The sequence below is a fragment of the Hippocampus guttulatus genome, chromosome 6 (genome assembly GCF_054856545.1).
Source record: "Hippocampus guttulatus isolate MCC_2025c chromosome 6, RoL_Hgut_1.0, whole genome shotgun sequence".
In the NCBI taxonomy this organism is placed as follows: domain Eukaryota; kingdom Metazoa; phylum Chordata; class Actinopteri; order Syngnathiformes; family Syngnathidae; genus Hippocampus; species Hippocampus guttulatus.
Window position 1 is genome coordinate 9,479,455 of NC_141266.1, and position 121,896 is coordinate 9,601,350.

At 41.7% G+C, this 121,896-nt stretch overlaps 7 protein-coding genes and 2 long non-coding RNA genes across 17 annotated transcripts in view; 5 read left to right on the forward strand and 4 right to left on the reverse strand.

The window, feature by feature from the left end:
* The window catches only part of LOC147203459 (low-density lipoprotein receptor class A domain-containing protein 4-like), a 173,778-nt gene extending 148,517 nt beyond the window's left edge, over positions 1 to 25,261 (forward strand). For 4 of the 5 annotated variants that reach the window (XM_086112890.1, XM_086112893.1, XM_086112891.1 and 1 more), the window contains 3 exons: positions 13,878 to 14,026; positions 15,912 to 15,962; positions 18,590 to 25,261. In XM_086112890.1, coding sequence (XP_085969016.1) covers positions 13,878 to 14,026; positions 15,912 to 15,962; positions 18,590 to 19,135 — 746 coding nt within the window. In that variant the 3' untranslated portion in view covers positions 19,136 to 25,261. The remainder of the gene's footprint in view (positions 1 to 13,877; positions 14,027 to 15,911; positions 15,963 to 18,589) is intronic. The other variant, XR_015101125.1, reaches the window with a different exon arrangement.
* Positions 25,262 to 43,323: 18,062 nt separating this feature from the next.
* On the reverse strand, positions 43,324 to 49,343 carry mims1b (mitochondrial inner membrane scaffold 1b). Its single transcript, XM_086114436.1, has 4 exons — positions 49,214 to 49,343; positions 46,780 to 47,239; positions 44,580 to 44,691; positions 43,324 to 43,994 (listed from the first exon to the last, which is right to left on the reverse strand). Exons 2-4 carry the CDS (start codon positions 47,199 to 47,201, stop codon positions 43,680 to 43,682), a joined length of 849 nt encoding a protein of 282 aa, XP_085970562.1. The 5' UTR covers positions 47,202 to 47,239; positions 49,214 to 49,343; the 3' UTR covers positions 43,324 to 43,679.
* A 10,495-nt stretch (positions 49,344 to 59,838) lies between these two features.
* Positions 59,839 to 82,467, forward strand: mc5ra (melanocortin 5a receptor). Its single transcript, XM_086113225.1, has 4 exons — positions 59,839 to 60,035; positions 60,405 to 60,511; positions 80,782 to 80,970; positions 81,756 to 82,467. The coding sequence occupies exons 1-4, from the start codon at positions 59,859 to 59,861 to the stop codon at positions 82,324 to 82,326; spliced, it is 1,044 nt and encodes a 347-aa protein (XP_085969351.1). The 5' UTR covers positions 59,839 to 59,858; the 3' UTR covers positions 82,327 to 82,467.
* LOC147203465 (uncharacterized) lies at positions 64,408 to 69,742 on the reverse strand. The gene is made up of 2 exons (XR_015101155.1): positions 67,164 to 69,742; positions 64,408 to 65,807 (listed from the first exon to the last, which is right to left on the reverse strand). It is a non-coding gene; the product is annotated as an uncharacterized LOC147203465 (long non-coding RNA).
* LOC147203466 (uncharacterized) lies at positions 70,356 to 72,243 on the forward strand. Its single transcript, XR_015101156.1, has 3 exons — positions 70,356 to 70,653; positions 70,887 to 70,917; positions 71,686 to 72,243. It is a non-coding gene; the product is annotated as an uncharacterized LOC147203466 (long non-coding RNA).
* Positions 82,468 to 86,387: 3,920 nt separating the features above from the next.
* mc2r (melanocortin 2 receptor) lies at positions 86,388 to 88,292 on the reverse strand. Its single transcript, XM_086113953.1, has 2 exons — positions 87,943 to 88,292; positions 86,388 to 86,925 (listed from the first exon to the last, which is right to left on the reverse strand). Exons 1-2 carry the CDS (start codon positions 88,290 to 88,292, stop codon positions 86,388 to 86,390), a joined length of 888 nt encoding a protein of 295 aa, XP_085970079.1.
* A 4,930-nt stretch (positions 88,293 to 93,222) lies between these two features.
* Positions 93,223 to 115,298, forward strand: zdhhc3a (zDHHC palmitoyltransferase 3a). Of its 5 annotated transcripts, XR_015101073.1 has the most exons (9): positions 93,223 to 93,413; positions 93,864 to 93,987; positions 94,371 to 94,776; positions 96,203 to 96,327; positions 97,011 to 97,107; positions 97,825 to 97,906; positions 100,284 to 100,414; positions 102,419 to 102,528; positions 105,933 to 106,066. XR_015101073.1 is itself a non-coding variant. In XM_086112613.1 (8 exons), the coding sequence occupies exons 3-8, from the start codon at positions 94,441 to 94,443 to the stop codon at positions 115,274 to 115,276; spliced, it is 885 nt and encodes a 294-aa protein (XP_085968739.1). In that variant the 5' UTR covers positions 93,223 to 93,413; positions 93,864 to 93,987; positions 94,371 to 94,440; the 3' UTR covers positions 115,277 to 115,298. The 5 variants fall into 5 exon arrangements, 4 of the variants coding, with proteins under 4 accessions (XP_085968739.1, XP_085968737.1, XP_085968738.1 ...); XM_086112613.1 differs by lacking the exons at positions 102,419 to 102,528; positions 105,933 to 106,066 and adding an exon at positions 115,163 to 115,298; XM_086112611.1 differs by lacking the exons at positions 102,419 to 102,528; positions 105,933 to 106,066 and adding an exon at positions 111,926 to 115,107.
* On the reverse strand, positions 113,081 to 117,353 carry LOC147203469 (transmembrane protein 42-like). Its single transcript, XM_086112616.1, has 3 exons — positions 117,116 to 117,353; positions 116,762 to 116,908; positions 113,081 to 116,084 (listed from the first exon to the last, which is right to left on the reverse strand). The coding sequence occupies exons 1-3, from the start codon at positions 117,284 to 117,286 to the stop codon at positions 115,944 to 115,946; spliced, it is 459 nt and encodes a 152-aa protein (XP_085968742.1). The 5' UTR covers positions 117,287 to 117,353; the 3' UTR covers positions 113,081 to 115,943.
* A 292-nt stretch (positions 117,354 to 117,645) lies between these two features.
* kiaa1143 (KIAA1143 ortholog) lies at positions 117,646 to 120,817 on the forward strand. The gene is made up of 3 exons (XM_086112615.1): positions 117,646 to 117,870; positions 118,719 to 118,869; positions 119,940 to 120,817. Exons 1-3 carry the CDS (start codon positions 117,757 to 117,759, stop codon positions 120,146 to 120,148), a joined length of 474 nt encoding a protein of 157 aa, XP_085968741.1. The 5' UTR covers positions 117,646 to 117,756; the 3' UTR covers positions 120,149 to 120,817.
* The last annotated feature ends 1,079 nt before the right edge of the window (positions 120,818 to 121,896 follow it).

Here is a 121,896-nt window from a genome sequence, read left to right on the forward strand (position 1 = left end):
ACAAGATCAGCCTGCGGTCATGACCTAGTATTCTAAGCGGAGGGGGGGAAACATACATTTGTTCAACTCAAGCATGTCTTTGCCATATTTACTTTCTTATTTTGCCATTTTCATGTTGCCTTCCTGTTTCTCAGTCACACTGTTTAACCATGTCTATTTTTCCTTCTCCATTTTTGTTTTTGCTCTTCCTCTATTTTCCCACCGACCCTCTTGCTTTAGCTTAATCCTGCCTGCGAGGCATTGCTTCATGGTTTTTAAGCATCTCAACTAGATGGGTGGAATACAGAGCAGAAGTGGTGCGAGTTATTTGGTGAAGTCTGTTGAGCAAACTTAAGCATGGTGGGTTTTGCTCTGTTAGCTCAGCGCAATTAGACTGCATGTCAAAGACACATACATGTACAGCCCTGCAGTTATACCTGTACACACACACACACACACACACACACACTAGGTAAACAAAATTTGCCTCTGGCTATTGTTAAATCGTCTGTCGAAATGTGTCGCTCTGCGATTTGTGTTAAAATAGCCATTGCTTAAAACATAACACCGCCAAAAACCTTTTCATCAACAAAAAATGGTGCATTGAATTCACTCAATTTCATTGTGTACAGTGGCTGCACAAAGATCATCTGGATCCAGATACATTTTATCAGTACACTACCATTTTTGTATTTTCATCTGGCAATAGACGGCAGTATTCATTGCGTTCTCAAGGCCTCTTTTTGCTCTCTGTCCCACACGCTCGGACAGAAAGTGGGCGAAAGTATTTCTGCCTCTCTGCACCCGCAACCTGGAATCACTTCACAGAATGACTTGAAACTCGGGGAACTTGTTTTTAAATGGAAAGTGAAAGGCATGGAAACAGCATCCACAGACTGTCATTTAGTTTTGAGTAATTTATCGATGGCATAGTCCAAAATGTTGTCTTTGGAACAGTACGTTGTCTCTGCTGTTAGGCTATTGAATAGACAGACCTGAAAACCTGGACACACCCCCACTCACTCATTTTTAATATGCTTACTGGTATATTTATATTTTATAATTTATATTTATTTATGTACTTTTGTTCTTCTACTTCTCCCTTTCATAATTTTGCTGCTATAAATTGGGAATTTCTCCATTGTGAGACAAATAAAGGTCATCTTATCTTATCTTATTGTAAAATGGTTTTGGTTTGTGTTTTTTTTTTTTTTTTTTTGGTCTGTACCTGTGTGTATTTTGCCTGTCTTGGCCTGGTCTCTCTTGGAAAATACCTGGCTAAATAAAGGTTAAACTACAGCCTAGATCGCAACCAGTGTGAGAAATGAACAGAGAGAGTGTGAGGGTTGGTAGATAAAAACTGGCGCTAAAAAAAAAAAAAAAAAGAGAAAAAAGAAAAAGCGGGCTCCTGGACATTCTGATTGGCCCGTAACTCAGACAGTCATCAGCCACACTGGCTGGTGTTAAAATAAGTTACCGTATTTTCACGACCATTCGACGCACCGTATGGTTGGGCGCAGTCTCATTAATGGGTGCTATTTCTGTATTTTACACATAGACAAAACGCACTGTATTATTGGGCGCAATTTTAAAGTGGTAAAACATACGCCAGCTTAAACATACGGCATGCATGCGCGCACGCTAAAAACACGTTAGCTTGTAGCATACGGTAGCATGCCAAGACATACAGATACAAGCTAAAAACACGTTTTTAAAAAGGCAACGAAGCAAAACGGAGTTCCGTTGTATTTTATTTAGCCATCGTACAATGTACTCACGTTTTTCGATCAATCATCACCCAGAAATCCATCAAAGTCCTCATCCTCTGCATCCGAATTGAACAATTGTGCAAGTACCGGTAATCCATCAAAAACGCCGTGTTCCCTCTCGTTGTCAGTCACTCTCATTGCCATGTGGCTCCACAGAAATGATGCCGGCTTTGCCAAAAACTCGAACAACAGTGCAAGCAGACACGTTCGTCCAAGCAGACACAATCCATTCGCAAATTGTGGCGTAACTCGCCCGGCGCTGCCTCTCACTCTTTGTAAAGTTGTGTTTGCCATCGATCATTTATTGTTCCCATGCCGCTCGCAACTTTACTTTGAACGCCCGGTTGATGCCGATGTCCAGCGGTTGGAGTTCTTTAGTCAAGCCTCCGGGAATAACGGCAAGCTCAGAGTTCATTTGCTTGACTTGGTTTTTCACCGCTGCTGTGAGATGGGCACGTATGCCAAAAGCATAACCGATGGCTTGAAGTTTGAACTGAGCTTCGTTGGCGTGTCTCTTTGTAGAATTTATTTTCGGGGGTTCTTAGAAACCAAAACCGAAGTTGTTTTGCAACAATGCACATAGCCACACTCTATACAGGTGTTGGTACCTGCTTGTAGCGTCCCTTTAGCGTCCACTTACACGCCCACCCTTCACTGATTGGCGGACTGCTTCCCCGCATGCCTGTCACTCACGTCTGCCTTTTCTCTCTCTTTCTCTCCATATATGTATATATACACGCCCACCCTTCACTGATTGGCCGACTTCTTTGCCGCATGCCTGTCCACAGTCACTTCCGCCTTTCTTTATATAAACAGCGTGTCGGCTGTCAGTCAGGTTTTGGAACTCAGCGCATAGACAAGACGCTCCGCATCATAAGGCGTCCTGTCCATTTTGAAGAAAATTTTAGACTTTTAATGGCGCCTTATAGTCGTGAAAATACGGTAATTTAGCAACCTGGCTACAGTTTACAGTTTAATGCATATAGTCTGCATTTTAAGCGGTAGCCTCAATTGTACGTATGTTTCCAGTTCATCTACTGAAGCTTTGCTGCATGTGCCTTGAGTCCTGTACAATATTCAATATTGTACTCTCAAGCAACATTGTTATTTTCCAGACGTTGGTGTTTGCCAAATTTTCTTCCCATCGTCATACACAAAATATGAAGAACACATCTCCCAGACCTCACCCTATTCCATAGTATCCTATGCTTTTTTCCTTTTTTTTAAACGAAGAACAAAACAGCCAACATCTGGGAGGCGTCTGCTATCCCGACTGATGTAGAAAGCCGAGACCCCCAGACTTTCATGTCTCCCCTGTGGGGATGGGAGCTAGGGTGCTGTACTGTAACAAAGCTCACAGACAAAAGCCCACTTGTTTCTGTTTCCTCTTCTTTTTTTTCTGTTTTCCCCCCAGTGTTCCACTGTTCTGTTGTTCAAAGAGACGACACAAGATGCCCCACTTTGTCGCTTGTCTGCCGCCAACATCTGTCTTCCTTAACCACCGGTCTCTGCAAATATGTATTGTAATTCTCTTTTAGTTAGCGACTTCCAACACAAGATCTCCATTGCAGCTCTCATATTTTTTTCCTCTTAGCACTCAACTCAGCGTTCAGTTTGTGACAGCTACCGGAATTTACTCGCAGTTCATTTTCTCAAAGCTAGTTAGTCTAATTATTTTCGTTTACAGAGTAGCTAGTGACTGAGAGCAGTGTTTTTCAATCTTTTTCGAGCCACGGTACTGTACATTTCTTTAATTGAAAAGAATCCCACAGCACACCACTACCTGAAAATGTGAAAAAAGCTTATTTTAACAATTGAGTGTTATATTGTCACTAATTATAGTGACAATATATATCACTGCCGTTTTTTTAACATTGAAAATTAACACAATATTATAACACGTTGAATAGGAATCAAATCAACATCAATTCAATTTTGGTGCATTCGTTTTAATGGCAAGTAAAATATAGTCAATTAGAACTTTAACTTGCTCAGGGTCAGATTTTTTTCTGTGTGACAGCCGGTTCTTTTTCTCCCGGTCGTTTGCGCTCTCCCATAATATTGTACCAATCCCTTTTCCCATCTTGAGTCTTATAATATACTATAATTCCACATCATTCAAATGACTTTTCTGCTGAATGTGTCGCTTGAGGTAGTCCAGCTTCCATTTAGTCTATATTTTTCGCTCACAACTTTAGCTTTGCAAAACCTTTTGCAGAGCATACCTTTCTCACTCGAAAATGAAAATATCTCACCCAGTTTCACTGCTTGTTCAATTTACACATACTCCGACAGCCATTCCAACTGAAAAGAACCGTCAGTTCATTCTTATTTTGGTTAGGGGAGTCGACGTATCACGTTCACTGCCCGGTCGTTTCGCCATGATAAAGATAAGCATTCGCGTCACCTATCGCCACCGCACTGTTATTGTTATGGAGCGGAGAACATGCGCAAGTACTGTCAATGCCGTGATTGGCTGCACAGCGTCATTGCATCGTATCGTGTGATTGGCTGGACATCTGTCACTCACTGAATTACACAGCAAATTGAGACAGAAAAAAAAGTTATACATCTAATTCACTTGCAGTGTGCTCACTGCGCTGCATTGGTTTTCTTGTGTGCTGAGAGTGTGCGGCCAGTGCTCAGTTGCGCAGCTTAGAGGGAATATTGCCGCCGTTGCATCTCCAGTAAACGTAAATGTGAATGAAATGAATGAATAAATATGAATGAAAAAGATACCTTTCGTTGTATTGCCTCGCGTCGGAAACTTCGCTTGTCTCGAAGCATAAGGCAATTTCCTAGCTGCTGCTGCTCTCTACCGGTATGGAAGGGTACTACATGATTACTCTTCCAGGCGATCGACCGCACAGACATACAAATTGTATAAACAGGGTTTGAAAAACACGGACTGAGAGCACAAGTGAGTAACATTTCCTGACACTTACCCGGTACTGAATGTGGGAAATTAGTATTCCGCAGTACTGATCTAAAAAGCAATTAGAGTACCAACACGTCATTTTTCAATACCTGCACATGACCCACCAGTTGAGAATCACTGCCTTATGCATTTATTGTCATGCTGTGTTATTTGCAATTCAACGTTCAACTACACTTACATTTCATTGTTTCGAACTCAATAATATATGAAAAGCTAATTTGACATTGACTGACGGGGAACAGCATGCCGAGATTGGGCTACAGTGCCAATACTGGGCCAAGCCTTTTTAGTGCCTTAGAATTGTTTGACATTTGCAGCTGTTTTCAATATACAGTGAAAAAAATTACCGTATTGGCCCGAATATAAGACAGTGTTTTTTGCATTGAAATAAGACTGAAAAAGTGGGCCGTCTTATATTCAGGGTCTAGACATTATACCCATTCACGACGCTAGATGGCGCCAGATATCATTGAAGCAAATGCTGAACTTGACTCCCCAGCCCAAAGCGAACCCCTGTCACGAAGAAGAAAAATAAAAAATGTTGTATATCAAATGCCCTGGACGGCAGTGAGGATGACGTGCTATGGGAGGAACCAGCGGAGCCAGAGGATGGGAGTGAGGACAGTGACACTGAGCACAGCGAGGCAGAGGTTGTTTGTTCGGAGTAATGTTCTGTCATGACAGATCTAAGCTACTCTCCAGTTTAACCAGTTTGCATTATTTTATTGCAATGCTTTTCCTTACTCAGATTTGTTTCAAGACTACAGTTACAGTAAGACTTCACGTTGATGGTTAATGCAGTTATTGCAATTTTGTTGTTTTATCACAATAGATTGGTTTATTTACATTTCAAAAACCAGAAGCCATTCATTTACGAATGTGATTGCACTTTAGTTTACATATTTAAATGTTCAGATATTAAGATTTGAATAAGATAAGATAAGAAAACCTTTATTAGTCTCGCAATGGAGAAATTCCCAATTCACAGCAGCAAAGTTATGATAGGAGCTGCTGGAAAGGCAGCCACTCTCGCGGCGCCATTTTGAAGTCAAAATAACAAAAAAAAAGCAAGGCTCATGAGAGCACTTGCTGACGGCTGCCTACTCGGGCGCTATCTATGAGGCAAAATAACATGACTTTCTCTCAAATATATTGTTATCATCATTTGTTTCAGATGTACTGTAATTATTTTCTGTATAAAAATTAATTTGGTGTTCAAAAAGTATTTTTTTCAAACTTGAGTCTTGAAAAAGAGGGGGTCGTCTTATAATCAGGGTCGTCTTATATTCAGGCCAATACGGTATGCTAGATTTCTCGTCTTTTTTTGCTACCTGTCCAAGCTTGTTCGAAAAGTGTTGCTGCCATAAAATTCAAAGTTAATGATTATTTGCTAAAAACGATAAAGTTCGAACATTAACTATCTTGTCTTTGTCGGGTATTCAATTACAGTAAATGTAGCTGAAACTTGAATTTTCAAATCATTGTCTTCTGTTTTTATTTATGTTTAACATAACGTCCCAACTTCATTGGAATTGGGTTTGTATTTTGTATGCAGAAATGGACTACGATCTCACCATAACAAGGAACAGAAATCAGATTGAGTGACCAAGTCAGATGATGTTGCTCCATCAGCCCTCTGAGTGGTGGTTTTCATAGGGACACATTTTTTAAAGCCCTCTTTGTACACATAGATCCTTTTGACACCGATGTCAAAAGATATTCAGTACACTTGTTAAATGATCCATGTGTATGCGGAGTTAGCCTAGTTTGCCCCTGCAGTCAGATTGTTGAACGGAAGTTGTAAGCAGCATGCTACAAGTTGGCCCTTGTACGGACAAAATGTATGAACCTCTCCCCACCGACACCCACTCACACGCTGCCCCTGGTCAACACGTATACACACTCTTTCTAACCCTGACATTCGTCTGACCCTTCTAGTCTGGTTCAATCACTCAGTGAAGGTGGGAGAGAGGAGGAGGGTGTGGGGTGTCTAGACACTATCCTGTCTGTCTCGTTCTGATAAATGTACACATGCATGCGCACAGGCATGCAGACACACACACCTGGGAGACAGGCTTCGGCTTTGCAGGAGTGTGCATATGTTGGCACATGTTGAGCCAGCCAAGCACCAGTCACCTCATTGACAAAATGCATTTTGTTCATGACACGATCAACGCACCCCTCTGTTTTACTGCAGTTCATGAATATTGCATGATTGAATATTGATAATATTAGATAATAGTGTAATATTCATGATATGTTAGCCCTGCATTTTTAACATTCTTTGCTCATGTTCTATTCATGCAAATCGCACTGGTGCAGATCTGTATGTCATTTTCTGGAGCCAAGGCAAGTGTATTGCCGGCTCAGCATTGGATCTCATCATCTCAGCTTACTTCAGCAAAAAGGAAACGTAATCGGTACTCAGACAAAATATGGAAAATTGAGTGGTGATTCGGAAGTACTGTGACAATTTTTTTTAAAAATGTGAAACACAGTTTATTTCACACAACTTAAACTCTTCCAACAGAACACTGTTCTTTTTGTCTCTGGAATGAGGCCCCAATGCCGGTACGCCAGGCAACAAGTCGACTAGCCCGCAAGTCGGCACAAGCTTGCCGGACCGGAAGGGCCATCTGATTCCGCACTGGCGAGCTCTGTGCCCTAAGTGTGGGTTCACACAACAGAGACACTGCAGCCCAAATAACACAAAACACATAACACTGAAGGAAAAGTGCATTCTTTAGCATATTGTAGCTTTTGGGCTAAATGTGCATTGTAGTTGTGGGTTAAGTTGTTGTTACAAAGTACTTTGGAATTGCAGGTGACAGTCACTGATGGAAGGTAGGCACTCAGTACTTGCACGTCGTGGGGAGGGCCGACTCATGCTAAGAAGCCCAAGTTTATACTTGATTTTTTTTTTTTTTTACTCCTGCCCAAAGATATCTGGACAACTGAAATGGTGAAAAAGACTGCTATATAAAATGCTAAATACAGAATTGCATACTATATTCTTCATAGTCTTTGCACGTTTTCAGCACTGATTGTATCATGAGCATATTTAATGTATTTAGAAAGCAATCACTGTAATGCTTTCGGTATGCACATTACATGGCTTTCAAGGAAAAGGTTATGCTGCCACCTGTTACTTGAGCATGAGCTTGGCTGCTTGCAAATGTGCATTTAATATTCTTGTGGGCAGAGAGATTTTGACTCGTGTGTGGAGTTTCACTACTCCAGCTGGAGAAGTGAAAACAGCAAAATAAAATATAGTTGGCCCGAATCAAGCTTTAGTCCAGGGGTGGCCAACCAATCTGAGACTAAGAGCAAATTTTTTTGTGTGTGTTACTGCAAAGAGCCGCACACAAACATGCGCGCACACACACACACACTTTTTGCCAAAAGATCTACTTTTGGAGCAGCAAACTCCCACAACCGACCCGATCGCACACATGCAACCATATGAACACACACACACACACACAACCATGCACTCGCGCACGTATGCATGCACGAGCAACAGCCTGAGCGCCTGAACATAAATGAAACCTAAAGACACAAACACACAATTCCCCCCCCAGTTTTCTCCCCTCGCCACTTGCGGTCGACATGGGACCAGTCTGCTGGCTCTTGGTCAATTGCGATCGACGTATTGGGCACCCCTGCCTTAAAAGCAGAGGTAATTCGCTGACTAGCTTAGCACTTAGCGCCGTTGTCTGAGCATGAGCGGTGATTCAGTCATCTGATTGGTTGCCCTCTATGTCAATCAGGTAACGGGATTGGTGATAGGCTGACGTAGTACGTTCTATGTATTAAGCACCGTTGTTTTAATGGCAGCAGCGTCGCCGAGGCGTTTTCGACAATTGTCGTGTGAAAGCCCGGGAGCCGCATTGAACCAGCCAAAGAGCTGCATGTGGCTCGCGAGTCGCGGGTTGGCCACCCCTGCTTTAGTCCATTGGTGGTGGTATATACCTCTCATGGGCCAACCCTATTTCAGTAAATGCAGTGTAGCGTTAAAGGTGTGTCTGATTGTGCTGATATGAGTCGGAAAGAAAGAAGAGAAAGACCGGAAAGAAGATGATCTATAATTATTTGTTCTGACGCCCTGAGTCGCTTTTTTCAGGTCTAGCACCTTCTGTTTCACTCTTTCTGCTTTTGTTCCCCACCCCCTCCTCTTTTTTTTTAATGTCCCCCTGCCTCACCGTCTATCTTTCCTGGCCCAATGATACTTGTGGAGTGATTTTATGTTTTTGTCAGCTCACACACACTGCACACTTTACATGATCAAGCCCTTTCTACTCTGGATTGAACTGCCCTACACTAGGTTGGGAGGCTTCAGTGACTTTACTGTAGTATGGGAGGCTATCAAACTCGGCTGATTTCTCCTGTATGCTTTGTCGCACACTTCTCACACTGGCTAAGAGAAACGGTTTCATCCAGACTGACGGCAGACATCAGAAAGAGGTGTGTGCGTGCGTCCCTGCGTGCCTGTGTGCGCACACCCAGTTGTACCTTTGCTGTCATGCCTGTCATCACTTTCCTTCCATTCCGACTCATCCAATCTTTTTAAGTGTGGATGCGCTTCATTTCCACTGTCTTCCCATCTTCTCTCTCTCAGTGCCGCTGCGAGAGTGTGCATGCCAGCTAGGTTGCTGCCATGGTGGCCCAGCAGCTCCGGGCCTTGTTGATCACAGCACCATGCTCAAGTGTTACCATAGGAACAGCAGTGGCAGCAGACAGGGCTGTGTGTGTGTGTGTGTGTGTGTGTGTGTGTGTGTGTGTGTGTGCGTGTGTGTGTGTGTGTGTGTGTGTGTGTGTGTGTGTGTGTGTGCGTGTGTGCGTGTGTGTGTGTGCGTGTGTGTGTGCGTGTGCGCGCGTGTGTGTGTGTGTGCGCGCGCGCGCGTGTGTGTGTATGCGTGTGCGTGCGTGTGTGTGTGTTTGTGGTGGGCAGCAGGCTGTGAACTCAGCAGGCCTCTAGCTTAGCCGGATCTCTCAGGAGAACCAAGTTTAAGCAAAGAAAGCGCCCTTTATTTTTGGTGTCGGCCTCAGTTAACTTTCTGCATGTTTTATAGAGCAGGTTGGTTGAGGAGTGAATATAGGTCACGCGCCCGGGACTTGCGGACCAATGTAGCGATACTGCACTGGCAATATGTCTCTCCAACATGGAAACACAGTGATACATTCTATAGTGTCGTATCATGTTGGTTGTTTGCTGTATAACTTTAAAAATGGCTATTTTCTAACTCGGAGATGTACCAGGAAACAGAAAATTGTTTGAAAACAAATGATCAACATTTAGAGAAACACCGTTAATGACTTATCTTTTGACTTGTTTACCAGAGGCAATCACCAGTCGGCGCAACAAGGTTTCTATTTCTGAATGGTCAAGCATTGTGGTTTACTGATGGGCTACATTTTCCCCATTTGCCATCTGTTATTGTGATTCCTTAGACTGCTTTATTGGGTTTTTGGGCTGCGTATTCTTTGGCTCCAGTGGTGGGATTCAGTCTGTCTGATTATCTGAAATTAGCAGGTGGCTAATGGTCCAATCTGTGCACGCTCAAGCTCGACACTCAGCATACATCCACTGATTCGGAGACAAAACAGTGTTATGATTCAGGGGAAAATTGAAAAACCAAACCAGCCTGACTGGTTTTGACAGTAACTAAGGTCAGGTGCAAGGTGCAAGCTCAGATGCTAAATTGCTTGTTAAGAGGTTTTGAATGGGCTTTTTGTGTACAGCTCTTCGGACAGCTGTTATCCTAATTTTCTATTCAGGCCCAAATTGGGTGAGGCTGCCATTGTTAGTCCGAAGTGAGTGAGAACAAAATATTTCCTCACCATTCCTTTTATTAGCAATCCATTTGCTGTCACACTGTGTAGTTTGTTATTTTGGCCAGCACTATGCAGAGCAATCACATTCAATATGCAGTGACTCACACAATCTGCAAACTATCTACAAATTACAAAATATACACAATAATTCCTCCCCATGGGGTAGGGGTGGAAATCATTTCTACCGGTAATTTATGAGATGATATAACACTTTCTTGCCATCAGTAACGGCAGTCTCAAATTTCAGTGGTGCGTAATAATTCGCGTATTCAAAGAACACCTAAAACTTGATACTTGACTTAAAGAGGCCCCATAATGCTGAATAGAGCCGTGTGCGAGTGAACCATTTAATTTAATTTATCTGTTGCAAAATAATAGTGTACAGAAGAAAATCATTTTGGGGGTATTTGTATTACTGTCTTTTGTTTAGATTTTTCTACAGATAATTTGCAAACCATAATCGTGAGTCCTCAGCTCAGCCTTCCTCCAATAAAGTAGCACACGGGTCAGATTTTGTCCAGTCTGTGGCTGCTCTTTATTGACCACCTCTTTGCACTGACTGCTCTATTGAACTGTTTGACCTCTTGTTGGCCCTCTACGCACACACACACACACACACACACTGGAGCTCTCGCTGTCTCCCTCTCTCCTCTCTTGCTCTCTCGCTGTTTTTCTCTTTCTCTCTCTCTCACTCACTCACTTACAGACAAAATTAATACACGAGGTCACTGTATTTTTGCTATCGCAGTTTACTCTTCCTAGTTCCTCCATGGAAGATGGGTTCTTCTGTGTCTGGTATCCAGTAATTGAACTCCAAATTTGGATTATTGTTGCAAATTGATTTGTTATGCTCTCCCTCACATTAATAACTGCCTATTATTGGCTCGTTGACTCGGAGTGAGCAGCCAATTGATGGATTGATTGGGGCTTTGAGAATGTTGCCAATTGTGTGGAATTGATTGTGGATTATCGCATCATCAAGAAATTCATGCCAAACTGATATTCTTCTTTTTTTTTAATACCCTGTGATTGGCTGGTGTGTATACGCTAGGGCGGGGGTCGGCAACACGCGGCTCCGGAGCCGCATGCGGCTCTTGAGTGCCGCCTAGTGGCTCCTTAGAACTTTTTAAAATGTCTGAAAATGGAAAAATATGGGGGAGGGAAAATATATTTTTTGTTTGAATATGGTTTCTGTAGGAGGACAAACATTCTTAACATTTTCCAATGCTGTAAAAATATAACTAATGATTATTTTAATAATTGATTAATCGTCTATTATTGTGTTGGTTAATCATCCATTTTCTGTACCGCCATCACAGCTGTCTTTGAAAGAAATCAAGGTGTCTTAACAATTACCAAAATAATCATCGATTAATTGAATTTGTTTTTGATGAATCAATCAATCATTGCACCTCTATTTCAAACATTCAGAGATTCCTCCATCCGTCGACCACAACTCTCGACCCCGAAAATAAGCCGAGTTCACCCTCACTAGCCAATTTAGCAAGCAGGCTTGTGAAGTTTAGGCCAACAGTATCTCTGCTTTACTTCTTTGTTTACATTTGCTGATCTATCTTTAGACGGTGTGCATTGACAGGCTCATGTTTCTCAGTGAGAACCATTAATTTGTAACTGCTTTTGTTTGTAATGGCATGAATAGTAACTGTAGCAATGTTTACGTGGCCCTTTGGATATTGCTGTTGCATTTCAATCAATTCAGCGATCATTTGTTGACGTTTGTTTGTTTGATATTGGTCAGCACTCACTGCAAAAGGATACTTTCACATTTGACTTTGACTCGGTTGTCTTTCTAGTCCCAGCAGGAGGAAAGAAATCACCAAGGCTCCCTTTGCAATGCAAAATGTTGACACCGCTAAAGGAATAAGGACACTACAGACGCCAGACTGATATTGTTTTGACAAGTGGATTACTGTTGTAATAACATTTAACTGGTGCTGGTAATGCAGACTGCCAGCACACAGCGTTCTCTTGGCCGCTGTCAGAATAAGTACTCGTGCTCTGTTGTGGAGCCTCTGGACCGGGTGTATGGGTTGGTTTTAGGCACAATAGGTTTTCCCCTTTTCTGCCTCTTTTCTTTGAATCTCATACTCTCATCCTTCCTTCCTCTCTTCTTGAGTCCTCCTCTAGCTTCCTTCCTGCTAAATGGTTTGAGATGAGACTTTCAACTGCGGTCACGTTAGGTTTTTTTTTTCCTTTCTTTCCAGTTGGCTTTTCTAGTTTTGAAACATTTTCAACATCAGATGAAAAGACGAAGTGATATTCATACCAGGTTTACAGAAAGGCCTGTTGGACTTCTGTGCAAGAGACACACCCTCACGCTGGTACCACCTCATTAAGTCTATGATGGCACATCACAGACTGCGCGCCTCAGTTTTCTGCGATGGGTGCGCGGACGCATGACACCAAGCTATTGATAAGATATGTTGAAGTCGATTCATCCAGTATATGTTTGAATACACAATTCCTTCACTCATTACAGAATTACGCCACTGTTGGCTTTTTGCTCTGATGACAAAGCTTTGCTGCCACTGTCAAATTCTTCAGAAAATAATTTTCAATTAAGCATGTTTTTCTTTTGATTCACTCTTTGGAACAAGCTGACAATACTGCAGAAAAAACAACCAAATATGATTGGTGAAAGACAGACAGTGACTGTAGATCATTCTTTTCCCTCGCGGCTTGTTTGGTAAATTTGACTGTTCATGCTTGATTTGATTTTGCGGCACTACAAACACATAATTCCGTTTCCTATTCCAGCTGTCTTTGAGCGAGAGGCGGGGTTACATGAACTGGACAGGTTAGCAGCCAAGTGCACACTTAATCATTATTAATGTGGGCATTTCCAGTCTATTCACTCAAGTTAATTCATAAATAGAAGCATTGTGTATTTATAAATGAAATTCACATGACATATTCATACCGGTCCAGTACATTCAGTATATTTTTGCTTTCCATTTTGGGTCTCCTACCGTGGTAGGGGGTGATTGGTTGTTCATATTCAAAGTCTGACCTTAAGTGGGAAGAATTTGGAGTGCCTCTCCAAGTTGCCCAGCACTGCTATACAGTACTTTCAAGGACGTAGAATTTGACTCATGCTTCCCCCTGCTGGTAAGGAAGCGTTATAACAGGCAGCCGGAATTCTATTAGCCCACTAGTGTTGATGTATATCTTTGCATGCCTACTTTTGAGAATTGTATTGAGATCCACAATACACCGTCTGTAATGCTGCTATCGTTTTTCTCCTTGTGTGTGTGTGTGTGTGTGTGTGTGTGTGTGTGTGCGCGTGTGCGTGTGCGTGTGTGTGTGTGTGTGCGTGTGCGTGTGCGTGCGCGCAGCTGAACTGGAGTTTGTTCAGATCATCATCATCATTGTGGTGATGACAGTCATGGTGGTGGTGATCATCTGCCTTCTGAACCATTACAAGCTCTCCACCTTCATAACAAGGCAGAGCCAGGCCCGTAGGCATGAGCATTCCCTGCAGCAGGTCAGTATCACAGGAGTTGACTGTAAGCCGTTATGTGCTCAACGAAATACTGCACCGAGTTGTTCTGATTCTCATCTTCTTCCGTGTGCCTGCTTTGACATGCTTGGCTGGCTGTGAGCTGGAGGATTTCTTTCTGCTCATTCAGCGGTCTCGTAACAAGTTCTTCAAACGTGTTCCTTTCCAGCATGACAAACGAAGCTTACCAGTTTGTTGCCTGTAATGCGGTCCCGCGACAAATGAATCTTTCTCTGCAGAAACCGCTTTGCTCCTAACTGTGAGGTGAAACTGCTGAATTGGTTTCTATAAAGCCTTGATGTTTAATTCACCACAGCACCGTCTAGACTGTGGCGCCTCCCCTCCTTTCATAAAATGTCAACACAGTGGGACAGGCGTGTGCAAACAAAAGTGACAAAAGACAATCAACATTTCTGTGACAAGTATTTTTCACTATTTTTGTAATAATAGTAATGAAATGAACTACTGTATATCACTGATGTTATGGGACAGTGGGAAGAACATTGAGAAATTACAAAAATGTCCGCCATTTGAAAGGTTCCTGGAACCATCTGTGGAAAAAAAAAAAATCTTGATTCCCTTAGTGTTGTCATATGTCGTGTGGATTTTGATGATGGCCATTCGGAGTCATCCTTTGCAAATGACCTGTTCTTTTGGTGTGTTTCTCATCGCCAAATAATAGCCCTGCTCGCAGATTTTTATTCACCGCTCCTGTCACTTTTTCTCCGTTGTATCAAAACACTTCCACAAATGACAAAAATGCTCTAAAAGCAACATCAGAAATCGAAACCATCGACACCCGTAGCTTAGAAACAAGCAGCATTGAAGCACTTGTTTATAATAATGACCATGTAACCCTGCATTGCTGGTTCAGTTTCACGAAAAACATCCTCAGTCGGAGGAAAGAATTTGAGATCAGTGACGCTTCTTCCATGCTGCCTCTCCTTAATGTGGCACCTCTGTATGGTTCTTGCTGCTGAAAAGGGCAGATATTCATTTTCTTCATTCATCTTGTGTCTGCTCCCTAATTTGTTCCAGTTAGCATTTAGTTCATTTCACAGTCTTGTGATTTCTCAAATTAAAAATTTGAGATGCCCCGCCCCCAACATTTAAATGTGTAACATGACATGTACCGTATTGGCCCGAATATAAGACGGTGTTTTTTGCATTGAAATAAGACTGACAAAGTGGGGGTCGTCTTATATTCGGGGTCTAGACATTATACCCATTCCCGACGCTAGATGGCGCCAGATACCATTGAAGCGAATGCTAAACTTGACTCTCCAGGCCAAAGTGAACCCCTGTCAAGAATATAAATAAAAATAGCGGTAGCACGAAGAAGAAAAATAAAAAATAGCGGTGAGAAGAAAATAATAGAAGAGGTAACAGAAAAGGAGAAACGTAGTGACAATCTGGAGAAAAGTGGGTCGAAGATTGGCCAGGTTAACCGGCAGCTGAGGAGAAGTTATGATGTCATTTACATTTCAAAAACCAGAAGCCATTCATTTACGAATGTGATTGCACTTTAGTTTACGTATTCAAATGTTCAGATATTAAGATTTGAATAAGGCAAAATAACATGCTTTTTCTCTCAAATATATTGTTATAATCATTTGTTTCAGATGTACTGTAATTATTTTCTGTATAAAAATTCATTTGGTGTTCAAAAAGTATTTTTTTAAACTTGAGTTTTGAAAAAGAGGGGTCGTCTTATAATCAGGGCCGTCTTATATTTGGGCCAATACGGTAATAAAACATTTGAACACCTTGCCGGCATCAGGCAAAGAAAGGTCAAAGTGTAGGTCCCATTTGTGATAGCATTACAATTGATGCATTGTCGTTGTCAATGTTTTTGATTCTGTTTGCATAGGATGGGTGCCTGTGGCCTTCAGACAGCAACTCGCGACAAGGAGCCTCAGAGGTAACACATTGCCACACTGAACTCAACTGCACCTAGACTACCAGACTGTGTGTGCGGGCAGACAGAGCCCTGAACAAAGACCCAAACAATCTACAAGAGAACTAATTGACCGAATTGGTATTTTCCAGCCAGAGCATATTCACACAAACGCCAGCATGCCAAGATGTTTGTCAACACTTGGCATCGGTATCATGCTAAATGTGTGGATTTGTGTTCAAGCATGAATAATTGTAAAGTCTTTATTTTGACATCTTTATGCTGTGCCGTTGGACTTCACATTTCAAAACAGCAACCACAGCAAAAAAAAAAAAAAAGGCAGGGATGGGGGGGTGCGTCAGATTTGGCTATCCTTAAAAATGGGTTTTAACTGTTAGAATGCAACTTATTTTTTAACATTTGCTTGAACGCCACCACCGAAAATTGTTCACTTAAGTCACGACACAAATATATTGGCCTCACTACTGTCGTTACACGTCAATGTTTAATCAACAAGGAATGCTTTGTAAGTGGCGCCAGATACAACTATGGCACCGGTTTGTCTGGCATCTTCTCAAAGACAAACAAATGCCAGTGGAGTCTCTGTGACGGTTGATCCGCTTGCCTGAAGTGGGCCGTGCCAGACGGAGCTACTTGCAAATGGCAATGGGAGGAGACATACTGGGTGTATCGTAAACACCTCCAGAGGGATTCCAGCACACAATTATGACGATGACAATTGACTTGTTGCATAGAGAAGTGACACTGTCGGGAAGTTCCACCGGGTGAACTTTGCCTGGGTTTTGTCTCCACCAATACATTTGTCTTGGTTGCCATTACCAGCACCCAAAAGCCTTCCGTGTCAACAAACATTAAACAATGGGAGCGTCGTAATAGTTTTGGCGAGAAACGCTCAAGGCTATGGAGCGTGCGTGTGTATGGACGCGTGTGTGTTTGGTGCGTCATTAATCAGCAGCGCCTCCCCTGACACTGTCTAGACAGCCGTCTGAGAGCTGCCCTGCTCTGCTGCGCTCTGCTCCCTTGATCAGCTCCACACCTTTCTCCCCTCCACCCCCCCCCCCCCCCCCCCCTGTCTTGTCTGCTTCTATGGTTCCTGCTATTTTTCCCTATTCCATCTCTTATTTCCTTCTTTGTCTCTCACCTTTGTTTCTGCTTGCTCTCCGTTTTGCGGCTTCCATGTCTCATTAGCTTTCACTGCCTCCTTTTTATTGTTTTACTTCCACTGTACTGTCTTTCTCATATTTCAAATAGCCCCATCCTTTACGATGCTCCCCCCCATCCCCCGCCGCCTTTTATAATTTTCCAATCAGCCACCCTCTATCCAGACTACCTGTCTGCGGGGGTGTATTAGACAAAATGCCTCATTGAAAGGTTTTCCCTCAAAAAGCAGCTGAGCAAAGTAGATGTTTTAAATATGTGAGAAAAAATAAGAGAGCCTAGATGAGGTGAAACAAATGCTTTTGTATTTGCTCAGATCTCTCCAGCAATGTTGCCTGTTGCCAAGTGGTACTGTACGCTACTCATAACATGGTATGATCAGTCAATCGAATGAAATGTTACCGAGATGTTGTGCGTCATTATTCAACTTGCTGGCAGTGTAGCTAATTGTAGGGCAAGGCGATTCATCAATTTTAGTCATTCGTTTGAGTTTGTCAGAATTTTTTTTAGGGGCTTTCAATGTTCAAAACATATCCCCATTGATTCGCACTTCTTGCATTAATGACATGGCTGCACAGTGAAATGACTTCACAAAAGCAAAGTCAATGTTGGGCAAATTACTGATTTTTCTAAACCCTCCAGCAACTATTAAAATACACTACTCACAAAAAAAGATAGGGATATTTAGCTTTCAGGTGAAATTTATAGAAAATCTTAAAAGGTTCACTCTACAGGGATACAGCATGAAAGTAGAATATTGAAGTCGAAAGAATCACTGGTGATTTCCTCATCTCAAGCATTTCATTGAAACAAAAGTTAACAATGGTGGGTACACCAGAACAACAACAAAAAATCAGAGTCTCAATAGCTCGTCATGTGCCCATGAGCACCACAACTTGGCGACAATGTCTCATGCTATTCAGAAGTCGACTTATTGTCTGCTGAGGCATGGCATCGCACTCTTCTTGAAGGGCAGCCCTCAGGTCTTTGATGTTGAGGTTGTCGTGAATTCATTCTTCACGTAAGCAACATCTTGCACAAAGCTTTTGAGTTGCGTCTTATTTCCTCTGCCAAGAGCAAAAGCGAGCGGTGCACGACCGAGTTCCATGAAACTTTGGCACATGTGCTCATGAAATCCTTCCGCAAATTGTTCTACAAATGCAGATGGAGAATGACTGCAGTGCATTGTGGGATGCTTCCCTTGGCAAGAGAAATCCTATTTGGTTTTATTTCAGCCTATTTTATTTGAGATCCAGGCCTTTCTTTAGATAGGGGACAAGCTGAAAAATATTTCTTTCCAAAGGGAAAAAAAAAAGCATTTCTTTCATTGGACTTGCCTCTTCAATTCTAAGATGAACCGCAATGCTCCCGCACAAGTCGGACCGCAGAGCCAATGTGCGGCTCTTCGTTGCAGCAAGGACACTTTCACCTAAAAGGCGCACTTCCTCAGCTAACCATTCTGTGTCTCTTAGGTGTTGTACGCTCCCCAGGCCAGGGATCGCTTCAGCGCTCCCGCCTTCATGCACAGAGAGCGCTTCAGCCGCTTCCAGCCCACCTATCCATACCTGCAACACCAGATTGACCTGCCACCCACCATCTCGCTGTCAGACGGCGAGGAGCCTCCGCCGTACCAGGGACCCTGCACCCTGCAGCTTCGCGACCCCGAGCAGCAGATGGAGCTCAATCGGGAATCAGTGAGGGCGCCGCCTAACCGGACCATCTACGACAGCGACTTGATCGACATGGGGGGCGGCGGAGGGCCGAGCGGTCCCAGGCCACCGAGCAGTAACTCCGGCATCAGTGTGGCCAAATCTAATATCCATGGGCGCACGGAAGCCCCCCCGCCCGCCTACAGCGAAGTGATTGGCTCGACGTTCTTTCTTCACCAGCTAAGCAATAACCAAAGGGTGGTGGAGTGCGGGGGCCCCGGAAGCGGAATGATCCAGCAGCAGAGCCAATCGGAAAGCACAATTGAACCTTCCAAGACGAAGGACGGCCAACCGGAGGACCTGGCGTGAGCGGGACCACCCAAAGACCTCTCTCTCGGTCCTCTGTTCACACTCCCGTGCACAACATACAGCAAGGAAAGAGAGGACATCAGTTTTGATTTTGATTCTGTCTCTTTCTGCTGTTACAAACTGCTCAGCAAGCACTGCTGGGGCAGGATTGTGATGTGCAAGGAGTTAGATATATATTTTTTTGGGTGTTTGTCTTCAGCAGAAAAAGCTAGGACACAGATTGAAACTTTTTTTTTTTTTAATCCTCCCTCAACCCCGTTGGTGGCAACCTTATCTGGAGGGATGGAGGATGACGTTTTTCCCTCGGTTTTTTTTTTTCCACTTTTTTTGGACCGGGATCTGTGCACAAAGCCAGGACTGAGAATCAAAGGACCTAAACAAAACAAGTGACTCACACACACAGACACACACACTGAAATCTTAGTGCCAAGGTTCACGAGGAAACAAAACACAGGGAGAGGATTAAAGACAGACTTTGAAAAATAGAAGTTATCTAAAAGTTGCACTATCTTTTTGTTGTTAAAGAGGGAAATTATGTGTTTAATTTCAGTTTCTGTCTCACAAATGGATCGAGTGACTGAACTTCAGCTCCAAAAGTGTTTGGGAGCAAAAACCAAGTATTATAAGCTTATGTCCTTCCTTTTTTGAAGCGTCAACAAATACTTACTACCCAGCCTACCACATCTCGTTCTGCTTTCCCCACAGGCACAATGAGACTGGATTGCAACAACTCCGCCATGCTTTATTTGGGTGAAATACGCTTCAGCCAGTGAGGGCAGAAGACTTGAATTGTTGATGGGCAGCTGGGTGGACAAACTCTCCAAGACTGAAAATCACCTCGTGACAAACCTGTGAGACGTTCTCTTCCTGGATTCCAAGTGAAAAATCAAACCATCCAAATTTGACACCTAACACCTTAAAGGTCAAGTGTGAAGTAATTCCACAAGATCCCAAATGAAATATTTTTGTGTCACAAGTAATGTCATTAAACTTTTTTTTTTTAAAGCATGAAAAATTATTTCTGTTTCGTAAACTCGGCAAAGTAATCGACGTGCGACCCCGGAAGTGTGACGTCACTTCAAGGAACACAAAAGCAGGGCTCAATATGGAAAATGTACAAAGCTACTTCGAAATGGATTCGGGAATGATGTTTCAGAATCAACTGAGGTGATCCGGGTGTTTGAAGAGTTGGAGGAAGAGGAGGTTGTTGACAAGATGTGTGTTCGGCCGTACATGGACGAGCCAGTTGCTCAGGATGCGGAAAATGTTGTGCCCGAATGGCCGGACATGGACTGGAAACGAGATCCATCGGGATTGGAAGAACGAATAGTTTACATATAGAGGCTGCAGTTATTAGCCTAGCGTTATTGTTTGAAAAATGATGCTGTGCCGTGCTGTAAATTGCGCACGGTGGGATGACAGTACCTGCTTGGTCCGTGTATTCCCGCTCGGACTGAGAGCGCACATCATAGTGGGTTAGCGTCCTCTATGTTGTCATGGCTAAGGTAGTCCTGTTGCGATGTAGGCCACTCTGCACATTATATCGGCAGCATTGTTACCTGCTTGATGAATGACAGATGCGGGAGAAGGCAGGTTTAGGAGACGGAAGACAGAGTTGTTGTTTTTTTTGGCAAAGAATTCTGCAAACTTCACAAACTTAAAGCTAATGACCTTTTACGTGCACAAAACCACTCCACGAACCCGCACCCTCTTCCCGACTCCTGAACTGCTCATGCGCAGGGAACGCAGCGTCAATGCAATTTCGCACTTGCACAACAACATCGTAACACAAGGCAAGGCACGGTCAATGCAAAGTACAATCCTGATCATACTCCCAACAATATCAGTGACTCTGAGCCTTTATTACGTCGTCACTCGCCGGAGGTTGTCGAATAGAAGCGCTTTCCTTGTTCAGCGCATTTCTTATGGGTCTACCTATGATCCTGAGTGGGTTTTGTAACCCCCCCAAAAAAAAGTATGCTCGAGTATGAGCCCCAAGTATCACTCAAAAGATGGTTGGCCAAATTTACTTCATACTTGACCTTTAAATGCTTGAATTGTATAGATGATGACATCAATCCCTGAAAAAGGATTTTTGTTAATGTTGACAACAGAGACCGTTATGTGGATCTGCACCAAAATGACAGTGGTACATTTTTTTTGCATAGCCGTGCTCACCATCAAACATGCAAATACGTGGTCATGAAAAGCCAACCGTCCACCCGGCTGTCTGCTCCCGGCAGCGTCCCGCCTCCTCTTCCCTGTCTCATGAGCCCCCCCACCCACTCAAACTGGGCATTCTAAATGAACTGTGCCATGACACTGGTTGGAACGAAAAGCTCCACGCTCCGTCATATCTCTTCATTGGCCAATCAAAGCAAGACGACACGTAGCCAAGATTCCTGTGGACGTCAAGAGTTCGTGCAAACAGTCCAAGGGCTATGGGAGGGCTCCTTATTTTGGAAAGGGAGAACAAACTTTTTGAAAATGTCGCCTTTTTCTCTGCTCATTGTTGCCTTCTCTCCTCGTGTGCTTTCTCTTTTCTCAAGCTTGTTTTCACTGGAAACATTCAGTGTCCCCTGCCGACTGCTTCCTCACCTCCACTGCCTTTTTTTTCTTTCTTTTTTTCCTTTGGCCAACACTCATCTTCATATTCCTTTGATCCATGTGGAGAAAATAATGCTGAGTCTGCCAAGCCCCTTTAAAGTGGAGACCGGACCTGCTTGAGCACCGCGCACATCCAGGCGTCTCCTTCCTTCTAGCTGCAGTGTGCGTGCGTGCGTGTTTGTCGGGGAGACCTTTTAACAACACAGAAAAGCACTTGATGCGTTTGCTCAAGCAAAGTGTGTGTATGCGTGTGCACATGCTTCTTGTGTGTTTGGGTTGCTTTGTCAACGTTGTGACATTCAAGGACATTTGGCCCTTGTCCGCATTAGCGGCGAATTAATGAAGCCTTCATTAGAATTCAGAGTGTCACTTTACAAAGCCAGAGGTGCATGATGGGAGCGATTATAGCAAAATTGAAGGAAAAAAAAAAGCATGCCGTAGTCGATGAGGTTGCACTTGTCCTCACTGAAGTATCCTGCACCACATGCTAGTTGGAAGCTTGTTCTCGTTTGTTTCATTTCTCTATTTTCAACATCCACATTTTTGCACATATTCGCCTCCCCTCAGAACATAGAAAATAATATTGACCCAATAGATTCTTTCTCCGTTTGATGTCACCTCGTGTAGCACGTCTATTGCAAAAATATCAGCATGGCGGCCTTAATGAATGGAGAGTTCAAGTTATGCTGAAGTGCTAAATGCTCATGCATCTCATCAGTTTGAATGAAGGCCTTCTCATTTTGCGCGTGCGTGCGTGCCACATTGCTGCTGCTATTGCTGCTGCTGCTTTTTTTTTTTTTTTTTGCTACTGCTGCTTGTTGAACCTTTCACCCCACCCCGCCCCCTCCCTCAAGCCATCAAAACATAAGAGGTGTCAGACTCTGCAGTCAAAGGTTTCCATATTGGGACCAAAATTGGACTCATGTGAAGAGAAGGAAATCCCATCACTCGTTTTCTTCACTGGTGACACAGTTTTCCCGACGTATTTGGGCCTTTGACTGGTGGGAGGGGGGGGGCTGCTTCAAAGTTGATTTGTTTTTGCTCTTTTTTTCTTCCGTCGTCTTCTTCGCTTCTTCTGTCTTACTCTGCCGTGGCTTGTAAATAGGGGATGCAAAGATGAACTTGGTTTTCTACAAGGAGGTTTGCATGTTACAATGGTGTAAGTTTAAAAAAAAAAAAAAAAAAAGGTGCCTAATGTTCATGTTTGAGCAGACCACCAGGGTCCAACTGCTGCCCTGGAGTCTTTACAGCTGCTTTACTAAGGGTGCTCCAGCTCTCTGAAAGCAGACAGAAAGAATGCTAACGTGCACCAGAACGCATGCTGATCCCCATCCAAATATGGCCTCCATCTACAGCAAGGCACCTTTTTTGTGCTTTCTTGGAATCTTCCGCCTGAACGCGAGCCATACGCAGATCACCGCATTTCACCTCTGCGCAGCGCGACCTGACCCGAGCACGTCGACCTCCCGAGTTCATAATGCGAGCATCGCTCACGAGACGAGTTGAGCCCCTTCCCAGTAAAGCAGCTGGAACCATTTCAACCAGTAGGCGGACGTGCGTCTGCGTGCGTGTGCGGAGCAGACATAGGAAACCACTTGCACTCAAAAAGCTCCCACCTTCGTTGTGCCTCACTTCCAACGGTGCTTTTTCAGTAGTCTTTCTTTTGTTTGTAAGGTGCTGTATATAACTTGAATATATATTATGCACATATCCTACCCAATGGGTAGACACCACAAAAATGTTGTGAATAATGTAAAATAATGTATAGAAAATATAAAACTTTAAGAAGGCAGCATCACATTTGTAAAGGCCTACTAGTGAAAACAAAAACAACAACAAAAAAGCTTTGTCTTTATTAAAAGTGTATTTTGAGTATGCTGACAGCGCAAAACTTCCTCCCTTTGAATGATATTCAGTGGAGTGGAGGGAGAGTAAGGGTGAGATGGATGAAGACTTGTTGCCATTCTTTGGTTACGAGCTGGCAGTTTTCTTCAAGCCACGAATGATGACTACCAAAGGTGTAGTCAACACATCTTTGCAAAAAGCATTTATGACATACACGCTCTTGAGTTGTGTGTGTGTGTATATGTGTGTGTGTGCGCCGCAACCTCAGCCGGGCCATGTTGAGGTCAACTTGCATCATTCAACGTCCATCTATATGGGACATGTCTACAAGACTGACGTCCACTGCAGTTGGAGGAATAAAGTATACGTTTGTATCTAGCTGTCTTTTAATATGTTGTAGTCAGTGTTAGGGATGGGCATCATAATCGATTCCAGTAAACGATTACAACTAAGGCCAAACGGAGCGCACCGCTCACATCCGCTGTCGAAAGAACACAACCTCAGATTATGGAAAAGTCAAGCTACAGCCACACGGACCTCTGCTATTACAAGCAACAGCATTTTGCTCAATACAACACCGACATTGAAGGAGGAGTTCAGAACATTCAGAGAAAGACTTCCCCACCGTTGATCAAGGAAATGTAGTCAGATGCCCGTCCTCGGCTTACTCGAAGGTTTGTATAGTTGCCAAAGTATAAACTGACGAGATGCGAACCTCTTGTTGAAGCATTCGATGTCCATAACAACACGACGCCAAGTTGTCGACCAAGGACATTATGTAAGAAAAAGGGTCAGTCTCTTGTACTCGCGTGCGGGTACTCGAGCAGTTGTGAAAGAAAACAGGAAATCGTTTATTGTACTTTGTGTTCAGTTGTTTTGTTTTTTTGTGCACGTTAAGATGGCACAGTATATTTGAGCAAACTCTTGTGTTGTTGAATCTGCAGTCATTTATTTACAGATGTACTAAAACTACTCCACTGTACAATAACAGCAGAGCATGTTCATTCTTCTTTCTAGACAATGTACATAGCAATGCGCCATGTTCTCTTCAAAGCACCAAATAAGTGGCAGTTTTCTCTTGTTTAACTCTGGATGAAGTTCTGTTAGCTCTTCTTGTTCTGTCCCCCCCCCCCCCCCCCCCCATTTGTTTCCTGCACTAGCTCGAAGAATTAACTCCGATTCAGACTGATTTTTCTTTTGGAATTCCCTGTGCGACAACGCTCCTTATTTCCTTTTTAATTAGAAGCCTGGCCTCATGTGCTAAGATGTTTCATAGAGAATAACGTCAAAAATGTCTTATTTTCATTATCCTGTGTCATGACAGTCACTATAGGACTGCTTCCGTCATGAGTTTAGCATCATTGCTTTGTGCTTTATTTACAAATATAACTTCTTGTTTCCACACCTTGCTTCCCTATCTGCGTGTGTGAAAGTATGTGCACACACAGAGAGGGGTAAAATTGTTGTTTATCTTTTGTTTGTTTTTTTAATTTAAGCAATTGTGATGTACTAGGTTATAGGCCTATGGTCTGTTATTTCAATACTTATACAAAAAAGACGGGGGGGGGGGGGGCATGTTGCTCCAAGTGCTGTTGTAGTCAAATCTTTTGTTTGTCATCATGCTGTAGTCAAACTACGGTGTAAAATGAATAAAACTTTAAAAGTGGCTCATTATTAGTGTGTGTTGTGATTTGTGTTCTTGTTGTTAGACTTGTTAGGCTGCAGCTTTTATTTGCTTGTACGCTTACGCCAACATGAGCCAAGAGCTAATTGGTTGGCTTTCAAGGCACTGCCTTTTCCAGTAGAACTCATAAGTGCAAATGAAATCACACATTACAAAATACAATTGCCTGTGAGTGCCTACCATGAAGAGTAAGGTGTTTTTAGCCGAAAAAAACGACCATGTATAGAAAGGCGTTTTTAGACGAAAAAAAAACCCGACCATGTATAGTAAGGCGTTTTTTAGCCGAAAAAACAACAACCATGTATCTAGTAAGGCGTTCTTCGCCGAAAAAACCCCAACCATGTCTAGTAATCCGTTTTTAGACAAAAAAAACTACCATGGATAGAAAGGCGTTTTTAGACGAAAAAAACGGCCATGGATAGTCAGGCGTTTTTTGACGAAAAAAACGACCATGTATAGAAAGGTGTTTTGAGCCGAAAAAAACAACCATGAATAGGAAGGCGTTAAAAAAAAACAAAAACGACCATGTATAGTAAGGTGTTTTTAGCCGAAAAAAACGACCATGTAAAGTAAGGCGTTTTTGGCCGAAAAAAAAAACGACCATGTATAGCACGGTGTTTTTAGCCGAAAAAAACCCGACCATTTATAGTAAGGCATTTTTAGCCCAAAAAAACGACCATGTATATAGTAAGGCATTTTTAGCCCCAAAAAAAACGACCATGTATAGTAAGGAATTTTTAACATCAAAAACGACCATGTATAGTCAGGCGATTTTAGCCGAAAAAAACGACCATGTATATTCAGGCGTTTTTAGCCGAAAAAAAATTACCATATATAGTAAGGCGTTTCTAGCCGAAAAAAACGTCATGTATAGGAAGGCGTTTTTAGCCGAAAAAAAAGACCATGTATAGGGAGGCGTTTTTAGCCTGAAAAAAAGGACCATGTATAGTAAGGCGTTTTTAGCCGAAAAAAAAAACGACCATGTATAGAAAGGTGTTTTGAGCCGAAAAAAACAACCATGAATAGGAAGGCGTTAAAAAAAAAAAAAAAACGACCATGTATAGTAAGGTATTTTTAGCCGAAAAAAACGACCATGTAAAGTAAGGCGTTTATGGCCGAAAAAAAAAACGACCATGTATAGCATGGTGTTTTTAGCCGAAAAAAACCCGACCATGAATAGGAAGGCGTTAAAAAAAAAAAAAAAAAAAACGACCATGTATAGTAAGGTGTTTTTAGCCGAAAAAAACGACCATGTATAGTCAGGCGATTTTAGCCGAAAAAAACGACCATGTATATTCAGGCGTTTTTAGCCGAAAAAAATTACCATATATAGTAAGGCGTTTTTAGCCGAAAAAAACGTCATGTATAGGAAGGCGTTTTTAGCCGAAAAAAAAGACCATGTATAGGGAGGCGTTTTTAGCCTGAAAAAAAGGACCATGTATAGTAAGGCGTTTTTAGCCGAAAAAAAACGACCATGTATAGTAAGGCGTTTTTAGCCGAAAAAAACGACCATGTATAGTCAGGTGATTTTAGCCGAAAAAAACGACCATGTATATTCAGGCGTTTTTAGCCGAAAAAAAATTACCATATATAGTAAGGCGTTTTTAGCCGAAAAAAACGTCATGTATAGGAAGGCGTTTTTAGCCGAAAAAAAAGACCATGTATAGGGAGGCGTTTTTAGCCTGAAAAAAAGGACCATGTATAGTAAGGCGTTTTTAGCCGAAAAAAAACGACCATGTATAGTAAGGCGTTTTTGTCATGTTCCTGTTCTGGGCCTGGCCAGCAGGTGGCAGACTGAGCGGACTTGCTGGCTCCACACCTGCTGCCAATCTGTCAGTTACGGAACTGTGTATTTAAGTCTTCTGGTTGTCGGAGTATTGTTTATGCCTTGCTGTTTCCATGCCCATAGACTATTCTTGCTATAGATCTCGTCGTGTTTCGCTTTTGAACTCTCGGTACCAATGGTTTTGTAAGTATTGGATTTTATTTTGTGATTTGGCTTTCGCTTGCGTGTAGTTTGATACATTGTTTTTGTTTGTCTTTGCGGTCCTTATTTTCCTCCCTTGCCTTTTGTGCCCTCTGGTCCTTGTTTTGACCAGCGCTTTATGTTATCTCTTAGTCGTGGCGATTTTTGTATTAAAAACATATTTTTGCAACGGAGACCTTGTTGACGTCTACACTTTGGGGTCCAAACTTCATTCGGCTTGTCCGAAACGTAACAGTTTTTAGCCGAAAAAAAACGACCACGTATAGTAAGGCGTTTTTAGCCCCCAAAAAATTGACCATGTATATAGTAAGGCGTTTTTAGCCGAAAAAAAGGATCATGTATAGTAAGGCATTTTTGGCCGAAAAAAAAATGACTATGTATAGTGAGGCAATTTTGGCCGAAAAAATGACCATGTATAGTAAGGCGTTTTTGTCATGTTCCTGTTCTGGGCCTGGCCAGCAGGTGGCAGACTGAGCGGACTTGCTGGCTCCACACCTGCTGCCAATCTGTCAATTACGGAACTGTGTATTTAAGCACCCGCAATCTGTCTTCTGGTTGTCGGAGTATTGTTTATGCCTTGCTGTTTCCATGCCCATAGACTATTCTTGCTATAGATCTCGTCGTGTTTCGCTTTTGAACTCTCGGTACCAATGGTTTTGTAAGTATTGGATTTTATTTTGTGATTTGGCTTTCGCTTGCGTGTAGTTTGATACATTGTTTTTGTTTGTCTTCGCGGTCCTTATTTTCCTCCCTTGCCTTTTGTGCCCTCTGGTCCTTGTTTTGACCAGCGCTTTGTTATCTCTTAGTCGTGGCGATTTTTGTATTAAAAACATATTTTTGCAACGGAGACCTTGTTGACGTCTACACTTTGGGGTCCAAACTTCATTCGGCTTGTCCGAAACGTAACAGTTTTTAGCCGAAACAAAACGACCATGTATAGTAAGGAATTTTTAGCGTCAAAAAAGTCCATGTATAGTAAGGAATTTTTGGCCGAAAAAAAACGACCATGTATAGTAAGGCATTTTTAGCCCCCAAAAAACGACCATGTATAGTAAGGCATTTTTGGCCGAAAAAAACCGACCATGTTTAGTCAGGCATTTTCAGCCCAAAAAAACGACCATTTATTGTAAGGCGTTTTTAGCCGGAAAGAAACGACCATGTATAGTAAGGAATTTTTGGCCGAAAAAAAACGACCATGTATAGTAAGGCATTTTTGGCCCAAAAAAACGACCATGTATATAGTAAGGCATTTTTAGCCCCCAAAAAACGACCATTATAATAAGGCATTTTTGGCCGAAAAAAAACGACCATGTATAGGAAGGCATTTTTGGCCAAAAAAACCCGACCATGTATAGTAAGGCGTTTTTAGCCCAAAAAAACGACCATGTATATATAGTAAGGCGTTTTCAGCCCAAAAAAACGACCATGTATAGTAAGGCAATTTTGGCCGAAAAAATGACCATGTATAGTAAGGCGTTTTTAGCTGAAAAAAAACGACCATGTATAGTAAGGCATTTTTGGCCGAAAAAAAACAACCATGTATAGGAAGGCATTTTTGGCCGAAAAAACCGACCATGTATAGTAAGGCGTTTTTGCCGAAAAAAAGACCATGTATATGAAGGCGTGTTTAGCCCAAAAAAACAACCATGTATTGTAAGGCGTTTTTAGCCGGAAAAAAGACCATGTATATGAAGGCGTGTTTAGCCCAAAAAAACAACCATGTATTGTAAGGCGTTTTTAGCCGGAAAAAACGACCATGTATAGTAAGGCGTTTTTAGCCGGAAAAAACGACCATCTATAGTAAGGCATTTTTGGCCGAAAAAAACGACCATGTATAGTAAGGCGTTTTTAGCCGAAAAAAAGACCATGTATATGAAGGCATTTTTGGCTGAAAAAAAACGACCATGTATAGTAAGGAATTTTTAGCGTCAAAAAAGTCCATGTATAGTAAGGCATTTTGGCCGAAATAAAACGACCATGTATAGTAAGGCATTTTAGCCCCAAAAAAAACGACCATGTATATAGTAAGGCATTTTTAGCCCCCAAAAAACGACCATTATAATAAGGCATTTTTGGCCGAAAAAAAACGACCATGTATAGGAAGGCATTTTTGGCCAAAAAAAAACGACCATGTATAGTAAGGCGTTTTTAGCCCAAAAAAACGACCATGTATATATAGTAAGGCGTTTTCAGCCCAAAAAAACGACCATGTATAGTAAGGCATTTTTGGCCGGAAAAAAAACGACCATGTATAGTAAGGCGTTTTTAGCCGAAAAAAACGACCATGTATAGTAAGGAATTTTTAGCGTCAAAAACGACCATGTATAGTCAGGCATTTTTGGCCGAAATAAAACGACCATATATAGTAAGGCATTTTTAGCCCCAAAAAAAAATGACCATGTATAGTAAGGAATTTTTAGCGTCAAAAACGACCATGTATAGTCAGGCATTTTTGGCCGAAATAAAACGACCATATATAGTAAGGCATTTTTAGCCCCAAAAAAACGACCATGTATAGTAAGGCATCTTTGGCCGAAAAAAAACGACCATGTATAGTAAGGCATTTTTAGCCCCAAAAAAACGACCATGTATAGTAAGGCGTTTTTTTCGGCTAAAAACGCCTTAATATACTGTACATGGTTGTTTTTTTTCGGCTAAAAATGCCTTACGATACATGGTCGTTTTTTGGGGCTAAAAATGCCTTGCAATACATGGTCGTCTTTTTGGGCTAACAACGCCTTAATGTTCGTTTTTTTCGACCAAAAATGCCTTACAATACATGGTCGTTTTTTTGGGCTAAAAACGCCTTACTATACATGGTCGGTTTTTTTCGGCCAAAAATGCCTTACTATACATGGTCGTTTTTGACGCTAAAAATTCCTTAGTATACATGTTCGTTTTTAGGGGCTAAAAATGCCTTACGATACATGGTCTTTTTTTTCGGCTAAAACGCCTTACTCTTCACGGTCATTTTGTTGGGCTAAAAACGCCTTACTATACATGGTCGTTTTTTTTCGGCCAAAAATGCCATGGTCGTTTTTGACGCTAAAAATTCCTTAGTATACATGTTCGTTTTTAGGGGCTAAAAATGCCTTACGATACATGGTCTTTTTTTTCGGCTAAAACGCCTTACTCTTCACGGTCATTTTGTTGGGCTAAAAACGCCTTACTATACATCCATCCATTTTCCGAACCGCTTGATCCTCACTAGGGTCGCGGGGGGTGCTGGAGCCTATCCCAGCCGTCTTCGGGCAGTAGGCGGGGACACCCTGAATCAGTTGCCAGCCAATCGCAGGGCACACAGAGACGAACAACCATTCACGCCCACACTCACACCTAGGGACAATTTAGAGCGTCCAATCAGCCTGCCATGCATGTTTTTTCGGAATGTGGGAGGAAACCGGAGCACCCGGAGAAAACCCACGCAGGCCCGGGGAGAACATGCAAACTCCACACAGGGAGGCCGGAGCTGGAATTGAACCCGGTACCTCTGCACTGTGAAGCCGACGTGCTAACCACTGGGCTACCGGGCCGCCCTTACTATACATGGTCGTTTTATTCGTCCAAAAATGCCTTAAAATACATGGTTGTTTTTTCAGCTCAAAACGCGTGACTATACATGGTCGTTTTTTGGGGGCTAAAAATGCCTTACTATACATGGTCGGTTTTTTTCGCCCTAAAATGCCTGACTTTACATGGTTGTTTTTGACGCTAAAAATTCCTTACTATACATGGTCGTTTTTTTCCGGCTAAAAACGCCGTGATATACATGGTCGTTTTTTTCCAGCTGAAAATGCCTTCTATATATGGTCTTTTTTTTTTCCGGCCAAAAACGCCTTACTATATACATGGTCGGGTTTTTTTCGGCCAAAAACGCCTTACTATACATGGTTGTTTTTTGGGGCTAAAAATGCCTTACTATACATGGTCGGGGGTTTTTTCGGCCAAAAACGCCTTACTACATGGTTGTTTTTTGGGGCTAAAAATGCCTTACTATACATGGTCGTTTTTTTTTCGGCCAAAAATGCCTTCCTATACATGGTCGTTTTTTTGGGGCTAAAAACGCATTACTATACATGGTCATTTTTTTGGGCTAAAAACGCCTTACCTTACTATACATGGTCGTTTTTTTCAGCTAAAAACGCCTGACTATACATTGTCGTTTTCTTCGGCTAAAAACGCCTGACTATACATGGTCGTTTTTTTCGGCTAAAAACGACTTACTATACATGGTCGTTTTTTTTGGGCCAAAAACGCAAATATCCTGTTGTGACTTAGATGGCTGATGACATTTCAGTCACAAAAGGACATTTCTACGAATTCAAGTGGAAGGGTTGTTGTAATTGGGTGCCAAAGTTTGCCAAAGTTCGGCACCCAATGACAACAACCCTTCCACTTGAATTGGTAGAAATGTCCTGTTGTGATTGAGATGGTCAGATAACATATCCCCTTTCTCCGACAGGAACTGGTGGAGAAGATCGAAGCCAAGAAAGCTACACAAGAGCAAGAAATGACAACACAGAGAGAATTAAGAGTATCATGACTTTTAATGTGTTGTGTTGATCTTTTTTTTAATAAAAAAAAAAAAATAGGTGTTTTATGCTGTCATTTATACATTTGAGTGTGATGCTGGGCTGGCTCCGTGGTCCACTGGTTAGTGCGTTGGATTGCGAACGCAGAGGTCGAGGGTTCAAATCCAGCTCTGGCCTGTCGCGCTTGCATGTTCTCTTCTTGCTGGCATGGGTGTTGTCCGTCCACCCTCCCATCCTTTTTCTCATCCCCTTGTCCTCACAAGGGTCGGGGTCGAGGGGGTGTGCTGGAGCCTCCCCCGGCTGTCTTCGGGCCATCGGCAGAGGGGAGGGGGCACCCTCACCCGGCTGACAGCCAATCAAGAAAACCATTTGCACCGTTTTTTTTTTCCGGCTAAAAACGCCTTCCTATACATGGTCGTTTTTCTTCGGCCAAAAATGCCTTACTATATACATGGTGGGGTTTTTTTTGGCTAAAAACGCCTTACTATACATGGTCGTTTTTTTCGGCTAAAAACGCCTGACTCTCCATGGTCATTTTTTTTCGGCCAAAAACGCCTTACTATACATGGTCATTTTTTTTCGGCTAAAAACGCCTTAATATACATGGTCGTTTTTTTCGGCCAAAAACGCCTTACTATACATGGTCGTTTTTTGTCAGCTAAAAACGCCTTAATATACATGATCGTTTTTATCGGCTAAAAACGCCTTACTATACATGGTTGTTTTTTTGGGGCTAAACTGCCTTGCAATACATAATCGTTTTTTGGGTTTAAAAACGCTGTACTATACATGGTCGTTTTTTTTGGGGCTAAAAATGCCTCACTATACATAGTCGTTTTTTTGGGCTCACAACGCCTTACTATACATGGTCGTTTTTTTTTCGGCCAAAAATGCCTTACTATACATGGTCGTTTTTCTTGGGCTAAAAACGCCTTACTATATATACATGGTCGTTTTTTTCGGCCAAAAATGCCTTACTATATATACATGGTCCTTTTTTTTTTCGGCCAAAAATGCCTTACTATACATGGTCCTTTTTTTGGGGCTAAAAATGCCTTACTATACATGGTCCTTTTTTTCGGCTAAAAATGCCTTACTGTACATGGTCGTTTTTTTGGGGATAAAAATGCCTTACTATACATGGTCCTTTTTTTGGGGCTAAAAATGCCTGACTATACGTGGTCCTTTTTTTTTCGGCCAAAAATGCCCTACTATACATGGTCCTTTTTGACGCAAAAAAATCCTTACTATACATGGTCGTTTTTTTTGGGGCTAAAAAAGCCTTACGATACATGGTCGTTTTTTCGCCTAAAAACACCTTACTATACGTGGTCCTTTTTTTTCGGCTCAAACGCCTTACTGTACATGGTCTTCTTTTTTTTTTTTTCAATTAAAAACGCCTTATTATACATGGTCGAGATTTTTTTCGCCTAAAAATGCCTTACTATACATGGTCGTTTTTTCCGGCTAAAAACACCTTACTATACTGTACATGGTCGTTTTTGTTTTTTTTGTTAAAACGCCTTATTGTTCATGGTCGTTTTTTTCATTTAAAAACGCCTTACTACACATGGTCATGATTTTTGGCTAAAAACTGCTGACTATATACATGGTCGTTTTTTTCGTCGAAAAACGCCTTCCTATACATGGTCGTTTTTTTTCGGACAAAAATGCCTTACTATACATGGTCGTTTTTTTTCGGCCAAAAATGCCTTACTTTACATGGTCGTTTTTTTTTTCGGCCAAAAATGCCTGACTATACATGGTCGGTTTTTTTCGGCTAAAAATGGCTGACTATAAATGGTTGTTTTTCTTCGGCCAAAAATGCCTTACTATACATGGTCGTTTTTTGAGGGCTAAAAATGCCTTACTATACATGGTCATTTTTTTTCGGCCAAAAATGCCTTACTATACATGGTCGTTTTTGACGCTAAAAATTCCTTACTATACATGGTCGTTTTTTTCGCCTAAAAACACCTTACTATACGTGGTCCTTTTTTTTCGGCTCAAAACGCCTTACCGTACATGGTCGTTTTTTTTTTTCAATTAAAAACGCCTTATTATACATGGTCGAGATTTTTTTCGCCTAAAAATGCCTTACTATACATGGTCGTTTTTTCCGGCTAAAAACACCTTACTATACTGTACATGGTCGTTTTTTTTTTTTGTTAAAACGCCTTATTGTTCTTGGTCGTTTTTTTTCGTTTAAAAACGCCTTACTACACATGGTCATGATTTTTGGCTAAAAACTGCTGACTATATACATGGGCGTTTTTTTCGTCGAAAAACGCCTTACTATATACTTTACATGGTCATCTTTTTCGGCTAAAAACGCCTTACCGTATTGTTTTGTGTTTTTTGTTATTGTAAAGTGTCCTTGGGTGTCTTGAAAGGCGCTTATAAATAAAATGTATTATTATTATCATTATTACTATACATGGTTGTTTTTTCGGCTAAAAACGACTTACTCTACATGGTTGTTTTTTTTTTCGTTGAAAAACGCCTTCCTATCCATGGTAGTTTTTTTGGGCTAAAAACGCCTTACTATACATGGTCGTTTTTTTCGGCTCAAAACACCTTACTATTCATGGTCGTTTTTTTCGTCGAAAAACGCCTTGCTGTACATGGTCGTTTTTTTTTTCGGCCAAAAATGCCTTACTATACATGGTCGGTTTTTTTCGGCTAAAAATGCCTGACTATAAATGGTCGTTTTTCTTCGGCCAAAAATGCCTTACTATACATGGTCGTTTTTTGGGGGCTAAAAATGCCTTACTATACATGGTCATTTTTTTTCGGCCAAAAATGCCTTACTATACATGGTTGTTTTTGACGCTAAAAATTCCTTACTATACATGGTCGTTTTTTTCGCCTAAAAACACCTTACTATACGTGGTCCTTTTTTTTCGGCTCAAAACGCCTTACTGTACATGGTCGTTTTTTTTTCTCAATTAAAAACGCCTTATTATACATGGTCGAGATTTTTTTCGCCTAAAAATACCTTACTATACATGGTCGTTTTTTCCGGCTAAAAACACCTTACTATACTGTACATGGTCGTTTTTTTTTTTTTTTTTTGTTAAAACGCCTTATTGTTCATGGTCGTTTTTTTCCGTTTAAAAACGCCTTACTACACATGGTCATGATTTTTGGCTAAAAACTGCTGACTATATACATGGTCGTTTTTTTCGTCGAAAAACGCCTTACTATATACTTTACATGGTCATCTTTTTCGGCTAAAAACGCCTTACCGTATTGTTTTGTGTTTTTTGTTATTGTAAAGTGTCCTTGGGTGTCTTGAAAGGCGCTTATAAATAAAATGTATTATTATTATCATTATTACTATACATGGTTGTTTTTTTCGGCTAAAAACGACTTACTCTACATGGTTGTTTTTTTTTCGTTGAAAAACGCCTTCCTATCCATGGTAGTTTTTTTGGGCTAAAAACGCCTTACTATACATGGTCGTTTTTTTTTCGGCTCAAAACACCTTACTATTCATGGTCGTTTTTTTCGTCGAAAAACGCCTTACTACATATGGTCGTTTTTTTCGTCGAAAAACGCCTTGCTGTACATGGTCGTTTTTTTTTTTTTTTTTGTTAAAACGCCTTACTATTCATGGTCGTTTTTTTCGGCTCAAAACACCTTACTATTCATGGTCGTTTTTTTCGTCGAAAAACGCCTTACTATACATGGTCGTTTTTTTCTTCTAAACACGCCTTACTATACATGGTCGGTTTTTTTGGGGCTAAAAACACCTTACTCTACATGGTCGTTTTTTTTTCGTCTAAAATGGCTCATCGTTCACTTCAAAGAGGCTCTTTGTTCCGGCTCGTTTGCGACCGACACATCACTTGTGAAAATGTAGGTACCGGTAATTGAACAGTCAGAGGTGCTGCCAAAAAGAACCCTTTCTGCACAGAAATACAATGATATTAATTTTGATTCCGTTTGCTGCTATACAAACCGGATACTTCATACTTGACCATAAAGTTAATTTAAAACTTAGTACCTCAATTCAAAAACAAAATCTGACGTTGAAAAAAAATGTTGTTTTGTATTTGTAAGACTGAATATGAAAATAAACAGAATTTAATTTTCAGTGAGGATCAAATACAGTTTAAAAGTCTATCGTTTCAAATTCAGATTGTACAATTCAGATTCAGTTATTCAATAGGATTCAGAGTAAAATATACAAATCCATCCATTATCCGAGGCACTGACCTTCAATTCACGTAATTCAAATTCAGTATCAACTGTTTAAAAGTTATTCACGTTTAGTTTTTGGTGGCAAATGTTCCGCCCCACAGCGTCACACCTCGTTTAGTTTTGGTTGTAAAGTGTCCTAGAGTGTCTTGAAAGACGCTTATAAATGAAATGTATTATTATTATTATTATAAGAAATTTCAGGGGTTATTTTTACTGACTATTCATTGTTTATGACATGTACATATGTTTGTTTTCCTAACACACTGTCCATTCTTGTTTTCTTACAGTTCTTACAGCCGCTGTGAGACCTAACAGCCTAACATCTATTATTATTATTATTATTATTATCTTGGGCCTCAGACCAGGAAATTGATGTCACAATCAAAAGATGGCTACCTCTGGCTCCTGATCGGGATGGTGACAGGAAGGAGAGCATGAGAAGAAAAGAGGACATGGAGAGCGCAACAATTTGATGGACAGAAAAATACCGTTCAAGAGTAAGCTGCATTCCAATTTGGACTTTGTGTTCACTGTTAAAGAAAGAAAAGTGCATTTTTCCAGTGTATGTGGAGTTATATGTGAGGTTCACAAATTATGACAATAAACATATTTTTATAACAGTCGTTTTTGAGACTTTTTTTTAATGTGGGTCAAATATGGCTCATGAAAGATGTGGCTTAGTTGAGGTTGAATTCAGGCTGATATCAGGAACCTGTTCTGGCCCAGCATCGGGTCGGAGTAGGGCCAGATATGGTTTTACAATGGATGCCAGACGTGGGCCACTGCAGGACCGTCATTCATTGAGGTATGTGGGCCGAGTGTACGTGCCGTGTCTGCCCCAGAGATGGGCCAGACCAATTTTGCTGACTGGGTATTTTAGTCCGCAAACTGAGGAATTGCGCGGATGAAAGTTTGAGATGGCGGCGAAAAAAAACTCACAAAGGTCTACTAATTACGACATTTAAGAAATGGGAATGCCAGTCAGATTTTCCGTATGAATCGTCCAAAGGGCGTACCACTAAACTCACCTGAAATGTATGCACAGAACACGAGAACAAGATACGATGAGAGGCACGATTACGAGACAAGTTGGTCATTAGATTTGTAGAGGCTAATCGTTATGAAAAATATTATGATACAGTATTGGTTATTCTATAATTTACTGGTTGTAGCATGGTAACTTTATGAATAAAACCTTCGTCACAAGGTGTTGTAATGCTAATGTTAACTGTTGGTAGAACTCATGATGACGTGTGTTAAATTCTTTCGTCAAATTGATGATGTATTAATGATTACCAGTAAATTAATCTTTGCAGTGTGAGATTGGAAAAAATACTCTGATGATGCCACATGAGTACACCAGTTTTTGATCCATTTATTTTTTGGAATAAACCTGGAGTACACAGCTACTGATGTAATGTTCATTGTTAATGCATCGTTTTCAAACATTTACCCTTGAAACATTATACTTTTGAGTGTCAGAATTCTTGATTATGAATATCAGTCAAAATAGAAAAATGGGTTCCCATGATGAACATTTACGGAACCCAACATTAGTTACCATGGTTTCCCATTGGGTAATCCAACGGAACCGAAAAACGGTTACCATGAATTTCCGAAATCCTCAGGCCTGCGACTGAATTATTTAAATTTTTGCAGCATTTGTTTATAATTGTATGTATATGTTGTTGTTTGTGTTATTATCATATGCAATTGAATAAGTAGACCATTTCAGAATTCAAAATTTGGGACTCTCTCAATGCATAATGGGACTCATACTTTTTTGATCAGCGAGTCCCTGGGACTCGCTGCCGGTAAACTGTAAAATTATCACTGCAGAGATTACCGCTTTTTCTGCACTCAGTGATTGACTTCTATGCAAAGTAATTTCTCAACTTGTCTTCCGTGCCATGTCATGCCTGTTGAGTGTTGATTTACTTCATATTAAGAAACTACTGCACTAAAACATTAATTCATAAATGTATATCATATGCTTTTTTGTTTTTCTCAGTATAAATAACACGTACCCTGACTGTTCGACTCTTTGAATAAAAACATTTCATTCAAGCGTTAGGGAGTGCAAGGGGTTATGATGGAGGGGTGTTGTTGCAAATCATGAAGACCTGCCAAGTGGTATGATAGCATTGTTTTATACATGTCCTCGGCTAGGCCTCAGTTTCAAAATCAGTCCTTGGTCCTTGGCCTTGGAGGCAAGTCCTTGGTCCTTGGCTTTGGCCTCGGAAAATTTCTCAAGTCCTTGGCCTTGGCCTTGCCTCTGCAAATTTTCCAAGGCCATGGCCTTGGCCTCGGGTTGCCAGTCCTTGGACACAACACTGCCATTCGGGCTGAGCAGTGGGTCAACAAAAGTTGTGGTCAAAAGATACACATAAAAAAGGTATCTTGTCAAAAAGGTCCACATAAAAATGAGTGAGATGGGTGCAGTACCACATGACACTAGCAGAGGGCGCACTCCCTGTATGCTTGAAGTTAGTATTTGGTTTTTGGTCAGTCGATATTATGTAATTTTCAATGTTAAACAAAGTGTTAATTGGGGGGGAAACGTAAAGACAAGGGACGTAAAGGTTGAGAATGCAATGTTTAGGTCCACCCCACAGTGAGCCACGCTTTGAACTGCGCTCTGCAGTCAGGGTTTCACTAGAAAAAAAGGGCTTCGAAATTTTCGCCTACTTTCTCCACCCACAAGATTTTTCTTCGTAAATATTGAGCAATTTTAAGATTCTCGTCCCTGACCCATCTCATACTCTAATATTGGTAGAACTCCACTCTGATCACAACTCAGACAAAAGGATAATCTTATAGAGAATCTCATAAGGCATAAACTAGTCGGGCGTTTCACGTCCTTGGTCAGGAACTCAACTCAACGCATTTTAACCCTGGAGAGCCCACGGGGTCAAATTTGGCCCCTATAAATTCTGCTACTCAAATGCAACCCTTTAATCCCAAAGGGTCAAATTTGGCCATAATCGTAAATTAGGATTAAAGCATTAAATTTTTGAAAAAACATAATTTGGTGTTCAGTGAACATATAGGAGTCATTTAATGTATAATTCATAATTTTCCAAAGAAGAAAAGGGTTCTTGGGTTCTCCAGGGTTAAAAACAACCACCGCAACTGACGTGCTGCAAAAACAAAAGTCTGACCAAAAAAAGAGTTAAAACTATATATTAATAACAAATAACAGTAAAAAGTGGAAGACAAAAACAATGCCAAATTTCATGATGCATCAAAAGACAAAAAAATTAAATCTTTTTAAAATGAAATAATTTTGTAAAGTCGTCCCGAGCCTCTAAAAACACCACTTAAATGTTTCCAATTATAAGACAAAAATAACACTGAATTGTAACCATGAGTGGGATGGACATCGTGAATTGCAGGATAATATGTGAATTTTCCCGGATGGACTGTGTATTTCCAAAGCAGGCCTGGGCGTTCCTGTCGACGATCATTTTCCACCACGTAACTGCCGCACCCTCTCGCCAACAACATTTCGGCCCAAAGCGGTCCGTCTACAATTTTTCAACACACGACGGCTCCGTTGAGAGTGACAGAGTTAAGCTGAAGTCTGGTAGGCCCAACGTGGCCAGTTTTCTGCATGTGGCTTTTGACTCACTGCAGCTCCTTGTGAGTGTTCTCATTTTGAATCGGTGTGTTTGACTGTCCCATTCGATAAATGCTGAAATTATGTATGGTAGCATCAGAGATAGGGGACTTGTATCATATGACTTGAATCGGGTCAGACTCGAGTTGCTATTTTTAGGACTTGAAATGTTTAAAACCCAATTTAAGACTCATTGGTATATTCTTGTTGTGAGTTGAATTGCATGTTGGCCTGTTTGACTGCTGCTTCCTCTGTTTGTCTCGCCCCCTGCCCTCTCCTGATCTGGAGAGGGGGCTAGGCGATGATGGCCCAACCAGATGTCACTGGATTCTGGTTGGGCCGGATTCTGCTGCAATCAATGTAGACATGATTTGCACCGATTGAGTTGGACGAGAGTTGAGTCAACCACTCGGAGGCGCTGCTATGAAGATTTCTTCATCGACCAACCCCCCTCTCCAAAGGCATCTCCCTGCAGCATTTCCATCATGTTTAATGGACTTTTATGTGATCCTAACTAGCATTGTATAGTACAATATTGTGTCAAATGTTGCCCACTCGGCATCGATTGCAGCCTGGTCATTCTGGAAGTTGGTTTCTCCCATCTGCAGCCCTTTCTCAAGGTTTGCCATTTTTCCCCAGATGTTTTTTTTTTTAAAGTTTTTCCTTGCTCTCCTGGGAGTTCAGGTCAGGGGAGTCATTTGTAATTGTCAACTCTGGGCACGTGAAGCCCTTTGAGACTGTTTGTGATTGAAGGGCTACATAAATAAATGTGACTTGACTTGACTTGACTTGCGACATGCTTGCCAAAAACTTGGGAAGGACTTGACTTGACCTGGGACTTGGTAATGTAGTGACTCAATTTTGACTTGAACTACATTGTTTGACAAGTCATCTTGTCGAGTCATAGTTGAAATCTGCATTTCAATACCCACGTGTCCCTTTAATGACGGACTCTAGAATGGAGTTTCATTAGAACCCCCCCCCCTCCCCCCTCTCTATCCAAAGTTTCTAGTACTGCTGTCTTTTCAGTCAATGTGCTGAGTTAGATAAAGAAGCTTTTCTTTTTCTTCTCCAAAACACACCAAATATGCTGATTTGTTCTCTGTAATATGCAGCCTTGTGAAGGTCAGATCCAGGCTACATGAAAAATCAAGCTTTTTCTTAGTCAGAGTTTTGTTAAACAGACTCAGGCATAGATCCTCTTGCGCCAGAAGCAAATGACTCGCTCTGCCCTCTAAAGTAATGATATGCATACAGCATATGTCTCGGTATATAATTCAACAGCAAGACAGACTTATTTATAGACAAGACCCCATCCGGCAACTTGTCAAAACATTCACAGGAGTGAAACAAAGTTTATGTTCAAAGTATTTGCACTCACTTGTCTGCAGAGAGAAGGTGGGCTGGGCCCCGCCTTCTGTCCGCTCTGTAACCTTCTGCAGCAAATAAATAAATAAATGACTAAATAAAATGCTGCGAGGAGCACAACTCAGATGTTGTTCACATTCATCCCTCGCTTGGCCTTTTTAAAATGTGACACAAACAAATCCTTTGAGTTGCATATTGGCTGCAGTACCTGTAGCTTGAGGGAAATTCATGCTTTGTTCGTCATGTCCAAAGGAAAAAAAAAAAACTCTTTGTTGAAATATTCTCCAAGGAAATGAAAGGGAATAATCAGTTATAATCAAACCATCGCCCTTATAAAACCTTATGGGACCGTTTTGTGAACATTTCACCATTTTTACATTGATACAAGCAATGTAGAGAATGCAAATTTTGAGAAAGTATTGGTAAGTAAAACGAAGGCGTGGTCTCCTGGCCTGGGTTTCACCCCAGTCGTCACAGTGCCATCCTGACACTTGAGTCATGTTCGGACAAGGGACTCAGACCCGAGGGACACGGACTGTCCTGACTCCGCATTCCCTCATGGCACTCCAGCAGCGCCTTGTCCTATTTGTCATTCCCCCAGTGGGGCGACAGGTGCTTGTGTTGGGAGTGGCGGGGGGCACTGGACTGTATAAACAGATCAACATTAGTTTGGACGACGAAGGTCATTGTAACGCTTGCTCTCTTCCACACGAGTGCAGAGCCACATGAAGGAACTCTCACGCTTTCAACCTGGACAGGACAAGGATGCCGTGAAGAGGACGAGGAGATAAAAGGGTCAGTCTCAGATCCCTGTTCATGGACACAGAGAAAGACTATTTGAGGTAGCGAGACATAATGAACAAAACCTTTGAGTATTGCAGCAGAAACTGGAAAAAAAGAGATTTGAGGAATAGACTGGAGGATATATGGAGGAAGCCACAAACAAAGGATGTGTCCAGCATCAGGCAAGCAGTGTCAGAACCACTTCTTCAAACACTGTAAAGCAGACATTTTTCCAAAAAATAAGGTTTAGGATGCCTCCTGGTAGCCTCCCTGGTCAGGTGTTGTGTGCATGTCCCACCGGCAGGAGGCCCCGGGGACAACCCGGGACGGTCTCTCCCAGCCGGCCTGGGAACGCCTCGGGATCCCCCGGGAAAAGCTGGAAGAAGTAACTGGAGAGTGGGAAGTCGGGGCTTCGCTGCTACAGCTGTTGCCCCCGCAACCTAACAGTAGAAAATGGATGGATAGATGAAATAAGGGGCGGCCCGGTGATTCAGCGGTTAGAGCGTCGACCACACAGTGCAGAGGTCGTGGTTCGATCCCGGCTCCGGCTTTCCTGTGTGGAGCTTGCATGTTCTCCACATGCCTGTGTGGGTTTTCTCCGGGTACTCCGGTTTCCTCCCACATTCCAAAATCATGCATGGCAGGCAGATTGAACACTCGAAATTGTCCCAAAGTGTGACCGCGGATGGTTTTCCGTCTGTGTGTGCGCTGCGATTGGCTGGCAACCGGTTCAGGGTGTCCCCCGCCTACTGCTCGAAGACGTTTGGGATAGGCTCCAGCACCCTCCGCGACCCTTGTGAGGATAAAGCAGTTCAGAAAATGGATGGATGAAGTTGATGAGGGGTCCGTGATGGGTGACTTGCATTATGATGAGGATAAAAATGAAGAGGAATGGAAAGTGCAACGATTTCATTTTATTTGCCGTGGAATAGCCCAAAAGAAAACCGAGAGCCTGTTTGGAAAAGTACGAATTAGCAGAGAAAAATGTTGCCACCTCTCTAGCAAATGCAATGGATTCTGGCAAATGAAACTTGAGGAGTTTGATGGACGTCATCTGACTTTTCTTGTTGAATTTTACTTGGTGGCAAAACCCGAGCTAGCAAGCATAGCAGTTAGATGTTTGTTGTAGTAGTCCCTTAATGAAATGCACATTCATTTTCATTTTTAATGTCATGCAATTTCCTTTTTTTTCCTGTTTAAATAAAGCTGCAGTCAAAATCAGACACTGTTCATTTATGTTTTTGTACGAACCCTTTCCAAATGAGCGAGACCAAATACTATCCGCCCCCTCCCCACATGTATATTTGCTACTTAAAAATACAATGAATCACCTGATTTTCATTCATCTTTAGTCTCACTAGTTGTACAGTACAGAAGAGGTGGTCATTCTCATAAATTAGCTTTAAAAAATAATATAAAAAAAAAAAAAAGGGTTTTCTCGCCTCATGACCAAAGACACAGGGTGATGCTGAGCCTTTACAAAGGCTTCGAGGGTCTTGTACATGCTGCAGATACGAGTTTAAGCTTGGCAACAACCAGAAGGATTTTCACGCGTCATTTTCAGGGTGCCATATCTTTATTTCATCCTTATACATTACAAAAAGTTAAAGCTCCCATCGCTTGAGCCGCTGTAAACACAGACGGAGGGGCTGCAGCCAGAAGGAAGCCGTGCCGGGAGTTTACCAAGCCGCTGCCTGGTGTCCACTAGGGACCGGACTGTCGCACGTGTGGCACACGCAGCACAGGAATCTGACTAATCCGTAGACAACGTAGAGAGAGCAGGCTGTGAGAGGTGACATTTTCAGGACAAATGCATCTCGCTCATTTCCCCCCAGTCTCAGAGGTGGCCCCAAATCACTGATTATTTCAGACCTTAATTGGATCATTTATTGAGGCACCACCTGCCAAGCTTCCTAATCATTTTTCTTCCGAAAAAATGCTTTCCCCTCAGATACTCGGTCTTTGGTTTCCTGTAGCTTCTCTGACAGCTTGTCCTTAGTCTCTTCCACTTTCTCTGAGAAGCGTTCTTTTGTTTCCTCCATTTTCTCAGAAAACCTCTCCTTTGTCTCCTCCATTTTTTCAGAAAATTTCTCTTTCGTCTCCTCCATCTTGTCTTGGAAGTACTCTTTGACTGGCGGTGGTGTGGATAAGTAGCCGTGCTTTCGAAGGTATTGAACAGACAGAGAAGTGCCGCCCAGAGTCACCGCGTATCTGGCGGGAGTGGCGATCTGGAAAAGGGGAAGACGCAGACTTTTCAGCAGATAAACACGATGCTGCCCATTCGTGCGGCATTCCGTTCGGTTTGAAAGCTGGAGGACAAATTCGGCAATGTTCACTTTTTTAATGGCTTGTATCCAAAGAGTTTGGTATCTGGAGTGCCCGCCCAGGCATCAAGTGTGAAATGAATCGACCAAGTCATTGTTAGCTGAAGGCATAGCTTACTGCACGCATAACTGCTGATGTGAACGAATGTCTTCTGCTCTTCTGCCTCGCCACTCCATGTCGAAGTGAAGTACCGTAGTACAATGCAAGCAACAGAGAGTGTGAGGGAGCTAGATTTTTCTTTGGCTAGTGAAAATTCTGATTGGCTGGTAACTTTAGAGAGCTACTAGCAACATTGGCCGGTGATCAAAAAAGTTAATTTTGAACTCACGTTAACCACTTGAGGTCTTAGCAATGAGACTCGAATGACAGTGTTCAAAACTCGCCGCGCATTCTATGGACAGCAAAACCTCCAGGACTGATTGTCATGAAAAATGACAAACTAACCCCTTAGGCCTAACCCCAGAGAATGAATTAATGAACGACTTTACCTTGTACATGGCGTAAGCAGTCAGAGCGTAACCACTCGAAGATTCTCTCAATAGTCCAACAAGTGATTCTGGCACATTGATCATCTCCAGGAATTGGACAACATTTACACCTCTGGGGAAAAATAATTCAAGATTGAAAGTTAGTTGTGAGTGCCATTTCAAAAAGTTTCTACACTGTTGTTTTCATAATTATGGCACACACACGTGCAGCAATGATACTCCTTTTGGCAAAATTATTCCTTTGCCAAGCATCAGCCCAAAACATACAGTGGTGAGAACAAGTCTACACATCCCTGTTCAATTTCCAGGATTTTGTGATCTGGACAACTAAGTAGCTAAATAAATAACACAACATAACATAACATAACATAAATAATGATCAAACACCAAAATCCTTTGAGTGGAAAAATAAGTATGAGTGCTTTTCCTGTGTACAGCCCTCATCAGATTACCCGGCAGATATCCGATTTGATTCAGGTCTGGACTTTGGCTGGGTCACGACAAAACCATCATCTTCTTCTGGAAAATCCATTCTTTTATTGAATTGGATGTGTGCTTTGGGGCATTGTCATGCAAAAATATATCCTGAAGGTTCCTCTTCATCATCAGCTTGCTAGCAGAAGGCTGAAGGTTTTTATGCCAACACTGACTGATATTAGGAACCGTTCATTTATCCCATTACCTTGACTAAAGCGCCAGTTCCGGCTGAGGAAAAAGAGCCCCAACACACGAGGCTGTCAGCAGGGAGACTTCAAGAGGTTTTTATTTTCTTTTCCCAAAGTAGCCAGGTTTAAATGTTTTTTTGGAAGACAAGGCTTTCAGCATCCTTACCCCGTAGCCCAGACTTACGGCGAAGACGGGCGATTGTTGTCGCGTGGACTAAAAAGCCAGTACTTGCCAGAAATTTCTGCAGCTGCTTCATTGTTGCTGTCAGCCTCTTGGCAGAATCCCAGACCAGTTTTAATCTCATCTTTTCATCGGGGCAGGGCATCCAGTTCTTGATAATGTTGTGTCAGAGAGAAGCTTTCTGCCTGTGTGTCTGAACTTTATGTGGGGTTAATTGGAGTCATTTTAAATGGTGGGAGGTGTGTACCAATTCCCATTTACACGATTTTGGATGTCGCCGGTTAATTCTGAACACAGCCACAAACCCAGTTATAAAAGGCTGCGCAAAATTGTTATTTTTACCTCTGTCAATGTTTTTTTTTAATTAATTGACGTGCACAGGTTATAGCCTGTGCAAGGCTGATGGGCTCATTTTTTGATATCACATAACCCTGGCATCTGAATAGGGGTGTGTGTATCTTTTATCTCCACTGTAAGTATCCAAGGCTTTCGGCACTTTGTTAATTAAGTAACTGGCTCATCTTTTCAGTATTTCTCAGTCAGTGAGGAGTTTATTTCTTCACTCTTTCAAACTGAATAAGCGTGAGGCCGTCTTCTCAAGTGAAAGTAAGTTTGATAGACATTTCTGGTGGACAAAGGAGGTTTACAAAAATGTAACAGAATAAAATCTGTTTCCATCGGTTGGTTGTTTAGCTTGTCTAGCAGAATACCAAAAGTATTTCAGAAAAAAGTTGAAATAAAATGTAAAAAATGTAGATTTTCTCCAATTTGCCCGTCACAAATTGGAAAGAGCAGACAAATACGTGATTTACTTCAAAGAACAAGAACAACTGTGCCATATGTAACCACAACAAACTGCCATGAGGTGGGCTTTCTGTCTGAGTGACGGAAGGTCCGTTTTGCTAAAAAAATGAAGACAAACGTCAAAAGAATGACAGATTAAGCACTGACGGAAGTCCGTTTTGCTGACAAACAACGGAAGCATGGCCAGGCTGCTGAAGAATGACGCAACTGCAAAATTTATTGAGGCACCCACCTTTAAAACTGCCGTCTAGTTTTGGGTGAGGATCAAAGGGCGGAGCAAAAAACAAACAAATAAATAAAAAATAACCTGACGTTGGTCGACAACAAAAATTGGTTGAAACCACAATGCATGCCTCAAAACCGGGGGTGATTACTCGAGTAATCATTGGAATAATAAAATAATAGGATAACGGATTTGAAAATGATTGTGACCGCCATACTCTGACGTGTTACCCCACCCTGCCATTGATTAAAATTGAGTGAAACCTCTTGGAACATGCTTGATTTTTTTTTTTTAAACCGTAAACTGTTCCATATACGTTCTACTTACTTCATAGCAGCATAGTAGAAGGTTCCAAACCAAAATGAGGACGTGACCAGATGCACAGGGATCATCACCTTCCCATACTGTTTGAAGGTCTTCTTGAATCTCTGAACAAGACCAATGGACTTGTCCTGCAAAGGGTCCACCTCTTCAACACCGGGCCCATCATTGTCTCGCTGATCTGATGGTGTCTGAGGTGAAGAAATGGACGTTTCTCCCCCTGGCGGCTGATGTTTGGGCTGATGGGCTGCCATGCTGGACGATGACGTTGAGAACCAGTGCCAGCCTGCGGGGTGCGGAGGGGAAAGGCGGAGGGCGCACCTGCATAACGACTGTGGTGGGTCGCGGGCAGCAACAGCCGGCAGTAATTGACGCACCACTTCCACCTTTCGCAGGGTGCCACGAGTGATGTACTGCATTATCATCATCTTCCGCCTTTTCTGTGGCTGTCACCTTCACCCACACACTGTGAGCAAAGAAGGTGGAGAGAACACGAAACATTTTGAAGTGATGAAGGAAAACTTCATTGTGTTTTGGCTTATCACCTTTTAAAAAATGTTGCGATGATGCCTTGGTATCACATTTTTAAACGGCTATGTGTTTTAACAGCAGAATGTGTCTTTAATTACTTTAATTTGCCTAATGTGAGCCAATTTTGTTTTAAGCAATAAAAAAAAACACTTGTAGCTGGCAACGAGCCAAGGTCAGCTGTGATACATGCCTGATCAGTATCAGATAAAAAAAGATTGGAATTTTATATTTTCTTAATTTCTCAAGTCAAGAATAACATTTTACTTCTTTATTTGAGTTGAGCCAGTGCTGATTTACAGCCATATGAACATTTTAGCATACCTTGATTCAAAAAATAAATAAATGAGATAATTGCAATCGTTTGCATATAGTCTTCCTTTTCTTCTTTCTTGCATTGCAGCGGTATTTAATTGGGACTTGGTTTTGGCAGATACTCAAAACTAAGTGATGGACTCGAATGCAAAAAAGGGTTGGTATATCCCAGTGATCGGTTATCATTTTTATTATTATTATTTTTTTTTTTTACTTGCTGATCGTCCCCGAAAATCCTGACTGTGTAAAGCCAATTAGAAAGTACCGATAATAATTTAGATATCATGACAACATTACTCTATGCCCAACATCCTGATGACAGTCTGGAATGTTTTTAATTTGGGTCTCTGCAGTCCGTGAGGACTTAAGCTATCAAGGAAATTGTTTATTAGCTAGCTGTCTTTTTCTGAAAATCTGTGAGCAAGGTGTTCTTAATTTCCTACTTTACATAATACAGTGCAAACACCACGCCTCTCTGCCCATGTCTTGGCAGATAGGCTTGGCAGCCCACATTTTCAACCTAAAGCTAGACTACAGTTTGGAACAGTCAAAGCCAAACAGTAAGCAGAGATGCAATTTAATGAAAGCATGTTATTAACTCATTCACATGGTATATATATCTGTCAATGGCAGCGAATAAATTAATAATCCTAGCAATCATTAAGTGTGCTGGTAAAATATTCATCCTGTTGCACAGCGCAAGTACTGGTACATACGTATAGGTTATATTTGTGTTCCTCTCATGTAGCTTTATGTGGCAACCTCTGACAGTGCCATAAAATACAGTATTTGGGAAAGTTTGATAGTTTGTATTATATATAACAATAACTGTTTATTTTAAATGACAAATGTTTCTGTTGGACATTTTGAGATTAACTACAGGTAAAAAAGTTGTATATATGGCAGACTAAAGATCAAAACAAAACAGTCTGATGTTAAAAACTTTGCCAAAAGTTGACTTTTTGTCTCATTGGTTATACAACTAAGAGATTATTATGAAGTCACACTCTCATTATGCACGCACAGCCAGAAACAAAACAAACCACCATTGGGTGAACTTCCAACTTTGACAGTGATTAGAAGAGTTGGTGAAGACTGTTCGTTTCGGTTTTATGAAGCAGCATGCGTCTGTTGTATTCCGTTTTCTTTCAGCTAACCAAACACATGCAGGCCACTAAAGTCATGCAATTGCAATCATATCCAGCTCAGTCTACGCAGTGTGACTTAGCATTTTAGTTCCAGCTTCCAACCGGAAATGACATTACTAGTGTCTGCTCCCTTTACATACCAATAGGAGTTGACATTGGTCAGCTTGTGTTTGGAGGACAAGTGAAGGCGTCCTTTAACTTCTCAAATGAATAAAAGGCAGTTCAAAACTGAAGTGTTTAGGCGCTGTTTGTTATTAGTCCAGACACTCTCGCGTGGGGAGGATTATTCTCAAGGCCAAATCTCAAAAGTAGTGCTGCCAACTTCGGGTTTTGGCTCTTGGTTAGCGCTTAGCTAGCCACTACAGTATTTGGCGATGGAACGGAAGAGATGTCAACATGTATATTTCCTGCCCAAAATGCAATTTAGAAAAAGAGCAGAGCTCACTTACGATTTAAGTTACGTGTTGAGGGATGCGAATAGCGCTAATCTTGAAACCTGAAAGCCATGCCAGTCTGCCCAGGCACTGTGGCGGTCAAGGACCACATTTCTGGAGCAAAGGAGAGTGCACGGCGCACATATGTACGTAGCACAACCCGATGTGTATCATGGGTAACGTAGTTCTCACAGGCCGCAAGCGCATATGTTTTTAAACGCGTGCGAACAGACTCAAAACTCACGCGAAACAAACTATTTGCCCTATTAATTAGATTACTCTTGACGGACATATTGTGCTATCCAGGAGCTCGCTGAGCGTTTACTTATTGTCGTTCCCCCAAATTCCTGATTTTAAAATGGCCTCTAGGTGACAGTATAACCTAATGTATGCGCATAGCCGCGTACTGTACAGTAGTGTTTTTGGCTGCTTTACGAGAATCTTATTTTGTTTTGGATGTACATTTATTTTAAATTTCTTGAGTGTTGGATTACATGCTATTAATATGATACTATTAATATATTATTTTTAATATAGTATGATTATTATTATTGTTGTTACGTTTGTGTTTATTATAAATACTTAAAAGTAATAAATAGTAATCGGTCACGTATAATAATTATATATTGTAAATATGTTTGCACTATTTATCATATTTTAATGTGTTTATTTTTACTCACAGTATTAATGGTAAATATTTCATTAACAGTTTAGTTTTGTATAACGATTTATGCTTGTGTTTTTTATGCATGAATAAAGACTATTTTACTTAGAATTTTTTTATTCACTCGCATAACAGTCGGAGTGAATAATTATATTATGCTCAATGTATATTCTTTCCATAAAGATAAAAATGAAAAGAAATGGTCAAACACTTTTGTCCTGATGTACGTGCACTCTTTCCTATTTTTTTTGTTTTGTTTTGTGTTTTTTTATGATACCATCAAAGACAGTTGTCTCTGTGTGAAGTCTACCTACCTTTTATTTCACTCGAGGGGCAAAATGGGAAATTGGCATCCACAAAACTGGCATGGACTGTGGATATCTACAGAAGTGAGTTTGACTCACACCTTGGTGTAACTGCGTGCCTGCACCCACTGACCACCACGCTCTTAGGGCAGAGTGAGGTTTATACAGGCTAGCTGGCATCAGTTAAGAATAAGAATAAGAAAACCTTTATTAGTCTCGCAATGGAGAAATTCCCAATTCACAGCAGCAAAGTTATGAAAGGAAGGAGTAGAACAACAAAATATAGGAGCTGCTGGAAAGGCAGCCACTCTCGCGGCGCCATTTTGAAGTCAAAATAACAAAAATAACACAACACAACACATAGGACACAGACAGTCGTGCAATCTTCACCACTTTTCTGCATACACTTTGTTGTCTGAAGCAGTTATAGATGAAAGAGGAGAGGATCAAAGTGTCCTTTCACCAGTGGATCAGAGACGTCATGCTGAAAATGTGCACACGTCTGCTACAAGCTAAGTTTTGAAAGCAAACACGAAGCTGTAGCGTCCATTGACGAAAAGAGATTCGTTCACTTCTCCTGTCCCACGTAATCCGCTTCAAACTCCAAGCCGCGACTCCCAGTTCCAAATCCGCATCGGCGCTCCGCGCTAACGCTCCTTTCTTCTCATCATCGGCTCCTCAAGCCTTACATCCGTCCAGCCGCAGACCGTTCAACAGCTCCGATCTCTCCGCTGACAAAGCGGGGCTGTGAAAAATGCTGCCCATTACAGGCGCAAGACACAAGCGCCCCGGGACTGTCCAGCAACGACAGTGAAATGGCGCCGACATTCCTCCCATGCGTACCAATGTTAAATGTCTCCAAAAATAACTGTTTATTCTTTGTTAGCTGTTTGTGAAATGTTTTGCTCGCTCACTATGTTTACCCACATTCACACACATTCAATTCAATTCAAATTCAATCCTCCCCTGTCCATATAACATAGGAATGCCATTGTAACCAAATTTACAATGATACAGCGTGTTTACTTTAGATTCAAATGATCCTGAAACAAAATGTAGCCATAGCTGTATGAAAATGGATTCCTGATTTTTAAAACTCCACATAGCGCCAACTGTAGTTACCACATCTGTGTGACAGTACTGCGGATGAGGTTTTGAATCTGCGCTCCGGCCTACGTGTATTCAGTGTGCATCTTCTCTCCATGTTTGCGGAGTTTTTTTCTGGGTCCTTCCGTATCTAAAAAACATGAATATGTTCAACAAAGAGGTGATATTATCCATACGTATAAATATGAGTGTCTCCAGCTCACCCGCCACCATGCTCATAAAAAAAGAATAGAAAATGGATGAATGGATATCAAATTTCTGTTGCTCTTTTTATCTTGTTCCTCCCTCTTGGTGACCAACTTATAAATCAAATGTATCCATCCATCCATCCATTTTCCGAACCGCTTGATCCTCACTAGGGTCGCGGGGGGTGCTGGAGCCTATCCCAGCCATCTCCGGGCAGTAGGCGGGGGACACCCTGAATCAGTTGCCAGCCAATCGCAGGGCACACAGAGACGAACAACCATCCACGCCCACACTCACACCTAGGGACAATTTAGAGCGTCCAATCAGCCTGACATGCATGTTTTTTGGAATGTGGTAGGAAACCGGAGCACCCGGAGAAAACTCACGCAGGCCCGGGGAGAACATGCAAACTCCACACAGGGAGGCCGGAGCTGGAATCGAACCCGGTACCTCTGCACTGTGAAGCCGACGTGCTAACCACTGGACTACCGGGCCGCCATAAATCAAATGTAGGAGATAAAATTGGTTTTTGATATCTTGTTGTTCATTTTTTTTCTGTCACAGACCTTTCTTAAAATGAGAGTCATTATGATCTGAAGTTATCTCAAAGAGGAAAAAACCCCACCCTGTTACAAAAAACATTTTTGGCCATCTTGAGGAAAAGAAAAAAAAAATGAACTACATCACTTAGCAGAAATAGCATCATCACGCTAATGATAAGCGGTTCGGAAAAAGGATGCATGGATAAAATTGTTAGGTACTTTTGTCCATATCTACAGTATTGCATTATTAATAATTGTTGTTTCTCACCATCAGAAAATGATCAATGCTACATGACCTGACTTTGTGATTTACGTGGTCGTTTTTACAGACACTTTCCAGCAGCTGATGTTACCAGAAAAAAAATCTGAAAAAAACCACACTTGCACAGTGAAGTAATTTCCTGAATAAAAATACATAAATGAATTTACCATGCCACATACCATACCATTTTCTACCGGGATCGGGTCGCGGAGTCAGCAGGTTTAGCAGGGAAGTCCACACTTCCCTCTCACCAGCCCCATCTTTCAACTGTTCTGGAGGGGTCCCAAGGCTTTCCCATGCCAGTCGGGAGACATAGTCTCTCCAGCGTTTCCTAGGTCGTCCTGCCGGTGGGAGATGCCCGATACACCTCACGAGAGAGACGTCCAGGAGGCATCCTAATCAGATGCCCGAGCCACCTCATCTGGCTTCTTTCAATGTGGAGAAGCAGCGACTTGACTCTGAGTCCCTCTCGGATGACCGATCTTCTCACCAATATCTCTAAGGGAGAGTCCAGACGCCCTGCGGAGGAAACCCATTTTGCCCGCTTGTATCCGAAATCTTGTTCTTTTGGTCACAACCCACAGCCCGGAACCATAAGATATCCTTTATCCTTTATTTGTCCCACACTGGGGAAATGTACAATCTCACCATAGGTGAGAGCAGGAACGGAGATGAATTTACAGTATTGGAAATCATGATTTAATCACAATTTACAATCTGTCACCCCACAAAACATATTCATAATTTAACAAAATTGGCATTTCAAATAACCTTTTTTTTCTATGCACATTCAATATATTTAATATTTATTGTGCGTAAAAATATATGGAAGTTACTAAATATCTTCCAAGAAAAAATCTAATTTGGACTGTAACACCCGCAGTAACACTTTAAAAGAAATGATTCTATTTAAAATATGTAAACACGATTGATAACAGTGTCCATTTATGTTTTTTCTGATTGAGATTCACTGTGAACGCAAAACTTTAAACTTGCAATTTAATTTGCATTACTGAATATTATAATTTTTGCATACAATGCCCACTGTCTAACTTGACTGTCTCAATAATGTTTACATGTTTTACAAAATTCAAAAACAAACAAACTGAAATTACGATATCTTTGAGCATTTTATTGAACTGCTGACTCACATATATATAGATAGGTAGATACAGGTAGGTGTGTGTGTGTGTGTCAATGGTACCCTCATACTGTCCATACAGCATATTATTAATATATTCCATATTTGTGTGTGCATGTACAGTCATCTGCCCATGTGAACCGTCAAGGCAAACATCGAATGTGGAAAAAAATAATTAAAACAGTCCTCCATGAGTTGATTTTCACTGAGTGCATGTAAACTAGGACTTCACAGTAGAAGTGAAAAAATAAAATGGGTGGGTAAATGGATGAATTAATTTGTGCACAACTCTGAAGAGTTTTCTTGTGATTCTCATGGATCAAGCCGTTAACTTAGTAATCATGGCCAGTGGGGAACAAGAAATCTGTACAATGCGTGACCATTGAATGGGCCCCTTTCAGCAGAAGATTTTCATAACCGAAAATATTTGTTGACATAGCTCAACATACAAACAGGACTTAAACTGATCAACAGCCGTACAACACAAATTTCTGCATGCACACAATGTGTATAGATCTAAAGTGACATAAAGTTCAATTGAGGCTGGAATTGGTTGTTATTTGTCAGTTGTTTTTTTCACTTTAACTATACAGTTATGTATGGTTGAAAGCATACCTTAAAAAGCAAAACATGAAAGCAAGAACTTTGTGCTAGAATGTTGACGATGAGTCCAGGCAGATGCATGCAAATGGCCTGGACCACACGGCATAGGAGTGTTGCTTCCACTGTAGATCTCAAATCAGCTGGAGACAAAGGATTTTCCACGGTGACACAACGTTCCTTGAGCACAAGGCTTCCTTTTAATTCCAAGTGCTCACAAGACACATAGTGAGCAGTTGGACACAATAGTGTTTTAGATAATACCTTAGCGCTCATACAAGTGTAAAATAAGATGGCCATGGTTCATTTCGAGAAGGATAAAAATAAACACAAATGAAACTGGCAAGATGAAATGTGCCACAGAAACACCACATGCATCTCATTTGTTTTTGTTCTGTTTATATGTCACATATGTAAAAATAATTAAGATTAAGACACCAATATATGAAGATAGAAGTGAAATGAATGAGGAAAACTGGAGATTCAGAAAATGGATCGAAAAATGGATTATTACAGGACAATTATAAAATATTTATTGAGTAAAAGTATACGACACCAACTCTGCAGCCAGGCTCGACAGGGGACCGTCATTCAAGTCTGGCGGTTCCACAAAGGTGCTTAAAAGTGTCCAGCTTTCATCTGTCATGTAATCCTCCATTAGGAAATGGTGGCCCGAGAGGGAACATACAGGCATCCGTGGAAGTGCGCAGACTGAAACGTAGTGCACCTTTGAACCTCCGGGACTCAGCAGCACCCCCCGCCCTCTCACAGATTCTGTGTTAGACAGTCAGCAAGCGTAAAAAGACTTGAATATAAAGAAAAAAAATCTCTAAAACCCAATGCGAATGGCTGCCACGGCTGCCGGCAGCATACTGTAATTGCCAGGCATCAGTGGCAATCACGGCCTGTCAAGTTTAACCCTCTCCTTCGCGTGCATTGTCCACGACTGTCCAATTTTATCCATGGTGGCTTTAAATGGGACGAGAGTGTAACCAAAGCTTTAGCCCTCAGAAGGACAGTGCTATGAGTAAAATATTTGAGTGCCAGCTCACGCACTACATTACCGGTACTCTATATCAGTGGTTCTTAACCTGGGTTCGATCAAGCCCTCGGGGTTCGGTGAATCTGTCTCAGGGGTTCGACGGAGCCTTTGCAATGGAGGTTAAGGCATACCCGACTCAACTTGTCAATTAGTTATGACACGCACGGTTGGCCATCACTGGCTGGTTCATTTTGGGCACAATTTTTAAAAAAAAGTATACTTATGTCTTGTAATTTTATTTAGGTTTTATTTTCTGTTTTTAATAAATGCGTTTTTACATGTCTTCAATTTGTTTTAAAAAGAATCATATTTTTATTTTTCACTAATGAAGGGTTCGGTGAATGTGCATATGAACTGGCAAATCACATAAGATCGCTCCTACTTAATAAGTCAACTCTCTCTCTCTCTCCCTCTCTCTCTCTCTCTCTCTCTCTCTCTCTCTCTCTCTCTCTCTCTCTCATAGCCTCATCACTGCATAGCATCCTCACTGTCATGGTTCTTGAATCTTTTCCTCTGGTGTTCCGCAAAGGAACATTCCAGTCAGTCCGTTAAACCATCAAAGAGGGGAGTTGATTCACTGCTGCCACAAGAGGTGAGTCCTTGCTCAGCTGCATATTCAGACTAGCTATTCAAAATAGTGTCCACCCGTTTGTCAAAACTGACCTGAATTGTGTGTGCTTTCAACTCGATATTGTGAGTATTTGAACCTAGAGCCAGTAGAAGCTTGCTGGATTCAGTTTAATTTTACAACGTAGGAAGTTAGGAGGGAAATTAATTCAGATTAAATTGAACATCACAAATGATGCGTTTTTGGTGTTCGTGAGCAGAAGCTCAAACACTGTTCTAATGTATGTTTGATTAAAAAAAATGTCCATATCGACCTGCTCTCGATTGACTAATTGACTTTTTTTCAATCACTACAAACTGTTTGACTAGTTTTATTTAGCCAGAAATGGAATATTCCTTTGCCTTTGCTCATGGACATTTAAATACCTTTTTTTGGACACCTTAATATTGCAGAATATGTTTTTTTTATTTTGTTACATGGCCAGTTAAAGTTAAAACTGTATGCACCGCCGATACTGTACTAGAAGTCCCAGAAAGCTCCTCTTTTGCTAGTGTCAATCTGAAACATTCATGTATATCTTCTGTATCCTGTCTAAGTCGTATTGTTATGGCCCATAATATGGAACATCATTCACAAAATATAATGGTATCATATGCATTTGCGCTCTAAATTGTGGATATCAAAAAAGCCGGTTAGTTAAATGGATTTGGTTGAATGTCCCCAAACTGGGGTGATTCTAAGCCATTTAGGCGGCAATTTGGAGGTGCGACAGAGAGATCTATGGGTGCATTTACCACTCCCAAAAAAGAAAAAAAGAAAACGTCTATGGTTAAGTCTGCAAGTAAACCAAATTGGATAAATGTTATTTAAATTATGAGCCAAAGCACAGGAGAAAATGATCCTTATCATAAAATACAAACACATGGTAACCTTAATTTCTGGGGCTGGACAATTTAGTTTGATACAAGACCTCCTCAAAATACATGTTGACAGTATGCATGTACAAAGTTTTGTACCACTTTCCTAGAGAGGCAATTTCCTCCTGCTCCTCTCCTCCTCATCATGGAATTAAACAATTTTAAATCCTGTAGTGAAATAATAGTGATGAAGAACTCAATCTAAACCTCTGGGGTCACCAACCTTTTTGAGAGTGAGAGCTACTTCATGTGTACTGATTGTGTGAAGGGCTACCAAATTGATACACGTGTGAAATAGCATTTGTACAAATTACACACACACACACACACACACACACACACACACACACACACACACACACACACACACACACACACACACACACACACACACGCACGCACGCACACACAAATACAGTAACTCTAAAAATGAGTTAGTTATTTCACCACCTCCCAAAAGGCTCCTTTATGAGTATTTTTCCGGGTTTTGAAAATGTTTTGGCACGGTATTCCATTATAAAGGTTATACTTAATTATGTGAGCTACCAGTAAAAAAAAAAAGCTGCACGACTGTCACATTAGCATGACCAGCAGGGCCAAATCAATGAATCAATGGTGTCAATTTTGAGGAAAAAAGTCCTTTTGAATACCCTGTTTGGTTTTCCATCCTAAAACAGATGGAAAACCAAAAAGAGTCCATCCTAAAACAGATTATGTAATTCACTGAGTCGTTACACAACAATGATTTAATGAATTCATTTTGAAGGTCAAATTGTTTTGTGCCTAATTCCATTAAAGTATTTCAAACAACACATTCCCCATTTTTAACCATTTTACTTAATATTCTTATTTTGCAAACGTATTTCATGATCAAAGATGATCCTTCCACGAACATATTTACTAATTGTAAGGGATTGCTGAAAACCAAAAACCTGTCATTGTATTGCATATTTTTATGTTATATACATATATATCTTAGATCAATTGTGTTCCTCAAGACATCTGGATCGACATTCGGCAATCAATGTGCTGTGAAGTGAGAACTCATCTGCAATGAAGAAGTCTCTCAGTGCGATGTTCTTCAACCATCACACAGACAGGACATGTAAACTACACATTGGATGGCCTGAGTGGGGATTAAAATGTCACACCTCATTTGGTGAAACTGACACGTTAACCCTTTCATGCACAAATAACACTACATTGGGACTTTTTTCTCAAGTGTTTTTAGTCTTAGTTTTTTAGTCTTCAGGCATGGAAAAAAATAATGGCAGTGAATAACAACACACATAATACATCCATTGTAGTGGTTGATGCACAACTGTGACATTAACATTAATTAATATAAGAGAAAACAACATTTGAATAGCTGTCCACTCTAGTAACCGCTGTCCCCGAAAGGGTTAATGACGGGACAGTATATTCACTGGATGAGCAATATTTATATTTATGTGTACTTTTCAAGCAAATTTAGGAAACATATTTTTCTCATGAATGCCCTGAATAATTTGGGATCACGACAAATAAGATGTCCAAAACAGCAAGTTATGAGCACCGTCATGACTTAAAATAGCATTATGTGAGGTTTCTATTTGTTATTGTTTCGCAAAAAAAGAAAAAAATACTTTGAATATGCTTTTAATTGGTACATTACAATTTATTATTGGTACATTACAATTTGTTGACGTTGCAAGTGGAACCTCGCGTGTTTGATGGAGAATTTGCCCAGCTGTTCATTTCGAATACAGAAGATGAGGACTTTGATGGATTTGAAGATGAGGATTGATCAAAAAATTTAAAAAACTCAGTTTTGGAAAACATAGGCTTGCGTGCATGCATGCTACCGCATTTTTTAAGCTTGGGTACATTTTACCATGCCAGCGTCAAATACTGTAATACAATGAGTCTTGTCTATGTGTAAAATACAGAAATAGCACCCGTAACTGACACTACGCCTTTTAATCCGATGCGCCGTATGGTTGTGAAAATATGTCTTCCCCATCATACCGAAAAAAATGCCAGGTCTAAATGTTTTGGGATATTGACAGAGTTTTTTTATTTATCCATTTATTTTTGATGACTTTCTTCTAGTCTTCATATATCATCCCAGTAAGTTACAACTCAAATAAAACAACCAAGATGAGCCAACTGTACATGGGCATCTTTCACTTTTTTGGTCCAAAAAATGATATTTCTTTTTTGAGAATAACCATTGTACCGAGAAACTCTATTTTTCCTGCACTCACTGATGATGAAGAGAAAATTAAGCTCTTTTGCAGGGGTGTCCAATTTGATTTCAAGCCAGGCTCACCGTAGTTATGGTTGCCCTCAGGGGGCAGCTTAGAACATTGAAACAACATAAACGTAGAGTCACAAGAGTCACAACAGTTTGAGTTCAGTATGTACCGTGGTTTCAACTTCACGGTTTGGTTTACATTTGTTTCTAAGAAACAAAATTCTAAATAAACTGCAAATGTTTTGTGTAAATAGGAGCAGATTTAATGACATTCGGAAATGAAGGATGCAGACAAGGACAGCAGTAACAGTTTGAATACTGTGTATTATGGTCCTATAAATAATATTAATACTGTAATGGCAGTTGTTAATGATTTCACTCCACCGGAATAGCCAAGGGCAGGCTCTTTAAATGCAGCTGGAAGTTGCATTTGCACCACACCAGTTTTTTTTTCCCGACACTGATTCAAATGTTTCAAATGAATGAACGAGTTTTAACATTCTGTCCAAAGCACATCAAAAGCGACGGCATCAGGTAGCCTGAGGCTGAGCTGCATCAAATTACATTCATTACATTTGATTGTTATCACTTTATTGCTGAATAACAAGTTTGGAGTCAATCTCAAAGGCCACATAAAATGTGAATGAACAGATCCTGCCTGCAGACCTGGCGTTTGTGCTCTAATGGGTTGAGATCTGGGCACTGTCTTGGTCCATGAAGAATCTCCGAGTCTTTCGCCTTAAAAATGTTATGATGATTTGCTTCCGATGAATCTGTCACTGAAGTGGATGATGGCATATTTTTTCTTTGACAAGGAAGGAAAAAAGCTAACACGAGTCAGGAATATTCTGAAGAACGTTTTCTGCTAGTTTGGCTAGAGTGCAAATCAGCATGAACGATGTGCATATACATCCTGAAAATTTTAAGTCTTGTTTCGTCTCAGCTCAGCAAATGTGTTAGTAGTTTAAAATCAGGCAGCTGACACTTCAGTCTACAGCAGAAAAAGTGTACAAATTCTAATTGTGCCTGAAATGACACCTTTGCCATGTACTGTCTCTGTCAGCCTACAGAAAAGGCCATCTTGACTTGAATGACAGTGATTTGGATCAGAGCTCCGACAGGGATGAACGTGTCTCTCGGGCCCTCCTACAAAGAGGAGATGTTCATGGGTAACTCGACTTTGCCATCCCTCTCCAACTCCAGCCTGCTAGACAATGGCGGAACCAGCCAACCTGCAGCATGTGAGCAAGTCCACATTGCTGTGGAGGTAAGTCCCTGTTTGTAATGTTACCGTTCAATCTAACCACCTCAGATATTTTTTACACATTTCCACAAGAATTTGGGAAGCAAACCAGTCTCTTAGGCACCACTTACTGTAATTGTTAACCTTAACAATGAAAATAAAACTTCAATGACTGGTTTCTCTGCCAGCAGCATGCGACAAGTTATTGAAAGTAATAGCATGTCGTAGACACAGCAACAAAACTACACGGGTTCTTTTTCCAGGTCATGTTTGCAAGGCCAATAAAAAGTGGCATATCGATGTCACATATCAGGGGTCAACATCTTATCTGTATTCACAAATCATAAATCCACTTGGTGCTATTTTTTTTTCAACCAACATGCTCTCTCTTAGGTCTTTCTGACGCTTGGGATCATCTCCCTTTTAGAGAACATCCTGGTTATTACAGCCATAGTAAAGAACAAGAACCTTCATTCACCCATGTACTTTTTCGTCTGCAGGTAAGGGTTCAACTTCTAAGCACAAAACCAAAATATACACAGACCAGCCGTATCATTAAGGCTACTTGCACCAACATCCAATACATTTCTATTATAAATCGATCATTACTTTGTTTGGGACTGGCACTGTTTTGCACACTTACAGTGCCTGTGTGTGTATTCATTAATTTAACAATATATATTATTATTATTGTTATTATTATTATTATTATGGGCGTGGTGAGAATTTCACACACACATGAAAGATCTTTAAGGTCTCATGCATTAGATAGGTCAAAATGAGTCTGTGACATCGTTTAAGTTTGACATCTATGAAGGATTGGAAAATGATAGGATCACAATTAGGAGTTGTTGTGACATAGTTACGCTACTCTTTATTCAAGTAACCATGCATCCTTCCATACATCCATACATCTATTTTCCGATCCACTTATTCTCACAAGGGTCGCGCTTGAGCCTACCCCAGCCGTCTTCGGGCAGTAGGCGGAGGATACCCTGAACCAGTTGCCAGCCAATCGCAGGGCACACAGAGAGGAACAATCATCCGTGCTCACACTCACACCTAGGGACAATTTAGAGCGTCCAATCAGCCTGACATGCATTTTTTTTGGAATGTGGGAGGAAACCGGAGTACCAGGAGGTACACACACAGGGAGGCCATAGCTGGAATTGAACCCGGCACCTCTGCACTGTGAGATCGATGCGCTAACCACTGGCCCACCAGGCCACAGTATCCATGCACTCAACTCAAATTCACATGAATTTCGATTGGTCACCATTTCAAACACTAGGTGACAACAGAATGTGTCAAACCAAGCCGGGAAACAAAACGTATTTCAGTGCTTGCGTCTTCGCTGCTATGTAGACAGGCTAAGATGGAAAAAAGGAGTAAGTCAGACACCAAAAGAGGGTGAGACAATTGGTGGCAAAATGTTTTAGGGGGTTGAATTTTCATGCTGACATCATTATTACATACTGACCTATTATATAAATGCCAATATTTAGCTCACCAAACTGTCCCTCTAAGCCGACACCCTCGTGTGTTGCTGGAGGCAAAGCACACTCTGTTTGCATTAATTTTTGAACACAGCCAATCAGAAGCTTGTGCTTCAACTGTTTACTTTCCCTGTACTGCCTGACGCTCTGGACGTTAGTACTTTTACTAGTACATTTTCAAAACGTTCCGAGTTTCCAAATAGTCTGAGTGAAGCCTTGCGCTCAGAGCAGATTTACGAACGCACACAAAATGAGGGAACAGGGATTTTGGGGGCCACAAGCTCCAATGTTCATGGAATTTTTGTAAAACGAATTTTCCCTCAAAGAAAATCAACATTTTCTGACTGGTCCAACTTAGAAGGAAGAAAATAGCAAGAAGAAACACAAAATAAAATGGCAAACCCACAAGTTATGGTCACAAATGAAAACCCCGTGATAGACTGAGTGCTGCAATAACCAAACTTTGAGTAACAAGGGAACACTGTATGCATCACAGTTTAAAATATTTGTCGTTATTTCTGGACAACTGCAACTTTTTGACAACTCCTGCTACAAATACTGGCACCAAATGAAAAAAGAGCAGGCCTGGCGAATGCTGAGCGATATCGCTGGCATATCTGCTAAATACAGGACTCATTTACAGTTTTCTATTGTACTCTACTATGAATCAAGCTAGCAATAGCATTAGCCATATGTAATACACACTTATTCACTTTTTCTCTCTCGCTCTCTCTCTCTTTTCAGAAATTTAATTAATGAAAGAGATATAGCACACTATCAATCTGACCAAAGTTGTTTTCAATATTTAAATTAAGCAATGTTTATTTACTACACTACTCTTCCTTTAAAAAGATAATAATGAGGACATTTTCATAGACTATCAGAGGTATTAATTTAAGGGGCCGTGCTAGACCTGTTTTTATTATCCATGTATGCATCCATCCATGTATCCATTTTATCTTTAGTAATATTTGCTGTCCTTTTATTGGATTTTCAAGATAATTTGCATTGGAAATGTCGAGAGTGCTCTTTTTCAAGCTATTAAAGTTGGTCAAAAACATCATCTTGAACGGGCAGATTTCTCATTACCAGTTTACCGGTAATCTTTATTATGTACAGTATGTGTCTCTCAAGTTACTTTGAATAAGCTATTTTTACATAGTATTGTACATTTTGTTGTTTTGTAATTGTTGTTTATAAATTCTATGAAGCTCAGTGACACAAAAGCACACTTACACCGTGCGAACCACAGATGTGCAGAAATGAATGACTGTATTGATCCATCCATCCATCCATCCATCCATCATCTACCGCTTATCCGGGGCCGGGTCGCGGGGGCAACAGCTTTAGCAGGGAAGCCCAGACTTCCCTCTCCCTAGCTACTTCTTCCAGCTCTCCCCGGGGGATCCCGAGACGTTCCCAGGCCAGCTGGGTGACATAGTCTCTCCAGCGTGTCCTGGGTCTTCCTCAGGGTCTCCTCCCGGTGGGACATGCCCGGAACACCTCACCAGGGAGGCGCTCAGGAGGCATCCGAATCAGATGCCCAAGCCACCTCATCTGGCTCCTCTCGATGTGGAGGAGAAGCGGCTCGACTCTGAGCCCCTCCCGGATGACCGAGCTTCTCACCTTATCTCTAAGGGAGAGCCCGGACACCCTGCGGAGAAAACTCATTTCGCCCGCTTGTAACCGGGATCTCGTTCTTTCGGTCACGACCCATAGCTCGTCAAGTCAACAGTATTTATAGAGCACTTTCAAACAGCCATCGCTGCATACAAAGTGCTTTACATGGAGCAATTTAACATGCACAATAAACAGTAAGACAAATCGGTAATAAAGGCGGTAGAAAGCACCAAACAGTAAAACCAAGAACAAATCTAAGTCATGCTGAGTCGAATGCCAAAGAATACAAGTGAGTTTTGAGGAGGGTTTTGAAGATGGGCAGCGAGGAGGCTTGCCGAATGTTCAGTGGGAGGTCATTCCAGAGAGAGGGACCAGCAACAGAAAAGGCTCGATCCCCTCTGAGCCTCAGTTTAGTTCTTGGTACTTCTAATAAGGTCTGGTCCACAGACCTGAGGCGCCGGGCAGGTGTGTAGGGGCGGATGAGCTCAGAGAGGTAAGGTGGCGCGAGATTATTCAGAGATTTGAAAACAAATAAGAGGATCTTGAAAATAACTCTAAAATGAATGGGGAGCCAGTGAAGGGATGCCAGAGTAGGAGTTATGTGCTCCCTCTTACGAGTACCAGTCAAGAGGCGAGCAGCGGCATTCTGGACCAGCTGAAGGCGCTTAATGGAGGACTGGCTGACTCCAAAGTAAAGGGCATTGCAGTAATCGAGCCAGGATGTGACAAAGGCATGAATTACTGTCTCAAAGTGTTCATGTGAGAGGAGAGGTTTTATTTTGGCCAGCTGTCTAAGGTGAAAGAAGCTGGATTTAACAACGGCACCAATTTGCTCATCGAGTTTGAAATCACTGTCCAGTTTAAGGCCCAAGTTTGAGACTGTTGACTTAAGATAAGGAGACAGGGGGCCCAAGTCTACAGGATGGAATGTACAAGGGCCACTGGGACCAAACAATATCACCTCTGTCTTCTTTTCATTGAATCTCAAGAAATTTTGTGCCATCCAGGTTTTGATTTCTTCCACACAGGATAGGAGTGGTCTTAATGAGAAGGCGTCTTTCTTGCTCAGTGGGACATAGATCTGGCAGTCATCTGCATAGCAGTGGAAGGGAATACCATGTTTCCTTAAGATGTGTTGGAGGATGATCAAACAGGGGGAAGTGTGTTGTTGTCGACACGGCGGGATCCCTTGACCGTTCTCCACTTCCCCAGGTCCTCCGCGTGTTCGTTTGATTCGGGCTGAGTTGATGTGCAAAAGTCAGAGGCTGGAAATGGAGAAGTTCTTGCAAGATGTTTTACTGAACGTTCAGGGCACAACACGAATCGATTCGGGCTCCTGTGAGTCTCAGATTTCATCAGGAAGCCCCGAGCAACTACAGTCACAAGTACATATAGGCATAGTATGTTAATTATATTAATTAGGGGCGGGCAGTCCTTCCCCTCATGTAAAAATCTGAAACAAAGAAAGTCAAGCAAAGTTCGATTTTGGCATTTTGACAAAGTACAGACCATATCTGTTGGTCCACAAATCTTGAGATTAGGGTTCCTCTTCGAAGGCACTTGACAGCCTTCAGGGACTTTCCCAAGGTGGGAGACGCAAAAGAAAACACTTGGGGGGCTGTTAATCACTCAAGGGGAAATAGGAGCCCAGCTTCACACTACATTCTTTGTTTTAAGTAGCGGATGTTCAGGACAGAGACCTAATAGTCAAAGTCGACCTGTCTATGATACAAAGTTTTAAGATAAACATATAACATAGGTGATATCTTCAATCCCTCTCTCGGACTCGAAAGAGTCCGAAAACTTGTTTGAAAAAGCTTTCCCTCTCTCGGACTCGTAAGAGTCCGAAACCCTTAAATGCATCTGAAAACATTATGTAAAGGTGATGTTTCAACAGCAAATACATTGGTGAGATAAATTCAAAACGATATGAAATGTGACAATAATAACGTAAACGTCAAAAACACTAATGTGTAATTCCAGCATGCAAAAATGGCAGTGATCATGAAAACATTGTGCATGCGTCAAATTCAAAAGTCATTTGGGTGTTTCCTATCATATGCAAGCAGATGCCCTCTCTGGTGGAGGCTGAGGAGGAGAGTATTCCTCCGTATCCCACGGTGGTATAAGTGATAGCTTTGGGAGTGGGGCAGCGTTCGTTCGACGAGAGGGGAGTTTCTCGCCTGGTGGATGCGAGTTGCACAAGCAACAAACCGATCAAATACTTGGCGATCATCGTCGGTGGATACTTTGAGTGTGATGACAATTTTAGGGCAGACCACTTGAATTCAGGGTGAGTCGCTGGGAATGCTGTGTGTGTGTTTTTTTTTTTTTTTTTTCTTTCTCAAGATGTGAGCTCAGCTGCTGTTGGATTGCAGTTTTCCTGGGTGGAAGTTGCTCCTGCGTTGTCTGTTGCCGGGTTCAATTTGGAGTCGTCTGGCTCTGTTCGGGATTCGTCGAGCGTTGTTTCGAAGTCGTCAGGCGTTGTAGTCGTCCCAGGCTGGTCTCCCTGGCTGTTGATGTGATGGAAGCTGATCCCTGTGGGGCCTCAAGCTGGTCTGGTAGACGTCAAGTGGAACCACGTGTCTCCCTTTCCTTGCAGGCGAACCGCAGATGAAGTCCTCTCCGTCACCTTGTATGGACCCGTCCACCTGGGTTCCGACCACTTCCTTTTCAGAACCTTTAACCACACAAGTTCACAAACATTCATTAGCGGTGGAGCATCGGCCTGTTTTTCGGTCAGGCTGGAGAACGTAAAGGTCAGCTGTCGCAGCCCAGGCGGTCCCTCCACCTGCGATTCCTCCAGTGGAGCTGTTGGTGCCGGAAACGGTCTGTTGGTATGACATTCAAATGGTGTCCACCCTTTGGCTGAATTTAGTGACATCCTTACATTCATTAAGGCAATTGGGAGAGCCTGTACCCAATTTAGCTTAGACGATGCTAATGCTTTTGCTAATTTTTCTTTGATGTTCCTGTTCATTCTTTCAACTTGACCTTGGGACTGTGGGTGGTACACTGAACCAAAAGAGTGTTTTAAACCCAGGGCCCTCTCTACTTCTTGTAGATGTTTGTTTTTGAAATGAGTTCCGTTATCGGACCTGATTTTCTTTGGGAACCCATGAGTCGGAATGTAATGATTGATCAAGTGTTTAGCCACAACGTTCGCTGTTTCCGTTTTGCATGGATAGGCTTCTGGCCATCCTGAAAAAGAATCCACAATTACCAACAAATACCTGTATCCTGACACTGGTTTGATCATGTCAGTGAAATCCATCGAAACCACTTGACCAGGAGCAGTCACGTCCGGATCGTGAGTGCCCTGTGGTGGCTTCGTCGTAGGCATGCTGTTGTACCTGCTACAAACACTACCGTCCTGTAGTTCACTTTTTACAATCGTTCTCATGAAAGGGTGCCACCAGGTGTGGAGTCGTCTCAGTGTTTCATCCACGCCTACATGGCACACTCCATGGGCTTCACTTATCAACTGTTTCAACTGTTTTTGTGGTGGGATGCATCTCCCATCCTTCTTCCATATTCCATTATCACTCTTTGCACCCCCTTTCGACTTCCACACACTCTTTTCTTCTGGACTGGCTTGCTCTTGCCACAACTTGACCGTATCCTCATTCACCTCTTCCCTATCGGTTAATTCATTCTCACTGATCATTAGTTGCAATGTGGGAAGATGATAGCCTGCTGCCTCTTTCGCCGCCTTATCAGCCGAATCATTTCCTTTTGCTACAAAGTCTGAGCGTTTGGAATGTCCTTTGCATTTAATGATGGCCACTGCTTTGGGCAGCATTAAGGCATCTCGCAATGCTAGGATGTCTTGATGATGCTTAATTGGCGTTCCTACAGCAGTCACAAAATCATTTCGTTGCCACTCAGCCAGAGCCGTGTGTATTACCACGTGCACATATGCTGAGTCAGTGTAAATGTTGGCAGTTTTTCCCTGGGCTAGCATTAAAGCTGTTTGAACCGCAATCAGTTCAGCTCTCTGTGCTGATTGGGGACCTGTTAGTCTTTTTGCTACTACCGTCGTGAAGTCGTCATCCGTCATTCGTGTCACAGCGAATCCCGACTGGAGTCCTTTTTCTCCTTTGAAGCAACAGCCATCTGTAAACAGTATCATGTCTGGATTATTCAATGGTGTCTCATACAGTTCTTCTCTGAGCGTGTTTTCGTCCACTATCCGCTGTGTGCAGCAGTGTGGTTTTCCTTCCATCATTCCTTCCGCCATGTTGACGCCTTCGTGCGTAAACAAGATGTGGGGTTGGGTTAGTATTGTCTCGATTTTTCTTTGTCTCCCTCCTGTCATGGTGAATGCCTGGCTTGTGACGTATTGTACAGTGCTGTGTGATGTGCGGATAGTGAGTGGATGATGTAAAACTATGTGCGATGTTTTCTGAACGAGCCGAGCAAGAGCTGAGGCAAAAGCCGCACATAAAGGATGTCGTTGTTCATATACGTCAAGTGGAGTGGATGCATACAAGCAAGTGTATCGTTCACCAACTCCCCCTTTCTGAAAAAGCACAGCAGACACACTGCTTGATTTTTCAGACACATCAAGAAAGAACATTTTGGTGTAGTCTGGAATGGCCAACGAGGCCGCAGAGGAAAGAAACTGTTTCAAGCTGATAAACGATTGGTCTGCATCAGAAGTCCAGGTAAGAGAGTGAGTCAAGTTTCGCATGCCTTGGTCATTAACCATGGCGCGCAAAGGACGTGTGAGTTCAACGAAGTCTGGAACATGGTGTCGAGAATAATTACAAAGTCCCAGGAAGGCAAGCATTTGCTTGACATTGGTGGGTTTGGGATGGTGCAAGATGTCATCCTTGTGTGAAGGTGACATGCCTGTCCCGTGTCTCGAAATGAGCCGCCCAAGGAATGAAACTTGAGGGCGTGCGATTTGAAGTTTGCTCTTCGAGCATTTCAAGCCAATCGTTGCCAAGTGAGCAAGCAGGGATCGTGTGGCTTCAACACACACAGTTTCAGAAGGAGCAGCCAGCAGAATGTCATCAACATATTGGATCAATAGTACTCCGGCTGGGAGAATTAGTGGCGCCAAAAGTTGCTTCAAATAGGCATTGAACAGGCCTGGAGAGAGAACAAAGCCTTGTGGCAGTCGGTTGTACGAATAGCACTCACTATTCCATGTGAATGCGAAATACTCCATCATGGAGTCATCAAGCGGGATGCAAAAGAAAGCATTCGCCAAGTCTATACAAGCGAAATGAGTGTGGGATGGTGCAAGTTGAGATAAGGTAGAATGCGGGTTGGGAACAGGCAAGGTAGGTGTCAAGACAGCAGCATTGATGGCGCGTAGATCGTGAACCATGCGGTATTTTCCGGTATTCTTTTTCTCTACGGGTAGGATGGGAGTGTTATATCGCGAACGCGGAATTTTGCATAGAACACCCGCTTCCAGCAACCCATTTATTGTGTCTGTTATACCGAGACGCCCTGATTCTTTAGTTGGATACTGTGGAATATAAATCGGCTCGGGTTTTATTTGAAAAATGACTGGAGTGACGTTGCATCGTCCCACGTCTGTTGAGTCGGTGGCCCACAAGTGCTGTGGAAGTTGTTCGAGCATGGATGCAGCGAGATCACTATCGGTCATTTCTCTGCCATGATGCCTGTCCAAAAGATTATGTTCAAGAACAATCAGTCGCCGTTGTACACTCCCTCACGAATGGACCAAGATCCTTGGCTGTGTGTTGTGGAGAAACCATCAGCGAGACATGTGGATGGCAGGGTGGCATATACGGGTCGGACGGATCTGCCATCATGTACCATTTTTGTTGTTCGTCTGTTAGAGAAACCGAAAAGGCTACTCCTGGCTTTCCTACAAACAAATCGCCCATGTTCAATTGCCACGTGTTTCCCTCAACTTCCTTAAATGCTTCACTGTACACTTCATCACTTTTTCTGTCATAGTAGAGTGTGCAATGCATGCAGTCCGACACCATGTCATAAGTGCGAAGGCTGCGAACCCAAGGCGACCATTTCGTCCAGAAACTCTCCGCCTTCCTCCAATCAGTTGAATCTGTGTCCACTCTCGCCCAGTAGATGTCAGCTGTGGCACAGGCAATTGCAGGTGAGGTAACTTGTCCCTCGAATAGCTGTAATAGTTGAGCGTCCGTGTAGACAGATTGAGTAGAGCAGTGGCAGGAGTTCCCATCAGGGAACTCCAAAGTGAGTCCATCAGGGCTGCATTTTATGATCGGGGCCATCTTGATGAGGAGATCACGACCCAACAGGTTCACTGGACAATTTGGTGCAAAGACAAAAGAGTGCATCAACGTTTGTGAGTAACATTGAGTGCGGACAGGGGTAGTCATGTGCAGGGTGGTTTCCTCTCCCTTGAATCCAACTAATGAGATGCCGCCGGTAGTAAGGGAACTTTCTGGTGGTAAGGTCATGACGGTGGAATGTCGCGCTCCAGTGTCGACCATGAAAGGTAGAGAAGTTCCTCCTACCGTCAAGTTGATCATCGGTTCCTGCAGACCGCGGCTAGTGGATCCAGGGCCCCATCATTGCGAATATTGACCGGCAGTCGGTGGCAGGTATTGTTGGTTTGGTGGTTGAGGAGGGCCAGGTTGTAGAGGTGGCATGACAGTCTGTTGTGGTGGCTCGTTATAGGATTGTTGGTTGTAGTCTCCCCTGCCACGTGACTGTGCGTAGCCTCCTCTGTCGTAGCTCCTTTGTTGTCCTCTGCCTCTGCCCCCCCATCTTTGTCCTTGTGGTCTGGCTCGGCAGTCACGTGCCCAGTGGCCCATTTTGCCACAGTTAAAACATTGTCCTTGGTCACCAGGGGGCGCTCTCCGACCCCTGAATGGTCCCGACTGATACATCATGCACTCAGAAAAGACAGAAGGTGATGAGGTGTTAGCAGCTGGTGGAGTCACGGGCTCCTCCTTTTTCTGCAAGCTTTGGAGCTGCATAATAGTCAATTGGGATTCAACGTTCTTTCGCTTTTCATTTTTTGTTTCGTTATCTTTACTATGTCTCCGTAGATGGTGCTTCAGGTGAGACAGCCAGCGAGCGTGGTCAGCGCCAGGGAGATCAGGGTTTGATTCCATGGACTGGACTACGGATTTGGGAACCCCTTTTAGCACAGCCGCCCGAAATACTTGGGAATAAAGAGAGGAGTCAGTGGGTTGATGACCTGTTTTTAGCGCAAAATCGACTTGAGCGCGATCAATAAATACTGCTGCATCCTCATCTGACTTTGGAGCAAACATCAAGTCAGAGATAACGACCTCGGGTATGGGGAACAAAGCATCTAATGCTGTCAGTATTTTCATAAACTGTGTGCTAGTAAGTGCGATGTTGTCCATAATGTCTGTAAGTCCCGATTGTTTCAAAAGAGTCTCTAACTGAGACAGCGGGCACGATTGCGTCATCAATGCTCTTACGTCACCTGCTGTGAGAATTTGACCTGTCGTGGCGCGCTGGACGGCTTTCAGCCAGCTCTCTCCACCATTCTGCATGGGAGGAAGTTTCTGCAACATCAGACTGAGGTCAGAGGGGGTGAATGGTTTATAATACATTGCTTGACATCCCTACACAGGGTCCACCTTGGATATCATGGGAGCTTGGAAAGCAATCCCTCCCATAGAACGAGTGTACATGCCTCGCGGGCTCTGTGAAGCATCTGCATGTACTGAGGTGTCGATTTCAGTGTGTCGCGATGTACTCAGTGGTGAGTCTGGATGTGTATCTTTAAGGCTCTGTAACTCGCTTTTCATGTCAGTCATCTCCTTCTGCAGCTGGGACATGTATAGGTGTGTATTCACAGTCGCCATATCCTTCCGTCGTTCCCCCTCCTCTATCTCCTTCTGTCTCTCTTCAAAAATAACATCTCTAGCCTCACGGCTGCGTCTCACCTCTTCCTCTTCTTGTCTGTGTGCTTTCTCCTCTGCGTCTTTTAAGAGTGCGAGTAGCTCGTCACTAACATTCCTCGGCACTACCTGATGTCTTGTCAACAAACTTTTAAATTTTATAGCTCCGTCTAGCAATTGCCGCGGCTCACGCCTGTATTTCATTAGTTCGTCAAAGTCTTTTTGTATCATGTCGATTGAAGCAGTGACTCCTGCAGCCAGCGAGTCCGCAGCTGTCTGTCTGGTCGGATCAGAAGGTGGTCGACCCGCAGCGCCAACTCCATCCCAGTCCACTTGTAGGCTGCCTCCATAAACTGACAAGATAGGACAAACTGGTACAGATGTATCTTTAAGCATTTGTTTTACGTTTGCGTAAGGTGAGTCGGTGAAAGGGTTAATAGGCACACTTTGTCGCCCCACGGCAGACTCACAATAGGATGGCGGCGCAGAGGGCAGCTGCTTGACTCTCACACTTTCTGTCTGAGATTCTTTTCTTGACTGTTTTACAGCATAGCCCATTGCCAACAGTCTGGCATTTTTTGTCCATTTTTCAACTTTCTTTAGACTTCCTCTCACCTTCCTGCCTCTCGGAGACAACTTGTTTGTTCTTTTCACATCTTCCTCCAATTTTTCCTTTTTATTCAAACATGCTTTTTCTACTTCTTTCATCAGAGTCACCAAGCACGCAGCCGAAGACATCGGCGGGAACCAGCCCTTGTCACAACATTCTCTCACCCACTCTCTCAGTTCATCCCTTTTTTCTTCCCTACTTTTCTCTGGCAAAGCGCCCACACACACACTACATGCACTTCTCACTTGATCACTCAGCAGCACACTACGGCCATGGTTTGGAATAACACGGGTATCGAACCACTCCAACTCCCTATCGAATTCCCCATCCATCTTTATACTTTAACAACACAAAACAAATTACAAACAAGGACACGACACACAGATTACAAATAAAGACACGACACACAGATTACAAACAAAGACACGACGCACAGATTACAAACTCCTCCTCTCCCCTCCTCTTTTTATTTTCTTAGCGGCCTTATTTATTTAATTAACGTCACACAAATGGAGGTCAATTCTTTCCCTATCAATCTCGCCCTACCTTATGCTGTAAATTGAAATGTGTGACTCCCTTTATTCTTTTTCCCGGGAACCCATTTTATTCGCGAACTGCAGTATTTAATATCCGTGAACTTCGTTGTCCACAAACTTCTGACTCACGAACCTCTTTATTCGCGAACCTCTGTATTCGCGAACCTCTTTATTCGCAAACCTCTTTATTCGCAAACCTCTTTATTCGCAAACCTCTTTATTCGCGAACCTCTTTATTCGCGAATCTCTGTACAAGTGAATTCTCCTGTATTCTCTTTATGATCTTATTAAATTTGAGGAATTCCTGTTTCTAAAATTCTTGACAGAACGAAACAACCCCGCCTAAAATAAGATCAGTCTTAAAATCAACTCGTCTTCCTCGAGGAATTCTAGTCTCTAGGATTCTTAACAGAACGAGACAACCTCCCTGAAGACGAGTTTTTCCTTTCCCTTTTTCCTTATTCTCTTGTACTTCACTTGTATTTGTCTTAAAATCAACTCGTCTTCCTCGAGGAATTCTAGTCTCTAGGATTCTTAACAGAACGAGACAACCTCCCTGAAGACGAGTTTTTTTTTCTTTCCCTTTTTCCTTATTCACTTGTATTTCTCTTATTCTCTTGTACTTCTCTTCTTTACCGGTTATTTTAGGCCTTTGGTTTAAGCCGCAAAACGAGGAATTATTACTCCTATAACTCGATAATTCAAGCGGAGTACACCCAGTAATACGTTTAAACCGGTTTAAAACGTAAAACGAGGAATTATTATTTCTAGAACTCAGAATTAGAGCGAAATACACCTAGTAATACGTTTAAACTGGGTTTCTCAATTACCAGCCCCAAACTAATTTGGTCTCAAATCAAACGTGAATCATCACATCATATCAGTCAACAGGGCAGAAAATCAATCGAGAGGATAAATGTCCTCTTACCTTATCAATTATGGCGCGCCGAAATTCTGCCTGTTGACCGACAATCAGCTCGAATCACGTCGGGGTCACCAATTGTTGGAGGATGATCAAACAGGGGGAAGTGTGTTGTTGTCGACACGGCGGGATCCCTTGACCGTTCTCCACTTCCCCAGGTCCTCCGCGTGTTCGTTTGATTCGGGCTGAGTTGATGTGCAAAAGTCAGAGGCTGGAAATGGAGAAGTTCTTGCAAGATGTTTTACTGAACGTTCAGGGCACAACACGAATCGATTCGGGCTCCTGTGAGTCTCAGATTTCATCAGGAAGCCCCGAGCAACTACAGTCACACGTACATATAGGCATAGTATGTTAATTATATTAATTAGGGGCGGGCAGTCCTTCCCCTCATGTAAAAATCTGAAACAAAGAAAGTCAAGCAAAGTTCGATTTTGGCATTTTGACAAAGTACAGACCATATCTGTTGGTCCACAAATCTTGAGATTAGGGTTCCTCTTCGAAGGCACTTGACAGCCTTCAGGGACTTTCCCAAGGTGGGAGACGCAAAAGAAAACACTTGGGGGGCTGTTAATCACTCAAGGGGAAATAGGAGCCCAGCTTCACACTACATTCTTTGTTTTAAGTAGCGGATGTTCAGGACAGAGACCTAATAGTCAAAGTCGACCTGTCTATGATACAAAGTTTTAAGATAAACATATAACATAGGTGATATCTTCAGATGGAACCCAATGGGAGCAGATACAGCGAGAACAGCAGAGGCCCCAGAATTGAGCCCTGTGGAACACCACATGACAGGGGAGCAGTGCGTGACTCAGAACAGCCAAGGCTGACACAGAAGGTTCTGTCAGCTAAATAGGACCTAAACCACTCAAGAGCACTGCCACCAATGCCCACCAAGTGCTGCAAACGAGTCAGCAGAATACTGTGATCCACTGTATCAAATGCTGCAGTTAAGTCCAATAAAACTAGACACACGTGGTCTCCAGAGTCATTTGCCAGGAGGATGTCATTAGAAACGCGTAACAGGGCTGACTCCGTGCTATGCATCGTCTTGAAACCTGACTGGAAGACCTCCAAGATGTTATGTTCATCCAAGAAAAATTTCAACTGCATGTGCACCACTTTTTCCAGAATTTTGGAAATGAAAGGCAGTTTGGAAATGGGCCTGAAACTTGACAGCACATCTGGATCAAGACCAGGTTTCTTGATCAAGGGTTGCACCATAGCATGTTTAAACTGTTGGGGAACTACACCAGAAGAGAGGCTGCTGTTGATGATATCCAAGACTGATGCGCCAACATTCGGGAGAACCTCCTGCATGGCACGGCATGATGAGTTGAACCAAGAGGTGAGTTCCTCTGTGTTAGACGAGGGTACGCAAAGGTTATTAAAGGCATCAGAGAAACGACTAGCAGTGCGAGGGTTAAAAATTCGGCGTTTAAAACTAGGAGCGGCAGATTTCACAGCAGCATGCGATAAGACTACGTCAAATAAAACTGCCATGTGATCAGAAATCCCATTTTCAAGGACTTCCAGATTTGACACCGGTAGACCATAAGCAAGGACAAGGTCTAAAATATGACCTTGTTCATGTGTCGGGCTGGTCACATACTGCACGAAATTAAAAGAGTCGATAAGTCTTAAGAAGTCCTTTGCTAGCGTTTTTTCCGGACAGCACACATGGATATTAAAATCCCCCATTAGGAGGATATGATCATATCTCAGCCTGATTTCCACAAGAAAGGTTGAAAAGTCGCTTAAAAAGTCTTTGTTGTATTTGGGAGGACGGTAAATGACAGCACAGAGCACCGGGAAAACACGACCGACTTCAAAGAAGGTTGCTTCAAAGCTGGTGACCATAGATGAGGGTTGGAACGTAGATCGACCGGTAAATTGAGAGCTTCGCCCTTTGGCTCAGCTCCTTCTTCACCACGACAGACCGATACAACGTCCGCATCACAGCAGACGCTGCACCGATCCGCCTGTCGATCTCCCGCTCCCTCCTGCCCCCACTCGTGAACAAGACCCCAAGATACTTGAACTCCTCCACTTGGGGCAAGATCTCCTCCCCGACCCGTAGGGGGCACTCCACCCTTTTCCGACTGAGGACCATGGTTTCAGATTTGGAGGTGCTGATCTTCATCCCAACCGCCTCACACTCGGCTGCGAAACGCTCCAGTGAGAGTTGGAGAGCCCTGTTTGAAGGAGCCAACAGCACCACATCATCTGCAAAAAGCAGGGATGCAATACTGAGGCCCCCAAAACGGACCCCCTCAACGCTTCGGCTGTGCCTAGAAATTCTGTCCATAAAGGTTATGAACAGAATCGGCGACAAAGGGCAGCCTTGGCGGAGTCCTACCCCCACTGGAAACGATTCCGACTTACTGCCGGCAATGCGAACCAAACTCTGACATCGGTGGTATAGTGACCGAACAGCCCGTATCAGGGGGTTCGGTACCCCATACCCACGAAGCACCCCCCACAGAACACCGCGAGGGACACGGTCAAACGCCTTCTCCAAGTCCACAAAACACATGTAGACTGGTTGGGCGAATTCCCACATACCCTCGAGGACCCTGCTAAGGGTGTAGAGCTGGTCCACTGTTCCACGGCCGGGACGAAAACCACACTGCTCCTCCTCAATCTGAGGCTCGACTTCCTGACGGACCCTCCTCTCCAGCACCCCTGAATAGACCTTACCAGGGAGGCTGAGGAGTGTGATCCCTCTGTAGTTGGAACACACCCTCCGGTCCCCCCTTTTAAAGAGAGGGACTACCACCCCGGTCTGCCAATCCAGAGGCACTCTCCCTGTTGACCACGCGATGTTGCAGAGGCGTGTCAACCAGGACAGCCCCACAACATCCAGAGCCTTGAGGAACTCCGGGCGGATCTCATCCACCCCTGGGGCCTTGCCACCGAGAAGCTTTTTAACCACATCAGTGACTTAAACCACAGAGATAGGAGAGCCCACCTCAGAGTCCCCAGGCTCTGCTTCCTCCAAGGAAGGCGTGTTGGTGGAGTTGAGGAGGTCTTCGAAGTACTCTGCCCACCGGTTCACAACGTCCCGAGTCGAAGTCAGCAGCGCCCCATCCCCACTGTACACAGTGTTAGTGGTGCACTGCTTCCCCCTCCTGAGACGTCGGATGGTGGACCAGAATTTCCTCGAAGCCGTCCGGAAGTCGGCTTCCATGGCCTCACCGAACTCTTCCCACGCTCGGGTTTTTGCCTCGGCGACCACCGAAGCTGCGTTCCGCTTGGCCAGTCGATACCTGTCAGCTGCCTCTGGGGTCCCACAGGCCATAAAGGCTCGATAGGACTCCTTCTTCAGCTTGACGGCATCCCTTACTGCTGGTGTCCACCAGCGAGTACGGGGGTTGCCGCCACGACAGGCACCAACCACCTTACGGCCACAACTCAGATTGGCCGCCTCAACAATAGAGGCACGGAACATGGTCAATGTCCCCCGCCTCCCCCAGAACACGGGAAAAGCTCTGTCGGAGGTGGGAGTTGAAACTCCTTCTGACAGGGGATTCCGCCAGACGCTCCCAACAAACCCTCACAATACGTTTGGGTCTGCCAGGACGGACCGGCATCTTCCCCCACCATCGGAGCCTACTCACCACCAGGTGGTGATCAGTTGACAGCTCCGCCCCTCTCTTCACCCGAGTGTCCAGAACATGCGGCCGCAAATCCGATGATACAACTACAAAGTCGATCATCGAACTGCGGCCTAGGGTGTCCTGGTGCCAAGTGCACATATGGACACCCTTATGTTTGAACAAGGTGTTCTTTATGGACAATCCGTGACGAGCACAGAAGTCCAATAACAAAACACCACTCGAGTTCTGATCGGGGGGGCCGTTCCTCCCAATCACGCACCTCCAGGTCTCACTGTCATTGCCCACGTGAGCATTGAAGTCCCCCAGCAGAACAAGGGAGTCCCCAGCAGGAGTACTCTCCAGCACACCCTCCAAGGACTCCAAAAAGGGTGGGTATGCTGAGCTGCTGTTTGGTGCATATGCACAAACCACAGTCAGGACCCGTCCACCCACCCGAAGGCGGAGGGAGGCAACCCTCTCGTCTACCGGTGTGAACCCCAATGTACAGGCACTGAGCCGGGGGGCAATGAGTATGCCCACACCTGCTCTGCGCCTCTCACCGTGAGCAACTCCAGAGTGGAAGAGAGTCCAACCCCTCTCGAGAGAACTGGTACCAGAACCCAGGCTGTGTGTGGAGGCAAGTCCGACTATATCCAGTCGGAAATTCTCTACCTCACACACCAGCTCGGGCTCCTTCCCTGCCAGAGAGGTGACATTCCATGTCCCAAGAGCTAGCTTCTGCAGCCGAGGATCGGACCGCCAGGGTCCCCGCCTTTGGCTGCCGCCCAGCTCACATTGCACCCGACCCCTTTGGCCCCTCTCATGGGTGGTGAGCCCATGGGAAGGGGGACTCACGTTGCCTCTTCGGGCTGTGCCCGGCCAGGCCCCATGGGTGTAGGCCCGGCCACCAGGCGCTTGCCAACGAGCCCCACCTCCAGGCCTGGCTCCAGAGGGGGGCCCCGGTGACCCGCGTCCGGGCAAGGGAAACCTTGGTCCATATATTTTTGTCATCATAAGGGGTCTTTGAGCCGTGCTTTGTCTGGCCCCTCACCTAGAACCTGTTTGCCATGGGTGACCCTGCCAGGGGCATAAAGCCCCAGACAACTTAGCTCCTAGGATCATTGGGACACACAAACCCCTGCACCACGGTAAGGTGACGACTCACGGAGGGGGACTGTATTGATATTTATCTCTTTCCTTCCATGTTACATCAATGTGATCATTCTTGTCAGAAATCATTATTCATACGGTCAGTGTGTTCACAAAAATAAATATCTTTATGAGCAATACATACAGGTTGGCGGCCGATTACCGGTTTGATGCTTACAGTGATTTTCAAGTCAAGGTTTGAATAACAGCTAATATTGGCTGTCATCGGCAATGAGCTCTTCTCTTTTTTGGGAGACGTCATAGCAGGGCATGATATGATTAGCTGCTTGCATAACTGAGTAAATATGCCAACTAGAAGGGAACTAATCTCTTTCCGTCAGTGGACACTATAGCTTTGTGTTTGCTTTCAAAACTTAGCTTGTAGCAGACGTGTGCACATTTTCAGCATGACGTCTCTGATCCACTGGTGAAAGGACACTTTGATCCTCTCCTCTTTCATCTATAACTGCTTCAGACAACAAAGTGTATGCAGAAAAGTGGTGAAGATTGCACGACTGTCTGTGTCCTATGTGTTGTGTTGTGTTATTTTTGTTATTTTGACTTCAAAATGGCGCCGCGAGAGTGGCTGCCTTTCCAGCAGCTCCTATATTCGACCAGTCGTCTGTCCCTTCCCCCAACCACCAACTGCAACCACTCTCACTGAGGACTTCTTCTCCTCCCCCTCCTCTTTCAACCAGCTCTCATCAACCCAGTCTGTCACCTGGTTCCTGCCTGTCCGTCACAACAGAGCAGGTGAGGAACCAACTGAGGAAGATGAATGTGAGGAAGGCAGCAGGTCCAGACAAGATCAGTTCCCGGCTCCTCAGGACCTGCTCTGACCAGCTGTGTGACATTGTCCAGCACATGTTCAACCTGAGCCTGAAGCTGGGCAGAGCTCCACAGCTGTGGAAAACTTCGTGCCTGGTCCCAGTGCCCAAGACCCCCCACCCTAAGGAGCTGAACAGCTACAGACCGGTGGCGCTGACGTCTCATCTGATGAAGACGCTGGAGAGACTCGTCCTCGCCCACCTTCGACCGCTGGTGAGCCCGGCACTGGACCCGCTGCAGTTTGCCTATCAGCCTGGCATCGGCGTGGAAGACGCCATTATCTACCTCCTCCACTCAGTGCTGTCACACTTGGAGAAGGCTGGGAGCACTGTGAGAATCATGTTCTTTGATTTCTCCAGTGCCTTCAACACCATCCAGCCCAACTTGCTGGGAGGCAAACTGCAGAACGCCGGAGTGGACCACCATCTCACAGCATGGATCACAGACTACCTCACAAATCGGCCGCAGAACGTGAGGTTGCAGAGCTGTGAGTCGGACAGGCTTCTCTGCAGCACTGGAGCGCCGCAGGGGACTGTTCTGGCTCCATTCCTGTTCATCCTCTACACCTCGGACTTCAGACACGCCACTCCAAATTGCCACCTTCAGAAGTTCTCCAATGACTCTGCGATTGTTGGCCTCATTACAGAGGGGGACGATCGGGAGTACAGGGGAATGACGAAGGACTTTGTGGACTGGTGCCAGCAAAATCTCCTCCAGATCAACCCTAGGAAAACTAAGGAGTTGGTTGTGGATTTCTGCAGGAAACAGTCCTCACCAGCACCGATGAACATCCAGGGTATGGACATAGAGAGGGTGACCTCCTACAAGTACCTAGGTGTTCTTCTGAACAACAAACTGGACTGGTCTACAAACACGGACACCCTGATTAGGAAAAGACAGAGCCGACTCTTCCTACTCAGGAAACTGAGGTCTTTTGGGGTTCAGGGGTCGCTCCTTAAGACTTTCTATAACTCGGTGGTGGCCTCGGCCATCCATTATGGCATTGTCTGCTGGTCAGGCAGCATCTCAGCCTGGGACAGAAAGAGACTGGAGCGACTCGTCAGGAAGGCCAGTTCTGTCCTGGGCTGCTCCCTTGACACTCTGGAGGAGGTGGGCAACAGAAGGATGCTAACTAAGCTAAAAGCTATGATGGACAGTCCCTCCCACCCTCTCCAGCCCGCCCTGACAGCACTAGGTAGCTCCTTCAGCCAGAGACTGTTACACCCACGCTGCAAGAAAGAGAGATACCGACGCTCGTTCCTACCAACTGCTGTCAGGCTGCTGAATAAAAAATAGCAACAATAATATTAATAATAATTAAATGATGTGGAAAACAACTGTAAATAGCACTGCGATTTATCCATTTTGTATTTATATTGCACTTAATTGAACTGTGTTTTTTTGTTTTTTCTTCTTCTTTCTGCCTACATTCTTGCTGCTGGAGGCTGTAAATTTCCCCAGTGTGGGACAAATAAAGGATATCTTGTCTTATCTTTATCTTATTTTGTTGTTCTACTCCTTCCTTTCATAACTTTGCTGCTGTGAATTGCGAATTTCTCCATTGCGAGACTATTAAAGGTTTTCTTAATTTATCTTATCTACGCTGACATTCAAAATCAGCCAGTCAAAAGAAAGGTCACTCAAAGGAAATCTTGCGTGTAAAAGAATGCCTTGAAGCTAGCTAACATGGCATAACGGAGAAAGACCCACAAAAGGCACAAAAAAAAACCTTGCAGTGAAGCAAGATAAGCATGTCATTTGCGCATCGACCAAAAAATTATTACATTTAAGATGCTTGTCTTCCCAGAAAGATTGCCCAAGAGATAGCATTTAATACTTTCCCTTGTGACGAGAGCCTGAAGGTGGTGTGATGAACATTTCAAAAGTTAAAACTTAGCTCTGGATTTTCTAGCATGACTGTAATATGTCTAATGTCAATGCTAAAGTGCCCCAATTGATTTTTTTTTAAATATAATGATGATAAATTACAAATAATTCCTGATTTTTTTTAATGTCTACTTTGTCATGATCACTTTCATCAAAGTAAATGTGAAAATAAAGAACTGTATTTGTTGTTGTTGTTTTAACTTAGAAAGGAAAGCATGTGTCGCTTTCTGAAGAATAGGGCTTTTTGTCATTAAATGTATCTTCTTTCTTTTGCAGTTTGGCTGTAGCTGACATGCTAGTTAGTGTGTCCAACGGCTGGGAAACTGTCGTCATTTACATGCTCAACAACAGACAGCTGGTGGTGGAGGAGCACTTCATTCGACACATGGATAATGTTTTTGATTCCATGATCTGTATCTCTGTGGTAGCATCAATGTGCAGTCTCGTGGCCATTGCTGTGGACAGGTAATCACCATCTGAAACTTCTACTTCAACAAACAGAGGAAAATGTGAAAAATCCCTTCTCAAGTCATTCTTGTTTAATTTATGTCTTTTATAAACAGCTCTCAAGGCAAATACTTATAATTAAAGTTAATAAAATCATTAATGACATCACTTGAGCATAGCGGTAGGGTAGTGGTAAGGTATGCCTGCCTCAAGAGAGGTTCAAATCTAGATTTAGGAGAGTATGTTTGGAGTTTGCATATTCTCCCCCTGCTTCTGTAAGTTTTCTCTGAGTACTCTGGCGTCATCCCACATTCCAAAAGCATGCAGGTGTGAATGTGAGTCTAAATGCTTCGTCATTAATATGTGCCATGTGATTGGCTGGCAAGAAGTCCAGAGTGAAAACTGCCTCTCGCCCATGTATTTTGTCTACAGTGTAGGTTCATTCAATTTAAAATGTGTTGTTTGGTCCCCTTCATGAAGTGATTAAGTAAAAAAAAAAAAAAAAAAAAAAAAATCAAATATTTATTTATATACAAATAAATATATGTGTATGAGTGATTGTGAGTAACTGTGAAAGAGTAAGTATACGTGCGTGCATTTTTTCAATGTAAAAATGATGTTGATTGTTGATAACGTATGTACAAGTTTTTGTTTTGCGGGTCCCCTGAGATAGCCTTGGCCACCCCAAGGATAAAAGTCGAGCGCCTCCACTGCATACTGGTGGAGGCCGACAGTTTCCGTGCTAAATAGTCTTATTTCCCAAATCAACAGTAACATGAACGTGATGTTTTTGTTATCTACAGATACATTACCATCTTCTATGCACTGAGGTACCACAACATCATGACAGTGAAGCGAGCTGGCTGCATTATTGGGGGAATCTGGACCTTCTGCATAGGCTGCGGGATAATCTTCATCATCTACTCCGATACCACCTCTGTCATCATCTGCCTTGTGGCCATGTTCTTCAGCATGCTGCTCATCATGGCATCCCTTTACAGCCACATGTTCATGCTGGCACGCTCGCATGTCAAGCGCATTGCTGCTCTTTCCAGTTGCAACACCATCCAACAGCGGAGAAGCATGAAGGGCGCCATCACACTGACCATTCTACTGGGGATCTTCATTGTCTGCTGGGCTCCCTTCTTCCTCCATCTCATCCTGATGATATCCTGTCCACGGAAGGTCTACTGCGTGTGCTTCATGTCCCACTTTAACATGTACCTAATCCTCATCATGTGCAATTCTGTCATTGATCCATTGATCTATGCCTTCAGGAGTCAGGAAATGAGGAAAACTTTTAAGGAGATATTCTGCTGTTTTAACCGAAGGAATTGCTACACCAGCATCTGTGCTCTGACTGGTAAGTGCTGAACAGCAGAAATAGAGCAATGAAATGACATTTGACACCGGAGCTTTATCACAACCCGATTTAATATTCAGTGCTGGATGTTGATTTATGATACTACATTTACAAGAAAATCCAATTGTTATGTCAGACGAATTAAAACAGTACAGTTGACTGAAATTCCAATAAATCAATTGATTACTCACCTGGATGAAGAGGTTTGTTTGTTTACCTAATCTGTTTGGGTTTGTTTGTTTTTTTGGGGTGGAAGGCGGGTAAAAATATTGCAAAAACTATGCATGTAATGACTCTCAACTCAACTCGACTGTATTTATAGAACACTTTCAAACAGCCATCACTGCATACAAAGTGATGTACATGGAACAACTATCACATATACAACAATAAAGCAAAATGACCACTACAAGGCTGTTTAAAGAAAATCTTGTTGAGATACAATATTTCTCCCTGTTTGAGCCATGGTTTGTAAACGCATAAACAGCATGTTAACGTGGAAAGACAAATTTATGTACAGTATTTTGATTTTAAAATCAATTAATTGTTGAGAATATGGTAGAACCCGCCAGGATCTACAAAGGTAGGAAAAGTGCAGATGCTGATGTTATTTCCAGAGAAATAGGGCAATGTTAATGCTATTACTTCTCAATGTTCATACTGTTTGGAATACATACTGACAATAATGCAAACAGTAAAACTTACTGTCACAAGAACAATAGGACACATGTAAGAGATAAGCATAAGGGAGTAGTCATCATCCTTTCTGAGACTGAGAGCTAATTCTTTGGTCCTGTTTAAATAAAGCAGGGGTGTCAAACTCATTTCACATTGTGGGCCACATACGGCCTCGGTAGATGTCAAGTGGGCCAGACCATTAAAATTATACCATACTCTGCTATAAATAACAAAAATAATATGTCTTTCCTTTGTTTTGGTCTAAAGAAGCACAAGACCATTAGGAAAATGTTGAAATTTAATGAACGTATCTTTTACAAAACATTTCATGAAGCACCTTAGATTTCCTTAGACAAATGTGCAATTTACTTTTATCATTCACATATATGCATTGCAACTGAACTCACTGATTGTACAAAGGCACAAAACTTTATCAAGTAATTGGGATCGAAAAATATAGTAATGCATTTCAAGATTAAATGAGATTTATAAAGAAAGGCATTTTTAAACCGCGTATACATGTGCATATAAAATCTAAATTTAATCACTGCCTACACCTTACAAACTAAGGAGAGTGCTATTAAATGTGTAAAGAATAAATTATTCACGTGTCTTTGATAGCGTCTGCTGTGTTGGGTGTGTCTCAGTGACAAACTGCGACTGTGGTTGTCTTCTTCTCTGATCAAAACAATGTTGTCTTCTCCTCTGATCGAAACTCCATGAATTGCACCTTATTAAAAATATTCATTCCGTGTCTTTTATGCATTTTTTTTTCACTTCAAAATGATCCTGTGGGCCTGATCGAATTTCCTCGGGGGCCGGTTCCAGCCCTCGTTTAAAGGGTCTCTGTTGTCACTATGGTCCATTTTTCACGAACATCTATGGGCTCTATTTTGCTCAATACCGCAAGCACACTCAAGCGCAAAAACTGGAGCATCTTGATTTTCGTGCAGGATCAAGCCTCCTTTTAGCATGGCAGAACGCATCGCACCATGCTGAGCGTTTTCTTTTAAATGCCCTTGGCACACCTGACAATTTGGTCACTGAAAGCAGGTCTACGTTTTGGCACAGGCAGTGTAACATACGTAATTTGGGTGATTAGATCAAGGTGCAGGTAGACAGATTTGGAGATCCATGGATATGTGTGGTGGGTGTCATCATATTCCATTCATAAATTTAAAAGTGTGTATCTGTATCATTGTAGAAATCATTTAATTAATCCATCCATCCGTCCATTATCTGACCCGCTTATCCTCACAAGTGCTGGAGCGTCTCCCAACTTTCTTCCTGTGTGGAGTTTGCATGTTCTCCCCGGGCTTGAGTGGATTTTCTCCTGGTACTCCGGTTTCCTCCCACATTCCAAAAACATGCATGGCAGGCTCATTGAACAATCTAAATTGTCCCTCATTGTGAGTGTGACCGCGGATGGTTGTTTGTCTGTATGTGCACTGCGATTGGCTGGCAACTGATTCAGAGTGTGCCCCGTTTACTGCCGGAAGACAGCTGGGATAGGCTCCAGCACCCCCCGCGACCCTTGTGAGGATCAAGCAGATCAGAAAATGAATGGATGGATGGATGTTTTCTATTCACTGCAGCCAAATGATCTTTCCTTCGTTTTCACTCAGACGCTGGTAATCATCTCACGGTGCTAATATGACATTTGTATATAACCTGTAAACACTCTGCTGAATTTTTAAAATTGTATTGCATTTATTATGAAACGGTGTTGCCGTCTGTGTAACAATGGAAACGGAGATTTTATGAAAAAACAGAAATACGTTTTGGAGAAGTATTTCATCTCAATCAAAAACGAAAAAGTATTTTGTCAGTTTCAATGTATTAATAGTAAGAGACACTCTTCTTGAGCTTGACATTATGTTGCTAAAAAAAGACACATTGTTGTTGCTTGTCACACAATTCATGCATTCTATGTGGAATTTGATACAAGAAATAGATCGCCAAGCTTCATCATGCATTGTTTAAAATAATGAATGAATGCATTTAATATTGACTAAATAAAATCAAATGTCAAAATGCAAAATTGCTTCTTATCTTGTTCATTTACTGTTTCTTTTGTCTCTCTGTTGCCGAATAATACTTAAGATCGCCGCATTTCATTTTCATTTGTCAGTCATATTCAAACATTGCCATGGACCATTTTGAGAAAGAAAAGTTTTGAAATTATTTGTCTTGGTCTCATGTTTTATGTCACAAAAAGATGGCATTTGAATGAGTGTGTAGATTTTTTTTTACCCAATGTAGATAGATTGATACATGCATAGATACTTTATTGATCTCATGATGAAAATGAACATTTTTAGTTGTATTATAGCAGTTGTATTATTACAGAAGCAAACAATATAAAAAATGCAAAGTATTGAGGAGGAAAAAAGATGAATGTAAATGGAATCCAAGGAAGAAAGAAAAAACAAATCAGAACATGAAGATGCATGCTGAATGAGGTAAGTAATAAATATGGTCTAATTATGACACAGTAATAATTGTACAATTAATAAAGATATAAGAATTACTACAAAAAAAGGTCTATTTCTCTCAAATTCTGTTCACAAAATTAAATCCCATACCTGCTCAACACCATGACTGTCCCGGGTAAAAACATTTTCTTGTGTCAATAAATGTCTATGTACAGAATGTAAATATGTTATGTATTGTTAGAATTAAGAAACACAAATATTAAACAAAATTGTAAGCATTTAGTAAAGTTTGATATCCACGCTTTAAAAAATGATAACATTAATTTTGTGCACCTACTGCAAACTCATATTAGTCAGGACTTCCAAACAATTGGGAAGTGGAATATTAAGTCATTGAGCGATGACTTTTAATCCACCCAATTGGTACAGTGTATGGAATTGTAGATTTGTGTACAGTGTTATCAGGCTAAATCTTCTTGGCCCTCTTCCCTCCACCGTGCAAGAAACATTACAACCCCTGTTTTTTGTTTTTTTTCTTTGGAAAAATCATTGCTAGAGTTGGAAAGGAGACACAGACACAAGCCTTAGGTCTTGCTAAGTAACTTGCTTGTACTAGAGTCCGCGTGTCTTCGCGTAAACTAAAAGTATAACTTTAAAAACAAAAGCACTGAATCTTTTTTGTTTTACTTTGACGTCATGGTCCCTGTGCGGGCCAGTCAGTTACTGTGGACGGGCCCAAATCTGTGTCCAGGGGTAGGGTTGTCAATACTGCCATGTGGTTGCCTGGTAACCATTTCAGGAAGTAGTCTGGGACAGACCCCAGCTCAAGTTGTAGAAAATGGATGGATGAATGGATGGAAAGCGTATCAATAGAATGGAACTGCACGTTAATATTAGTTCATTTTGCTCAGGTAATGAAAATAGACCGACAGGAAGATTTTAAATAAAGGCTGTATTTCTCATGAACAAAGGATCATCTTTCTGAACGTATGCCTAAGCTCTGCGCTGCGGAAGGCATAGATAGCAGGATCAATGAGGGCATGGCTCATAAGCAGCAACACATGGAGCTGGAAGAGTGACCTGTAACACTCGCAATATGGGTCAGTCGGGCATACGGCCATGATGATGACGTGCAGGAAAAAAGGTGCCCAACACAAAACAAATGCTCCAAACAGGATAGTAAGTGTTATGGCTCCTCTCATACTGCCACCCCACCACCTCAAATGACATTTTTCACCGCCACCTGAATTCACAGAGGCAATTTTCCTGGCATGGTTACGTGCCAGCATGAACATATAAACATAAAGGAAGCAGATGATGACAAAGCAGATCAAAAATAGGCAAACAAAGAAGATCATGATGAACTTGAAGTCGAAGAAGCTCACGATGAACATGGCTGACACTCCACAAATTGTCCAGATGATGCCCAGACTGGTCCCTGTACGCCGCATTGTCATGATGTTGTGGTATCGAAGTGCATGGAATACAGAGACGTATCTGCAATAAGAAGCATTAATGATTATTTGACTATTATGCAATACTGCTGCTTAATACTGAGTGACTAAGTTAATAACTATGAGAAATTCTGACCAAAGCAAAAATGTAGCGTTTGAATTTCCCTGAAGTTCATAATATTCAGAACAAGGGCTGTAGTACTCGAATCCGGAATCTGACTCGAGTCCCGGCTCGACGCAATTTCTTGTTGTATTTAATGTATTTTGTTTAATTGCTTTACTTGTGACGTAAAAAATATTTCAGTTGGGATGAGACCTGCAAAGCGGCATGAGGTGTTGAAGACAGGTTATGAGACAATTATACTTTGAATGAACCAATGGCGTCATCCGCACAAACCGAGACATTAGCCACAGCGTCTTAAGGGAAAAAAACAATCATGAAGCAACCTACAGGTTCTATAAGAAGACAATTTCGGACACATGCAGCACCATTTCAAATTTTGCACCACAAAGAGGTCGTTTTTGTTGTCCATTTGCACACCTGTTAATAAGGCAAAGGATTCAATGTCATCGATAAAGAGTGTTGAGCATCATGAAATTTCTCTCATTTTGTGTTTGTGAAAATGGTATTTTTCTGTCTTTAGGTTTACTCTTGATCTCATCTGGACTTGGACTCGCACATTGGGCACGCTAACTTGACTTGGAGTCGGCCTTTTGTGACTTGAACTTGACTTGGGCTCCATAAAGTTGGACTTGACTACAGCCCTATTCAGAATATGCAAATATGGAAATGATTACTGCCATTAATTAGCTGTATAATAAGACTGCATAATAAAACAAAGTAGTATGGAATGAGTTGGAGTTCTTTTTTTATTTTTTTTGGAGCAGTGTCGACTTTAGTATTCACAGTAGCCAATTTGATGAATGCTTAGATACAAAAACAAAGAAGCGATAGCTTTGCTGTTATTGCCCTGTGATTGGCCCAAACCGTCAAGTTTAAACACAAAATGTCATATTAAGCATTGTGGCTACGTTCACATCCTGACACCTATATACATACCGGTCCACGGCTATGGCCAGGAAACTGAAAATTGAACCCAGAAAGGACATACAGAGTAGTGAGTCAATCACGTCATCAAGCTTGGTCTCATAGGAACCTATCTTCTCCAGTTGTCCCGCATCTGCGAAAACAAGCAGGACGTTCTCACAAGTTTTCGTGAGGCTGGCGATGGTGTTGAAGCCCGCTAGGCTGCACATGAAGCCGTACATGGGCGAGTGGAGATTTCGGTCGTATATGACGGCCACCACAACCAAGAGATTCTCCATCAAACTGAATACGCCAATAGTGAAGAAGACAGGGACAGGAACAGTCAACTCTGGGCAGTCTGTCTTGTTCATCGAGGTGTTCATGATCAGACAAAACAGCTTTATAAGAAGCTGAAAATGAAAACAAAAATTCCCAAAATTGCAAAGGTTCTAGTCTCGTCCTCTGGTGTTATGCTGATGAAAAGACGGTACGTTTTGGCTTTCAGTCTTGTGGCATGCTAATGCAAGTTGATATTAGCAAAGTCTTGTTGAAATGTTCTATGCTCCATATTGCCCAGTGTAACAGTTCCGGATAGTTGGGCTATCGAGACCTTCCTCAGGAAATGGCAGTCAAACAAAAACAGTGTGAAATTCAAACAGATACTATGTGCACTGTCGCTGCCCACTTGGTACCTGTCACATAATATCTTTCCCCTAATCTTCTCTTGCAGTCCTGCAGTTTTGATGGGGATTGTGTCCTTTGGCCAGATGACTTCTTCACTGTCAATGTTTCAATGTGGCATTGGATGTTTTAAAATGTGTCCTCTCCTGTCACCTACAGAAAGACAAGCAAGCTGTAGACAAGACAAACCGGTTAGAACAAACCAAATTGACCCTGATGCGCGACAATTTCGGCCTGGAATGGAAGAACATGCAAACTCCCACACAGAAATGACGTAGCCCGGATTTGAACCCTGGACCTCTGTACAGTGAGGCAAATGTGCTAACCACTGGTTCACTGTGCTGCCCAAGGTTATTATAGTTAAACAAAGTAAACGCAATAAATAAAATGAAAAAAAAATTTTGTTAACAAAATCAAATAAAAACCGGAGTGATTTAAAAAAATGACAACTGAAACTACATTTTACGGTTATAAAACTCAGTAAAGGTATAATTAAAGCAAACATCTCCATTGAAGTCAAACAGTCATTTAAGAGTTATTCAAAGCAGTTTACCTTACTTCGTACATATCTGCGACCTTTTTTTAATCTTGCACCTGTAAAGTATTCCTGACATTAAAAACTCAAACTAATAAAAAGTAAACTGAAACATGTCTTTTTTTTTGAAAAACAAAAAACGAATACAACCTAGATTTTTTAAAAAACTGCTATGAAATGAATAAAATAAAAGGTTTTTTTTCCAAAATGAATAAAATCTAACTACAGTATAATGAAAAATCTAAAATTATTATAACCCTAACCTCTGGCTCAAGTAAATTGGTACGTACATGGCTTTTAGTGTAAACGATAAGAAAGCATGTGTGCCACATAACATGTTGAAAAACAGACTGTAAACGTGTAGCCGATGTTTTTTTTTCAACTCAAATGAGACCAGCAAATAATACCAGACTGAGGCATATGAAAGGATTTCTATTCTGTTCCTATTTCGCTGAACTCTATTATATAACACTAATGCCTGAGTGAAACAGCATGATGACAGTGTTCTTCCATTACTTTGTCATGGAACTTCATCAAATCCACAGAAAGCAGCACACTCCTGCCCCAGCCACCTTTGCTTTCATTGAATTCAATGACTATGTGCTTTGAAGCAGTGAGTTATTGAGAATTACTATCTCGTCATAATAACCTCGTGTCCCACTTTGCTACAGCAACACTGACACTGAGTATCCTGTAACACTGTATTCACCAAGATGGGTTCAGATTTATACATCCATAGTTTCCAAGATTTTCTTTAACCATACTTTATTGTACAGAAGTTTGACTATGTAGTCATGGGCCATTTCTTAAAATGTAAACGCTGACAAATTTGCTATCAGAATTCCCTCAACGATTCAGACCCTGGGTGCTAATAATGATTTGCTTATATTTAGACTGAAGTTGCTAAAAATTGGGCCTTTGTTCTTCTCAGAGAAATTTGGAAAGCTTCCTGCAAGTTTCCTCACAATAACAGAATGAAACACGCACCCAGAGAGGCACTCATAGGGCAAAGCCCTCATACAAAATGTATTCATTGACGCACAAAACATCCCAATGTTGAACATCTCTATTTACGGGTTGTTCCGCAGCGTTTGTCTTGCAAGGACCCACGAAAACAAATAAAGTCAGGTTATCAAACTCTTATTCACTATAATTACATCTATCAGATAGATAGGTAGGTATACCGATTTCTGAATTCAAATGTTTAATTGTTGTTACATTCGCAGTTTAAAGTTGAAGACTTGATTGAAATTTTATTCTAAAACCTAATTTTTGTAACATTATTATCCGGCTTACGTCTTGCAAATACAACGTAAAGGGAAACACTTAAATTAGATGACTAGTGTTGTAAAAACCTACCTTGATTCACCACTGCCTTCTTTGAAGGACCTATCGAAAATGATCACGTCTGAGTATGTCAGCCAAGGATGAATGCTATATGAGCAGAAGTTGACCACAATGTTTTGAGAGCGTGGGTTAGTTTTGTGATGGATGTACGCAAGTGTTGTTGTAGCCTTGGAGCCCCACGTGACCAAGGACAGCAACACATGCTCATTTGTTTTCGTTTTGTTTTTTCATTTTCAGCGTGTTTACATAAAAGCGTCACCCGGTAAAAAGTCATGAGTGGCCGTCAGAGACATTATTCAGGATTATCTCTCACATTTACTGCTGAAATTTCTTTTCCTCATTAACACAAGTGAACACACACTCATACATTCTCGTGAAATGCTTTCATACGTACAAATGAAACGTTCCCATACACACGACAGATTGATTTATTTTTTGCTCATGAACACAAGTGAAATGCGCTCATGCACGATACTGAAAGAACATTTCAAATCTTTTGCACCTCACTCAAAGTTGAATAAAAGAACAAGACTCGTGTGACACTGCCTACATTTCAATTTAAGCTTGCTCGCAGTATCATAACACAATCAGTGATAATATGTGGACAAGACCTATCAAATTACGAGACTAGTTTTGCGTGAATTTTCTGCATTAAACACTGCTATGTCCTTGGCTTTTTGTGTGCTGCGAGACTAAATTAATTAAACAATAAAAATGGAGCGAGCAGCGATCAAGGATAGTAGTATATGAGGTCATCCGAGAGGATCTTGTGAACAAGGCTAGCGTAATAATAACGGTTTAATTTATATAAATTATGTTTTCGATTATTTTCATAGGCAAATAAATGCCGTTCACACACACTTTAAAAAACGGTCAAAGGGGCATTTTGGTCATGAGTGCCAAAAGGGCCTGTGCCAGGGCACCACTGAGTTTCTTGACCAAGTGATTGTTAGAAAAACATGTGCCTTTGCACTTCTAAAATGCATTTGTGACCGTATGACAACCTAATGTAATCTTTTGTTTTAGTGCAAAGATAAAAAAGTAGACCTGGTTTTTGTCTCTCTCTAACATTGTACTTTCCCTTTGTTGTATATATGATATTTGCTCCATGTACAACACTTTGTAGACAGCGGTGGTTGTTTTAAACTGCTCTATAAATACAATTGACTTGAGTTGAGTTGAGAATGCAAGATGAATGTGCTGCGTTTGGGAAGGCCAGGCAAAACGATGATTGCCTGGTATTTCGAAAAGTCCTTGATCTGTCTCTTGTCTGCCTCAAGGGCATTTTGCCTTGACAGTTACATTGTCAACTATTGGCCAAACATGCATATGACAGATTTTTTTTTTTTTAAGATGGATTTTACAGTGCCGCTAAATATGATTATTTCTGGGCCATTATGTAATTGTAAACTTCCATCCATCCATTTTCCGACGCGCTTTATCTTCACAAGGGGTTGCGGGATGTGCTGGAGCCTATTTCAGCTGTCTTTGGGCAGTAGACGGGAGCCACCCTGAACCGGTTGCCAGCCAATCTAATTGTACACTTGGTACAAACAATTGAGGTTCGTTTTTGTCTGCCGGCCAACTATAAATCAACAAGGATCATTGGCATGTATCAGATCGCACCTCTTGAGATCAACCTCATCACCCTGGCATTGATGTTTATCAAGTCAACTCATGTCTGGGTAGCGATGGGAACATCATTTGCTGTCATTTCCATGCAGATTGGCTTCTTTGCAGGCAAGCACAGAGAAGATGAGTACCAAGATGACTGAAAGCAACACTTGAGGAAAAATCTCTTAGCTAATCAGGCTAGTCCAGTATTCCGCCTCCAAGCAGGCATCAGAGTAAATGCATCAGCGGTCCCCCAACAGCCAAAGCTAGGTTCTCAGTCCTACAACAAAAAAGGACGAGCCACCATTTCCAGCGTTTGGAGCACTTGTATAAATAGTTGTTTTGTTTTTGCCTTTGGAAGTGTATGAAATCCTATTTCTTCTACTAAATAAAAAGACTTGGTCTTGGTTTCACTTTTTTTTAAAAATCACTGCTTCTCAAAACAGTCTAATTGTTAAATAAATTAAAACGGAGGAAAAATGCTTTTTGTGCCCATTTTCGTCAAACACAAAAGTGCGAGGACGAGAGATAATGTCCAATAATGGCACTAATTGCCAAGAAACTAGAATGCAAAAGATGTGCACCAAATTCATATCGAATTACTCACTTTAATCTAACTTTGACCAATCAGATGCAACTTTAAATGCGCATCGCCATTCAATAGGAAAACAGTATCTCGGGGCATTACTAACACCGAATAACTTACTTAGATCAGAAAACATTCAATTTTTTTCAGCATGAAAAAAAAATCATTGTTGGATAAATGTGTAATTTCTTTAGGTACATGTTAAATGTCGAAATATCAGTGATATTGGAAAATGCAGCACCCATATTGCAACTTTATACAATATAATGCAGTCTTACTTTAAAATTATTAGTTGTGACGAATGAAATCTTTCAGTATCATTTCAATATCGTGGTTGTGGTACCATTACATAAAAGTGAGAGTTGCCATATATATATATATATATATATATATATATATATATATATATATATATATTTTTTTTTTCAGCTTTTTGTGGTATTAATGGGTGAGCTGGCAAACCTGGTCCACACTCCATTCCTGTAAGTGGCGGTAATGCACCTAAAGGGTTCTTGCCAACCACCTTAAAACCACGAGAAGAAGAATCGAAACGCGACAACCAGGTTTTCCTGCGTTAGCAGCAAACAAGGAATGGTCCAAGCGATGTTCTCTCTTTAGATGGGAGGAAAATAAACTAAAATTAAGTCAGCCAACGTAATATGAGAGCAGGCAGATATTCTCGGGCGTCCGTTGCTTTTCATCTGAAGCCAACACAACGGACCTAAATTTGTGAACGAGAATGTAAGTACTCTCGCTCCTTAGCGTTAGCAGGCAAAACATCAACATCAACCTACAGGTGATATCGGATTCGTTTATTTTGCTGGACTGGTACTAGGTGATCTTTTGTGGCTAGCATCCCTACGAAATATATTGCAGGCAGGTTGTGTATGTCTTGAAATAGCAATTCAATTGCATGACTCTTTAAAGGCGACTGGGAATAACGCAACTATAAATGATTACGATTTGTGATTATTATTACTTCAGGTCATTTTGGCCGTACATGTGGTGTCTGGTGTTACTCGGTGACGTTGAGAAAGAGAATTTTGATTTCACTTTTCAATTGCAAGTGAGGTTTCACCTTTTCGTGACCGAATACAATTGTAAATGCTGAAGCCCCAGAGATGTCCCTGTTTACCCTTTTCTAGTGTGATTTCGGTTATACAAAGAAATGTTTTTGACTCCACTTTACAGACGACAGTGACAAGGGCAGGTTTTAACTCCGACTGCCGCCGAAAGCAGGCCGCCCCAAGGCGGTGCCACGGCCATCCGACTGCGTTACGCCGAAGGAGAAACCTCGGCTGCGGCTCTCATTCACGTGAGTGCGCTCGTGAAAATTTGTATCCCAAGTTTCAATATTCAAAATAAATATTGATTTTAGAGTTGCGGAGACTTCAGTTTGTTCTACGTTAGTGCATTTTTGCCGAATGGAACTGATAAAAGTGACGTCATTTTCTCCAATATTGGGCTGACAATTATAGGGCAGATAAATATATCGTGTATCCCTTATACATATATATATATATATATATATATATATATATATTTATTTGGATTGGACAGTTTTCACACTGGATGAGGCTAAGACCCGTTTTTAAAATTTGAGACGAAGATGACGTCAAGACATTCTAAAAATGTCACTGTTCAAAGCCAAACCTTCTATGACCAATGAGTGAAGTTGACCCTCTCCCTCCTTCCCAGCATGTGGTGACCTTTGCTGGGGCCGAAAGGTGCAGGGGGACCAGCAGCAGCTTTCAAGCATCGATGAAGCATGAAGAGCCCAGTGCACAGATGCAGGGACGTAGAGCAGAGCCGTGGGCAAGCTTGGGCACGAACCACTTTATTTCAGACGGAGCATCGCATTCCCATCTCCAAGGACGTCATCACTTCCTCGTCGGCATCTGCCATGTGGTTCATTAAGGACGCCTGTGGCATCATTTGCGCTCTCATTACATGGCTGCTGGTTTTGTATGCAGAGTTTGTGGTGCTGTTTGTAATGCTGCTGCCCTCAAAGAATCTGACGTACAGCATTGTCAATGGGTCTCTATTCAATGCTCTGGCCTTTCTTGCCCTTGCCTCGCACCTCAGAGCCATGTGCACTGATCCTGTAAGTGACATACTCAGATAATTGAATTGTGTTGTGTCGTAATGGTGATTTCCAGAAATTGTGGACCCAGCTGCAGATAGTTGTAGATGCCATCCCCTTGTTAATAGCCAGGTGTGACTTCTGTAATTGGCTCTAAGTACTTTTACAGTGACTGATACTACCATGTGTCAGGTTACATGGCATCTGTATTGTTCCCGTTTATAGTAGAGTTTAAAAAGAATGTGCTCATATCCACCCGAATAACAGTACCGGTAGTTTAATTCCATATCATCAGCCGGTCCGTGTTCAGGAGTGAAAATATAATTGATACTTTTACTGTCTGTGATAGCCCTGACTGGCAGGATGAGAAGTAGCTCATTTGAGTCAGGACCGCCCCTCAAAGCATTCTGATTTCAGCATGGTACTAAACAATGTAAAAATGTATCTTTTGTAAATGACAGAAGCATGCTACAGACATGTGAGAAAGGCGACAAATAAAGTTTCGAGTCACTTGTTTGAAAAATAGGTGGGGAAAAGTCTCAAAATATAGTAGGGCTGTCACAAAAGCTTTTGCAATAGATTAGCTCATCGATTATTCCTTCAATTCATCGACTCACAGTCGATCACTGTTTAGCCATGTCGACGCGCTTTGAGGCAAGCTACTCTAAGTTTTGCTAGAGAAGACTGAACTCGCATTAGACAAGTTTTACTGTGCAGAACGATTTAGTTAAAGATCATACTTTGCTCCTCGTTTAAGTAGTGATCAGATTAACTGGTGTGGCTTTAGCCTCTTCAGTGTGAGCTAAACTAGTTCACAAGAGCCCTCGAGGCATTCAAGTAAACAGCCACTCACACAAGCGTCATTTGCAAAATGAATACAACATAGTGTGGAGTCTGCATGGTGTCCATGAAATTTGGGTACATTGGGGGGGGGGGGGGGGGCTTTTCATCCCCTTAAGAGTACCAAACTGATTCGTTCTTCTTTAAACAGAGATGTCTTCATTCTGTTGTTCTATTCAACTATTGCTCATGTTACTTTAATAAGCTAACAAAACTTCTTGCAATCCAGTGGTGGGGTGGCCATTGGGAATTTCATGAAAAAAGAGTCATTTTCCCAAAAGGCCGGTGTATTTATGTCACGGCCGCTAGCTGCCATTTGTCTGCCAGCCCGCTCCCTGCCAAAACATGACAGCTGACAAGCATGGTGGCATCTCGACCGAAATCTAAGCAGTTATATCTATCATAACGAATTAACAGTTTTAAGGCATGCATTTTTTGTCGACCAATTTTTGCGGTTGACACAACAGAGTTTGTCGACTTTATTTCCCGGCCCTAAAATATAGTGACAATGTAGTTAGTTTGGCAACACTGTCCTTTTGTGAACTAGCTCCACACAACCCACCTGTTGAGATCTGAACTGATCTAAAAGATATCTTGTTTCCTACAGGGGGCAGTGCCCAAAGGCAATGCAACAAAGGAATACATAGAAAGTCTTCAGCTGAAACCAGGACAGGTGGTCTACAAATGTCCCAAGTGCTGTAGCATCAAGCCTGATCGAGCACACCACTGCAGGTAAAGGACAGAGATGGGCACTTTACCCGAGCTTGCTGGTCTGTCCTCCATCCCTGACCTGGGCACCCTTCTGTCACTCTCTTCCATCCCTGTCTGTACTCATCTTTTTAAAGCGGGTTCATCCTTACATTTCACCAGTCTGTCCCTCTCGCCCCCATAAAAAAAGGTTTCATAATTCATCAACATTATTTAAAGCTCATTAGCTGTGTTCGGCTCCCTGCTGCTTCTCCTCCTCAAACTACCCCTAGGTGGGGTGCCCCAATAGAGAGTGTTCCCCTTGAGGAAGACCATCTTGTCAAAGCTGGCACTGGCCAGAGCGGGCCTTATTGGCCAGAGGATGTCGCCCTCTCCACAGCAGCGGAGCTTGGGAGTGGGGTGTTGTATTTAATAAATAAGCCCACCCATGCCTCCCTGTGCTCTGCAGTACCTGCCGTTGGGTGACCAGTGTCACATTTGAAGCGTTCCAAGGCAATTTTTTTTACTTTGCCCATTTTGCCCGAGTAGGTTGAAATGAACTTTTGGCCACCTTGCGTCGGTGTCGAAAACATATGTAGTACATCCACAAATGCGCATGAATAAGCAGACACAAGCGAATAAAAAAAGAAGAAAAAAAAACCACACACACATATGGTGTGCATCTCTGAAGGTACTTTCTCACATACATCTCTGATGGATTCTCCTAGTGTTTGCAAACGCTGCATACGGAAGATGGATCACCACTGCCCCTGGGTCAACAACTGTGTTGGAGAGAACAATCAAAAGTACTTTGTCCTGTTCACTGTAAGTTGGCAATTATGGCATGTCAGATTCATGCTATATTGTAGTTTGACAGTCCTGCTCTTTTCCCTCTGCAATGATGCAATGCTCTAGCCGGGGCGTCAAACTCATTTTTGTCACCGGCCACATTGTAGTTCTGGTTTCCCTTCGAGGGCCATTATGACGGTGAATTTGGTGAAACCATATAAACGTTTAATCACCTCCACGTATTGCATACACAACGCACGCAAGTTGACGGATAACTAGTTTTAAAATCAGAAGTAAAAAAAAAAGACTTGTTTAAACATTATTTACATGACTGTAATGAGGGTTTTACTAATGAGAAAATGCTTGCAATATCATGTCATTTTGAATTACATATGACAATTTAAAATTTTGGTTCAGACTTTAGCAAGCATCATGGAACTTGACATGCATGATTTGCTTTCGCAGGCCATATAAAATTATGTGGCGGGCCAGATCTGGCCCGCGTGCCTCGACTTTGACACCTGTTCTACAGTATATGTACCAGGGCTGTGCAATCTGGACAAAATTTCAGACCTTGATATTTTTTTTTCCAGATATCTGTAACGATCTGATATTACTCTGGGTTCAGTGAAAACCAATCTTTATTTTTTCAGCAAGTTCAAGGGGGGCTAATAATTTCACAAGGAACTGTATATGACAAATGTTATTCTAGACTCACACTAGTTCCTTAAATCTGGTTTTCTTTTTATTCAGATGTACATTGCACTTGTCTCTCTCCACGCTCTATTCATGGTGGTTTTCCATTTTCTCTACTGCTTTGAAGATGATTGGACAAGTAAGTATGGCTTCTTGTGTATATTCACAGTAATGGTGTTTCTGTATCCATATGTATCTTTACAACCTGATCCTGAAAAGTTCAATTGTAAAAGGAAAACCTTTTTTACCTGATGCCTGTAAGTAGGCTTTACATGATCAGGGTTTTTGGAGTCGATCAGCGAATTTGAAAATTCCAATACTCAATCACCAATGACATCAGAAGATATAACAATAAATGTATTTAAAGTACTTGTGTGTTTACCCTACAATCGACCCCGACCATGGCGAAAATACAATGGGTTCAATAAATCCCAAAAATTATTTTTAAAAAAAGGGCTGCTCAACATTAAATATAACATGTAATCATTTACATGTTTACAACATCCCTTTGTCTGACAAATGAAAAAAAATGCATGAACATCGCCAGTCATTCAGGTGGCTGGGGCTTTTGCTAAAACTATTGCTATCTTGGTTCAACAGTTGTCAACAATTCTTACTCTACACAGACCGCAATGATTATTTTGTCCTACATTGTTTGTCCACCTTTTACCGGGCAGATCAGTGTAAAGTCTGCTTGAAACTGATACCTAGATTTACAAGTACCCCAATTTAGGAGTTTTTGAGTTACAAGCAATCAATCAATCACTTGCTTGTTTTTGTTTTGTTTTTTGTTTGTTGTTGTTGTTTTTTTGTGCTGTGAGCCAAAATTTGTGTCACTGATAATCTTCAGATATCTCGCTGCTCAAGTGAAGTGAAAGAAATGGAGGCACTGTTAATGCCCTTGCATGTGGGCAAGGAGAGCCACGTATTTTTGTAGATTTATGAAATTCTGATAATGCTTTAAGTGTTTTGAAGGTTTAGGAAGTGCTTCTGGACAAATAGTAGTGTTGTACTTGAACGAGTTCAATGAACGAAAGAAAGTTCATAAATTTGTTCACATTGTGGTCCAACGTAAACTGAATGTAGTATATTTTTGCTTTGTGAACGCTTCTACAAACAAGATCATTCGGGAGCAATGAACTGTTTATGAAGGGCAGTTCAATTTTGGTTCAAGAGTGCCAGGTTTTCTTTTGTTACACTACAAGGAGAAAACTCGACGAAACACATTGTCATTCAAGTTTGTCATCCGTGGAGTCACCAGTTTGAGAGAGCCAACTCCCGTTTTTCATGGAAATCACTCATTGGCAGTATTGCCGCATATGAAGAATTTGGGGTTTAAAAAAAACAAAAACTGGAATTTCATTTTTTTTTTATCCCGCCAACCCCCCCCACCCCACCCCTTTTTTAATGCAATTGAACTGCAAGTGTCCACTGTATGTATTAAAAGCTGTGAAAGCCCTTATTACTTCAGTGACTTGCTATTAAATTGACGTACAGTATAAACAAAATCAATGATGACACCCAATTAAGATAACGTGAAGCATTTTTCTCTGACCATTGGTGACCCATTTATCTGGATGTGTTTGGCCACTCCATATTTTTTCAATTCAGTGCATGTCTTGGTTATGGCTGGACCATTCTACACGTTAATTTTATACTGGTAAAGTAATTTTCTATATTTGAATGAATGCTCTTGGCTGTGCTGTATAAGAAACAGCCTCAGGCATTTCAAGGTTATGTGTCAAAATTATTGATTTGGAATGGCCCATAACCATAATGTGCTCTACTCTGACTAAAGGCCATGCTCCAGATCAAGATAAACTGCATGCATAGTGATGCCCCCATCATGCTCTACCAAGAATTTGAAATTCTTGGAGTTAAGCACACGATTGTTTATATACAGTATATATATAATTATTTTGCATAGCCAACTGAGTCAGGCAGGTCACATTAAAGGTGCACAAAGTTTTAATTGATTTGTCTCAATCTCATTTTTTCCCATCACAAAAAGCTGGCATTTGAACGGGGTGTTTGGACATTAAATGTCCAATGTAGCACATGACAAACGTTGACATCTTGTACAGATTCCATTTGATCAACATCTTTATTACCAGTTATCCTTATTTTGATCCATACATTTAAAAATTGAATGTGAGGTTGCAAATTTCATCACATTTCCAAATCCCTTCCTGATAGCATAAACCAGATGGACCGTCAGGAGCAACCATGTGCTGTTTGTAAGTTTCACAGCAGAATCATAGCATGCAATCTGCAATTGTGTTTTCGTTTTGTATGAACTCAAACAAAATTACCAAGCACTTCTTGAGGCTAAACGAAACACAGCTTTTTTTTTCTTCCTGATTAGTGGTTCCGTTATTCGGAAGCAAATATCTGGTTGTGGAACTATCGCATCTGTAGAAGATCCCCAGACAGAGAGACCATTCTAGAGTCGAGTAGAACCTCATATAAGCCTCTTGTCCCTCGTGCTTTTCTTCCTCCATATCCTCATTTCCCAGAGTGCAGTTCCTTCTCTCCACCAGCAACAGTAATCCTCCTCATACTCCTGTGCTTTGAGGGCCTCCTCTTCCTCATCTTCACCTCTGTGATGTTTGGTACCCAAGTCCACTCCATCTGTACTGATGAAACTGTAAGTAACCCATCTAGTTATAAGTTATGCTTTACCCCCGCCCCCCCACTACATCTCTCCTTAATTGCTAGCCCAATGTCATTTCTCTCTGCTGCTTGAAATGTGACCAATTCACCAGCAAACTAATCCTCAACCCCTGTCACAAGAGACTCAATATAAATAATTCTTGGATATTGATGTACCCTAAATGACATTATTGTATTTAAATGGCAATGTTGCTCATTTAAGTGGTTGATTGTAAGAATGTTTTTTTTTTTTTTTTGTCATTAACTTGTCCATATTTTCTCAAAGAGAACTACTTTTCAACACTCAAGCGTGACTGTTCCCTCATGAAAGAATTCCCTTGCTTTTTGTAATTTGTGCTAAAAAAAATCCCTATTTTGAATAATAATTATCTACTTGAATAAATAAACACACCATCTCAAGAAAACTTCTAAATTTTTCCAATCAGGAGGGGGGGGAAAACTATTATACAATTTCCATTTCCAACTGGGAAGCATAGCACCTATAAAACACAAGTATTTTAGCACTAAAACTGCTGTTTTCTGTTCATTATTGAATTTAAAAAAATGTTTTAACATGTCTGTACTTACTGTACTTAGTCTATGAAAAAACACTGGTAATCGTTCTAAAGGAAATGTGAGCACGACGACCAGCCACAAGAAGTTCAGGACGATAGTCTGTTTGATCAACTTTGCACCTTTTATATATACTTTATTAATATGATGGCAAAAGTTTCATGAGAACATCTGTTCTAAAAGTAGAGGTGCCCTATTGTATTAAAGGAATTATTATTTGAATGTTATTATTTTAAGGTTGCCGCACATACAATCTTTAACCGCTCGAATTGTCTTTAACCACTTGACTTGTACCAGTTAGCTAATAGCAACACAATCTAAGCTATTCACACCCCGAGTGGAAAATTGCACTTACTGGAAGGAGCATTGTCACCCCTTTACTCAAAGAAGTGCTAAAAATAAAATAAAATGAAGTGGCGAGACCAAAAAATGCCAATTACTTTCTTCATTTAACTGAAGTCAGAATGCTTTTCTTTCTTTTTATGCCCATGACAACTAAGAGAGCTGATGGTAATCTTTCCATTACCATCAGATCAGATGGTGCCTTGTGATGCAAAACAATCATCAGGTCTCTTTGGATAATAAGAGAAAGTGTTTAATTAGGAGTGTTACACTTTTCCACTTTGAACACATCTTTCTTCCTCCTCGTTGAGCCACTTACCGGTAATCAGATTCTGACGGCATGATAACCGTAAACAGAAATATCATGATTTCATGGTGTTGCAGTTACAGCTCTGAAATGTCAAATGCATTATTAATTATATTAAAACCTATACATATAACTATATTCATCATCATAGCAATAATTAATAGGAAATATATTCATTTGAAATGGTTGTGTAATGAACAAATACCTTTCTCCTTTAAAAACAATCTATTTTATTTTTAAACATCCATCCATCTTTTAATCTGCTTATCCACACGAGGGTCACAGGTATGCTGGAGCCTATGCCAGCTGTCCTCAGGGTACACCCTGAAATGGTTGCCAGCCTATTGCAGGCCACACATAGACAAACAACCATTTGCGCTCACGCTCACACTCACACCTAGGGACAATTTAGAGTGTTTCATTAACCTGCCATGCATGCTTTTGGAATGTGGGAGGAAATTGGAGTGCCTGAAGACAACCCACGCAGGCACGAGGAAAACATGCAAACTCCACACAGGGAGGCCGGAGCCGGAAGTGAGCAAAAACCTGAAGCTAAACAATGGCAAATACTTCAATTATTTCTCTAAAAAAAAGTTTCAAATTAAATTAAAATAAATGTAGTATGTATGAGATGAGCACCACAAGAAGAAACTTTTTTTCTGAAAAAAAATTCAATTGTGATTAAATGCAGCTTATAAAATTATTTTGTAATTGTTATATTCGATTTTAACGTCATATGTAATATATAAAATAAATAATTTCGATTTTTCGTCACAGGTCCACCAATGTAGTTCCTGCGATACACAACAACCGTGAGAATATCTGTGGGCGAGTTAAACACGTGAAGATGCATGCAGCAATCCCATTGGACAGACACTTTGGCCAAGGTTAGCCAAGCAGTAGTCTGCCATACACATAAATGACTTGAAGCGAATGGCCACCATTTTTTTTGGAGAGGTCGAAGGTACCGTATTCTCCACACTAAAAGGCACACTGGATTATGAGGCGCACCTTCAATGAATGGCCTATTTTGTAATTTTTTTCACATATTGGACGCACCGTATCATAAGACGCAATCTACAATGCATCCACTAGATAGAGCTACACTCAATGAAAGGCCAACAGAACGATCAGATGTCAGTCAAACTTATTTAATAAAGCAGCGACACAGTTCACTGAACCAACATTGACTCATTAATGTTGAACTCTCTTGCCGCTGCTCTATTTTCGTGTTCAACTGTGTAACCCGATCGCCTTCAGTTTGAACTCTGCGTTGTAAGCATGTCTCCAGCAAGGAGCCATTTTGGGGGTCGACCAACATATTACCGTAATAACCATACACAATGTGCATCGGATTTTAAGGCGCGCTGTGAGATTTTAAGAAAATGGTAGGCTTTTAGCTGTGCCTTTTAGTGCGGATAATACGGTAACTTGTACTCATCTCATGCTATCTGAATACATTTGGTTTTAACATATTTATGCAAGTTTTCCTTTTACTGATCCGTGTATAGAATGTTTTGGCTGGCTTTGTACGCAGTGTTTGCCCTCTTCAAAAAAAAAATATATTTTTTTTTTGCATAGTTTATCCTCTGAATGTTTAAACTCATCAAACCAAAGTAAACAGAAAATACAGTTTTTAAATGGTGATTTGAGTTAAGGGCGGAAAAATATATTCTCAAAACTACTTGACCCTGTGTGAAAAAGTGCTTCCCCCCCCCCCCCGACCCCTCCTTGTTAAATCAGTCATTTACTGTGGCCAATCACATGTTTTTTAGTTCACTTGTGACCATAGCCACAGCCTGATGAAAATAATGGTTCGTCTTACTTTTGCGAAACACATCTGAATGATTTCCAAGACGTGGGAGATGAATCTATGGATTGACAAAAGCAAAATGTAGCCTTTTGGAAAGTGTGTCTCATTGCATCGGGCGTAAATGTAACACAGCATTTCAGAAAAATAACATCATACCAAGAATCAAAACACAATGGTGGTAATGTGTGTGGCCTGGGATTATTTATGAAGTTTGCATACCACCGGAACACTTTAAATCTCCATAGACATGAAGATGAATTAGATACAAAATGCCTCGTTGAGCAACCCTCAGTGGTTAGTGTGTGTGTGTGTGTGTGTGCGCGCATTTACAGTATATCATCGCTTCTGTTTCAAAATTTAAGTAAACTCTCATCTTTTCTTTCTTTTGTAACACTCTCTGGAGTAGATTTAACGTGACAAACACTTTGATTAACCACACGCTGCTTGTAACGGTTGAATTTCCAAGTCTGCCTTATGCACAAGCGTCATCCACATTGTTTTGATTAGTGATGGTCTGATTCGTGGCCGATATTTATCAGTCGGTATTCGTGAGGAAGTATGTGATCTGTGAACGCGACCAAAGCCTTCAATTGCTGATCGATCACCCTCTGTATCTCATCACTCTTGTATGGAGGTGATAAAACTTGCCCGATGTATTTCTGTTACTCTACTATTTCATTCAGCTATCATGACAAAATAAGTACACAACATATTATTTCCTCTGTATCCCATTACTTTTGACCAGCAATGCACAAGGCATCGCGAACGAAGGGGAGGTAACATCATCACCGGCAGAGGACTAGCAGTAGCATCTAGCTTCGTTCAACTCAGCTCAAAAATTGGAAGAAACCTTGAATGGCCGCGACGAGTAATCTCAATAGTCAGTCTTGTATTCCTTTATTTATTTCCGTATTTACGGTGTAGCAGAGCGCCATGGATATGGTGTCACGTCAGATCTCTTCTTTTTCAAGGTTACGTTGGTGCCACTCAGTGTTCAAAAACTACAGTTGAAAAGTTACTTGAAGCACTCTTCTTATTTTTCTTCTATAATTTTTTTATTTTGCATAATGAATGAAATTAATAATTTCATACTCTGTATTGGTGACAGGAATTTGACCCCCTTTGAATCCAAATGAAATTCCATTCTGATCTGCCCTGTGATGAGTATGTTCGTTCCATTTGGTAGTTTGGTTTCATTCCAATCGGAATACAAGGCTTTTAGTAAACGAGAGTAGTGATTATATTTGTGTCTAATCCGTACAGGACGTTTGCAAACAGCTGCGTTTACATGAGGAAAATAACATTTGCTCCGACAGGCCAACGGTGTAACTGAATCATAATTTGTGCATTTTCTGCAATGTCTATTTGAACCAGTGTCCTGTTTTTGAAGAATAAAGGAGTAGAAATGCAACAAATGTTTTTTTATTTAATTAATCAATTAATTGGAACAAATCGACAGATGAATCGATTATTTCAGAAAAATCAGGAGTTGTAGCTCTAAGATTGAGAATTTTACACCAAATCCACGTGATCGGTACCAGCCGATCACATTCATGGATGATCAATATCGGCAGCTTAAAACTTTGATCAGAACACCCTTAGTTTTGATACACAATGAATCATTATTATCGAAAAGAGAACCGATGCTGACACCTGTTGGCCATAGGTTTTCATTTTATTTATTTATTTTTTATTACTTTCCCATCTTAATAAGCCTTTTCTCCACCCCTTCCCATAAAAGGTAAAAAGACGGAGTTGACGGCAAATCACGTCAACAGCGCGTCTCATTAGATGCCTGTTGACAGGCATTGCCGTCGTCAACAGCATTCAAAGAGTTAAGTGAGTACACTTTTCACAAAAGACTGGCCGGAGCAGTGTTGAAGTGGGGAATACAGTATACACTTATTAACAGCAAAGTATCAGGCACATTAATAAGTGTCTGGAAAGAAACCAGAAAAATATGCTACATTAGGGCGTACGTCAATCCATTTTATTGTTTATTAAAACCCCTGCTTTGGGTCCTAGCAATTAACCAGCAAAATTATAAAGTTATTCCTCGACTGAATTAATTGACTAGCAAAGCTGCTCCTCAAAGAAAAAAAAAAAAACGTCTTTTCAGCCTCGCAACGGTCAGCACACTAGATACGTTCCATGTTGTCAGGGTTTAGTATCCAGACGTCACCTTCCAATCGTTCAGGTGTCATTTGTGTTTGTTAATAGCGAGAGCCTTCCGAATAATAATGTGACCATATTGCTGCAATGTTTTTCATCCACACACTATTATTTTTTTTCCACATAGAAGAACTCTCCACATCAGGCATTGGCCTGTCAGTTTTCTAGGTTTTACTGTAGCATATCACTTGGTAAATATCTGCAATTGTAAAGAAAGCTACCACAATTTCAAATAAATGACACTTTGTGATTGCTGACTGGGCCAGAGAGCGCACCAACTGAAGTTTGGTTATCTTTTGTTTTTAGGGCATAGAGCAGTTGAAAAAGGAAGAGCGAAGATGGGCTAAAAAAACTAAATGGATGAACTTGAGGGCGGTGTTTGGACACCCTTTCTCCTTACTCTGGTTTAGCCCGTTCTCCACCCCTGACCACGGGAAGGCCGAGACGTACCAATATGTGGTGTGAAAGGAAAGAAGGAAAGATCAGTCCTCGACTGATTGGGCCGATCCGTGCCCCACTTAAGCCGCTCTGACGGACGGTAGTGACTGCGGACACCTTCACATCTGCTCTGCGTGCTTACTCCATGCTTAATACTTGTTTACGCCTTACCTTCCAACACTGTTTATTCGTGACTCGATTTGCATTCACTGCGATAATTTTTTCTCCAAGTTGCTTCTCTTAAAAGGCAATTTGATGATAAAACAGATGCCCCCCCTTGTTACCTCGAAACCGATGTCGGGACCATCTTAAACCAAGGACCACTGTACTGGGCTTGTACAAACTAGTCGACCAGTCGACTCCCCAATGATGTTTAGAGATTGACGTGGCCAAGTCACTAAGCGTGTTTTTGCCCTGCTTGACGGGGAGGCACAACCGTTTGCAGCAGCAGGTGCGTGCGCTGAGTAGAACGAGTCGGTTATCTTCATTTATTGAAGTTGTATTCCATTTCTGAAAGAGCAGCTTCAACTAAATAAATTCACGGTTGGTGAACATTTATGATTTCAATTGGTACAAATCTTTCAAATACCGTAAATTATATTTGGCACCTAAGCTGCTGTTTGGTAAAAGAAAAAGAAATTGGTCTAAAAGAGTGGCATTTTGTAATATGTGCAGTTATGTAAAGCGTGAAACATTCAGATTATTGTGTGGCAACAAAGCAGCCATTGGTAGGTTACAGAAGAACTTTATTATTTTTAATGTATTCACTGCAAAACTGGAACTGAATTGCGAGCGTTTTTAACCGTGACCTTTCTGAAGTGCTCCGCTGTGCTCAGAAGGAAGGAAGTGTGATAGCTTCGGGTGGCTGGATTTTTAAGATAAAGGCTTTTTTCCCAAAAGAAATCATGCACTTGCTCATGTCGGGCTCACGTTGCCACCACCCCCCGTGTACTGTTTGTGCATGCTACTTTTGAACCCCCTGTTTTCACTGTATGGCGTTTCTCTTATTGGGAGATGACTTGATATTTTCAAATACTTGTGTGACTTTTCTCTGCTTATTGTGCAGTGGAAGGATCTAAAGTGGACTTTGTTTCTGTGCTTTCTCTTACATTGCAATGCCTTGAACACCTCAACAATACACTTTTTGAATGGTTTCACACTTGCACTTGGGGTCTCTGGTCTGGATCAATGCACTTCGCATCGTTTGAATGACACGTTATATTGATTTTTTTTTTCTTTCACTTATCATCTGACCAAAGGCTGCCCAGTAAAAAAAAACATACGCGTAAAGGCACAACCTGAGTGGACAGCTTTTGTGACAGAAGTCAAACAAACTTGATTGAAGGCTCTTGTGTAAAATTCCCTGAGTGTATTCATACCAGCCGATCAGGAAGAGCTCGAAAATGTGTACAGTTTTGGGATTCTTCCCTTCACAAGCAGAGGCGGTTACGGTTTTGCCTGCGTTTGTCTGCCCCCAGTTTGACTCAGTCATGTTGTAAAAAGATACGATTCAATGTAATGCAGAAAAACCAAAGAACGAAATGATTAACAATGAAACATTTTGTTGATTCAAATCATCCATTCATTCGAACATGGGAAAAAACTATCTGATGGCTTTCCATGGAATTTGTTGTCGAAAACAGGATTTGATCACAGCATGAATTGAATGTATTCATGACTGAGATCCAGATCCAGATAATCCAAATTAGGATCACTTAATGCAGGTCATGGTTCATGATTTGTTCCTTGTCCCATACCTCACCCCTTCAAGAAAAGTTATCTGTCTATCAATGGAGTCATTTTTGTTAGCCAAGCATGTTTTGAATCGGCATAAAAACAAATGCAGGCAAAGGCGAAACCTCCGTTGCACTCTTTGGGGCATATTCTCCCATGTGCTTGAGTCGTGTGTGCGATTTTTTTTCGGCTCCCTAGATTCTCACGTCCAGGCTTAAATGTCGCACCTTCATGAAACGTACGCACTCTGGGTAGAGCGACCTTGACATCAGAGCGTGACGCTGACAAATTTGTCAGTGTGAGCATTCTCCCATACACTTAAACATCTTTTGGTCTCCAGAGGCTGTGCTCTTGAAGGCAAAATGTCATATTTCACGTTATGAGCCATCACAAACATTACAGTCATTCTAATAATGGGCTGTAAGTTTTATTGAGGGTATTTGATGAACCACGCACACACAGGTCAACTCGCAATTTGCACGGTTTCCTAAGCATTCCGTTATGAGCACAGTATTCTGATTAAATTGTTTGTGTTGGATTTATTCAAACATGAATGCAAAAAGACATTCTCCTTCAAAGTAGCTTGTCACAGCAATAACTTCTGGACCCACGATGTGATTTTTTTCATTTCATGAAGTTAATTTCACAATCAAAGAGTGTGCATTAGGTTCAAAACTGATCCCTTTGGAATTCTCGTTTCTCATGAAAACTCCACGATTTGGAAATTAGGCCAACGCTGGGACTTAACCTAATTATGCCTATTTGGTGGTTGCACACATATTCCCAGGTTACTCATGGTGAGTGTGGCAGAAATTTAGATGGGAAAAATTGACTTGAGTGCGAACGGGAGAATATGTCCTATAATGAATGACATGGGGAACACACAGTTAAACATTCCAGGTTTTTCTTTGGTTTACTTTCTGTGGGGGCTCTAATTGGTATTCTTTGGGTCTGCCAAACTCTGCTGTAAAGTGTGCTTTATTCCCTTGTTCTGTTTACGCTCAATCATATAAATGTGATAACGAGTGAAGGCATGGTATTGACGAAGGCTACAATAGTATCCATTGTGAAACATAGCTGGTATGATGTTAATTATTGCTGAAAATGTTGAGTCTCAATATTGTTTGGGTTCCATTTCATTGTTCAACGTCCTGAAGTAATTTCAGCACATGCAGGGAATAAACTACTCGGTTGCAATGCAAACATTATTTCCAGACTTCTTTTGAACATACGGCACTTGTTTTGAATCAAAATGTGGCTACCATTTATTTTTGCGCCGCGTTTTTGACGTTCCCAACAGTTTGTTTCCGTCACTTGTCTGACACGCTTGGTTAGGTTTAGGAATTTGTCCCAGACCTCCATTCTGTTCCCACCTGATTTTGTGTTATGTGCACCGCCTCACCATCCCCTGTTCTCTCTACACTCATGCATTTACTTTGATAACTGAAGCTCTCTGAAGCAGACATCTCTTTCAGGTGGCAGAGGTAAGCTGCGACAAAGTGCACTGTTGCTGACTCGCCATGCGTGCGGTTCATCCTCAGCATGCACGTTGCACTTTAACAGTTCAACACACTTGTCACAGATGACTTTGCTTCTGGCATAATTTTTTTTGTCCCCTTTTTTCGACTATGCATGACAAGGTCAGTCAGACTTGGGCATGTTTCCAAGAGTGTAAAAGCATATCGTGGCTTGTGAGCGTTTTCAGCTCCCTTGTAGTTTTTGACCCTTTGCCATATTTCAGTCTTCAGACATAAAGATCTAAAACGTCATTCTTTTATGGAGAACCAACACTGGCACACAGTTATGAAGTGGAACAAAATTCAAATAATATTTTCAACTGTTTTTTTTCTTAGAAATTCAAAAACTCAAGTGGGTCATGCAAAATTATTTGGCCCCTCCAAGTTAATACTTCGAAGAACCACCTTTTCCTGCAATTACAGCTGCAAGTCTTTTGAGTCATGTTTTGCACATCTAGAGACTGATTTTCTTTGCCCATTCTTTCTTGCAAATCAGCTGGAGCGCAGGAAGATTAGATGGAGAGTGTTTTTTAGCAGCAGTTTTCAGATCTTTCCACAGCTTCTCAATTGGATTCAGGTCTGGACTTTAACTTGGCCATTATAATACCTGGATATTGTTAGTTTTGAACCATTCAATTGTAGATTTTGCTTTATGTTTACAGTCATTCTCTTGGTGGAAGGCAAACCTCCGTCCCTGTCTCAGGTCTTTTGTAGACCCCAGCAGGTTTTCTTTCAAAATGGCCCTGTATTTGGCCTCACCACTTTTTAACTATCTTCCCTGTCCCTGCTGAAGAAAAGCAGGTCCAGACCACAATGCTGCCACCACTGTGTTAGACAGCGGGCCCGGTGGACGCGTTCAGGGTTATGTGCAGTGTTACTTTTACGCCAAACATAACATTTTTTTTTTCTTTTTGCATTTTGTCCAGAAAGCTCAATTGTTGGTCTCATCTGAGGAGAGCACCTCCTTTCACATGCTTGGTGTGTCTCCCAGGTGGCTTGGCAAACTTCAAACGGAACATTTTATGGTTGTCTTTGAGAAATGGCTCTCTTCTTGCCAATCTTCCATGAAGGGCAGATTTGTACAGTCTGCAAACAGATGCCCCTCACCTTAGCACTGGATCTGCGCAGTTCATCCAGAGTGCTCATGGGCCTCTTGGCTGCATCTCTGATCAGTGCTCTCCTTGTCTGGGCTGAAAGTTTAGAAGGACGAGCCTAGGTTGGCAGTGATCTGCTACTCTCTCCATTTCAACATGATTACTTGAACAGTGCTCTGCGAGATATTTCAAGCTTGTGAAATCTTTTTATGTCCTCATCATGCCTTAAACTTCTTCACAACAGTATCTCGGACCTGCCTGGTGCGTTCCTTGGTCTTCATGATGCAATTTGCATTTTAAACAGACTGATTATCACTGAGCAGGTGCATTTGTACTGAGATTGATTATTTATCATAATCACTTATTTAGGTCAACATTGGATCATTCCTAAATCTTCAGGTAACATCTGGAGTGAGTTGGCTGCACTGACAGTAAAGGGGCCAAATAATGTTGCACGCCTCACTTTTCGGTTTTTTTATTTCTAAAAAAAACCTGAAAAGTAAAAAATGTATGAATTTCATTCCACTTCATGATTGTGGCCTACTTGGTGTTTATTGTTGAGAAAAAAAATCTAATTTAAAGCTTTGTATTTGAAACCTGAAATGTGGCAAAAGTTCAAATAGTTTCATGGGCTAAATACTTTCGCAAGCCACTGTATTTACTCAATCCATCAATTCTTAATACAATACTCAACTGCCAGATGTAGATGTGATGTAGTTTTTGCTCTCCCATTACTGAAGAAACTATGTCTCCTACATTGACGCGTCTCTCAATGGGTTAACTGCAAGTCAGAAACCTCCCCGTCAAGTCAAGTCCCATTTATTTATACAGTCCTTCATCACAAACAGTCTCAAAGGGCTTCACATGCCCACGGTTGACAAGTATTCACGACATCCCCTGACTTTAACCCCCAGGAAGGCAAGGAGCAAAAAAAAAAAACTTAAAAAAAAAATTGTGCTCTTAGTTTGAACCTTCTTCCTCTTTTTCTTAAGCACCAGCATGATGCTCAGAAATGGACAGGCCTGTTCAGACAATGATTCAAGTAACTCTCAACAGCCATCCATCCATTTTCAATATCATTTTATTCGTGGAGTCAATCACAGCTGACTTGGGACGATAAATGGGGCACACCAAACGGCAATCGGAGAGCCACAATTGGCCACACTCATGTTCACACCTGTGGACAAATGAGATTTCAGTTCAGCTAAGGTGCATGTTTTGGGAATGTAGGAGGAACCCAGAGATCCCAAACACGCAGGCACCACTCGGGCAGGCCGTCGCCATGTTTCGAACCCTGAACCACACTACTTGAAGTCAGTCATTTGAATTAGTGCAAACAAACTGAAATGAGTATTGTATTGAGACTTAATCATTCTGTAGATCTTTTTTTTCCCCTTCCATAACCCCAAAGAGCAAATAACTGTCCCACTTTGAGTCCTACTTGTAGAATAATAAATAGCAACCCTTGCATGTTGATACCAAACCTCAGCTCAGACCGTAACTCCGTCTTCTGCAGGGAATCGAACGCTTGAAGGGGGAGACGGGGAAGTGGGAGAAGGCGCCGTGCTGGGAGGCCATGAAGATGGCGTTCGGTGGCCCGTTCTCCCTGACCTGGTGCAGTCCCTTCTCTGGGATGAGCTGCAAGAAGAGCCCCTCAGAGCTTGACACCCTTCCGCACGGAGACATTATCGAGGAGGATGTCATTGAGATCCCACTCAACTAGGACTGTCTGCGAACAGACATGTGCTGGGCTACCGTATTTTCTCGACCATACGACACACCGTGTTAAAAGGCGTAGTGTCAGTTACGGGTGCTATTTCTGTATTTCACACATACACAAGGCGCATTGCATTATTGAACGCTGGCATGGTAAAACGTACGCTATCTTAAAAAATATGGTAGCATGCACGCACGCTAGCATATGTGCCTTTTTTAAAAAGGCAGCGGGAGCAAAACGTTAGTTCAGTTGTACTCTAGTGAAGTATTTGACAATGTACTCACGTAATTTCTTGGATCAATCCTCATCCACAAATCCATCAAAGTGCTCATCTTCTGTGTCCAAAATGAACAGCCGGGTCAAGTTCTCCATCAAGCAGGCTAGGTTCCCTCACGTCATTGTCAGAATCGGTCCCGTTGCCATGCGGCTCCTCAGAAATGATGCCGGCTTTAGCGAAAGCTCAAACAAAAGCGCAAGCATCCACAATACATTCACAAATTGTGGCGCTGCCTCGCAGTTTTAGTAAAGCTGTGTTTGCCGTCGCTCCCACGCCGCTGGCAAATTCACTTTGACTCCGGCTGGAAACTTTGTTTTGCTTAAGAATCATCATAGGTGGCCATTTCTGTCCATTACCCTGGCAACCAAGCACAACAGTAAAAGCCGAATTCTCGCGCGACCTTGTGCGTATCGCTACAGTGCTGGTCCCCTTCCCGACAGTGTGTTTTGCCAGGATGTCGAAAGTGAGCGGCAGCTCGCGCATGTTAATGATGTGGTTGGGCTGGATGTGTTTGTCTGACATTTTTTGTGTTGCATATCAAAATGCGTAGTATGCTTGTCCCCCATCACTCGCCGAATCCCAAGCGGTTAAGCTCGTAACGTGGAGATTGTTTGAAGAACAGTCGGAAATGGAAGCCTAGTGAGGCGGGCAGGGCGGCGGAGTAAAGGTTTAAAATCTCCAAGAAAGCATCTTTTATTTAATGTGACACAGAACATTACACTTTTTACGGCAGTCAGAGCGGGAGATGACAAGCCTTTCCTTGTAATCCACCGGAAATTGCTCCGCCACGGTCGTCCTTGGCCGGATGAATAGATGGTGCAGTTTCATAAAACAAAAGCATGTTTTAGTTGTTCTTGAATTCTCTCGCAACTGCTCTATTCCCATGGTTCTCTGCATAACCGATCACTTGCAGTTTAAACATTTAGGGGATGTTTGCACAATGCTTGTACGGGCACCTACTGGGGGCGTGCCTTTAGCGTCCTCTTCCACATCCACCCTTCCCACTTTAACGTCTGCATGCCGTCCTCAGTTACATCCGCCTTTCCTCTATATAAGCAACGTGTCGGCACAACATCAGTCAGTCAGTCAAGCAGACCCCTCATCGAAGTCACACAACAGCATTCACAGATTTTGGAACTCTGTGCATACACAAGACGACCCACATTATTAGACGCCATACCCGTTTTGGAGACAATTTAAAACTATGCGCGTCTTATGGTCAGGAAAATACAGTACACTTTATTACATACAATACTGAAAATTGTACTTAAATATGCTTGTATTTTATGGCTGTAATATCCATGAAAAAGCATTTGACCCCTTCCTCTTTTCAGATGTTTGGGAATTTAATCTCACCAAGACAACCAAAATTAATCCAAATATAGAAATAGAATTACATTTTATATTTATTCGGATTGTGAGATTTTAAAATTGGTTTCATGAGCTGAAACCAGAAAAGGGGGTAAGTACTTCTTTACATTGGACATTAAAAATGCTTCTCTGTGAGTATCTGTCTTCAGCGGCAACAGCACATAAAGTAAAGACAGTTTTGTAGTGCCCATGTCTATTTCAGTGCCAGATTATTTTCGCTCCAAAAATTAAATCAAAACTATGGAGCACATTCACATGTTAAAATGACAGCTTTAAAAGCATGCCCGCTGGCATGCAATCATGAGAATGCAGCCATTGGCAAAGCTACCTTGGATCTACTCTAATGTCTCAGACCACATTTCTGTTAGGCCGAGCCTTCATCCTAACGTGCATCCTACGTTTTGTTCCGTTCAGTGTATGATGTGGTACAGTAGTGAGCTAAATTTTGGCAGTAAAAAAAGCAATTAGGCTCCAAGCCCTGCTGCAAATAGTGAAAATCTGTGAGTGTAATTGATGCCCCACTAAAAAGGTTTATCACTGCCTCTAGGTAAAACAAAGCACTACTTTTGCCTAAACGAAACTCAAACCACTTCAGCATAGTTCCTTGGCACAGCCGTACTTTTGTTGTGTTCCAATTAATGTTGCGTTGTACTAACTTGCTTCTGTTTTCATGTTTTGTTACACTGATTCTATACTGTTGAAAGAAAGAAAGTATGACCACACTTAGATAAAAACTATAGTAATCGTTTCTTTGCATTTTTGCACAGGCAAATAACCTGCAGTCGAAAAGATTCTCTTTTCCACAGAGTTGCAAAAACACCAAAGATAATGTTATTCATGTACACTCACTGGAAAAGCCGCATCAAGCTCATTGTCTTGACTGGCAGCCTTGTGTTCCTGCCATTTACGAAAGAACGGGACTTACCCAGTTTTCTGTTTTAGAAGATGCATTTTCAGTGTATACAAGGGAAGATAACGCCATCACAAGTTTAGAAATGTTTGTTTTTTATGAAGAGTGTCGCGTACTGCCTATTCCAAAGTAGATGTTATATTCAAGAATGTTCCAATAGAACTTAAGGGTGTTACTGTGCTTTCTGTCAATTACTCCCAATTGGCTTTACACGAGTAGCATCTGAGTGACAAAGCAGACCCAGGCGAAAGCCAACAGTAGCACTAATGCACTGAGCTCAAGCTTCTGTCATCACCACTGTGCCTTATCTTTCCTGACCTGTGTGAACGATTTCGTCCGATGTTTAACCATAATTATCGATCATGCTGTGTGTTGAGGTGGCAGCATGAGAGCTTTTAACTCATTAAACGGGTGCTAAAAATCTGTTTGATGTGATTATTGTGGTCTTCATTTTTTTTCTTTCATTGATTCATCTCAGGTATGCCAAGAACTACGGAAGGGTGGACCTGCCATTGTGGAGTACAAATATATTCCTTCTACTAATTCAACGACTGAAGTTGTTGCTGTGAAAGATATGTTAATGTTCAACTGAGTGATGGTTGAAAACATTTGATCTTATTAACCCCCGGGTTTAAAATAATCTTAATGCAGTTTCTGAAAGTATTTTAAAAAAAATTAAGTGTATAGTAAGCCATTAAACATGTCAACGTTTCACAAGTTTCCTATTGCTCAGGAAAAAAAAATACACCCAGATACAAGTTACAAAGTACTTCATTTTACATGGTCCTCAAAACTTTTCATTTACATATGAACTAAGTATAACGTTATAATGTTCAAGTTAGTTTTGTTTTTTACAAGCATACTCATATTTCCAATGAGTAATACATTTTATCGAGAATAAAACCCAAATTTAACTCTCTCTTTCCCACATACATACATATCTGCATTCACTTTGTCCCAAACAATTTGCAAAAAAAATACATAGGTAGCTTTGTTTGATGCTATTCAAGTGTGCTGTGATGTTTTTTTTATTCAGTTCGGCAATTAAATCAGATTTGTCAAATTAACAAAATATACCTAAAACTAAATATGAATTAGATATTATTTTCTTTAAATATTTATGAATTTAAATTGCCTCTAGCAGAATTAATGACAGAGACACAAGATTTATAAAAGACTCAATCTTTGGTTGCTATTTCCTATTTACCCAACTCATGACGAGTGACAGTAAAAAAATATATAAATATAGAGTAATACAACTATTCCGTTTTGGCGTCGTCCTGTGGCAGGTCCTGGGGTGTGGATCCATGAAGCACCAGCAGCCCACACAGCGTTAGAGAGATGCCCACCCACCACAGAACTGATTGACTCTCTCCAAAAATAAGCCTCCCCAGTATGGCCTAAATGCGCAGACAAATAAGAGGGAAATTAGAATGTATTGTCATTCACTGACTGTTTTACTTACATCAAATTTAGAGGTACTTAAGTTACTAGAGTTACAGTATATCCAATCTGTAAGTGGATCCCAAAGAGGAGGAGACAGTACCAATCATTCTAATGATTCTTTATTTCTAATTAATCAGTTAATCCTCTTGTTTCTTGCTTTATGTTGAGAGGGAAGAATTTTCATCTGCGCTGTATGTTACACATACAGCATATTTGACAATAATGTTGTATGCAATCCAATCCAAAAAATATAATTAATTATTTTGTTAAAATTCCGAATACTCCAATTGTGATTTCGTACACTTTCTGATGGTGCCTCTCTTTTATTAATTTGGTCCACACTTAAAAGTAAAACAACTGTGAGGCCTCAAGGTCTCCCGTTCATTTCTATTCTTGAAAACTGATGAAAGGACAATCTACTGTTTTGAGTTTGAGTTCTTCGAAATGTTATGACATCCTTAATTCTTAACATCCATTCATACATTTACCGAACCACTTAATATTGACATTTTTTTAAAAGACAATTTTGTTCCTTTTCTCCGAAGCTATTTTCAGTGACAGTGGTCTTGCTGATTAAACAAAGAATTGTTGTACTTATATACTGTAGTTAATAATGATTGGGACGGCTTACCGACGAGATAAAGTTGCCCCCAGTAGTGGTGGCAGTGGCCCTGGCAGTAGAAGAGCTGTAGCGAAGAGCTTTGGAGAAGAAGGTCCACATGACAGCATTGCAGAGGAACATCAGGCCGACACACAGCAGCCGCAGGGGGATGTCCAGCTGCAAACATGATTATTCGATATATGGGACGTTGCCGCGGCAACAACGAAACTGAAAGTATGAGGCTATCACCAGGAAGCATGTGCAAACTTTTGGTGCCCAAGACTGTTTTGCTTACTCTTGCTGTCTCATTACCCCAACGGTGCAGTTTACAAAAGACGGTACAGCACAACACATATTCAAGGACGTGCTCAAAGTTCGTCTTACCCAGAGGCAGACGGTAATTTCGTCGTCATCGTTTTTCGCACCGGACGTGCTGCTTAGTCCAGCTTGACACATTTCCTTCAGGTAGTCTGCACCGAGAGTTAGTTTAGCCGATAAGGAGGCGGCAGAACCCAAACAACCAGCCAACAATGCGTAAATAGAACCCGAAATCATGCCTAAAGCAGGTGGAGCGCTTTATTACAGTTATCTTGTTTATTTAAGTGACAGAAAATGTGTCAAATTAAAATACATTTTGTATACACGAGTAGTTGTTTCTTTTCGATGCAAAAGCGATTTTTATAAGTAAATTTAATACAATAAACAGTCATGGGGTTTGTTTGGAGTTTAAGAGAATACTGTAGAATTTTTTATGTCAAAATGTAGTTTTGAATAATGGGTTCAAATAATTTCCAGCAAATGTTGGCATTATAGAAAATTAATTTGAAGGAAATTTACGACATCCGTGTTACGTCCTCGCGAACCTCTGTACGAGCCGTAACCTCATTTCTACCAATCGTCGTAGCTTCCCAGGGTCATGTGACTTGAGCGCATTTGACTGACGGTGTGTTTTGCTTCCGGTGAAAGCTGTTCGTTGAAACGATTCTGCTGATTGTCTTGACTTATTCGTGTCTGGTTGCACCGTGATGAATAAGAACAAAGTTAGTGGTGTGTCCTGGGTGAAACCAGCGGAACCTTCCTTTTTGAAGAGGTTTAAAAATGATGTTGGCTACAAAGAAGGCCCCACTGTTGACACTAAGGTATGTATGTGGTTTGACTAATGGGAATCATGGAACGTAGCAGTCATGATGGGTTGGGTCATTTGAATGAAAACGCTTTGAACATCACATGGACTGTGGATATGTAAACATTCACTTATTAAAAAAATTAATACAACGAAGAAAGTCTCTTGCTCCACTTTTGGCCACCACGAGGAGGCGGCCATTGATCACATTTGCAATGGCCAATACTTAGTGGCCATATCTGGAGGTACACCTTTGCAATCTAGTGACCTCAGACAGACAAATGTTACATTCTTTCCGTATGCGTCAAGATTAAGCGTATACACCACCAGTGTATACTCTTACTTAGTGGGAGGTCTTTGGAATGACCTCCCACTGAACATTCGGCAAGCCTCCTCGCTGCCCATCTTCAAAACCCTCCTCAAAACTCACTTGTATTCTTTGGCATTCGACTCAGCATGACTTAGATTTGTTCTTGGTTTTACTGTTTGGTGCTTTCTACCGTCTTTATTACCGATTTGTCTTACTGTTTATTGTGCATGTTAAATTGCTCCATGTACAGCACTTTGTATGCGGCGATGGCTGTTTGAAAGTGCTCGATAAATACTGTTGACTTGACTTGACTTGACAGTGTATGTAGGAAAAGTGATTTAACATTGCACGACTGTCTGTGTCTTTGTGTTGTGTTATTTTGATATTTTGACTTCAAGATGGCACTGCAAGAGTTGCTGCCTTTCCAGCAGCTCCCATATTTTGTTCTTCTACTTCTTCCTTTCATATCTTTGCTCATGTGAATTGGGAATTTCTCCATTGTGAGACTCATAAAGGATTTCTTATCTTATCTTTATTTTATGTCACCCGTGCAGCGTCAGAAAATGCCCACACTGGATGATGACAGTGGGAGTGATCAAGAAGATGAATTACCTCAAGTTGTTGTCCTTAAAGATGGAGACCTGACCTCCGATGAAGTTAAACTTGTCAAGGAAGGAATAAAACCTGACACAGAGTCAGCGAAAAGTAAGGTTTGAGTGAGTGTGTGTGTGTGTGTGTGTGTGTTTGTTCAGGTTTTTTTCAAAGACCATTACAGTGGTTTGAAATAAGTATGTCACACGTAACAGGTTTTAACTTGTATTTATTGATTTATTGGATAGTCAGTAGTTGAATACAATCTGTATCCTTTCAATGGAACCTAACAGTGGAACGTCAAGTCATGAACTCAATTGGTTCAGTGGGCCTCTTTGTAACCATAAATTGTAATGTTTCTCATTGAAATTGATGGAAATTTAATTTATCTGTTCCAGTCCCAAAACTAAGTTTTATTTTTTGTTGTTGTTGGTGATTTTTACCACTGTGCGCAAAGTCGATCACGCACAGCATCACTGTGTAGATAGATTTGCAAAGATCTCGGCCCGTTGGGAATGTTCCCTACATGATGCACATTCTGGAGTTACTCAGAAACACTCTGTTGAAAACATTTCACTCAGAAAACAATTACAGCTTTGTACGAGGAGCATGACTGTCACAAAAACATTTGAAAATAAAAGTTATGCATAACATGTATGCAGATTAAAATGATGTACGTAGTCATCATTCATTTTGACAGTGTGCTTGATAATACAGTACAATACAATACGTCTTGATTGATATTGCGCTTTTAGAACAGTGGCAGTTGTAATAAAGTGCTTTCTGGAACACAAAGAACATAAAACAGACCAAATTCTCTCAAACACACAGATGAAAGATTTCTGTCTGCCTGTGAGTTGAACCTTTCCACATTTACCTCCCCCCTAAAATAAGGGGACTTCACAATGTATATTGAATTTTTTATTTATTTATTTTTTAAAAATGTTAACTTTCGTGGCTTTATGTATACGGTATTATGCATGCTGTCTGCTTGACTTTTTGCGCATCTTTTGAGGAGCTTATCTAGCAGCTGTTATTTAAAAAAAAAAAAAGTGGTGATTGGGATGGCATATTTAATTCCAGTAAAACCTTCAAAATTCGAAGCAGTAAATGGCTCTTATGTCATTTCATAATTGGTTTTGAAAGCTCTGTTTTAATGAAACAAACTGCCCTGTGACTCACAGGCGACGATCCTCGTGAAGATGGTAAAATCCTCTTCAAGAAACCAGCTAAGCGGTCCTCCGCTGACAAATTTCAAGGAATAACTGCCAGTTCCAGCAAAAAGAAGCGGGATACAGTGGAGAAAGAAGAGAAGGTGGTGAATTCTGGGAAGAAAGTGAAAAACAGCAGCCTTTTGTCATTTGGTGATGATGAGGACGAAGAGGAAGACTAGTACTGGACTCAGTCTTGATATTTTCCAGATGAGAAATTCATGGTCTCTAACTCATATGGATGTTTGTGTGTGTGGTTGTGTGTGTATACATTTTCAAACACATTTTAATATAGTTATTAAATGAGGCTGCCTCCTGATTTGTACTCTGTATTGATATAGGCTTGCAGTCAAACCTGAATAAGAACACAGATGAAATACCAGCAATATCTGTATTGAATCGGCAAGTTTAGCTCTTTTTACTCATTTTGATGTCTAAAGCTTACCAAGAAAAGAAATGCATCACCTGCATTGACATTATGTTACGTTCTTGGTGCCCCGTTCCAGTTCTCATCCCAAAATAAATTCTCGTCACACCCCTTGCTCCATAATCCCAAACGGGATACAGCCATGATGGTGAGGTAGTATCCTCACTGTTGGACAAATTTAGATATCACCTAGAAGTAAGGCTCTTATGCATGTATTTGGATTGCCTGTATTTGTTGTACACGGCAATCTTAGTGATTAGTCTGCATGGTAGAATACATTCAATTATGCATTGAATGAATAAAAATGTTCTAGCTTCAAAGGGAAGCTGTAAATGTATCAATGCATTAGTTTTAATGCAATGGTTTATTTTTTTTGTACCATTTGATCTTTATGTATCACCTAAACATTAAATATTTTAATCTCCTTTGTGGTGGTTGTGTTGTTGTTTTTTTTAATCGATTTTGTTCAGCAGCTTAGTCCTGCAGTACAATTGCTCTACATGCCTTCTTGTCCCCGAGCTGATCAGTACAACAGGTGAGTCTGGAATACTACTTGTGTCATCTCTTTTCATTACGGCCCTTCTTAATTAGATTTTGCTCACAGTTCTGTTTACAACTACAGAAGATTCAACAGGATGGTGTTACTTGGGTAGAACATTTCAAAATGTTAATGTTGTGAAATTGGATGGATATAGCCAGACTGATGGATGTTTATTTACGTGCCTATACTGGCACATGTAGATGATGTAAACACATGCGCAATGGGAGCAGGTCTAAGTGCAGTTTTGAGTTTTGGCCCAGCAACATGGGAACACAACGGCAAAGCATATTCAATTTTTTCTGCAAGGTAGTTTCAAAATTTTGCAAGATTCAAGCCCCCAAAATGGCGTCATCGTCTAAACGAAAGGCACTACCGATAGAATATTTTAGAGTTTTTATCCGCAAGTGTCCTTGGATAAACCGGTCCTCAGACCTGACTTTCAGCAACCACATCAAATGCATCACTAAAACACCTTTTACCAGCTGAAAAAATATCCAGGCTGAAGGGTGGTATGCCCCAAGCAGACCAGGAGAAACATATCCATGCTTTTATCTCCAGTAGACTTTTATTATTGTGACAGTCTTCTTACTGGACTCCCACAAAAGAGCATCAAACAGCTGCAGCTCGTTTTGACTACAAACAAAGATATAAGATCATATTACTCCAGTCCTAGAGGTTTTAGACTCGCTCGCAATTAGCTGTAAAATATATTTTAAAATTCTGCTACTGGTCAATAAACCACTGAGTGGTTGGGGTTCTGAATGAGGAATTATAGTTCAGCCCAGAATTAAACACGGTGAAGCAGCATTTAGCTGTTATGCTGCACCCAAATTAAATAAGAAGGGAAGTCAGCCCAGAGTGTAAATGTGTTTTCCCCATACCTTTTATTCAAGTCTTCTAAACATTTGTACATCTATTTTTTTCTTTTACTTATTTTACAATTCTGCTCTTATTTCTTTACT

What these genes read in the sequence shown, in the direction of transcription:
- kiaa1143 (XM_086112615.1), top strand. Translation starts at nt 117,757, where the DNA reads ATGAATAAGAACAAAGTTAGTGGTGTGTCCTGGGTGAAACCAGCGGAA. An exon ending in GCCCCACTGTTGACACTAAG is followed by an intron (nt 117,871 to 118,718) that starts GTATGTATGTGG and finishes TCACCCGTGCAG; the next exon opens with CGTCAGAAAATGCCCACACT. An exon ending in TGACACAGAGTCAGCGAAAA is followed by an intron (nt 118,870 to 119,939) that starts GTAAGGTTTGAG and finishes TGTGACTCACAG; the next exon opens with GCGACGATCCTCGTGAAGAT.
- zdhhc3a (XM_086112611.1), top strand. Translation starts at nt 94,441, where the DNA reads ATGAAGAGCCCAGTGCACAGATGCAGGGACGTAGAGCAGAGCCGTGGG. An exon ending in GAGCCATGTGCACTGATCCT is followed by an intron (nt 94,777 to 96,202) that starts GTAAGTGACATA and finishes TGTTTCCTACAG; the next exon opens with GGGGCAGTGCCCAAAGGCAA. An exon ending in CTTTGAAGATGATTGGACAA is followed by an intron (nt 97,907 to 100,283) that starts GTAAGTATGGCT and finishes CTCATTTCCCAG; the next exon opens with AGTGCAGTTCCTTCTCTCCA.
- mc2r (XM_086113953.1), bottom strand. Translation starts at nt 88,292, where the DNA reads ATGAACACCTCGATGAACAAGACAGACTGCCCAGAGTTGACTGTTCCT. An exon ending in CTGGCCATAGCCGTGGACCG is followed by an intron (nt 86,926 to 87,942) that starts GTATGTATATAG and finishes TTCTTATTGCAG; the next exon opens with ATACGTCTCTGTATTCCATG.
- mims1b (XM_086114436.1), bottom strand. Translation starts at nt 47,201, where the DNA reads ATGATGATAATGCAGTACATCACTCGTGGCACCCTGCGAAAGGTGGAA. An exon ending in TTCTACTATGCTGCTATGAA is followed by an intron (nt 44,692 to 46,779) that starts GTAAGTAGAACG and finishes ATTTTTCCCCAG; the next exon opens with AGGTGTAAATGTTGTCCAAT. An exon ending in CTGCTTACGCCATGTACAAG is followed by an intron (nt 43,995 to 44,579) that starts GTAAAGTCGTTC and finishes CCCCTTTTCCAG; the next exon opens with ATCGCCACTCCCGCCAGATA.
- mc5ra (XM_086113225.1), top strand. Translation starts at nt 59,859, where the DNA reads ATGACAGTGATTTGGATCAGAGCTCCGACAGGGATGAACGTGTCTCTC. An exon ending in ATGTACTTTTTCGTCTGCAG is followed by an intron (nt 60,512 to 80,781) that starts GTAAGGGTTCAA and finishes TTTCTTTTGCAG; the next exon opens with TTTGGCTGTAGCTGACATGC. An exon ending in GTGGCCATTGCTGTGGACAG is followed by an intron (nt 80,971 to 81,755) that starts GTAATCACCATC and finishes TGTTATCTACAG; the next exon opens with ATACATTACCATCTTCTATG.
- LOC147203469 (XM_086112616.1), bottom strand. Translation starts at nt 117,286, where the DNA reads ATGATTTCGGGTTCTATTTACGCATTGTTGGCTGGTTGTTTGGGTTCT. An exon ending in AAATTACCGTCTGCCTCTGG is followed by an intron (nt 116,909 to 117,115) that starts GTAAGACGAACT and finishes TCATGTTTGCAG; the next exon opens with CTGGACATCCCCCTGCGGCT. An exon ending in GGGGCAACTTTATCTCGTCG is followed by an intron (nt 116,085 to 116,761) that starts GTAAGCCGTCCC and finishes CTGCGCATTTAG; the next exon opens with GCCATACTGGGGAGGCTTAT.